General features: G+C 46.8%; 2 protein-coding genes across 8 annotated transcripts; both read right to left on the bottom strand.

The window, feature by feature from the left end:
* Positions 1 to 54,818: 54,818 nt before the first annotated feature.
* ADAM33 (ADAM metallopeptidase domain 33) lies at positions 54,819 to 79,871 on the bottom strand. Its single transcript, XM_052681834.1, has 24 exons — positions 79,500 to 79,871; positions 77,274 to 77,356; positions 71,756 to 71,832; positions 69,390 to 69,465; positions 68,988 to 69,064; positions 68,573 to 68,759; positions 68,032 to 68,097; positions 67,851 to 67,922; positions 67,239 to 67,405; positions 67,053 to 67,137; positions 66,313 to 66,455; positions 64,961 to 65,138; positions 64,491 to 64,580; positions 63,940 to 64,135; positions 63,098 to 63,206; positions 62,439 to 62,643; positions 61,002 to 61,079; positions 60,004 to 60,112; positions 59,632 to 59,782; positions 58,919 to 59,012; positions 58,294 to 58,539; positions 57,784 to 57,947; positions 56,984 to 57,001; positions 54,819 to 55,915 (listed from the first exon to the last, which is right to left on the bottom strand). Exons 1-24 carry the CDS (start codon positions 79,621 to 79,623, stop codon positions 55,864 to 55,866), a joined length of 2,847 nt encoding a protein of 948 aa, XP_052537794.1. The 5' UTR covers positions 79,624 to 79,871; the 3' UTR covers positions 54,819 to 55,863.
* Positions 79,872 to 85,505: 5,634 nt separating this feature from the next.
* ALMS1 (ALMS1 centrosome and basal body associated protein) lies at positions 85,506 to 138,061 on the bottom strand. 7 transcript variants are annotated; one of them, XM_052681819.1, is made up of 19 exons: positions 137,950 to 138,061; positions 134,318 to 134,452; positions 133,181 to 133,376; positions 125,448 to 125,565; positions 122,089 to 124,228; positions 118,748 to 118,907; positions 115,590 to 117,134; positions 114,762 to 114,892; positions 107,210 to 108,947; positions 105,765 to 105,875; positions 104,299 to 104,469; positions 99,709 to 100,862; positions 96,156 to 96,258; positions 95,015 to 95,272; positions 93,719 to 93,963; positions 92,941 to 93,124; positions 92,766 to 92,829; positions 90,063 to 90,162; positions 85,506 to 86,377 (listed from the first exon to the last, which is right to left on the bottom strand). In XM_052681819.1, the coding sequence occupies exons 1-19, from the start codon at positions 138,001 to 138,003 to the stop codon at positions 86,333 to 86,335; spliced, it is 8,652 nt and encodes a 2,883-aa protein (XP_052537779.1). In that variant the 5' UTR covers positions 138,004 to 138,061; the 3' UTR covers positions 85,506 to 86,332. The 7 variants fall into 7 exon arrangements, with proteins under 7 accessions (XP_052537779.1, XP_052537783.1, XP_052537781.1 ...); XM_052681823.1 differs by having other exon boundaries at positions 95,093 to 95,272; XM_052681821.1 differs by having other exon boundaries at positions 96,156 to 96,255.
* Between the last annotated feature and the right edge of the window lie 6,118 nt (positions 138,062 to 144,179).

Here is a 144,179-nt window from a genome sequence, read left to right as displayed (position 1 = left end):
GCTATGTCCAAGAGGATATGGATATGATTTTCTTCATCACAGCACAAATTACAGCAGGCACACACACTGCTCTGGTGTCATCTCTCACCTGGAGTGGCAGATGTGAATATAAGGTGGCCTCATCCCCAAACTCCCCCTCCCCAGTGCCACCTCTACAAGTGGACTGTGAGCCAGCAGCAAGGAAAATCCTATGACTTCAGCAAGTTTCTTTTGGAAGACCTCAGTGTTTCACGAAAACAGCTTGCCCTTCTTTCCAGAGGCTAACTGCAAGGCATCCCTGTAACGAGTTCATCAGTTCTTCCACCAGCTCCAGGATTTCCCCTTTCAGGTTGCAATGACAAACCCAAAGCAGAGAGTCACTTCTCAGGGGTTGCCTCAGGTTTCCATGGAGCATTTCTTTACCCCCTGTTTATGTTGGTGTACGTGCCTAGAATTTGGACATCTTTTGCTACCTTCCAGGCTGCTTTAGCTTTGGGGTAGAATTGGTCTTGAGGTTCAAAATCCATCTTGATTTGATACCAGCAGAGGAAACATGATGTGAGCACCACTCATGGCGTAAGCGATGCACGTTGCCTCCCACTCATGGATCTTTGTGGGAGATGTTTGCCAGCTCCCCAGGTACTCAGCCAACTGTCTGTTGCTTTATTTATACATCTGCCTGAAGTGGGAAGAAGAAATCTGTCATTAGTGTATGGGAGATGCAGGACACATTCATCCTGCTGTGATACTGCACTGATACACTTGGAAAATAGCAAGTGGAAAGGATGTCCATCATTTCAGCCTGCCCCTATTGCTGGTTCTCCAAAGAGACCAGGGACTGCTCCAGCTGTGCAAATGAAATTCAAGAGACTTAATAACATTTTAGTGTGTGCTCTTAGCATGGAGGGTTGGGTTTTTTTCTTTCCCTTCTCAGTTTCCTTTTGATGATTATAAATGGAGGGGATGTCATTTACTTGTACAGCTGCAAGGCCAGGTCTTCAGAGATGGTAAGGGAGGATGAGGGAGATGATTTTATCAAGAACTTGAAAGAAAGCATAAAACATATGCAGGTGTGCTGATTTCCTAGACAGATCTAATGAGCTAACAATCTAATCTATCAGCCTGTCTCAACGGTGATGAAAGTCTTCATGGCTCCTGGGATGAAACTGCACTGCCCGTCATCCCATCCCCAACACTGAGCTGCTCAGGTTATTACTGGAGGAGAGAGAAACCCAGTTATGAACATCTGCCCTGGAGCTGCCAGTGGGAAACACGCACCTGAGGCCTTTATTTTTGTGTGGTCTTCCTAGAATCACAGAATCATAGTCACAGAGTCATAGAGTCACAGAATGGTTGGGTTGGAAGGGGCACCACAGCCCAACCAGCCTCACCTGTGTCATGAGCTGAGTGCCCCCCACAAGCTCAGGCTGTCCAAGGCCCCCTCCATGGCCTTGGGCACCTCCAGGGATGGGGGCACCCACAACTCTCTGGGTAAAGAATTTTCTCATAGAATCAAGAACAATTTGGATTGGAAATGACCTTTAAGATCATCTAATTCCAACCCCCTGCTATAGGCAGGGACTCTTTTCCCTCAAACTGAGCATCTCTGCAGTCCTATAGCTAGAACACTAGGCTAGAAAAATTTTCTTTACCCTTCAGACACCACTGATCTCCATGCAAACAAACATTTTCCCCTGCACTGAGCTCTCAGAAATTATATCATACTCATATTTATGATCCCCTCCTCCAAATAGAATGTCTTCCCTCTGTCAGTCCCTCCTGCTGTCTCTTCACTGTTCACTTTCTTTCCAGAGTTCTTGCTGTTCTGCTTGTTTGGAGAATTGCTGGATGGTGCCATCAGAGAAAGCTGACACCCCAGATGTCCCATGAACTCAGTGGAGAAACACTTTGGAAATGCAAGCAGCCAGCACAGCCTGCAAGGACATTTTATAACTTTGCAGCCAGATCTCTGAACATCTCTAAGTTCAGCCCAGGGCTCAGTTCACAACATCAGTGTCTATTCCTCACCTCACATTTGGAAGACTCTTAATAGAATGCTTGGGTTGGGCCTTAGAGCAAGGTCTATGGGATGCATAGAAGCCAAGGAAAGGATGTATGCAGAGGCTGAGTGACTCCAGGCTTACCCTGGGGTCAAGCTCATACCTGTCCTCATCCCTGCCACCCTGGGAGCCTGGGTTTGGTGCAGTACAAATGGCTCCATGTGTTGGATTGAATCCTTAGTAGAATGGCCAAATTTCATGGCCATTGGCCAATTCCTTGGCCAAATGCCTTGGTGACCTATATTGCCTGCACACAAGAAGGTGTAAACAGATACCTCCCTTTTCATGCTGCCTTACTCATTCTTGTCTTTCACTCTCCAAAATTCCCATCCTCCTATTTTCCTTCAGCTGTTCTTTCAGCTTCTGTTAGAGAAGTGTGAAGCACAAGAAAGAAGAACTGCTTAAAGAGTGACTCTCTGCATCCTTAAGAGATATTGACAAGGCAAAGTGTGGAGCAGAGCAGGAGCTGACAGCTCCAGCAGACACTGGTACTTTGGTATACTTACAGCAGGATGCTAAAACCAAGGAAGAGGTCTAAAATGTTCCAGTACTCCTCAAGAAGAAGCTTTTGGAAGAGCTGCCACTGTTAGGGTGGTCAGAGCTGTAGGGGTGCATAGCAAGCACAGGCTGGGAAGGATGGGAGATTAGAATGAGGAAAGCACATATGCAATGAACTCTCTGCCCCTAAGCCTCCCTTGACAGACCTTCATCCAGCTTCTTTGGCATTCAGAAGGAGGTCATGCAAGAACGATCAAATCTTTCCCTCTCTCTTCTTTCTTCCAGCCACCTCAGGGCTGGCTTGGAGCTCCAGGCTCTTCCCAAAATGAGAGCAGGCATGATGTGCCGAGCAGCTGAAATCCGTTCCTTTCTTCCTCCTGGAATGGCATTCTCCAGCCTAAGTGAAGCTTAGCTTAATGGCTACCAAATGTCATAAAGGCTACTGTAAAGACTTTTGGGAGCCTAAATTCCATCAAAACCTCAAGGAAATAGGATATCGAATGTCACCAATACAGTTTCCTAATTGCAGAGGGTGTCTGCTGCCACTGTCAACCCCTCTGCTTCCAAACCCACTTCTGAAGCCATCCAGCAACACGGGTTTCCTCATTGTGGATTGTGATCACCAATGGGATGAAAGTAGGAAAAAATATGGTTTTTTTCTTTTTCTCCATCTCCAAAAAAAACCCACTCTCTCCGCTTCCAGCAAAGACAAGGTGGCAGAGGGTTTCTAATCCTGAAGCTGTCAGCTCATTTGTTATTGTGGCAGCTGGAGCAAGCCGAAGCAACGACGATCTGGAAATTGGTGTACCTGTGCCAGCAGTTTTTATCTGTTAATAATATTTGTAATTAGGTGACTTTAACAAGAAGGAGGGGGGGGGAAATCTTGCCTGGAGATTTTAACTCGGTCAAGTACCAAGCCATCTTCCTTCATGCTTTTTTAATAATCCATGACCAGCATCACAAATTTTGCTGTGTCTTTCTCGAGTGCAGTTGTCTAATGAAATCAGTGTTTGTCTGTCACTTGGACACACAGGCACTGACTTGCTCTTGCAGTGGCTGTTGTTATTCTCACTGGTGCTCAGGCAGGACAGAGTCATAGAATCAAAGGAGCACAGACGTTGGAAAAGAGATCTCAGATCCCCAAGCCCAACCCCAAATCATCCCACCATGCCCACTGAGAACATCCCTCAGTGCCACATCTCTGTGGTTCTGGAACACTTTGAGGGATGGTGATCCCACCACTCCCTGGGCAGCTGTGCCAATGGTTGACCACTCTTCAGGAAAATTCTTCATTCTTCAGGAGAATTAATTTTTCCAAATATCAAACCATCCCAAAGGTCACCAAAGGGAAGCCCAACCTCTTCTGTTGGCAGCAAAATGATTTTGTGTCCTCTACTAATCCACGTTTCTGGAGATGCTCAGAAGGGCAAGTTTTCTCTCTCTTTTTGTCAGGCTTGCTTTTTGTAGTCTTCTCACAGCAGCCTTGCAAGTGACCTCTGGCACAGCAAGGTGAGGTGCAGGTGGATGGGATAAAGGAATTCACCCCTCCATCTTCTAACCCTGCCTTTCAACTGCCTGCACTGGGCAGGTGAGCTCATCTCAAAGGCCACAGCATCCTCTCCTCACCAAACACCAATGACTGCGGGAGGCCCTGGTCACCATGCCCCTGAGTTGCACTGTGATAGGAACAAGTCCAGCACTGCCTGAGCTGGGTCAGGGAGAAATCAAAGGGAGTTGTGCTGGTGGGGAGCTTGGTAGTCACAAAATCTACTCTTTGAAGAGTATATTTAGGACTCCAAGGATACCTGCTGTGATGTTTCCTTGGCAACACAGCATCCTCTGCCCCCAAAAGCTGAGGACTCACCCCACACACCTTCCTGAGAACTACACACAAGATGGAAGGGCGACCTTGTCCCTATCTGACTTGTGACAACCAGAGAGCATTCATTGCCCAGACCTCAAACTGCAAATGATACTAAAAAATGAGAACAGCCACAGTACAACACTGGGGGTGGCTGCAGATTTCACTGAGCCAAACTGGAAGGAAGTGTGGAAAATCCCACATCCAAAGGGAGTGGATCTTCATCCTGTGTATCCAGGGAAAGGGCATTCACCACAACTCTGGGCAACCTGTGCCATTGCTTGGCTCACCTCCATCCTGTCTTAGGTCTGCTGCAGGCAGGGAGAGCCAGGCCACTTTACCTGGGCAAGCCCAAAGTCTCAATGACTACACAGTCTTATCAGGCTCAGAGCACGGCAGCTGACTCTTTGCAACATCCTGGATCTCTTTTTGTTAGAGCTTTTGGGCCCATGTTCTTGTTCATTTCTCATTAACATAATTTTTCTTTTAAGGGAGCTGAATAAGGCTGGCAAACAAAAGGATTTCTTCCCAGCGATGAAATCAAGCTGACAAGTGTAGGATGAAGCCTTACCCAGATGATGAAGCATCTAAAGGGATGAAGGGTTCTGTTCCCTATACATCCCAGTCTGAAACCCAACTGTATCTCCATCACTGGCAGATGGATGCTGTCAGACTGTGTGAGATGCTGCCAGGACAGACAGACCACCAGGACCAGACTGGAAGGGACAGTTTCTCTGCTGATCCATACCACTGTAGTATGTCAGGCCATTGGCTAGTTACCAGTGTCATAGAATCATAGAGTCATTAAGGTTGGAAAAGACCTCTAAGATCATCTAGGCCAACTGTCAGCCCATCCCCACCATGCCCACTAACCAATTTCCCTCAGTGCCTCATCTCCCTGGTTCTTGAACACCTCCAGGGATGGTCTCTCCACCACCTCCCTGAGCAGCCTGTGCCAATGCATTACTACTCTTTCAGAGAATAAATGTTTCCTAATACCCAATCTGACCCTCCCCTGGAGCAACTTGAAGCCATCACCTCCCGTCTCATCACTGCCACCTGGAAGGCCAACCCCCACCTCTCTCCAACCTCCTTTCAGGGAGTTGTAGAGCACTAGAAGATCTCCTCTGAGCCTGCTCTTCTCCAGTCTGAACAATGCCTGTTCTCCTAATCTCTCCCCCTAGAATTTGTGTTCCGGACCCTTCACAGCTTTGTTGCCCTTCTTGGACACCCTGCAGGGCCTCCATGCCCTTCCTATCTACCAGTTTGCTCAGGAATTGCTGTCACCACGTAGATACATACATGTGGACATCACATCTGTCCACAGGGATCAAACTGAGCATGAACCCAAAAGCATCTCCCTCCTGGGACAGTGGGCAAATCCCTTGGAAGATGCAAAACCAACGAAGAGAGGCAACTCTTCCCTTGTTACCCAGCGGAGCTGCACAGCTAGACACAAGAAGCTGTGGGTAAGACTCACACAGGCTAATTAAACACCAGACTATTCTTTATCATCGCTTGTCGTTGTCAGTGACAGCAGCTGCCTGCAGTGGCACGGACCAGGTCAGTCTTAATTAGCCACAAGATGAAGTGATAACCTCAAGGGCCATGGCAGACCCAAACACGGTGTTGTCCTCCCCATCAAACCAGCAGCGTTTCAAAGGCTGTCAGCAGAGATGTGCAGAAACTGGGGAAAACAGAGTGACATCAGAGGAGCAGGGAGAGAAGAAGGGAGGGAGAGGAGCGTGGGGCTTCTTCCTTGAGATGTGCCAACATGCAGTGCCTGGCTGGGGTGGGAGTGGTGGGGGATCCCATCACCCAGCAGCAAATGAGCCTTAATGCTCATTTCCTATGGAAAACAGGCTGTGAATTCTTCCCGAATCAAGCTGATTATGTTTCAGTTCCCACTGGCACAGGAACAGAAATTTGCCTGCCTTACCCTCAGCATCACAGCTATTTTAGAACTTAAGAGCACCACCTCTGTACACGCACATGGAGACACACAGGAGGCACGTGGAACTCCTTTCTCTCATGCCTTGCTCAACTTTTCCTATGCAGTACCATGCAGCCTCAGCCATGGGAAGCAATGCAGTGGCCATCCTGGGTGTCATCGTGCCAAATGGGAGCTCTGGGATGCTGTGTGCTGCATGTAGAAGAAGGTGACAGACCAAATTCCATCCATGCTAGAAACGGGGCTGATGCCCATAGCTGATCCAACCTGGCCAGCTCCTTTGCCTCCAAACTAACCTCAAGGACATGAAGAGGAAGAGCTCAGCCTGCTCCTTAAGGGTGTTTGGGCTCAGCTGCTTGGCCTCAGAGCACTAAGGATCCCTTTCTCCTCACTGGATAGCAATGAACTCTGACTGTTGGACTGACGGGAAAGAATCATCATTTCTCCTTCAGCCAGAACAACCCGAAATATCTGTGATGCCTTCGAATCACTTCAGGCTCCCTTGGGAACAGCAGCAAAGTTATTCACCCTGCCATCAGTAAATTTGCTGGCTAGAAGAGATAACACCCTGCAAGCAGTGTCCTCCAGACACCCAGAGAGGAGAGTAGGAGACAGGATGCCTGTTGTCTATTTGATAACCCTGCTGCTGTCCCCCCTGGAGCTGTACCAGTCCCCGTTGTACTGCTGACGAATGAAATACCCCAAATGCCATCTTGCACACTGACCTCAAGGCCTTTAATGAACTTTTAGATGTCAAAATCTATTCTCCAAGCCACATTTCACCCAGTCTCTTGCAACTACGTCTATACTGGTTTCTTATCCAGATGATGCCATGGGAACATCTTTCAGTTATGCCCCTGACATGATTTTGGGTTGTTCCAACTGCAACTCTCCCAATCAAGGCTCTGGTATGACAGAGAAAGCATAGAATCATAGAATATCCTGAGTTGGAAGGGATCTGTAAGGATCACTGAGTCCAAGCACCACAGATATCTTTAGTGATATCTCTTCTTCCACATGGAAGTGATGATTTGAGGGTGGTGAAGCACTGGAACAGGTTGCCCAAGGAGTCTGTGGATGCCCCCTCCCTGCAGGCATTGAAGGCCAGGCTGGATGTGGCTCTGGGCAGCCTGGGCTGCTGGTTGGTGACCCTGCACACAGCAGGGGCTTGAAACCAGGTGATCATTGTGGTCCTTTTCAATCCAGGCCATTCTGTGAGAACCAGAGATGAGCCCAAAGCACACCAATTACAGTCCATGTAGTATCTACTCCTGGTCAATTGATGCATTCAGTGGTGAAAAGTATGGTTTGCTTTGAGTCAGAAAAGAATTTGGCTCAGCTTATTGCCTCCCATGGCATCAAAACGAAATGTTGTTTAGAAAGATGTGTGAACTGGACTCTATTGGTCAAGTTTTCTTTTTTCATACTCCTCCCACGCAGTGATTTGTTCTATTGGGGATGCTGAGGGGAGCCTCTGCCTACTCCCTCTTGTTTCTGTTCATGCTGTCTGTGAAATGATCACATCTCTGGTGGGTTTGGATGTGCCATAGTCCTGACTATCTGGGAAGGAATGTGAGGAGTAAGATGAAGTTGAGGTCCCTGTCTTCACTATTATAAACAAGGCCAGCAGCTCACCAAGCACTGTGCTCTCTTTGTGGTCCAAGAGGAAAACCATTCCCTGCAGAATCACCTGCAGGGTCCAGTCGAGCTGTGACACAGCATTTGAACACAATATGTTCCACCCAAATCAATAGCTATTTCTTTCTGTATGTGACCTCAAACCCCAGCCAGGCTCAACTGCTGCTTATTTATGGCACGCACTGCTTCCCATTTCAAATCACAGCCTTTGTAAGACCCATGGGAGGAGGAGAATGTGAATGGAAGACAGAAAAGAGGGAAACTCTGCAAGCTATTGACTTCTAATTCAGCCTTCTCCAACCAGAAGCCAAAGAGGGATGGCAATTCCCACAGGCACATCCCACCCTCTGATACAAAGCTTGGCATCGCAGCAGGCAGCTCTCCCAGCCATCTTAGTATGCCCCACCAACTCTGAATGCAGTAAAAGCAGCAGGAGATGATGGAGAGCAGCTCACAAACCCATGAACTTCCATCTTTGTCACCATCATAGTCTTATGATGTTGTTGTTATTACTGCTATTAGTGGAAGCAAAACAGTGAAATCCTTCTCCAACTCTTACTGCTACCAAGAGAGGAGTAACGATTCTTTGCACAAGCAGTAGGGAACTGGGGAGGTCAGGTAGGAAGTGCTGCATGTAACCAGACCCAGGTTCCTTGCAGGCTGTCATCCAGCTTTGAGAGCATTCAGCTGGAGATGGTTGAGAAAGATGAAAGAGCCTTTTTTCCCTTCGTGGACATTGTGCAGACAGAAAGGATGCTGGGAGCGAATCCTTCTGGAAGCCTTCCTCCCTCCCATCGCTCCTGTCTGTACCTTGCAGCAAAAGGCCAGTTTGTAGTGGAGCTGGGAACTGGTCCAAGACGTTGCATTGCCAAGCATCCGCCTTGACCATAGAATTTCCCATCCTCACCACTATCTCTACCTCTTGCAAGCTTTTTTGTTTGCAAACCAGAACCAGCCTCCACTCAGCTGTGAGAAACATAAGAAGGTATTTGTGGAAGGAGGTTGCACCAAAGAGGATGGAAAGGCTGTTTTTAATGGGCACAGGCACACACAGAGGAGCAACAGTCTACTTCTCTACTCTCAGCTCCCAGAGCCAGGGACCCAAGGCAAAGCAATTGAGGGATTCAAGAGATTTTCTGCAAAGATTTTCAGTTCAGTTGACCTTTAAAAAGCAATTCTGTTGCTTTTGTAGTTAAAGCTGACCAGGGGGGGCACTGTTAACAATTATTTTTCTGTTTTTAACTTATTCTCCATCTTTTTTTCCAAAATTGCCATTTTAAATCCAGCCCCACCTGCATCAACTAGAAAAAAATGAAGGTAGTGACTCAGGTCTTACTTCCCCCATGCATGTGCTTTCGGCCCAGCTTCTCTCTAACCTCCTTGTCTTGTAGAGCCATGAACACAGACTGCCCAGCCATTGGCCCCTTTTCAGAGAATAGAATCATAAATCATTTGAATTGGAAGTGACTTTTAAAGGCCATCTTGTCCAACACCTCTGTAATGAGCAGGGACACCTACAGCTCCATCAGGTTTCTCAGAGCATGATCCAAGACCTCCAATATCCCCTAGACCAACCCCAACCCATCCCACTGTGCCCATTGGCCACATCCCTCAGTGCCACATCTCCACAGTTCTTGAACACCTCCAAGGGCAGTGACTCCACCATTTCCTTGGGCATCCCTTTCCATTTTCATCATCTGCTCTTTGTGCTCCAATAGCTGCCTCCTGGCCTTGAAATTTCACCTTCAGATTTCTTATAGCCTTTTCCTCCTGCCATATCCTGGCTTATGGAGCCATTACCCTTGGCGAAGGGAGGCTGTTCTGCAAAATCCTCCTCATAGCAGCCCACAGCACAGCTTTGTGTGGTTCGAAACATAACAGGGGAACCCCTGGCACAAGAAGCAGTGAAGTTTCAAGACTCCAGTGGTCCTTCTATCAAGGATTACTGCCTCCCACTGATGCTTTGAGTTCTTGTTCCCCTCTGACAAGGACTGCTTTGGTTTGGTGACAGCACCAGGTCACATGCAATGAGAAGGCTTGAGATGTGGCCTCACTGGGGATGAGAGAAGATGCACACCAGCAAAATCAAGGCAAACCACAGGCTTGCCTTGTCTGGTGGCCAGCAGATGGATTTCAAAGGAGGAACAGGAAAACCAACCAGCACGGAGTGGGAGTTCCCACATTACTCTTTCTGCTCTTTCCACACAAGTGGTGCTTTCATTTAGTTTCCTACATCTGATGGCTTTTTTCCTTTTGTTTTCTTCTTTTTTTTCCCAATGACCTGCATGGAACACCCTGGCATCTACAACATCCTAATAGAAGTCATTGCTTCAGCTACCTGCTGTACAGGGCCACATACATTGTATGTTCAGAGGCTGCCACTTGTTACATCCTGTAAAAGACACTGAAGAACCAGCATCATCCATCCCTGAGTGTATCCTGATTTTATAGACCACCCTCAGTACAGTCAGTGTGTTTATGTGGATAGCTGTGCCTAAAATTGAAGGAAATACACCTGCCTTATAGCCTAAAATGCTCTAAAAACAGTTACTCACATCCCACTGCTTTGTTTGCATCATACCTCTTCTAATGAATTAAGGCTTTAAAAGACTAAAAGGGCAGAAGTATTGCCACCAAGTAAATTACCTTATCTTCCCCAGCTGAGAACAGTGTAAAATGGGCACAGAGAACAGGTGAGCTGTGGAAAACCACACAAAAGGTGCATCGATTTCTCTTCTTTCTTCCCCCTCCCTCTTTCCCACCTCCCAGCTGGTGCCAAAAAGGAGATATGAGCTGCTGGGACTTCTAAGGGGATGAGTCACCTTCTTTCAAGTCCCTGCAACTTGACTTAAAATAAAAAAGTCAACGAGAGAAAAGCCTCAGCAAAGTGAAAACTAAAGTCAGTGAAAGAAAAGGCAGCAAAAAGTGAAATCTGGAAGATCCTCTCACCTGGTGCAGAGGGGGAATTATTCGAGGAAGATCTGTTAATGGGAGCAGGGAAGGGAGGTAGGTTTCTATTTTGTGGAGATGAGGCTTCAAACTCATTTCTGCTCTAACCCTGGATCAGCCTGGTGGGGTGAAGCATCCCCATAACATCCTCCAACACTCTTGCAGCTGAAAGCACAGGACATGAACCAAGGCCATGTAGAGCTCGACCCTTCCTGAGTGGGATGTGAGTGCTTTCTGTGTGAGGAGACTCAGGGAGAAGGATGGGTCAGGTTTGCAATGGGAAGCAGCCCAACCAAGGCGCCCTCTGCAAGGCGGTGAGAGCCCCGAGATGAGTGCTCTGTGCCTCTGCTGCAAGGGTAAGGCAGAGGACAGGTGACCAACAAACATTTGAGTCCTCCTGTGAAACAAGAGGTAAATGTCTTCAATGATTTGCAGGGAGCTTGCAGAAAAGGCTGCCAGCCGAGAGGATGTGGAGAGGACATTTGTTCCCTTTGCCTTCTTCTTCCAACACTTTAAAACCTCCCAGTGCCCATTTCATCATCAGCACTGACTCACAGGCTGCTCCAAGGAGGCATTTTCCCCAAGAGATGCTTCTGGGGGCTCTGGTGACTCACGATGTCCTTTGGGCATGCTGGCTCCCTGTCCTGCTCTGCCTCTCAGGAAGGGCAAGGAAAGGATGCTGCCTCCAGCCTGTATCCCTCATGCATCCCAACCCGTGGTGACCTCTCTGGTCCTCCTCCTGCTGACCCCCAGCTGCTTCTCAATATCCTATTGCCAATTCTTCATGACTCTCATCTATCTTGACAGCTGCCCAAAGCAGAGTGCTAAACACCACGGATCCTTGTTAAAAATCACCCACCCTCTGCAGCATCGCTGATCTTGGAATCATGCATCCCAAGCTGGAAGGGACCCACAAGGAGTCCAACCAAGTAATGGTCAGATCATGGCTCCTCATCCATTGCCCTTGGTTTCCTCATTGCCAGGGCTTGACCCTACAGGTCTCCCAGGATTTAGCACTGCTCTGTTACAGCATTCTTCCTCTTTGTGTACACAAATGCTTGTGTCGTGATACAAACCTGACAGAGCTGTAGATGACTCTGTTCATGGCAGGGGATTTGGACTGGATGACATTTAATGGGTCCCCTCCTACTCAAACCATTCTATGATTCTATGAATTTCAGCCATAAATGCTATGTCATTTCCACCACTTCCTGAAAGCTGCACCTCATTTCAGTTTGCCAGCTGCTCCACAAGCAAACCTGATGGCTTTCCCCCTTGTGCTGAGTGCAGCACCAGGTTTTCTGTACCATGTCCTGCCTATACTCTGCTGTAGTTATAGAACAGTTATAGGATACATATTCATCCACTTGAAATGAGGATGGGCACAGACATGCCAGAATTTTTGGTTGTGTCTCTGGGAGGAGGCTCTAATCCTTCTCCAAAACAGAGCACTGGATTCCCCACGTAGGCAAAAGAAAGGGGTGGAACATTCAGATGACCTCAGAATCTGATCCCATCTTCTCAGTTAGACATCTAAATAAAATACACTGAATCAGTGCCTTAATCATGGTCTTCCTAGCAGCGCTCATTATCACAGCACCAGAGTATGTCACAACCCATTAATTAACTAATCTTTGCATCCTTTGAGTGCATTATCCCTACTTACAAATGGAGAGTTGAGGTTCAAAATGCTTAAAATCAGAAGTTTCCAGGAATGCTTGGTGTTTTGTTTCATGCCTGCTCAAGACCACTTCCCACTGCAGGAAGAGTGCTAAAGGGTTCACAATGGAAGTGATGCTGCCTTCTACTTTCTGTGGCACTAATTATTATATTCCCCAACTCATAGAATCATTAAGGTAGGAAAAGACCTCAAAGATGATCCAACCCATCCCCACCATGCACAATGACCACGTTCCTCAGTGCCACATCCCCATGGTTTTGGATCACCTCCAGGGATGGTGACTCCACCACTTCCCTGGGCAGCTCGTGCCAAGGCAACACTACTCTTTTGGAGAAGGAACGTTTCCTAATATCCAACTGGAACCTCTCCTGATGCAACTTAAGGCCATCACCTCCCATCCTATTTGTACCCTTTCATGTATTTCTTTCTGACCCTTTTTCCATCCACCTCTACACGTATTAAGTGCCTTAGAAATGCCAGTGTCAGGCTCCTGGTTGGTTCAGGTCCATCCATGGTCATGGATGTGACCTATGAGTGACACGCTCATTCCTGCTGAGGAATTCCTCTTCATAGGATGACCTAGAACTGGTCACAACTCCTCTCCTCATCCTGTTCGTATCTGCCAAACCCACAGATAAGTCCTACAGAGGATTGTTTGGCTGTGAAATGAGACCCACAACTTCTGGGTAACAGCAGAGCTGCTCCGAGCTGCCCCACTCATACTCACTACAGACCTGAGTATCACTTCCTCGGGTGAGTTTACACCCCACGAAGGTGGTGTTATCCAGTAGCAATCATCAGCTGCACAGCTTCAATTGACTATGAAATGGAGAAATTCCCAAACGGGAGTGCAATCTGTGAAGCGCTTTTTGATGGATGTTTAATGTGAATATTGACTATCTGGGCTTTTCTGCCTAATAGGTGGAGTGGATTTATGTGAAGGCTCATTGTTCAGCTTTCAGTGTCATAAAGCAGCTCTGTTTTGATTACGGTGATTTATTCTGCTCCGCTGCGCTGGCTGTAACAGCTTAAAACTGATTCAATTGCCTATTACCTTTCCACCCCCCTCTTCCACCTCCCCAAACAATACAGCTACATTGGGGACTTCATAGATTTTTCAGAAAAGCACAAAAAAATCCATCACTATCATTTTGCAGGCCTGTGAGCTCTGGGGACTAATTCCCACCTCAGTTCCAATACCTGTGATCAGACAAGTATCTCTTCTTTAAGCTGAGCACAGCCCACCTCGGTACAAATGTCACCAGCAATAGAGCCTTTATCTGCTACACCTGTGGTCAATTATCCTCTTCATTAAGAAGGAAAAAACACCTTTTGCTGCGCTGATTTATCTAGCTCAAGCTTTCATACGCCGACTCTCACTGTGCCAAAGATCCTCTGCTACTGATTTCTGCACTTCTTACAGGTGTTCATGGGTTGTCGTAAAGCCACCCCCTAATCCTGTCTCTTTTAACCTAAGTGCAGACATATCCAAAGCAGGTTCCCAATCTTTTAGGTAAGTCTTGGCTCTTTGAACCTTCTCCTGTTAACTCTTGACCCCAAATTGGACACACTCTTCCCAAAGCCTTTACAAGTGCTACCAAAGCAGAGGTGTTGTACCCTCCTTTTTTTCACTATAGCATCCTTTTGTCACACACTCAGTGAGAGCACCACTTGCAAAATCACCAGAGATCTTCCTTCCTTCCTAAGGGCTCAAGTGCTTTAAATCATTGAAACACATTTGGTGTCTTCAATTTCTAAAAGTCTACTGGGAGCGTGGCTCAGTGGCTCAACATGGAGGAGAGCAGTGCACTGCTGATGCAAGAGTATCACTTGTTTTCTTGACTAGCCCAACTGCAATTTGAGATATCAGCCCATGGTTCCTGAAAGCAGAATGCAAACTCACATTCAGCCTGCTTTTGCACATCGTTATATATAGATGTGCTTCCTGAGTTCCCAGCTGGATTCCCCTCCCTTTAATTCTCAGTCCAGAATCAAACAGAAGTCAGTAGATACATAGAATCATAAAATGGTTTGAGCTGGAAGGGACCCTTAAAGACCACCTAATCCAACTCCCTGCAAGGAACAGAGATACCCACAGCTTCATCAGGTGCTCAGAGCCCTGTTCAGACTGACCTTGGCTGTCTGCAGGGATTTTGGGGCAGCCATCACCTCTCTGGACAACCTGTGCAACACCTGTCCTGCATCTCCCATTTTCTGAAGCCCCACTCAATCAGGACCCATTTCCTCATCTCTACTGTTGCAGATAAGGTAGTTGGGACCTCCAAAAGCAATCTTCCCAAAGAAAGAGCTATATCTCTCCTTAAGACAGTAGACCAGGGAAAGAGAATTTCAAAACTTGGCTCTGCCTCAGGCTGCTGATGTGATTTTAAGCAAGTTACATCATGCCAGAGATTTCAAAGAGCTCAACTCCTGTTAGAAAACCAAAAAAAAAAGGAGCCAGATTTGTTCCTGACCACAAGGCTGTTGGCAATTCCCACTGTGACATGAGGAGCCAGGTCTTCAAAAGAGCTGGTCGAAATCCAGCCTGATTCACCCCAGGGCTTCTCTTTCTTCCTCCAAGAGGAGAGTGCTGTCTCAGATCATGGAAGTGTTTTGAGGCCAGACTCACTAATATCCATGAGCAGCCTTTCAGCAGGCTGAAGAAAGGGCAGATAAGATTATTTGGCTGGACAGATGGAGTGATTTTCCACTTCTCTTTTACAGTCCACATAGAGATGGCTGAAGAATTTTGCTCTGAACAAGAAACGCTCCTCATGGCTGCAGCATCTTTCTTTGTTGGAATCTGCAGGAACTTGGCAAAACTGTGACAAGGGCTCTCCTGCCTGCAGTCCCAGTGTCCATCCCATCGTGGCTTCCCCATCCAGAGCATCTGTGCTTTAACAGCCCTCAGTGCATCTCTTCAAAGAACATCTCTGGTCTCCTATTCCTATCAGCCAGGTCCGTTATGGTGGGACCTGCCAAATGGAGACCAGTCTCTTGCTTGTTGCACTGTGGGCTGCCATCTCCATGACAAATCAGCATTTCAGGTTGGATATTGGGCAAAAAAATATTCTCATTGGAAGTGGTGGAGTCACCATCCACCATCCCTGGAGGTTTTCTAGAACCATAGAGACGTGGCACCTAGAGACGTGGCTATGGGCATGGTGAGGATTGGGTTGGGGTTGGACTTGGGGATCTCAGAGCTCTTTTCCAACCTTAATGTTCCCCTGGCCATCAGGATGGCATCCTGCAGCATGTGGAGGCTGTTCCTGTCACAGAACAGGAAGGGAAGTGAACAGGACCTGCCACAAGACACAAGAAATGGTCTTGTAACATTCCAATTAAACTAAGCTCTGGGTTGATGGAAAACAATCAGAAATCACTCTGTTTCAAGGATCCACTTTTGGATTGTGATTTTGCCAGTGAAGAGCTGCTTTAATGAATTCTTAAACAATTTCTGACGAGCTCAAGAAGTTGATATATGCCTTGTAAACACGGCTTTTTATACACAGAGCAAGTACAAATACTTACAGTTCAGACTGTCTGACAGTTTTCACTACAAGAGCTTATTTACAGAAACGAACAACTCTGTAAAGCTGAAACCAGATAGTCTAACATTTTCTAGGCAGGATGCTTTACCTCAGATTGACCTCATCTACAGAAATTGTTTCGCTGTTTCCAAGAACAGGGTTGAGGGGCTATCTACTGGTTTGCCTGTATTCATCAATTCGTGATAAGGAATTCTCTTGGCTGGTCTCTCTGCACTAGGACTAATTGGAAAAAGCAATGTGTGATCAGAAGCCTGAGTTTACTGGTGGTTAGGGTTGATAGTCAGGCTTGATGATCTTCCAAACCTTAATAACTCTGTGACACTGTAACTCTGTATATTGTATGTATGGTGTTGGGGGGATTCAGATCACACAGCCCACCTCACAGGCAGCATTTCCCAGCTTTGTGTTTTACAGCTTTATGTTATTGTGGATGCCCTTTTCCTGGAAGCACTCAAGGCCAGGCTGGATGGGGCTGTGAGCAACCTGGTCTGGTGGGAGATGTTCCTGCCTGTGGCAGGGCGTTGGAACTGGATAATCTTAAAGGTTCCTTCCAAACCAAACCATTCTATGATTCACCTGTGGAACAAGCTTGCTGGAGAGGTGGTAGGTGCCCTATGCCTGCTAGTGCTCAAGTGAGATTTGGATAATGGCTTTAATAACATGCTTTAACTCTTTGTTGGTTCTGAAATAGTTGGGCAGCTGGACTCAGTGATTTTATAGGTCTCTTTTAACAGAGCCATTCTAATCTGGGGGGGAAAGCAGCAGTAGAAGGGGAAAGCAATGGGTATGATATCATAGAAGGTTTGAGTTGAAGGAGTCCCTTAAAGGCCATCTGGTCCCACTCCTCTGCAGTAAACAGAGACACCCACAGCTCCATCAGCTGCTCAGAGCCCCATTCTACCTGACCTTGAGTGTCTCCATGGGGCACCCAACCCCTCTCCAGGCAACCTGTACAACACATATGAGCCCTGCTGCTGATAGCATCATGGCACTGTTCTGCTCCTACCTCTTAACATTACCTTTTAATGCAAAATCTGAGAGCTTTGCCTTGGCAAGCCTAAACCCTCTCGCTGCCCTTGGCTTCCTTGCAGCATGCTGCAGGTCACAATGCAGGATGCCAGGTCCCAGCCACATGCTGGGGCTTTCACAGCAAGCCAGTGCGTGCATTGCCAACCTGAGACAAGGAGGCTGCAGACAGCCATGCTGGCACTGCTGTTTGTCCCTCCCTGCCGAAGCAGCCTGCCAGCAGCTGATGCCCAGGAGGCATTTCTTCTCCCTGCAGTTGGCCACCTCTGTTTTTTTTTTGTGTCAAACTGTCATCGTGCTGTTTTGATGGTGTTTTGTTTTCCTCGCCTGCCAGGTCCTACACACCAGCCTAGTTTTGGTTGTTCTGCATTCAAAAGCTTGGATGTGAAAGCCTCTGTTTTGGCTGCTGATGCTGCTTTTGTGTCCCTGCTCCCTGCTTTTTGATTCTTCTTATCTTTCTGCAGTTCTGCCCACAAGCAGCAATGCCTATTCTGCTGAACAGGGACATAAGATTTCCTCAGGTCTACCAAACATCCCTCCCAGGCACTCAGTATCTTTTCACTCATAGCATCAATATTTATGCTGCAAAGTGGAGAAGCAGGCAGGATTTCTAAAGGAAATATAGAATCATTCAAGTTGGAAGAGACCTCTACGATCCCAAAGTCCAATCCCAATCCATCCCCACCATGCCCACTAACCATGTTCCCAAGTGCCAAATCTTCACGTTTCTTAAATACCTTCAGGGAAAACACCCTCTAATCCACCTATATGAGGGTTTCCAGCTCTGTGTTGTTCAGCAGCCCAACTCTCCCTACCATGGGCACCTCCCATGTGGAGGCTGAGAGCCAGAATAACTCCCCTCAATGCACGAGAGCCATGAAATAGGGCATTCATAATGGGAACAGAGAGAAAAAACTGCTCCTGTCAGAAACAATCCAATTGCCCTTCCCATCTTCAGCAGCCCGATGCCAAACTAAAGGTCACCACCCAGAATAAAGTCGCCAGAGATGCTTCACCACAAGGAATCTCTCAGTGGGGATATAGCTCTCAGCAAAGGAAAGCAGAAGACAGGACTGTGCAAGGAGCTGTAGGTCAAGATATGGTGGCCCTGGGACAGGCAAGATGAGGCCACAGCTGTTTGAGGCTACTGGGGAAGAGAGATGGCAATAGTAAGGGAGATCAGTTTCCAGCTTGGATTCAGGAGAAGGTTCACATTTGATCCAGAGGGTTCCACAGGGCGCTCTCTCTATGTCTTTAATGATGTGGATCTCAAACCCCAATTCCCCTTACGTGTTCTGCCATCTGAGAGGAGTTCCTCACGGAATCCTGGAATGGTTGTGTTGGAAGGGAACTTAAAGCCCACCCAGCTCCAACCCCCCACTGTGGGCTGCTTGTCCCCCACAGGATCTCCTCTTCTCCAGGCTGAACACTCCTGGCTACCTCAGCCTGTCTCCATAGGAGAAAAGCTGCAGCCTTGTGATCTTGTTATAACCTCTCTTTCCTCAGACAAGCCCAGCAGATCAGCTTGAACTCATCACATCCTCACAATGCGTGGGAGGAGGTACATCCACACGCCCAAACAAAACATTCATTTATCCAAAGCCTTTATCATGTCTCCCTGCCTGGCTGCTGGGTTGCAGCTTGGAGCAGTTACTGATGGAGTCCCATTAGTCTCCATGGATCAACCATGCTCTCTATGCAAGCTCCAAATCTCCCCATAAGCTACTGATGCAATATTAAGGAGAATGCTGCAGGGCGGTTGGAACTAGATGACCTTAAAGGTCCCTTCCTACCCCAACTATTCTGTTTCTAACCCACACCATTCTACAACTCCAACCCAAACCATTCTATGTTTCCAACCCAAGCCATTCTATGACATCATGCTAGCCCTATCCTGCAGACATCTTCTAGGCATCAGTTTCTGGCCATCCAGTGGACAGTGATAGGCAAACTATTTGGTCCAACCCAGAACACTTGTTCTCATCAGAGCAGCCAGCACTGACCCCTCTCATGCCCAAAACCTCCAGCCAAGCCACCTACAGAGGACTCGTTGTTACAGGGCAGCTCTGTTGGCCTGGAGAGATAGCTGAGGATTTTGGATGCTATTCAGAAGAAAGCTCATTCCTGGTAGCACACATGACAGCTAATTCAGTGCTGCCTTCTCCCGTGAAGCACTTACAAAAACAGCCATGACAAAAGACATCCCAACCCAGCCATTTCAAAACCCTGCTCTCTCATTGCTATTAAATGAATGCCTGAGAAGTCTGCCTTGTGTAAAGGAAAGAGAACACGGAGACCAGATCCTCAGGTGGTGTAAGAGGGCATCCCTCCAAGGGAATCAAATGGCTCTCAGTGATTTTCAGCCCAACCAAATGTCTTTGAAACTCCGTAGAGAAGATTGCATTGCTATTGATCAGATACCAGCTATCACCAATACAGGGGGAGATTTGTGCTTCCTGGGATGCAATAGAACAGGCTCCCAGATCCTGCTGAGAGAAATGGCAATTTAATAAGAGTTGAAACATGCTGTCCACTGAAAGGAAATGGAATAATCATAGAATCATAGAATGGCCTGGGTTGAAAAGGACCACAATGATCATCTAGTTTAATCATGCTCTCTCTTGAGAAGCAGGACATGATTCCTACGGGGGAGAGGTTGTTTTGTAAGAAGAGGATTAGCAGTCAGAGTCTGAATCCCAGAGCTCGGCTTTGGAGGAAGAGCTCCTACCTGTCACAAATCTCCCTGTGCTGGGTACGGAGTCATTTAAAACAACATTTGGGCAGCAGCATCCACACCAATTTGCCTGATAAAGCCTTGATCTGAATCTTAATAGGAGCCGACAATTGTTGTCATCACGAGTTAGCAGCTCCGAGCTGCAGCCGAGAACCTGCTGAAAGGACTGAGCTGCACCTCCTGGAGGGCTTCTTAAAGTGTTGGAAATAGGTACGAAAAATCGAGGGTCCCCATTCATTTCCATGCAGTTATCTGCAGGTAGTGCGTGAAGCTTGCCGACGGGGATTGAGGCTGGGCAAAGTCAGGAGACCTTCCCAACCACTTCTTCAAGGCCTGGTTTGGCACAGAAATAGTATTGCAAAAGTCTGATGGCTGAGAGAAAGCGAAATCTCTGCACTGGGGTGGTGGATGCAGGTGCAGCCTTCCAGCTCCATCGCTGCCCTTGGAGACAAAAAGAAAACACAAGGCAGTGGGTTCAGCTCCTGCTCTGTAAATGAGCATCTCTCAGCATAATGAGGTGTAACACTGATCTGTTCGTGGGCTCCTATCACCTCTATTTCTGTCTCACACCTCTTATAACTCCAGATATTTACCGCAGACATCCGTTTGTCTCAAATCACTCTCCAGGCTGCAATTCGTCTTATTGCAGATAGACACTGGAAAGTAGGTCATATTAACCCAAATGTGGACAAATGGATCCTACCCTAAGTGACAACTTCTGTCATGTGCAATTCGCTCCTTCCTGTCACAAACAGAGTAAGTTAGAGCATTCAGCACAGTGTTACTCTGTAGGATTTATTTTCTCTTTTTTTCTTTGGCTGTCACTGGTTGGGCATTGGCACAGGCTGCACAGGGAGGTGGTGGGCTCACCATCTCTGGAGGTGCTCCAAATCCATGCAGATGGCACTTAGGGACATGGTCAGTGGGGATGATGGGATGGGCTGGGCTTGAGCTTGGGGATCTTAGAGGTCTTTTCCAACCTTAATGATCCCATGATTCTATAGATGCCATAGACAAGGGCCAGCAAAGTGTCTTTTCTTATATCCGCAGGTCGTAGCATGTAGACCACAAAACAATGCTACTTCTTAATGACAAAAGGTCATCTCAGGTCTCAAGGAGCTCTAGGACCTTACAGAGTCCTATAATGTCCACAGTCCATCCAGAGACCACTGCTCCATACGGCTGCTAAGTGAGGATAATGTTGCTAAATCACTTTGGGTAAGATGGGACCCTTTGGAAATCACCAACCTATGGGCCTGACAACATCTTATCCAAGTCCTGGACCAGTTTGGTCTTACCAGTCCTTGCCTGTAAGTCCTGTACTGATTTATCCCATGCTTACTTATCAAGTAGTGCATCAGGATATAAGGAAAAAGTGGAGAAGCACTGGCACAGGTTGCCCTGAGAGGTGGTGGGTGCCCCATCCCTGGAGACACCCAAGGTGCCATGCACCTTTCCCAAGTGACAGGAACCACATTGTAAATACTTTCTTGCTTTGCTCTGTGCAGGACTGGCAAAACAAATGGAAAAGGTGCAGCAGTATTCCCTTCAATCCTTTTAAAAACATTTGGTGGCAAATATTCCTACCCCATTTGGTCCTCTGTTGGAAGATTAACAGCTTAAGTTTGCACATGTGCCTCCCTCTGCCTCTCAGCCCTCCTCCTTTTCATGACAAACACCAATTGATGGTTTTGCTGCAGCATTTCCAGGCATTTTCCTGCCTGTTAAAGCCAAAAAATGACCAGCATAGACTTAATAGTGTTTGTGGGCAGGTCTTACAACAAACGTCTGAACTGCCTTCACACTGTGCTTCAAAAGGCTTTCAGGGGTGGCTTTGCAAAGGCTACTTAAAAGCTTAGTGCTTATTACAGTATTACTGCAGTGATGGGTAACACCCACCTTTGCATCACAGCCTGGTCAAAAAACTTTCCAGTTTTGTTTTCTTTGTTCTGTGAATTGCTCCCTGGAATCACTGATGCTGCACAGGACTCAGGCAGTATTGATCTTCAGGCTTTCCTTCCCATCACATCCCCCCAGCACTGTTTCTCTGCTTCAAGTGTTCCTCTAATTACAAAATAAGCTATTACAGCATATGTCCTCTTCACACTGCACAAACGAGATGCAATAAGACTTCAAATCCCTTTTGCCTAAACCAGTATGTATGAAGTGTGTGCACACAACTCCTAAATAAGAAAGAACCAAGCAGGCTGTGCCTGACCCCATACCTCCCCTACATTACCAGCTTTGGGTGTTTTCTATTTCAGCAATATCCAAGCACATTCTTCTTATCAGTCTGCTCTTGCTTGAGGTCTAACTTCCCAGCTTTCTTCCACAATTAGAAGAGCTTTTACAAATTAGCCTTTGAGAGGGAAGAAAAGAAAGAGCATAATCATGCTGCTCCAGGAACTGGGACTTCCAAAGTACATCAAAGGCCAAGATATTGGTGCTAAGCTATTGCCACCTGAGGGACTGCTACTAAGACAAAACTCTGATCAGCCATGCCTGCCTGGGTTGGGGTAACACTTGAATTCCTGAGCTCCTCTGCCTTACAGCCTCTATGCTTGCCCTTTGGTTCTTGCCTGGCCAAGCTGGATGCTCGCGCCAGTGGCCATGTTATACTCACTCATTTGTGTTTTTCTGTCATTCTTACTTACACTTCTAAATCAAAGAGTATTGTGTTGGCCTTGGTTCTGTTTTCAACCTTTGGGAATTGCTTGGTTTCTCTCTGTCCATGCGTTTCAACCCATTTGGATGGACTCATCAAAATTACTGCACTGTGGGGGACTCAGCCTATGGACAGAGAAGATGTGTTTGTCTAAGAAGCCCTGAAATTACACCAAAATTGCCACCTGGGAGAGGGCAGTGAAATCAGTGTAGAAGGGTGGTCAGTACTGAGAGTAATCAGGAGGTGTCAGGTCACATTTCCTTACAAAGGGACATGGATAGGCAGAGCTGCCACATACCAAGTCAAGAGGGGAGAAATGAGTTGGGGGACAGTGAGAACAGAGAGACACAAAGAGCTGAAATGTAATGGGATCTGGGAGGAGAAGGAGGCTGGGGACAGAGCAGGGCTAGGAAAAAGCAATTTGTGGGGGCTATAAGTTATATGGCTATATGGTGGGGCTGGGAACATGGCTGGAGCCATGGCAGGACCCATATGACTATAGAGCTTCGTGTGGCCAATATTAAGTGCTTGAACTGTGCCCAATTAGTGAGTGCAGAGGGACCATCTGAAAGGTGCTGTTTGAAAAGCTCTGGTCTGAAATAACCAGCAGCCTCTGGTAGATGCACGTGGTACCAGCAGCCTTTCCACCAGGGGGGTTGATTTCAGTTGTAAATGGGCTTCAGCTGCCCAGATGGCCAGGTGAGCTGCTCCTCTCACCTGCTTGGGATGGATGGATGGACAGGTGTAGGGCTTCAGATAAAGAGGGAGAGCAGGAGTTGAGGATGGATGGCAATGGTGGCTGTCCCTGAATTTGCTGTATGCTGTGAGTTGGCTCTGACTCAAGGTCATTTGCAGGTGGATTTCTGTTACTATCCCCATCTCCCAGTGGCTGGCTATTTCTCAAGAACCAGCACGCTCCTTGATTTCACACCACTGTTGGGTCAGATGATGGGAACAACAAACAGCTCGGCCTCATGCCAACAAGCTTTCTGGCTTTGGTTTTCATTCCCCCTTCTCATGCTTCTCTTCTAGAGCTGCTCATCTGCCTTCCTGCTCATGGGTACCCCAACATCTGCTGTGCTGTGTTCAATCCATTTCCAGTGGTGGCTTGTACTGATGTCTTCTCCTGGATGGTTATTTTGGAGGTGAGTGAGGGAGGGATTGGAGATGTGGCCGTACTTGTCAGAAATGTTTTGCTCCAGATTATGCTCTGTTTTGGTAATTGCATGCAAAAGTCTGGGTGTTGAAGAGCCTTGCAACAAAATTCAAATCACAAGGTAGGAATGTGCCCTCTTTGGAAGCTTTCTGTGTATGCACTACCATCAAGCTAGCATAAGGCTGGGGAAGACTTAGTTACCCTTGCTTTTCTTAAAAACAGTGCTGCTTATTTAACATACTCCTGCAAGGTATCAGATTTTCTACATCACAGAGCTTTGATGGGTGTCTAGGATGAGCTGAAATGAATATGGCACACGTTAAGGGGATTCAAAGCCCTTGGCTGACCTCAGCTTGTGCCAGGAGGCAGGAAATGTTTGCATGGAAGATATGGTGCCTGAGGGATCATGTCTAGCATGACACACATGGAAACCCCAAACCACACCAAAGAAGCCTTCAGAAGAAACAAGACCCTAATTTTGCATGCACAGGGCTGCCTAGATGACATGGTGAGAAGAACAAAGGCAGACAGCGAGCAGGCTGATACCATCCAAGGTATAATCAGTACAGAGGCTCACAGAGTGATGTTGAAAATTGTGTGGGTTTTTGAATGCATAAAAAAGGGATTTGTGAGGGAGAGGTCATATTCCATGTCTTAATATAGCAGTAGGGTTACCAGGACTGGGACACTGCATCCTGTTCTTGTATTTACCTTGAAAGCAAGAGAGGAATGATTGGAAAGTCTGAGTTAACCTGAGAGGACCCAGGAGTTCAAGTTGTTTTGTTACAAAAAAGGAAGGCCGAGGGGTGGCTGGAGCACAGTCTGCCATTCCCCTCATTAAGCACAGAAAGCTGGCATCCCTTATCAGCTGTCAGACAAAGAGATAACAAGGTCTTGAGGACAGATGTTAAGGAAAGAAAAAATCAAACAAGACATTACGTCCGCTTGTCCTTTTACTTGGAAAGGTAAATAAAAATGGAACCACTTATCAATGGCTCTGCTGCCAAGAAAGACTTTCAAACCAGTCCTAAGTGAGTTCTGTTCTTTTACCAACTTCTACTGTCATTCCATTAAATGGGAAGTGGGCAACATCTTCCTGGCCTAATGAGACATCTCCAAAATCCGCATGGGAGCTGTGGGGCACTTTCCACAACCACTGCAGACCCCAGGAAAGGAGAGAGCTTCAGAAGTGCCTCCAAGGCAAGAAGATGCTCCAGCTTCCTGGGGGCCCTTCTTTCTTTTGCAAGGTGAAAGATGACAGGATTGCAAGATGGAAGGCAGATCACCCTTAAAGCTGCCTGTCCTCAATCCCCTTTTGTTTTCCCAAGAAAGGAGGAGGTCACCAAGATCCTCTTTTCCTGATAGCAAGGTGGGACAAGCCAGAAGACTTCACAGGGCTCATTATAGCAAAGGAAAGCCCACATGTGCTGGGAGCAGATGCACAGGAATAACCCAACCATAGACCTTTGCTCAGATGCTTTCCAATCCGAAGGAACGTCCTCCTGTGTCTGTGCTTAGCTACAACAGCAGTAATAGTGACAAAAAATGTACAGCTGAAAGAGGGAAAGAAAATACAGCACCCCCTAAAATCAACAAGCCCTTAAATAGGTAATGGCAATTTCCAGATTAGTCTTAAATATTTAATTAGAACGAAGTGAGGAGGGGAAGATAAAAGTAAACCATTGATCCGGTGTCCAGAGCAGCCACCTCTGCTGTTCCTCCCCAGTGCTGAGGGCACAGACAGGAAACTGGGAATTCCTAGAGTTCCTAGCCAGGATATTTTTCACTGAGTTGATCTAAGAGGTAGGACCTTACCCAAAGATGGATAAATGATGTAGCAGAGGTGCCAGTCATTCCCTATTGCCTGTCCCAAGAGTCTAGGGAGCCATGCTCATGAGTTAGAGTCAGATGAGAGAAGCTGAAACGCAGGGGTTGGATATGGCCTTTATATCAACCCACAGATGGTGTGAGCCACCTCAATTCAGAACTCATCCACCATCACACGTGGTCCTCAAAGCAGCCATCAGTGTTCAGGAAAAGTCACGATGAAACTTGGCAGCCCTGTGGCCAGCCATGCCCAGCCTGCAGACCCGGGCAGAGTGGCGTTCCTCTAATACCACTTGCTTTATAAACCAATAAAAAGCAAAATCCAGGTTCTTCTGGGGGCATTTTTGGAAGACCATCACGAGCTCCCATCAGATCACAGTGGTATGCCTTCTCATTAACACATCGGGCACCTCAAGAGAGCGTCATAAAAGCAATTTATTTTCCCTCCAAGTGAACACAGGTCTGAATATTGGAACGAGATGAGGAGGTTGGGAGGGAGCGAGGGGTGTAGTCTGCAAGCAAATCCCCATTGGCTCTGGCTGTAATGTTGAATTGGGCTGCATCTGTCACATCTGATTAGAGTATGTTGTCCTTTTTTATCTCCCTGATCTAAGCTATGATTCTTCTGTTTTTATGTGACATTTCCTTGGCAATATAACTGCTTGGATTATATATTCAGAATGTTTCCGAAACCATAAAACATCCAGATTGCAAAGGGTACTTATTTGCACAGTTATGTTTTTGTTTGGATTATTATTATTATTTTTTTTTGCATGTTTGTTATGTTTTGCTTTATGGCTTGTTATTTTTTAAAGTCGCTTTTTTATTATTATTTACTTTATTTTACAAGTGCTGATGCTACTTTCAAGGAGGGTGCATGAAGCTTTTTGCATTGATTATTTTTAATTCAGAACAACGACGCCCATGTCATACTTGAGTAAGAGTGGGACTTTTGAGCTGAAAGATCGCTGTTTCTCTTCGGTTGACCTGATGTGCAGGCAGAATAAATCTGCTAAGCCTTTGGATCAACAAAAGTTTAAGAGAAACAAGAATCTCACCCAAAATGGTCATATCTACACTTTATTTTGCTGGGAAGTGCCTGGACTGCATCACCACTTGTGCAATCCATGATTGCTGGCAATAGTGACAAATGCAGAAATTGGGAGCTGCTGCTTTTCAAGACACGATGTCTCCAAGACCTATGAGTTACACAAGAGGTTGAATGAGTGTCAGCAGAATGAATATCCCGGATAATTCTCTTTCCAGTTGTGTGTATCCTTGCAAGTCTGAGTGCAAACAGTGACAAACCAGGCCATCCAGAGCTGGAAACAGGCTTACTGAGCCCGGCACAGTTCATGTTGGGTATTTCTACACTATTTGGAAGAACTCAGCCACTGTGCTGACCCATTTAGCCACATCTGGTGTCCTGATCGTGACCCAGATACACTACCCTTGAGAAGGCACAAGGAGGAGGCCAAGGGTGAGACCTTTCTCACCTATCCCTCTGGCACAGAGAACCCATCTCTAGCTACTTCTACTTGAATAGTTATGCTCCAGATTGCAACAGGACCTTAAAAACACTCTAGTCCACAACTTAAGAAAGTGAACTGCTCCAATGTCATCGTGTTTTCATAACTGGATGATTGCTTCCAGGCTTCTCTCTTCTTGTTAGCTCACACACCCTACCCTACGAGGCCTCGCTAAGCTCCTCAGTTAAATGAGCAGCATGGCTGGAATTTTATGACTGAATCACTGTGATGATCTGGGAAGCCTTTTGGTCCCGTTAAATGGCTCTTGGGATACCCAAGGAGAAAAAATGATGGGTCTCCAGAAACAGACCAGACTCAGCTCCAGGAAACCTCTGGAGTTCTCTTGATGACATTCATGCTTCCTCCTGGTAGCCCACAAACACAAAAGGTGGGGGAGGAGTGAGCAGAAGAGATGGTTATCAGCAGAACGATGGACCCAAGTGGTCCCCACACCTCCCAGCTCTCTCAGAGCTGCAGACCCCGGTGCCAAGTCCTGCAAAAAGCATCTGACACACCTGTCCACCAGCCAGACCCTACTAAATCTAGGCACACCTTTGTGCCTACATAATCTTTCCTCATTTTCACCCGTTATCGGCAGGGTCTGAAAGAATTCTATTAAGAAACAACCTTGTGCATGTGTATGTGCTCAGAAGATAAATAGAATCACTGGCACTGATTGACTAATAAGCTCCTTTCTAGAGTCTGCTGATTATTCCTATGGAGGCAAAACCATGCTGATGAATTAGCAATGGATTATTAGAGTAGTCCTGTGTCCTGTCTGCAGGGCTAATTTTCCTGCTGAGGTAACGTGTGTTTATTCAGCCAAATATGCTGTCTTATCTTTGTCTTCTTGTTTGCAAGAAAGTAATTCAGAGCTTCCTCACTGAACTCTGGTTGTGGACAGGGGAGTGATTGAAGGGCTCTGCTGTTTTGACAGACTGGAAAAAGAGGTTGTGTAAATAAATGTTTCCCAGCTCAAACACAAGTCATCTATTAAATAAACTGACAAGAAAGACAAACCATCTCACACAGAGCTCGAGCTCCAGCTTTGGTTATTGTGTTTACCAAGGAGACCTCGCACATGTAGGTCAGAATAGTCACCTGGAAACCTGATGCATAGGTAAGAAAGCACAAAACCACGAGGGCAGCTAACGAAGGTGGTGCTGAGGTCACTGAGGAACTCGTAACACAGCTGAGGGAAAAAGGAACCACAGAATAAGATTCATACAGAGGTGAGCCCTTGGGACCAACACCACCAATGCTATCTTCTGAGAACTACAGGCTCCTACAAACTCTTTGCACTTGCTCTTCCAGGACAACAAAGTCGGTGGCCATGTGTGGGCAGGATCAGAACAGCCACAGGGACAGGTCTGAGAGGGAAATGAGCTGGAGGTTTAGAATCATAGAATCATAAAGGTTGGAAAAAGCCTCTAAGATCATCAAGCCCATCTCCACCGTGCCCATTAACCATGCCACTCAGTGCCACATCTGCATGGTTCTTGGTATCTCATCTCATGGTATCTCCAGGGATGGTGACTTGACCACCCTCCGGGCAGCCTGTGCCAGTGCCTGACTGCTCTTTCTGATTAGTTTTTTCTAATATCCAACCTGAATTATTTGGCAGCGTATGGAATCCTTGCAGAATCATGCAAAACAACAGTACAAAACCCACAGCTGTCAAGTTCCTACTCATACATGGACTCGAAGTAGAGTTTCTGCCCTCAGAGAAAGCAGCCCCTGCTCCACTTCTGGGGATGAGCAAAGCAGGGGAAATTCAAACAACTTCCACTGGAAAATCCCTCTTTCTGAGCAATGACTGACTCTGAGCTCACTGTATTGGAACGGCCTCTTGGATATTGTGGGTGAGTTATTGAAGTGAGGATCGCTCACACAGGGTTGTTTTCCCACCCAACAAGGTCGTAAATCCCTGCTGAACCCTTTCCATTTCTCTTCTTGTATTTCCAGAGCACACTGAAAGCTTCCCAGGCTGTATGCCTCTCAGTCTTAATCTTGTCATCAATGCTGCAGTGCTTCAATGCCATGTGGGAGCACCTGGGCCTATCATCAGCCAAGCGTTACATAAGACAGTGATGGGGCCAGACTCAATGGCTCAAATCACCTATGGCCTGACATATGCCTGAATGCCAAATTCCTCCTTGGCATTTTCCCTCAGCCTAGTCTATCAGATCCGGAGTTTGGGAAAGATCCCCAAAAGCAGCAGAACTAACAAGAAGACAAACGATTGGGAATATGATGAGTGGTGCAGCTGTGTAACAGCAGTGTGAATGGCCCTTGGACCACACTCCCATTCTGATTCTGGGTTTACATGAACAGGCTGTGTGGAGGGAGCAGGGATTCAGGCTGCTGAGCCAGGGGATGCACCCTGCCCTTGCTAGCCCGTGAACACAACAACATTTTGGCATTTGCATTTAGATGAGAACAGCTATGAACCAAAATGGCCTTTTGTCACCACACAGCTGCTGCACGCAGCTGATGCTTGAAGGAAAAAGGTCCCTTATGGCAGTTTCACATCAGGACCCTGCACAGTCCTTTGGTGTCTTCCTCCATTCATCTGCATACTGAATGGAAATGCCAGAGAGCAGCGAGACTTCCCTGCAGTATCCTCTCATTGGTCTCATCCCAAAACCTCCGTGCCTTCTACCACCTCACAAAGCACTGGAGTGGGAAACTCTGCCCAAACATGATCTGGGTGCTCAATTCAGCTTCCTGGAAGACACCAGCAAGTAGAGAGGAATCTCTATCTGCATTCTCAGGGTATGACTTGAGATGCATTCTGCCAGAGTGATTTTGCCATCCATGTTGAATTCAGATTTATCCTCTGTGACATCCAGAGGTTTCCAACAAGACGTAGGACTGCAGGATTTGTTATTGGTTTGTTGATCTATCCAGCTACCTACACCTATCTATACTTATCTATTTTCTGTCAACATCTACATCTACGTCTACACCTATGTCTATGTCTGTTTGTCTATCTATATCTATCCACTTATCTACCTCTGTCTACCTGTTTATCTATTGGTGGAATCAACCCTCACCATAAAATACTGACTCAGTGCAATTAAAGTGTATTTTTTTTTGCAGGAATACAATGTTTTGTGAGGTGTCAGTGACATCTTGGGGTGGAGGATGGGGTCAGAGCTGAGCTACTAACATGAGTACCTTGTAAGGCCTATGAATTCTGTGGGTTCTCCACAGTGTTAAAATGAATCCCTGATACTGTGAATTCAGGAGGGTTGTGTTTCCAGCTCAGAAGCTATAAAAAGGTGAGCTAGACTTAGCAGAAACAATATTTAAGAAATTTGGACTTTGGGTGCAGTTACAAAACCACAATAAAGAACTCATCTGAAAGTCAATGTTTTCAAACAAGTGAGTTCAGCTGAAGCTCTTCTAAATATGAACGCCTTTCTATTCTGGAAACTGAAATATTCGTAATGGAAGATTTCCCCTCTCTAAGAAGTGTCCCCCTTTGCAGATGTACCATCTATTTGTTTACCAACCGTATTTTAGAACTAATATTAAACCAGTATTGCTCTCTTGGCAGGAATGTTTTTCCCCCTCAATGGCGAAATTGCATGTGAATTCTGAATTTTCCAGTTAATTGAGCAAGCAAAGCACTGGCAATGTAACAAGCCCCTGTAATGTACATATGCTCCATTCTACTTTTTCTCAGGGGCTCCATATTGAAGTAGACATAAGGAAAAGAGAGGACAAGAAAAGGGAGAAAAAGGGGAAAGAGGGGAAGGGAAGGGAAGGGAAGGGAAGGGAAGGGAAGGGAAGGGAAGGGAAGGGAAGGGAAGGGAAGGGAAGGGAAGGGAAGGGAAGGGAAGGGAAGGGAAGGGAAGGGAAGGGAAGGGAAGGGAAGGGAAGGGAAGGGAAGGGAATTTTAAAAACTTGCACAGTCACTTTTTGGAGTGTCTCTGAAACCCTTTTCAGCTTATTTTCTCTGCATCTCAGGGTTTATCTCAGGATTCCTCAAAAACAGAGATGATTCTGTCAGTGAGAGTTTTAAGGGGAAAGATCTGATCGGTGAAAGAACTCTCGCTCAGAGGTAAAGACCAGGAAAATGATCATTCTGGGATGGAAACTTCATCTTCCCCATGAAGCTGGGTCAGGTTCAAGAGTTCAAGTGCAATTCTGGCATCCCCAGCTATGGAAGGGGTGCATGGCAATCACAGGGCTTGGACTCGAAATGGGATAACCCAGAAACCCCTGCCCAATGCAAGCAATCTTTTTGGCTGCCCTGCCACAGAGCCAGCCCCATTCAGAGCAGGATACAACCCATCAGCTCCAAGGCAAAGCGTAATTGGGGCACAGTTCCTGGTGTAAAGCCCTGTGGCTCTACGAACACCCAGCAGCAGGAAATCAGTAGGACAGTGCCAACTTCCAGCCAGCAGGACGCTGGCCCTGTATCAAAACACGCATTAAATCCCCATTTGGGAGACAGGGTTTTACTTAACATGTGCTCCTCACTGGCACGATTTGTTTTCTGTAAAAACAGGATCATCATTGAGAGCAGCAGATGTGTGAGGGCAGCGTGCTCAGCAATGGGTCTGCCTCCAGGACTGGTTAAGCCCTTGGACTGAATGTAGTTCCATGTTTTACAGAGGGGTTCATGTTCTCTTCCAGGCTTGTATCTGAATTGCCAGTCAAAATATGAGTCAAGTGTGACTGCGCTCCTGGCATTAGTGCAGGAAATTCCTTTCCTTTCACAAGACAAAAAAACATAATAAATAAATAGTATACATTTCCCTCTGTTTGGAGACAAGAGCTTTGTAGGAGCTCTCTTTCCAATGGGATGAAAGGCCCTCTGCCTTTACCAGGCTTGGGATATCCTTACAACAGAGATGGTCTCATTTCCAGCCCCTCAGTTTTGAGTCTTAAGACTCAAAGAGTTCTTACACGAATGCCCTTAGGGTTCCCAAAGCATTTCTTTCTTTCCCTATCATCATTAGAAGCCAAAATTTTGGTCATTTCCAGGTCTCCACAGCTCCTTTCCTGCTTCACACTGGAGATGTGGCAAAGCAGCTCCATCCCATCCCTTCACTACCTTCTTGACCAGCTCTCCATGGCATATCCCACTGTCTTTTACTCCTGATATTCCCCTAATTTTCCCCTCTTCCCATGCAAGAGTTAAGAATAAATCACTTCCAAATCATCCCAGAAAACCCTTTCAAGTGAGACGTGCTGCCAGTGATGGAACCTATTTGTATCCCACTGTTCCCAGCCATGTGGCAGTTGATTCTTAGTCACAACGCATTTGCTTTGCTCCTGTAGGACTGTCATCTACTGTTTACTCCGGGACCACAGGAAAAGAAATTGCTGGTTGAAAACAAGGCTTGTACACAGGAACTACTCATTTACCATCTTGCGCAGGGTGTCATAATTTTATTAAAACTCAGACAAGCCTGACACCTCGTTGACAGAATATAATTTCCCTAACCAAACGCCTTGACACCAAAAATTAGGTTAAATCGCATTATTTTAAAAGAGCAGATGGGGAACGCTCAACATTTACCCAGGGAAATGCTGAGATTGCCACAGTCCATTACTGCCACAGCATGGCAGGGTACCTAATGGCCTCCATTAGCAGAAGCCACAGGTAGAAGTCCATCCTCAAGAAGACATTTTCCTTTGCAAAAAATAGCTTTCCTCCCCCTCCAAACACAGCAGGCCTGGAGCTGCTGGGGGAGATGATCAGGTTTATAGTGAGACTGTAAACATAAAAGAATAGGGGTTAAAATGTGACTCAGTGAGCATCTCTCCACCCACAGCAGCCCTGCAGCAGGAGTTGAGGATGACTGCTTGGTTCCCTACGCTTTCAGAAAGCTTCTGTTTGCCGTCAATGGAACCCTTCACAAATGAACCCTGATGGGCAGCCAAGATCTTGACTCACAGTCTTCATGGCTTGTGTTCAAGGCAGGTTCACAGAGCACCCTCAGGAAGGAGCATTACTGCCTTTCCTGGTGCCATTTGCATTGTGTGGCCAAGCAGCCATGCCTGCGTCCTTGTTCCAGATGTCAGCAGTCCCATCTCCAAACCATCAGGATCAAGATATGGATTTGGAAGCTGCATAGGGGCAAGAAAACTTACATAGAATCACAGAATCATTTGAGTTGAAAAGACTTCTAAGATCATCAAGTCCAATGCCCAACCCATCACCACGTCCACCATGCCTACATACCATGTCTCTATGAAGGAACTGAGTATTGGGCTGTTTACACTGGCAGATGAGAAATCTGGATTCCATCTTCTCTGCCCTGCCAGCTTCAGCTGGTGAAATAAAACATGGGAGAGATACCAAACTCCCTAAGAAAGAAGGCAATGACTATGATTACACCTAAATGGAAGAGAGATAAATTCTGGAGGCTGGCTGAGCATTTGGGATCCTCGGGTCTAATCATCTTACACCACGACACTGGCTTTTGCAGGAGTAACCCTCAGAATTGCCTTTTCCTGAATTAGAGCCCATCAATAGAAGTAAGGTTACATCCTTGCAAAGCTAAAATTTCTTGCAGGGGGAAGGTTTTATATAGGGAATATGGAGATGCCAGTCTTGGCTTAGCCAAAGTGTGTGACCACGTCCTGGATTCCACTGATGGTGTCATGGATATGTCCCAGAAAAGGCCATACAGCCAGGAAGCAAACCAAGCCTTACACACACGGTGTTTACATCCTCACATTGTCCAACCCAGCTGGTCAGCAGCCAAAAAACCAAACCTTCACATGTGGGAAGGAGCAATTCACTTCTTCATCTCACCCCCTCCAATTATCATGGATATAAGGAGTGCAGATGCAGATCAGTCCAAGCTGGTTCGTCGTCTGGTAAAGTCAGAGTACCCAAAGCTTCTGTTTCCTGCAGTGTCTCTGGAGAATTTGGCTCTCCTTGTGCCTGATGACAGATTTGGAAATATATTCATGGAAAAACAACATTCCATCAGGTCAACATCAAGGCCACATTTCTGTTCAGGAAGGTCCTGTGTTACAGCTAATGGGGACAAAGAAAGGAGGACTGGCTTGCGCTGATTTGAGGACCATGAAATGAGCCTTTAGCTGGCAGTAGCAGAGAGGCATGGTCCCTGAGGGAAGCAATAGAGGAAGGCTCTCTGCCACCAGACCTACAGGTTTCTTTCTGAAGGCATAGCTGAGCTCCCCGTGTCTGCATTCAGCACAGCTGCCCAAGCAAGGTCTGACCCAAATTACAGCTTAGTCTGAGAACTGCTGAGCATTAATAACCCGAGAAAGCTGCTGTGCTTGCCAACTCCATTTCTGCCTCAGAGCTGTCTTGCAATTGGCTCCAGTGATGGACACAGTGAAATACATGTTGACATGTAACCCATGTCTCCCTCTGTAGAGCTCCCACAAGAAAAGCAAGATGTTGCACAAATATCTCCTCGGTGTTGCTGGTCCAGAAACACTTCCAGGTGCTGGATGGAGGCATCAAAGCAGTCCACAGTTCCCCCAGCACACTGAAAAACTGGAAAGCAAGTCTGCTACAGCTCAGACCTGTCCAGTGGCATTTCTTTGAATGCCTTCCAATTGGCCATTGTGCTTCTTGGATCATAGACTCCATGTTCACCTAGCCATGACAACAAATAACAGAGGAGAATGGCATCTTCACATCTTCCTGGACCCCTCTCATTTCACATCCACAGTACCTCAGGGCTGACTGCCCCATCAAACACCATCAGCTAGAAGCCTCTGTAAATACAAAGTAATCTAGAACTCCAGGGCAATTTCCAGAAATGCAAACCTGAGTCCAAATTGGAGTAGATTGGACCATTTCTGCACACTTTGAAAGCAGAAATGCAAGGAGCATTTAAGGAACAGCTGGGGAGAAAGCAAGCAAGAAGACTGCAAAAGAAGAAGAAAAAACAAAAAAAGAAGTAGTAAAAAAAAACCTTGGTGTGCTGGAAACAGCAGTGGTTTAACAGGGAAGGGCCCCCCCCAAGAGAGCAAACAGATGATGTTTTGAGATGGTGGAGGGTGGGAGGAAGCAGCCTCCAAGGAAAAACACATCAAAAAGGTCGAGATGGAGAAAGAGCCACAAAACAAGCAGAGAGAACACAAAGCAATCCTTAATTAGAGGAGGAAAAAGAAATAATGTGCAACAAATTGCAGGGAGCGCTGGCAATTAGCAGCAAGGAATCCATTCCCTTCTGCACACAATAGATGCCAGATAAGAACATCCATTTCTGGATGTTTTGTTCAAGTATGGCTCGGGGCAAGAAGTCATACCCGTGTGGGCACGTGTGCTGACACTGCCTGTGCAAAAGGAGGAAAGATTTGAGAGGATGAGGGGAACCCAAAGCGATTGGAAAAATGAGGATATGAGAAAGGCAAAGGGTATAAGGAAAGCATTTCTGTTTGATAGTGCTCTAAGTAAGCTGAAATATTGGGTATTTCAGACTAAATGACATCAGGCACATGAATGGAGACTGCACTGGAGCTCATGATAGGTGCCCCTAAGCCTGTTTTGGCATCTACAGCAGTGACCTTCATTGCATTAAATGATTCAGGGTGAGGCAGGATTAACTACCTATATTCCCACTGGAATTAAATAATTCTGTAAATAACTTCAAGTCCTTTGTGCTGAAAATCTACAGAGAATCTCAAGGAACTGGTTCTTCACCCCAATGGATCTTGAACCAACCCAGCATACTTTTGTTGGATGTAGAGCTCTCTCTATGCCTGTGACTCACACTACTACTGCTCCCCAGTACTGCCAAGATCAGCTCCTGATGGGTGGTAGCCCTCCAAAGCAAAATAGCTCAATTGTTTCTGATTATGTTGCAAGGCATTGTTTTTTGTTCAAGTTTTCTGGAAGACTCCCAGCTCCGTTAGTCATTCTGGCCTGCAACGGAAGGTGGAGATGATGGGATGGGTGTTCCTTCACTTCTTCATTAGTAAAATGTTCTTCACCAGATGGTGGTCGGGCATGGAACAGGGCTCCCCAGGGCAGTGGTTATGGCACCAAAGCTGCCAAAGTTCAAGGAGCAATTCGGGCAATGCTGTCAGAAATATGGATTCAATCTTGGGTGTTCCTGTGTGAAGCCAGGAGTTGGACTCAGTGACCCTTGTGGGTCCCTTCCAACTCAAGATGTTCTATGAAGCTGTGATTCTGTGATCTCCTGCCTAACAAAGGGATTGCCAAGTTACAGCTCCGAATCTAAACATAGACAGGCAAGTACAGCTCACCCACTGCAGGTGGGATTTAACTCATTGATTTCAATGCCCACGTGCAGGTGTCCCCATCTGCACCAGGTGTCCACACATGCACCACATACATCAACACCCACTGACTGGTCACCACTGAAGTGCCACACCACTGGTCAGAGAAGGAAGTTTAAATTCAGGGAACAAGTGGCTCTGTGGACCTTTGGTGATTTAATAGGTGCTCAAATACTTGTTGGATGTTTATGTACCTAACTATGGCAGCTGAAGGCCCAGTGCTCCTGGAGATGCTCTTGGATGTCTCACCTGCCCTCCGTCTTCTACTCCAAAATGAGCCACTCCTTATCTTATGTCCTATTTGATATCCTAGAGCAGAAGGCTTGGAAATCCTACAGAGCCTGAATGCTGGGATGTGCAGAACTGGGGAATGGGGCAGAGAGGAATGGGGAGGTGGGAGGGATGCAATGATAGAACAGGTTGGGTTGATGGTACACAAGCTACACCTGAAGTGGGCAAAGAAATCTGGAGGCAATGATGTGCTATGAGTGTAATGGGGCTCTGGGTCTGAGAGGGAGCTAAGAGATTGAGGAGTGGGTAGGCAGTCCTATATCCCAGAGCCATCATCTCCAAAGTGGACATCAGTCTGACAATAACTCACCTCCCTCACACCTTTCAGTTGCATTCAGCAAGCTGAACACTGCTGGAAGCCATATAGACCTGGGAAAGCTCAATAAAACCCTGAGTAAAGATAACAGTGTGGGGACAAAGACAAGCAGCCTCATTTAGAAGTCTCACCTTTGAAGACATCTCTACTGAGGTACTGGGAGGGAAACAACTCTTCCATCCTGGGATTTTTCCAAAGGCCATCACAGAAAGTTTAATCTGTGAGATGAATGGTAGAAGATGAGGGTAGAAGATGAGGGTTGGGGAGTGAAGGGAAGGAAGGAAAAACAGTTTGGGGGAGGAACTGGTGGGAGAATGGGCAAGAAAGGATGCCAGAGATAGAAACCCCCCGAGTTCAGAAATGTGCCGTGGGACAGGCTGAAATAATAGTGAGGTTGGGGCAGCTGTGGTTTATAATGGGTAGGCAGGAAAAGGCTGTGGGTTTTTAGCACAACAGGGCATTTCTGAATGAACTGACCTAAGGAGGCTGAAATTCTTTTGAAAATAAGCATAGATATGCATATTGTTTGGGTTTTTCCTTCCCATTTTAAAGACCCTTTTCACTGGCTTCCAGCAGTGCAAGCACAAGCCAAGTGCAACCTTCACTTCTTGCCATGCTGAAGCAAAACAAACCAAACAAATCAAGAAGTCCCTTTGAAACTCATTGATTTGTGATAAAGCTGAGTAAAATATTCACCATAGGATTCCTCCCCAGAAAGAGGTAAAGGGAAACATGAATGGAAGGAAGAGGAGAAGAGCAGGCACAAGATCTATCTGTGTGGTAGAGCTGAACAGGATTTTAGGTACAGATATATCAGTGTTTGAAAATAAACATCTCACTGCTATTTTATATTCTAGGGAAAGCTCTCTTTTTTTCTATTTCATCTTTCCTTATTCTCATGCTGGGAATTAATGAAATATCCAGGAAAACTCTTGCATTTCAAATACGAGTCTTAATGCCTTCATCATTCCAAAAGATAAAAGGAGAGAAGAGAAGAGAAGAGAAGAGAAGAGAAGAGAAGAGAAGAGAAGAGAAGAGAAGAGAAGAGAAGAGAAGAGAAGAGAAGAGAAGAGAAGAGAAGAGAAGAGAAGAGAAGAGAAGAGAAGAGAAGAGAAGAGAAGAGAAGAGAAGAGAAGAGAAGAGAAGAGAAGAGAAGAGAAGAGAAGAGAAGAGTCCAACCATTTCAACAATTAAAATCAAGAAAAAGGGAACTCAAGCCAAATTGAAGTACACATCTTATTTTGTTTCTAAATTTCTTGGCAAAAAAATCAAATCCTTCCACTTAAAGCTTAATTCTGCTTTTGTATCAGTGTTATTCTGGGAAGACAGAGTGTTTGGGAACCAGAATTCTGTTAAGCAGCCACATGCTATAGGGAAATCATTCCTCCTGCACAGCTAGAGATGTACACTGACACTTTCATACATTAGATATTAGAAAATGAACCTCATGCATGTGTCAGATATCTGGTTAACGTGCGTCGTTTTACCTCTTCTCTTGAATTTTCCAGCTCCCCTATCAGAGATGCCATTCACTTTTCAGCTAAATATTTAATTCAGGAGCAAAGGATTCTTTTTTTGGATAAATATCTGTCACTACCTCCTATCAGTAGTAATTAAAGTCATATGATGCAGCCTTCAGCATCACAAGTGATGAGCAGATCGTGGCTGTTGTTGATGGGTAACAAGTTCTTTTGGGGAAGGAGCTGACAGTCACTGAGCTGACAGTGATCACCACCAACTCCTGGATCCCCCTGGGGCACAGAGGTCACTGGGACACACCAGCACCATGATCCCACTTGCACCATCAGGATGTATGAGTGCTGGGGCTGGCAGTGCAGCCTGGCTGCACCTCACCCTCAGGGCAGTCTTTCTCCAGCTCCAACCTCCCTTACTCAGTGCTGAGCCTGTAAAATCTCTTTTTTTTTCTTTGCCAGCTCCACCTTGCTGACTTCCCACTCGGACCACCTCATGCATCCCCATGATTGGATCACAGAATCATTCAGGTTGGGAAAGACCCTTTCCATGGGTTGGGAAAGATCCAATCCATACCCCAACCCATCCCCACCATGTCCATTCACCATGGCCCTCAGTGCCACGTCTCCATAATTCTTGAACACCTTCAGGGACGGTGGCCCCACCATCCCCTGGGCAGCTGTGCCAGTGCCTGACCAGTCTTTTGGGGAAGAAACGTTTCCTACTATCCAACCTGACCCTCCTGGTACAACTTGAGGCCAACGCCTCTCGTCCTATCGCTGATACCTGTGAGAAGAGGCCGACCACCACCTTCCACCAACCTCCTTTCAGTGAGTTGCAGAGAGTGATGAGGTCTCCCTTGAGCCTCCTCTTCTCCAACCCAAACACCTCCTCATGCCCATGCTCCTTACCCCATCACTCTAGCTTGGTACTGGACAGGGATTTCCCCAAACCTATCCAGTAAAAGAGCTCCATTTCCTTAGGCTACTCAAGCAGACAAGTTGGCTGTGACACCCAAGCATTACATCATGATTCTGCCCGCTGTTTTCCACCATGTCCCAGTGATGCCCAAGGAAAAATTAAGCCCCAAAACTTCCCTTACTTCCTAATAAAAAGAAAACCTGGACATAGCTCAGAATCACCGCCAAAGCCCTCCCTCCCAGCTCTTCTTCCAGCACTAAAGCACAAGGCAGAGCATCAAGATAGAGCAGCAGACACGGTGCTCCTCATTTTCATTCCAATTTAGTTCAGCATCCTCAAGAAGCAGAGCCACGTGCAGGCACTGATAGTGGATTTCATACAAAGCAATCAGAACGCAATAATATTCTCCCCAGTAAACGTCCTGGCAAAAGCCTGGGAGACGTTGACATTATTTGCATCTTTATTGTTCCTGAGCAATAGAGCAATGATGTTGCCGTGTTTTGACTAAATAGACGAAGAGAGATGTTTTGTTGCTTCTTTGAGTGTGGAAAGATTAAGCCCAATTACACATTCGCTCCATCTCCTCCCGTTCACACATACAGATTCTTCCTTTGCCCAAATTGCAGAACCGCCCTGCGAGTTATTTAAGGCAGGCATTAATGGAGAGTGAATATCATGGGCATGAAATGAAGGGGAATGCCACCCACTGAGCTGGATTATGGTGATTTCTTATGGATGGGTTGAGAGTGGAGGTGCTTGGGAAGTGCACAGCTTCTCTGGGGAGGGTATGGCAAAAACTGGGGCTGGCCCCTGGAGAATAAGCCTCCATCACCAAACTCGCCATGTTCCACTGCCAAATCTTCTGCTTTCCATCCTAGCAGAAAGGCAAAAGGTGGCTTGATCTTGATTTTCAGTACGAATACAGACTGTGAAACTGGGGCCTCATGATCCTTCTGACTTTTTGGGTCCCATCCTAGAGGCAACCGCGACGCTCCTGGGCAGACCAAACCCCCTCTGCAACTACAGCGAGCCTTACAAAACAGATCCCATCCTCCCTTTCTGCTGTGTGTGTCCTCAGACAACCCAGACCACTGCCAGGGAGAAAATTACAATGTCACTTTGGCTGTCAGGATGCTGGCTTGGCATCAGCAAATGTCCAGAGAAGGAATAGGGAGGGCAAGAGGGAGAAGAGGAAGGCGAGCAAAGGCTTGTGCAGTAAAATGGGCACAGCTGTTGATGCAAAATAGGAGTGGCAAGGAGCCAGGATGGGTTTTGCTCTCTGGCTTTTCCATCTGGAGATGGGAAAGAAGAAACCATTTCTTGAAGGTCTGGAGGAGGAAATAAAAGTCCAGGTGGGGAGGCTGACCAAAGGCAGCCCACATCGATCAGAGGAAGGTGGCACCTGGACTTTGACAGCTTCCTAAGAATATTGTCCATCCTTAAATTTAGGCTTGGAAAGTGAAGATGGCAGAGCACTGCCCACACTGCATTCCAGCCGAATTCCAATCTTCCAGCCCACTGGAAATGGGTTTTGCAGCTTATTGGGCATGGTGGTGAAGGGTTGACAGTTGGACTAGATGACCTTAGTTGTCTTTTCCAACCTTGATGACTCCATTATTCTAAGAATTAAATGTTAAGCATGGCAATAGCTGTTACTTTTTCCACATCTGATTTGGATCACATCCATGGTTTGGATCACAAGTCATCTTTCTGTCTCTTCTAGATGTTTCCAACCTACAGATTTCCTAGGGCTTTTCCAGGGGAAAAAGGTGCCCAAGAAAGGTAAGCTCAGCTAGGACAGCCTTACAGGTTTGCCCTTTTATTACAACACATGAGGGCTGGCTCCACAAAGGAAAATCACTGGAAACCACAAGTGTGGTTTATTCCTCCTTTATTCATACACCCTGAGAAGGCAGGGACTTCAGCAAAACTTCCTAATTCCATTGCAGGGTCCAACTGCACCAACTCTGGACAGCCTGGTCTAGTGGTTGGCAATCCTGCACATAGCAGGGGGGCTGAAGGGGGTTGAAACTAGATGATCATTGTGATCCTTGTCAACCCAGTCCATTCTATGATTTTATGATTCTATGGGTGATCCCGTGTGGAGCCAGGAGTTGCTTTCAGTGATCTTTATGGGTCCCTTCAAACTCAGGTTATTCTATGATTCTATGATGGGTTCATCTTCTCCTTACCCCTCAGGCAATTATCTTGGCTTCTCTTCCTGCTTCTGCCATCATGGTACCCAAGGGAGGGAGGAAATAAAAAGAAATTCAAGAATATTCCCTCTGATTCCTCCTCCAGATCTTGGTCCTATCTAACCCTAACCCTACTCCTTTTCAAACACCCTGAAGAACAAGAAGAAACTTCATTTTCTCAGGGTGGGAACCAGCATCCACTCTTTGCTTCACCTTGGTATGAGGAGCCATAAAGACAATTAATGGCTCTGGGCAGTGCGGCCACGCACTGCAGCGTTACTCCATTTTTCACTCTCAAGTTTGGAAGAACTGAACTGCCACCAGCTAACACGTCCTTTTCTCACACTTCCCCTAATTTCAGTAAGAGCTGGAGCAGATACCATTGGGTTTGTTTTATTCCCAAGGAAAAAGAGAGTGTGACAAACCCTCCCGATCACAGTCACGTCCAGAGCTTGGTGAGCAATCTGATTTTCCAGCAATGCAGAAGGAAGACGGTTGGAAATGCAGAGAGAAGCAAGGAAGCGCAGAAGTTTCAGTTGCTGAGCATGTCATCCTCTTTGTAATGAAAAATAACAGTTGGATGATGTTTATGGGGATGGCCTTGGCCTCGGGTCTTACGAGGGTCTCCACCATTAAGCAGTGTGTTCCCAAGAGGGAAGGGACAGACCTGAGCACAGAGCTGGCAAGGAGCCTGGAATGGTGATGGCTGGAAATAGCCCAGCAAAATAAATCCCCCCATGGTGCAGGGGCAATTATGGGAGAGAGATGCTGCCCTGCAGTAACCTACTCAAGAAAAGATGGGTGATCAGAAATCCAAGCAAGGAGCCAATGGGGATGGTAGCTGAGGCAGCATTGGTGTGGTGGCTTTGGCCCTCTGCTTAGCTGGGATACTTTTGTCAGTCTTCTTAGGTGAAACTCATGGCCAAGGGAAGAGCCTGCATCAGACCTGCACTCAGGTTTCAACCTGATTTTGAAGACAAGTGCAGCAACAGGGTCTCCCACCACTGCCTCACCATTCTATTTTCTCCAACAGTGAATTTCTAAGCATCTGTCCCATTTGACCCAGGGCACAGCCACATGCTGCTACACAAGAGGTTTTTAAGTCCAAGCATAACAGCTCATCTTCCCTTGAGAGATGTAAACAGTGATGCTGCTAACAGCTCTTCCTGTATCTTAGCATCGTTAAGGACTAAAAGATGCCAGTGTTCTTAGGAAGCAAGAAAAATAACTTCATCCCTATCACCTTTTCCCCAGTAGGGAAACTGATTCACTGGCAGGTGTTTAGTGGGCATGGTGGGGATGGGATTATGGCCACCCTTGATGATCTTAGCAGTCTTTTACAACCTTAATGATTCAGTGATTCTATGACTTGCCTGGAGTTAGAAAGGCCAGGGACAGTGCTGGCAGATCATTAATTTACCTATGCACTCCTGGGACTTGCACAGGTGCAAACTGCATTTGCACATTTCACATGTTATCCCCAGGGAGCAATTTTAGCACCATACTCATGGCTAGAATTGAGCCATATGTGCTTATCTACCTATAATACGAGGGCTTGCAATGCTTTTCCAACTCCAGATGCTTGGTTTGAGAGATGCATTTGGCTTTGCACCCCCTGAGTTTGGATACCTTCCTCTTGGAAGCATTTCTTATCAGTAACAATGGCAAGGAGACCAATGATATCTGTGCTGTGATCCTTGCAGTCCAGCATGGTCAGACTCCAGTCATCCCCAAAGCAATAACCTTGGTGTGACAGCTCCCATGGGGAGCAGCATAGATAACTGCCCACCTGCTTTGGGGCTACAGCCCAGAAATGTCCCATATTTTTGGATAACAGTTTCACACAGTCGTTGCTGCACTTACTTGACAGCTAGGACAAACCCACCTTGCTTCAGGTATCTGGTTCATCCATACCTCTGCTGAGAAATGCTTATTTCTCCTCATTTAAGTGGAGGTCTCATAGATTCTTGAGACACTAGAGATGGAAAAGCAACCACAAACCCATGGGTTGGGTGAAGACACTCTAGAAGGAAGCCCACCCCATGCATGAAAGCTTATTTCTGGTCCCCAGTGAGACACGGTAATAGGAGAACTCATAGAAGTTCTTACCTAGATAACTTGTGGATGCTCCATGCCTGGAGATGTTCAAGGTTGGGTTGGATGCAGTCCTGGGCAGCCTGATCTGGTGCCTGACTTAGAGCTTGGTAACCCTGCTGATGGCAGGGGGTTGGGACTGGATGTGCTTTGAGGTCATTTCCAACCCAGGCCATTCTAAGATTCTATGACCTCACAACCACCTCTGTGCTTTCCAGACACATTCATCTCTCTGTAGGAACTGATGGGATTTGTGTGTATCACGGCCTTCTTTTCCTGGCCAAAGCCAGGGCTTTTGCAAAAGATTTTCTTCTAATTGGCTTTCAGCACAACGCCATCCAAAGCCCATTGGGCGCTCTGGGAAAAGGATTGTGAAACTCTGGGCTCTTGCTGGATCTGAGCATCCAAGCACATTGCCCTAGAGATCAGACTCTGCTCAGGTCTCTAAAAATTGACTTGGTTAAGACAAGAAAGATGAGAAAATCTTTCCCTGCTGAAACGTGGCTTAAATGGCAGCATTTGCGCTCTTCTCGATGGCATTGGGGATGGTGATTGTGGGGTAGGGGCAGGAAAAGCTCTGTGATTAAGTGATTGAACTGAAGAAAAGCATTTTTGGACCTATCCAAAAGGTATACTTTTCATTTTTTTTCCTGTGGAAAATCATTTGAACAAAATAAGCCCATTTTGTTTACTTGGGAACTTATTTCCATTTAAAATAAATACGTTTGTGTTTTAACTTGAAGCGAAGAAAGTCAAGTATTGTTTCAAAAGGAGATATTAAACTGTTTGAGGGGGGTGGAAACAAAGGTAAACTGAATCATTTCTTTTCAAAATTGTCTGGTTTGGTTATTTGGATCCAAAGGATGAACCAAGATTGATATAAAATCCCCGCATGTTGCAGGTGACCTGAAAGTATTTCTTTCCAGGCAAAAAATTCCAGGTAAAAATGTTTCCCTGCATCTGGCAATGATTGTTTTGGGAGTAGAATTAGGATTTTAAGCTTGGGCCACACAGATTAATCAGTTTCCCCCAAGCCCAGCCAAATCCACTTTGAGCATGGCCAGGGTGGAGGAGGAGGGGGAAGAGACAGCTGCTTTTGAAGGCTCTGGCATCCACTTAGCTTGAAAATGAGAAAGAAAGCAATGTAAGACCAGGACAATTAGATCCTGGGCAGCACAGACCTTTCCAAAAATGAAAGACAGCAAGGGGAATTAATGGGCATAAATGCAACCCGGTAATTAATTGATAAATGGCATTAGAGAGTTTTCTAAAGGGGAAGAGTCCAACGTGACTTATCTTCCCAAAGGCAGAAGACAATTTCTCCCTCCTTTCACCTTGCAGATAAGGGCAGAGAGGAGGGATCTTTCCATTCTGAACCTTCAGAGGAATCTGGAAGTTGAAGACAAAGGAGAAAGGAAAGAGCCCCATGCAATAGAACACAGTGGGCTGTTAGAATTGACTGAGCTGTGGAGGCTGGAGGAGCGCAGTGTGCAATTATTTGCCACTGAATAATTCCTCTCTCAAGGGTGGGAGCAACATGGGAGTGGGGACAAAGCTGCAAAGGCAACAGGGTTATTCCTTGTGGAGTTGCAGGGGGGACTGGGTGGGTTATCACAGAATGGCCTGGGTTGAAAAGGACCACAGTGATCATCTGGTTCCAACCCCCTGCTGTGTGCAGGGTCGCCAACCAGCAGACCAGGCTGCCCAGAGCCACATCCAGCCTTCAATGCCTCCAGGGATGGGGCATCCACAGCCTGCTTGGGTTGTTCCTCCAGTGAAACAACTTTCTGCACAAACCCCCCTCTCCTCCCTCAGGCAATGGAGCAGTGGGGGTATTGGGGGCCACTTCTCTTTGCTACAGTCGTGGTTCCCCTGACAGCCCTCGTGCACATAAAATCAGACTCATAGAATGGAAGGGACCCTTAAAGGCCATCTGGTCAAACTCCAGAACAGGGACACCCAGAGCTCCATCAGGTTGTATTGCCCCTTTGGCCAAGCTGAAAGGTCTCACCTGTGCTTCAAGATCCTCCACCACCCCCTTCCCAGCTAACCTGAAGCATTCACCACCCCAAGACACCCTGCAAGCAGCCACGTCACCACAGTTCCCAACAGCGCAGCAAGGATGTTTTCAAGGCTGAATAAGCCTGAAAATTGAGACACTTCTCTCCTCCCCTGCTAGACACATTATTAACAATATATTGAATCCCCAGGCAGAATTAGCAGATAGATGGAAACACATCAGTTTCAGTGCCAAAGTGTAGGCGTCTACACTCCTACAGCCACAGTCAAAGGAGACCAAAGGCTCTCTTTCAGTTGCCTGAACTTAAACATCTTGTGCCCCAGAGTGTGGAAAACACTCTTTCTTTGGGAGCAGGAAGACTGGGGAATGGTGAGGCCAAGCCAGACAGATCATGAGGGAATAGACCAGAGCCAAATTACCTTGGCACCAAGGTACAGCTCTTTGATTTGCACAAAAGCCCTTGATTTCAGTATTTAAAGAGAGCTCGTAAACAATCATAGAATGGTAGAACATCCTCAGTTGGAATGGACTCTTAAGGATCATGGAGCCCAAGTCCAATAATAGGGAAGGACTTTTTAGACCACAGTGGTGAGACAAAAGGGGAACGGCTTTAAACCGAAAGGCAGAAGGTTTAGACTGTTGCTGCTGCCCAGAGCTGTGGCTGCCCCATCCCTGGAGGTACCCAAGGCCATGGATGGGACCCTGGGCAGACTGAGCTGGTGGGGCAGCCAGCCCACAGCAGTAGATGAGGCTGGGTGGGCTTCAAGATCCCTTCCAATCCAAACGTTCTGTGATTCTATGATACCTCTACAACTGAGCTGTCTGGCTGCCCTTGCCTCTAAATGGGACTCTTCCCTTTCTGCTTCTAACATTCATGCAGGGTTCACCTCTGAACCAGGCGTGATTCTTTTCTGCAGATGGGGCAGTGAGATAGCACAGTGCATGCTCTGATCTCACTCCTATGTGGATGACAGGATTCAGCTAAGATGTATTTCTTCTCCAGGGACCAGGAAGACCTGTTTCTCCAGCCCACAGACCATCTCTGATCCACTTGGGATAGAGAATCAAAGACTGGAAGCCCCGGAAGTATTTATTTGATACCCTGACCCTTCGTGGAGCAGCTCCTCAGTCCCCATACCCACTGGGTGACAGGCAGACAGAATAGCTCAGCAGCTATTCATTCTTGTCATGAAAACAGGTGCAATCTCCAGCCAACGTGCCAAGTCAATTCAGCTAAAACCTGCACAATTGCCCTGAGTTGAATCAATAGCCCCCAGCTTCATCGCTGGAACAGGTCACCAGCTTATCAAGGGAGAGCTGAAATCATTCATAGGATGCTTGTGGTTTCTCCGTCCTTGTGATGGCTTTCCTGAACTCTGTCCAAAGCAGAGACATGTCATTTAGATTCTATTAAAACAAAGCCTTCCATTAAAGGTGCACGTACACACACGCAGGGAGAGAAGGAAGGAAGAGAAACGAAGGAGGGAGCTGGGTGTCCTTGAGGTCATGCAATCTAACAAATCACAGCGAAGCCATTAACACCACGAAATGACAGGAGGCAAAACAAGGCAGAATGTTAAGCGCCCAGTGCTACCAAATCCATCAGCTGCCCCCATTATTCTGATGGTGTGTCGGTGCAGCGTATAATCATCAAAATTGGTATTCTGCTGGAAATCATCTCTCTCCTGCTTTCAGTCCAGGATGAGTTTTGCTGGTCATCAGGGATCAAGGAGAAAACATGGAGCCCACTCATCAGAGTCTTAAAGACTTCAAGTGTGATGTAGTTTTGGAGGCTGGTGGCAGTGTGCTGCATCTTCAAGGCTGCAGGGCAGGGTCAAGGCAGGTCTGTGATGGTGAAAAAGTGAACCATCACTTTCAGAGCTGGAACAGCCCCACTTTAGTAGCTAGTGTAATCCACATATAGTCACTTACAGCTGTCCTCAAGGGACAAGGGATGAAAGGACCCCCAAGGTGTCCTGACTGAAACCCAAAATGAAACCTGATTTATGCGTCTTCTTCCTCCTTCACTGAGATCGTAGAATCATAGAATCACAGAATCATTCAGGTTGGAAAAGAGATCCCAAGCCCAACCCCAACCCATCCCACCGTGCCCACTGACCACATTCCTCAGTGCCACATCTCCATGGTACCTGAACACATCCAGGGATGGTGACTCTCCCATTCCCTGGACAGCTGTGCCAGTGATCTGATCACCAGACAAACCATCCTAAGTGTCACACAGCTCTGCAGCACCAGAGATGCATCCTGCCTTGGGGTGGCTGCCAGTCACCCCATGGTCATTCTCTGTCTCTCAGGGAGAGACCAACATTGCAATCTCTACTTGAAACACCTCCAAGGTGCAGGTTGCCAAGATCCAGGTAGCAGAGTCCAGACCAAGTGTGATGCTACTGATATTTCACAGACAAAAGAGTCAGCAGGTATTAAAGTTTCCATCTAAAAGCTGAAAGAGAATGAGCACACAGCTGACGGGCATCCGAAAGGACAATCGTGCCACTTCCAGTTGTGTTTCAAGCCCATCTTCAAGCCCAGCCACTTGCTATTGCCAGTGCACTGCAGGGCATCCGAGAGGGACAGCATCACCAGCATCATTTGGGCAGCCTGGTCTAGTGCCAGATCTGGAGGTTGGCAGCCCTGTCTGTGGCAGGGGGGTGGACTTTCATGATCCTTGGGGTCCCTTTCAACCCAAGCCATTCTATGATTCGACGACCAAGATGATTGGGATAACCCAGCTCTGGTGAAGATCCTGACCTCCTGCTGAAAATTCAGCAGAGCTCAATTTAGCTGTGCTCAAGGGCCCTTTCCCTAACAAGACAGATCAGAAAAGCCATTTCCCATACCAGAAAATGATGGTTTTTTTTTTTTCCTGAAGTTGAGTGGAGAAAATTCTCCAGCCAATTGTTTTGTGGGCTTTTTTTAAAGCTGTTGTGCATGTCACTCAGTGCCAAGGATTTCAAAGTGTGTCATCGCTGATTTTCCTTTGTCATTAACTGCCAGGTTTTGGGGGGTGGTTCAGAGCTGAGCTGGAGGAATACGGGAAGCAAAGCTGACTTGATTAAGACTGTGTTTTGAAACCTTTCTGCATCTTGTTTAAATTGATTTTCTTCTGCTTCTATTCTAAAAGTGGAAGGAAAAAAAGAAAAAAAAAAAGCTCCATCCAAGGGAACATCAAAGGGTATGGAGTTATTTTCACTGCTGGTATAAAAACGAAGAACACGCAAAGACCAAACTGCATGAGTGATGCTAATAACGTGCCCAACAACAGAGCCCCACAGAGATGGACGTTAATACCTTGATTCAGACCTGAGATGCCTGCAATACAAAAGCCTCACGCCTGCAAAATCCTCCTAGGAAAGCCTCTGTGAGGAGACTGCGTGTTGGAAAAAGCATGCCAAGAACGATTTGAAACTCAAAGAATGACTGAAGTTGGTCTTGTAGTCAGAGCTTTTCTTTATGGAACAGGCAGGCTGGGAAAGAAAATCCAACAAAATGAAGCAGAAGGAAAAAAAAATGCTTGCAAAAGGTAGCTGTTATTTTTATGCCCAGGGGAAAATGAAGCTGTTTATCCATTGTGGCTCATTTTGGATTTGCTAAGCAACGCCAGCAGAATGGCTCGGCAGGTTGGATCCATGCCTTGGAGTATCTTGAGGACTACTTGGTGCTCAGTCATGGCTTCACCCCAGTGTCCAGGTGTGTTGTGGATAACTGTTTGCTGTCCTGAATGTGTCTGACTTGATACACGGTCATCCCTATGGCTGAAGACCTTTGGACAGCAGGAGTGGTCTTGATGGGGAGCTCTATGCCAGCACCTCCACAGCAGGTGCTGTTACACACCTCCCACAGCAGGAAAAATGATGCTAGCAGAATTGTGCTATAAAACCAGGGGGGTAAATCCACACCTTTCTAAAAAAAAGAGTCCAAAGGCTGCACTGAGTTGATTCTTACTGGGAACGGAGACGTGGTTATTCATAGAGTTCATCCAATTCTTGTTCCTCCACTGATTGCAGGGATAACTGCTTTTTGTGGTTAAAGATGTTGGCACCAGAGGATTCCTCATATAGGCATTTAGAGGTACCTCTCAGATCAGTCTTTTTGCATCAGTGTTGTCTAAAGTGACCTAAAGACTTCTCTGTCTTCATCCATTCTCTTCTAATCAAAGCCAGAAGGAGAAGGTTCAAGAAGGAACCACCACTGGTTGAAGAGATGAAGATAAAGGTTCAAAAAGGGACCACTCACAGTTTAAGAAATGATTATAAAGGTTCAAGAAAGAACCATCCTTGGCTGAAGGGATGGAGTTACAAGTTCAAGAAGGGACCGTCCTTGAAAAGATGAAATAGATTCATTTCCAGCCCAGTCCCAAAAGCTGTGTCTATAGTTGAGAACTGAACAGTGCATTGAACTCAAGCTGCTGAATTGTGAGTAACTCATGGCACATATTTGACTTTCTCACAGCCCTGTATGATCCATGCATGGGTCAGTCACTCACATGGCCCACGAATTGGCTGACTTTGGGCACTTTGTTCTGCAGAACAGGACAATTTAATTACACAGATGAAGACTGCTTCGTGCCATTGGCCTCAGGACCTCCAAAACTGTCCCAAAGACATTTGAGCTCTGAGCACAGACATGACCAAACCTCCTTGCTCTGCAAAGCTTAGGGATCACAAAGTGCCTCATTCACTGGAGGCAGTTTTAGACCAGTTTGCTCCAAACATTGCTCAAGCTTGCTCTGCTTCTTCATTTATTTCTCTGAGAAATGGCTTAAAACAGACGGGGAAGCTGGTGAGAGGAAGCTGCATCCTGCTCTGACACTGCTGACACAGAACTGCTCCATCTCTAAGCTCACTTTGTACTTCATAGTGCTGGGACTTGAAAGATGCTTCTTGAAGAAATACTTGGAAATTAGTGAGATAAGGCATCAACACTTCAGTGACAGCACTCAACAGAACCCCAGTCTTTAGCATGCGTGTATAATATTACAAATTTATTTCTTTCCGTATATATCTAGAAATGTTGATGCAGTGAATTAAAATCAAGCTGTGCTGCACACTTTCATTTCTAATGGGGCCATTCTTGGCTCCAAAGAGGGAGCTATCAGCCCCCTGGACAGCAGGGAGGGATGGCGAGCACAACAGCCTTCTGCCAAAGACAAACAAAGTGAAAGAAAAGGTGCTGGAAAATGACGAATTGTTCGACTTGCTCGGCTGCAGGAGCCTCTTCATTAACTGCTTTACTGCTTTTTTTCTTCTTCCTCTTTCTATTTTTTTCTTTTACCCTTCGGTTCCCTTTGGTGAATGTGCCTGCAGCTCTGTGTGTCCAGAAGCACTGAGCATGGCTGCCCAGTCCCACTTTGAGATCCTGTCCCCCTCATCTCAACCACTCCAACACAAAACAAAAGGGAGATGAGATGCTTTCATACTGACAATGCCACCTCGTGCTGCATGCCAAGGAGCAAGGAAAAGATGCACCCTGCAAATGGTGCACCTTGAAATTCAGTCTTCAGCTAAGGACACTTCTGGTCCTACTGAGTTCTCCAGTATACAGAAGCATTTGAAACATGGGAGGCTCTCCCCTGCCCTGCTGGCATTCTGCCCTCGAGGGTAAGTGAGCAAGAAAAGACACAGGTGGGACAGCAGCAGATGTTTGCATTTCACAAATAAGGGGAACTGAGGTGTGGAGAGAGGCAGTAACTTGCCCAAAGGCAAGGAGATCGTCACCGCTAGCGTGGAGGGAGGCAGGACTTCTGAGCACCCTGAGCAAGCTGTGGATGCTCCTGTCCATTGCAGGGGAGTTGGACAAGATGGCCTTTAAAGGTCTAATTCAAATCGTTCTGTAATTCCATGATTCTAATCCAGTGCCACTGTCCTGGCTAGGTCTACCTGTGACCATCAGTGTTGCCACAACAGAAACGAAGCCAGCTGTAGCCTCCTCTCTACCTTTACTTGAGATTTTCCCCCTACAACATCACTCTTCCTTGGCCACTGCCAGGAGTAGAACACCCCTGAATTTGTTAATGATGAACTTTATGATCTACGTGGTCTTTTCCAACCTTAATGATTCTGTGATTATAATGAGCCCTATCAGCTCATCATGACCTTTCTTTTAGGATCATGCTGTGCCTGTCCTATCACCTGGATGTTTCACTCCAAGGAGGGCATGGTGTCAATAGGAAGATGTTGAGACGCCCACATGCACACTCCTACAATCCCTATTCAACCCTGCTTAGAGTGAAAGCATCCAGGAAGCCCATAGGCCCCTACTACTTTCATAGCAGGCCGGATCACAAACTCTCAGTTCTACTGTTGTACTGTTCCCTGGTGTGTAGGGATCCCAGAAGAGTTAACAAGAATGTCAATGGGGATGAGACCAGCAAGGGAAGAGCAGATGTGTAGGAAAAAAAATGGCTCAGCCAAGGTAACCCACCTCTGCTTCTCACTCACTTCATCTGCACAAGATCTGGAGCATCTCAGGTTGGGTATTATGCAAAAATTATTCTCCGAAAGAGCGTAATGCATTGGCACAGGCTGCCCAGGGTGCTGGTGGGGTCACCATCCCTACCATCACCACGGGGTGGTGGGGTCACCATCACCATCCCTTGGTGTCCAAGAACCATGAAGATGTGGCACTGAGGGACGTGGGCAGTGGGCACGGTGGGATGGGTTGAGGATGGGCTTGGGGATCTGAGAGGTCTTCTCCATAATTAATGATTCTGTGAGTTCTATGATCTCAGTGCAAGAAGACTCATAAATGAGACCAAAACTGGAGAAAACATTAGGGACCCAGTAGGAAGACGCAAAACCCTGGGTCCTCCACCCCTGGACAGTTGAAGAACACAGTGGCAATTACATGAATCAGAGTAAAGAGCTGACACTAGAATCTATCAGGGCTCAGGCTAAAATCTGAAAGCAGATGGGTTTTGTTCCACATCTCCCCTGACTGCCTTTGGAAATCAAATATAGGCTAGGTGAACCCATGGGGTGGCTCATACTGTCTTCCAATTTGCTACTGGAAAGTAAGAACACGATTGCTCCCTCCAGCAATGTAAAGCTGTTGAATTTGATGTAGACATTTCCTTGTGAGCAAGTCAGGATGTTTTGTGTTTGCCATTTCGATCTTGCAGTCTCGCAAGGCACTCCCACATGGTAAGCACAACTATCAGGGCACAGTAAGTGCAGAAGGTCTGCTCAAGTCACTGCTCCAGCGTTAGTCAGAGCCTCTCAGCCTCAGCCCTGACTCAAGTGCTTTCTGAAGGAGGGGAGATCCAGCACCTTTCCATAACCACAGCCTCAGGTTCTCCCTGGTGGAGAAACAGCCAGGCTCAACCTTCCAAGAGATGCAGTGTTTGGTGGATACTTGTGCTGAGAGACATCCACACCAGTGTCAAATAATGCAGTGTGACATTTGAGTTGGATGATCCAGCAGGAAAGGTGGGAGAAGGCCCACAAGCATCAAGGGGATGAAGGTAAAAAAAAAAAAAGGGATTTTTTTGTTGGATTTCTTTTGCTTTCTGCTGCCATTTTCCAATGAAAATGTTGAACTTCGTGCTCAGTGTCAGCAGAGCAAGCTGATACTTGCATATACTTCTAAAGGGACTGCAGAACATGGGGCTGGGGGAGAGAACAAGGGGGAAAAACTGCTCTTGAAGCTCTCATCCCTGGAATATCCCAGCAGCATTCAGACGAAAGGCTGAGGACAGGGTTTTCCTGGTCATCTGCTGCCACCTAGTGTCATCCCAACACCCCGAAACCCTCCGTGGATGCATCAATTTCTCTAAGCAGGACGCAATTCCTGCCTGTCCCACGAGCCACGTGTTATAGCTGTCGGTGCATCAGGGTAGACATCATCTATTTGCACTCCCTGTGACCATCTCAGGTCGGTCAGAGCTACCAAACAGATTGCCACACGCCATCCCCAAATTACAATCCCTTCTGATGGTTCTGCACCAGTCTGCATTGAGGAAAAGCCATTGGTGCCTGCTAAGACAACTCCCAGGGAGGTAGATGGTCTTTGAGAAGAGTGAAGACACCATTTGCTGCTGAGCAGAGCCCTGTGCTATCGTGACCTTGTAGGACCCCTGAGATCACAAACTGAAGTTTCTATCAATCGCTCTCCAGCCTGAATAACTTAAACTTAGTCCCTGAAGGTGCATTTCTTGCCTCTTCAATGCTGGTGAGTTTTGGGCAGCTGTAGAGGTCGAGATCCCCATTGCTCCCCACCTGCAACAGGAGGAGATAAAGGGAGTGGGATGGCACTGAAGGGCAAGACTCCAAGGCAAGGGGCATTGCACCAGCTTGATGCAACCATCCAAGTGCCCCCTCCAAAGTAAGGCGGTTTTCTGACTGCAGCATCCACATCTCTCACTTTGTCATTAAGCTAAATGATCCAAGTAATTAAGAAAATGTTTTCCAGTCCCTTCATCATTGCAGTGACTTCTCCAAACACTCTCCAATTGTTTAACCCTCTTCTAACACCTACACAGAGAGAAGGATACAGCAGCTGTGTGGGCTGGAGATCACAGAAAAGAACAGGACTTTGGGCAGGTTTATAGACCTGCTCATTTATCCCATCCTCTGGAGGTCAGCTGGGAGTGGTCTCAAGATGTCTCCCTCAAACTAAATGATTCCATGAGGCTGGATCTGGTATGGAATGATGTGAATCATTTGAAGGTACTTCAGACAAGACCAATAAGCACGAGTAAATACTTCAAAATTAAAAATAATAATAATAATAACCATGAGAGAAAGGATGTTATAGGTTGACTTAACCACAGCCATTTTGTAATACTGGGGATAATGAAACAGCAGAATGCTTTCTTGAGGGCCATCCCTGAGCCTATACCATGAGCAAGGCACATGGTCATTGGTTGGACACATCCCAAAAAGTTTAATCCTAGGCACAGTGGGATCTAACCCAGGTTTGTCGATGCGTTAGACCCGACAACCCCAGGTGTAAGCCAATGGAGGGGCTGCAGGGATGGCTGTTTGCAGTGGTATGGTGGGAGAACCAGAGTTCTTGATGTCTGGAGGGCTGGGGGACTTGTGAGCAAGAAAACAGCCTGAGGAGCTGGGGGACTGTACTCTTGTTCTCATTACAGACCCTGACAGAGCCGCGTGTCAAGGAAATTGGCATGGAATAGTACTGTGCAAGTCAAGAGCACCTTTCATTTGAGGATTGTAAAGCCCTTTCAAGACATCAGTTCATCAAACCTCACAACATCCCTGTGAGGTAGGCATTACCCCCCCATTTCACAGGCGGGGGGAACTGAGGCACAGAGAGACGCAATGGCTTGGCCAAGGCCTTTGTGCAAGCCAAAAGCACAGGCAGGATGTCTTCCCGCTCTTGTTCCTGGCTTGTGGCTCCTTCCCACTTCAGACAGCAGTGATAGCAGCTCACAAACCACTTCTGGGCTTGTCCCATGAGTGGGGAAAAACGTAACGTATTTGAAGAGCTCCTGAGCCCCTTGAAAGCACCAGCTGTCACCAGCACTGCAGACATTAAACCGTTTCCCAGATGGCTTCTCCTTCCAGGTGCGGCCCCAGGATTGTCACTGTTTGCTCTTGTGCAATCAGGTAAGGGGCCAGGAGGAGCCTGAGAACTTGGATCCTTCACGGATATGTCTCAGCACCAGACGGCACAGTCCAAACTGGCAACTGTTTTTGTCTCATGGCAAATGTCTCTCCGGAGACAATGCCCAGCATTGAACTCTGGTGGCCATGGGTGGTGGGGGGGGATCTCACCATGACTGGAGGAGAAGGAGGAGGTAGCTAGAAGGATATTGGACAGCTTTTGCCGTTGTCAGCATCTTTCATCAGTGTTGGATGTTCAGTTGACCCCAGATCACCCCAACCAGCCCATGTGCAACGTCAATAAGAAATCAAAGCTGGTGGGTGAACTGGCAAAGAAGTGATGGCAAGAGCTGCGGTGGAGTTTCCACCATGGTAACCCCACATTGCAACCCTTAGTTATACCATGGTACCAATTTCCCCTCTCTTCCCCCCACCACTACTGCTTTGTGCTGAGTACTCACTCTGTCTTATAAAAATAGTCCTCTGGTATTAAAAATTACAAAAAAAAAACAACAACAAATAAAATGAGAGGAATAAAAGACCCCTGTCGCCAGCAGCAGTGCAAATCGGGAGAGCCAGCTCAGGAAGGATGGGCTTAAGGTGTCCTTTGGTTTGTCACTTCTTCAAGGGGAAGGAGGTTGATTGGACTTTGATGGCTGGGACTGGCCTAGAGCAAGTAAAAAGAGAAAGGAAACAATTCAACAGAGCGCAGAGAGACCAAGCATCCACCACCTCCATCACAACCATCCTTTCACATCTCAGGAAGGGAAGATCTGCTGCTGTCTGTGAGATCAGAGAGGATCCAAGATTGTCCCGGTCATAGACATCCTCTCTCATTTTTTACAGTCGCAGACTGTATTGCTTTGAGGTGCTGGCCTTAGGCATATCCTCCATACATTGACAGGAGACAAAAGCACATGTTGGCACCAGGCAGTAAGCAGTGGTGACACCTGGGAGCCTACCTGCTGCTGGAGAGATGTCCCCCAAGGGGTTCTCAGTTTCTCAAGAACAACCAAGGCGGTTTGTGCACTACCAGAGATGTCACCAAGCCAGCCTTTGTGAGAAAGACCCCACAGTCTGAGAACTCACGACATTTCTCACTTCAGCCAACCAGGAAGGACATTTCCCTATCTCTTACCACGCTGGTAGTGCCTAGTAATGAATCAGGACTGGGATATGGTACATCCCACTTCCCAGCACATCTGGCCCTGCCAGTCTACACTTCCTGAAGCTGGCATTGGTTCAGAATTGTATGGCTGAAAACAGCAAGGGCAAAAGTGCTTTATCTTGGAGGGAGCCAGGTCTAGCTGCAGAGATGTGCCAAACCTTTCTCTTTTTGGACCAGAGAACAAGCTTATTTTATCTGCTAGGAGAGACAATTTGTAGACATTGAATTACATTGAGAATTTTGGGGCACATTCAGCCTCCTTGTGGTGGCAACCACAAAGGAACACGGACCTAAAATAGTTTAAGAAGATCAAAGCAGTAATTAGACCGTCTGGGGATGAGGGTCAACGTTAGTTCAACGTGGCATCTTCCCTCCATGGCTGGATAAGGCCTTGGCTATCATGAGGGGATACAGAAGTGCCCACTGACCCATTTTCATCGAATTCAGCAGTACAAGTTGAAAGGAGTTCATCTATGAGATTCTGGGAAGGGAGACATTTAAACTCCAGCTTGATGGGTCAAAACCTAGTGCACTAGGTCCCCCATATTCCTGCATTCTGCAACTCACCTTTGAGGTGGCATCGGCCTGTAGGGAGGAAAGATGAAAGAGACCATCATTGTCCATCTCTCCACTGTCCCCCAGCAGCAAACCAGAAGTCCTCACGCTCCAGGAGGCGAAGCCACATGCACCAACCAAAATATGGTTTCCCCTTAATCCATCACGACCCAACAGGACCAAAAACTCAAACCCTGGTCACCATTGACCAACCTTGGCCAAACCCCTCAATGTCCAAGCAGGTGGAGGCATGGCCATAGATTCCAAGCCACTGGGTGCTCTAACACACAGGAAGGCTTTTCTCCTGCACTATGGGCATGGGGTTGATGGTAGGGTCAACATTTTGGTAAATTCTTGGCTTGCAGTTGTTCCCCACATGGCAGGATTTGGGGGATCAACTGATTTCCTTCCTATTTGTTGCTGTTGCCCCTAGAAGCTGGGCACCAAAGCCATTTTCCAGGTTCCCTCAAGCCTGGTGGGCTTCAAGTTGCTCTTCAGCCCCAGCAGCAGGCACAGACCCCCAACACACCAGACATATTGGGGAGGACTATGAGAATCATCGAATCATGGAATCATAGAACAGCTTGGATTGGAAGGGCCCTTAAAGATCATCTAGTTCTGACCCCACCTGCCATGAACAGAGTTACCACAAAATACAGGCCATGCTGTAGATGAGGGAACTAAAAGCAAGCCAAGGCACACTGTATTGAAATTTAGGACGTCCCACAAAAGCATGACCAATGAGACCCTGCTGTGTCTGCCTGCATGGCCCCGGTGTGCTGGGAAGTAACTCAACTCCTCCTTCAACTTACTTGGATGGCCTTGTAGAGTGGCTCATGGCACTTGTACCAAAGGCCTTGAAGTTGGTAGGAGGGACCGTGACCAGCAGGGTCTGTCCATGTGCAGGAGGCTGCTCTTTGGCCAGAAAAGGACATCCAGGCAGTGGCCGACGTGGTGGCTGGTGCTTTGGACCTACCTGGAATCACAGAATGTTTAAGGAGAGACAACGTCCTTAGGGAAGCCTCCAGTGATGTTTTACAACCCCTTTTGTAGAGCTGAGGTCATAGAATCATAGAATACCCCAAGTTGATAGGGACCCACAAGGATCATCACGTCCCAGTCCCTGCTGCATGTTTCAAAGCATACAACTGTACCCAAAGTACCCTAAAATATTCTCAGCATCTACCGAGCTTCAGCACTGCAACAGATTCATCTCTGAGGATGCCATGGCAACTCCCTAACAGTGTCCACTCCAACAGAGCCACAGGCAGCCAAAAATGGGGAACTCTGGCAGGGAAGACCAGCCAGCCAACACAACTCACCACTGGGCTCCTCACAGGGCTGGATGGAAGAGGTTTCTTAGGAGGAGGCAGCTTTGCTTGAGAGACGACCGTTTTGGTGGGCACCAGGGGTGACTTGCCAGCTGGAGGAGGTGGCCTGGCAGGCTTGGGGTCCCTTGGGCGTGGAGGGATGGAGTGAGGAGGTGGACGAAAGGGATGGACAACATTGATGGGTTGGAAGCCGGGTTGGCGAGGGCAGGTTTTGGGGGGGAATGCAGCCCGCGTTGCCTGCAGAGATGAGAAAAGGAAAAACCTAAGTGCATTTTCCTAGGGAGACAGGTTCAAGGTTCTTGGCTTGGGCGATCCCAAGGCCACCAGAGATGCAGCAACCACCAGCAGAAGTGTCTGCCTGCCTGGAGAAACAGTGAGAAGCCATCAGCTTCACTCTGCCATGGGGATGGGGTCAATTCCCTGCAGAGTATCCTAGAAGTCAATGAGACCTTTTGGGGCACACAAAGCTCAAAAGATCCATTTTTAGCAGGAAGGCTAAAAGGACTCACACCATAGACATAAGGAAGAACACGAGCCCCATTGCTAGAGGGAAATGCCACACCACAACATCGTGACCAGGGAGGAAAGCAAACCTGGATGCTGGGATGTTACTTACTTTGTTATCATGGCTGGAGGTGGAAATGTTCCGTAAGGTGAAAGCAGCTTTGGAATGGCCACTGGTTGTTGCCTTCCGACCGAAGGCTGTGTTCCTGCCCAGGATCATAAACATAAATCACAGAGGGCAAAATAAAGCAATCGTCTTTGCAACAGCTGCCTCCCAAAAGGCTGCATATCAGCAAGGTCCTGTCTTTGGGAACAGACAGGGAAATGCCTGGCAGGGCTAGGAGGGCAGGGACAATGAGTCAATCTTGAGTAAAGGCATTTCTGAAATCACTAGGCATATAAAAAGGCACATGTCTGGCTCTGCGTTTTCTTCTCAAATGCTTGTATCTGAGATATGTGTGTGAGCCCGTGCTGGGAAAGGAAATAATGAATACTCAAATTCTGTGTTCATTTAGAGCCCTTCCAGCTCTTGCAGCCTGCTAGGAGCAGATGGCAAGGGAGATCCTTGCTACCAGGCTGCCTTCATCATCACTCTCTAGGGTCACCCTGTCCAACAGATCATTCCTGTCCTCTGCACAGGAGAGTTGAAAGCCTCAGACCGTCCCCAGGAAGAGCTCTTTCCATCTCAAAGCAATCTCAGATCTTATTAAAGCTGGTGCTGTGCTCTATCCCCCACCCATCCTACCAGACTGGCTGCTTCCAATAAAAGGTTTCAGGGTCTAACTGGGCCCCCAAGAGAGAAGAAATGTAGGACATATCACCCACCTGTATGTCTCCCGGCTCCTCCTCCTCGCCTCCTTGATCCATTTATTCAGAAGCGAGTTCTCCCTCCGGTACCAGAAGTAAATGCTCCCCACCAGGGCCGGGAGGAAGAGCAGGAAGATGAGCAGAATTGTTACCAAGATGGCTTCATGATCTGTCAGGGAAAGCACAAAGATTAACGCGGGGCCAGAAGAATCATCAGCCTCTGGGTTTGCTTTGGTAGGGGCCAAATCCAGAGCATGGCTCCGCTCGGTCTTAAGGACACGGCGTAGCAGGCATGGCGATGACGGGTTGATAGTTGGACTGGATGATCTTAGTGGCCTTTTCCAATCTCAAGGATTCCATCTCCACCCCACTGCTCCAGCCTGCACTCACTGTCATGCTGCACGGGTCCGCTGTCCACGCTGCCCCCCAAGCCCGGCTTCTCGCAGTATGGAGGAGCCCAACCTGCATTGCAGTGGCAGTTCTTGTTGCTGTTGCAAACCTGTGGGGAGAGAAAGAGGGCTGGAGACCAACAGGAATAGATGAAAATGAAGATCCATAGGACAGGGCAGAAATCAGGTGCCAACGGCAGGAATCTGGGCAGGAGGAGCTTCACCCTGCTACCATTCACCCCTTGGACATTACTTGGATCATGCCAACTTTGCCCTCAAATCTGTGATTGCAATGTACAGACATATTTTCCTGCTGGCAGTACTTTTCCTGCTCCTTGTTGTATAAACCCTGCAGAGAGGTATCTCATAACTTCAGTTTTACACTTAGTGCTTTGTGCTAAGCCAGAATTTCATTAAACATCTTCCCCTTGGGGTATGTCCCCCCAGTTCACAGCATTGCTGAAGCAGAGAATCCAAACCAGGAGCCTTAACTAGGCTGAATGTTGACTGTTTTACCTATTACCCTTTTTCATAACCAAGCAGCATTTTGTGTGTTGCTTCTTTACCTGACAAAGCCAATGGTCTAAGCAGTCCTCATCTGCAGGCGTCGCATTTTTGCAGCCTTTAAGCTTTGGACAAGAGTGGCTTTTTTCTATTTGCTGAACAATTTCCTTGCATTTTTTGCAGTCCCAGTTGAGTTTTTGATCATTGCTTTGTTCTCAGAGGGAACAGACACCTGCTCCGAGCTCTGAACGCTTTCCAGTTCAAACCATACCCCGATCCAAATTTTGCAGATGGACATTACAGCAAGAATGATTTTCTCCCTCTCACTTGGACGCAGATAAGCAAAGACCTCAGCTCGGTCTCACCCACAGCTGACCTCCAAGTGAAGAGTTATGAAAAGCAGATGCCCGCTGTGTCGCAAAGCTCATTCCAATGGGAGATGACTTGGTGTTGCATAAGGATCTGAGCTGCTGTAGGTCTCAGATGGAAACTCACCCCATGGCCGTTGCACTGGGAAACGCACTTCTCCAGCTCAAAAAGGGAGGCATTCTGGCACCGGCGGTCTTTGCAAACCTGAGAGGAAGGGAAGGGGAGGGAAGGGAAGGGAAGGGAAGGGAAGGGAAGGGAAGGGAAGGGAAGGGAAGGGAAGGGAAGGGAAGGGAAGGGAAGGGAAGGGAAGGGAAGGGAAGGGAAGGGAAGGGAAGGGAAGGGAAGGGAAGGGAAGGGAAGGGAAGGGAAGGGAAGGGAAGGGAAGGGAAGGGAAGGGAAGGGAAGGGAAGGGAAGGGAAGGGAAGGGAAGGGAAGGGAAGGGAAGGGAAGGGAAGGGAAGGGAAGGGAAGGGAAGGGAAGGGAAGGGAAGGGAAGGGAAGGGAAGGGAAGGGAAGGGAAGAGATGGAGCACACTGATGTTTTGGCTTCACAGACAGGAGTCTTCTGGGAAGACACTGAACGCACACAGTGCAAGCTGGTTGTCTCACTGTCCCAAGTGAATCTATTTCACTCCAGCTTGCAGCACAGCCCAGGGATCTCCAACAATTCCCAATCCCATGCGGCTCAGTAGAGACACACTCCACCAATGCCACCTCCCTCCCGCCCTGACGGCCCACCTGGCAGCTGCTGGAGAAGGCATATTCCATCCAGTCCTAAAAGCTGGGCACCAGCCAAAAAAAGCCAATGCTGGATTTCAAAAACAGCCATCCTTTCTCATAAAAATGTCAACATTTTGGCCTTCCATCGCAGACTGGGGTGGATATTTCACAAGGAAAATGCCAAACAGTGAAGGTTGTATCTCTCCAGCCAGCTCTGTCTGGCATGCATCCCTGCTATCATGCTGTCTACCAGGCTTCTGCCCATTCTAAGCTTCACTGACCCCGTGTAAAGTACTTAGAGATGCAGGTGCTGTAAAAGAAACTTGTGCTCAGTTAGCAGCACATTTTGTATCTATCCAAATAGGTATTTTGATTCCTAACAGTTTTCCCACTGGAAATTAGTTAGTCATAGGAGGAAGAACCCATTCATCAAGTCCTAGGGGATGGATCTCTTGCTGGTATTGCTTGACTTTTCATTAAATGGGAAAATTAACACAGAGACCAAAGAGAAGAGGACTTGATGGCCTACACATAAACATCTGGTGATGTGTGGCCAGAGATCAGGCTGGACAGGGTTCTGAGCACCTGATGGAGCTGTGGGTGTTCCTGTTCATTGCAGGGGAGTTGGACCAGATGAACTCTGAAGGCCCCTTCCAACTCAAACTGTTCTATGAGTTGTGATATCACAGCTGACATATCATCAGGGCAATGCCTGTAAATGTGGAGGAAACCACGGGTGGGGGGCCAGTCATCACATAGAGAATTGTCATTGTCCACAGTGGAGCTGGGACACGAAGCTTGGTTGGCTCCCTAAGACAACCCCAACCCTAAGAAAAGGCACTCACCATTCCATCTCCACATTTTGTCCCCGTCATCACCAGCCCAGGGTCAGAGAGGTCTTCTTCATCATCCTTGGCAGTGTACATGTAGGTGCCCCGGCACTTCACCTCCCGTCCATTGAAGCGGATGGTCGTGTCAATGGAGACTGTGTTGGTCCCCTGGGGCTTCTTGGCTGAGCTCTGGCACTGGATCTTGCCACACATGGCATCTCTAGGAGCAGGGCAGAGCCAAGATGAAGGCAGGTGAAGACTGACTCATCCTTGCTGCCTCATCCTGCTGCCCGCTAGCTCACCCCTCTGAATTTATGGCCATTGGAGGCTATGATAGAAGAGGCTCAGAAAGGCTTAGATCAACTATGGAGAGCACAAAATGATGCTGAAGTGAACAGGCAGGGGGTCCCCTCTAAGATCACTGACTAACTGGGAATACTGTAGAGCACACATTCCCTAAACGGGCTCTCCTGTAGATGCTTGATTTTCCCTTTGGGCTGGGCAGTGACACAGCGACCTCACAGTAATGGTGGAACTAAGCCTGGGAAGGACCTGATGGCTTCCTCTGGCCCAAAACAGTGATGTTGAAGGTGGGAAACAGCCTGCCAGCCCCACTGTTGGGTAGTGGGACCTACAGGTGATGGAGTACCTGCACATATCAGTGCCTCACCCACCTCTTGTCACACTTCACGTAGCGGCCTTGGCTGTCTTTGCCACAGTTTCCATAGGTGTTGCCAGCCATGTTCACATCCTGGAAACAGGCAGCTGGGGCAGGCCAGGCTCCTGATGGGGGAAAAAAAGTCCTTCATAATCAGCAGGATGGGGAAAGCAGGGAGAAACACCAGCACTGCATTTAATGGATGGATGCTCATGGGGAAAACACCTTGGAGAAGGCTCTAAGGTGGATGTTGGGTCAAGGACAAGACAAGAAGGATAAAAGTCCCTTTGCTCTGGGAAGATGTTGGCTGTGGGAGAAGGTTTCCTCCCCTTTATGCCCGCTGCAGCACTTCTGGCCCTGGGATTGGCAGTGTGCTGTGTGAATGCAGATATGGAGCTGCACTCTATCAGGATGGAAGCTATGGGATAGGAGCAAGATGTTGGTATGGGGAGCACAGTGTGCAAAGGGGTGAGGTGCAGCCCAATGCAGCACAGGGGCCATACAAGCTGCATGTAATGTATGGGCTACCTGCACTATGGGGACCATATGCAATGGGGTGATGGTTGGACTTGGTGATTGTAGAGGTCTTCTCCACCTTAATGATTCTATGATGAGCTATGCACAATGCAGGACCAGGCAACAGGCTGTGCAACAGCAGCATGCTCTGCCCTCCACACCCCAGCCCCACAGACACTAATCCAACCCTGGATGCAAACACAAACACTTTCCATTCGTTACACCCTACCCCTGTGGGCAGGGGGCCTAAGGACTCCACTGAGACACAAAACAGAGACCCAGCAAGGCTCCTGCTCCAGTAAGGGGCCACAAGGATGCCTGTGGGATAGGACTGAGGCTCACCTGGTCCCCAAAGCTGGACACACTGTTGGTGGTGGGTCATGCACATGCCATTGTTGCAATATGCCTCACCATAGGCACAGGATGAGCCATCCAGCAGGTACACGTTGGCTGGGCAGTAGGGTGAGGCACCCGTACAGTATTCAGGGAGGTCACAGGATCCTGCTGCTTCCCTGCAGATGGTCCCAGCCACCTTCAGCTGTCACAGGAGAAGAGAGAAGCATCAGCACTCAAAAGCAGCAAATGGGATCGGCTCAGATGGATGCGACCTTCTGGCACAGCATGGGGCATAAAGTATCTATAATGTCCCCTCTGGGACTGTAAGGGGCTTTGATGTATAAAGCCAGATTTTGGGACTGGACCCCAGCCAAAAAGCAGAGGCTCCCTGTAAGACACAGTTTTTATGCATATCTTATGTGTATTTCTGCATAACCCTCATCATTTGGCACCAGGAGGGCTGAACCTGGGGACATGCAGAGTGTGAGTCTCATGGGGACCAAGTCTCAGTGCTTGGACCAAGGTGGGCATTGGGTGGAGGGCGGAGGGAGGATTACCCTGCAGTTCTGGCAGCAGTCACCATGGGCACATTGGGCCCCCATCTTCAGCGTGCAGTTGTGTGCATTGCAGCATGGGTTGGTGCACTCCTGTATGCAGAGAAGACGACGATGTAGAGTTCTAGACAGCAACAATGCTCAATGAGTCCATCCCTTCCCCCTTCCCACCACTGCTCCCATAGAATCATAGAGTGCCTCGGGTCGGAAGAGACCTTAAAGCCCATCCAGTTCCCACCATCTGATTGCCCAAAGCCCCATCCAACTTGGTCTTCAACACCACCAGGGATGAGCATCCACTAGAGCAACGGTCACCCTGTTCCACAGCCTCACCGCCCTCTCAGTCTCTTCTCCACCCATCACATCACTGCCTTTGGGATGGCATCCCAAACCCACTCCCTTTGCAAAGACCCCTCTCCATGCTGCAACCTCCAGCAGAGCTGAGATACAAACCAACCCCTCCAGCACCGTACCTCCACCTCCCCACAGTCACAGTCCTCTCCATCTTCCAGAAAGCCATTGCCACATTTCCGTCCCACTACCAGGTCTTTGGTGTCGGGCAGGTTGAAGAGACACATGCCACCTCCCTTCTGGAAGTAGCTCTCCAGCTGCCTCTTGCTGCAGGAGCTGAAGACACGTGGGAAGGGGTGTCTGTATGGGAGACAGACGGGGAAGGGTTGGAACCAGGGCATGTGGGGCCAGGAGAAGGTGGAAAACCACAGTCAGAGCTGGGAAATAAGGACAAGCAGCAAACACCGTCATCCTGTTGCATCCACACCACCATCTCCCACCCCAACCTGCATTGGTAACCCAGACACTAAACCAGGGGACACCATGCTGAACCCAAATATTTTGGGAGACAGGTTGGGTGAGCGGAGCTGCTCAGTGCCCCCTCCAGAGCACCACATCTCCAGATGCCTCCTGGAGGTTGGAGACTCAATGGTCTGCATCAGGTCTCCACGTGGACAGCCTCTATCTGCCTGTTATTACTCAATGGAGGATGGGAAATACCCCTTTGGGTCTATTTCAATACTTTGGAGGCTGAGACAGACAAAAACCTTTCAAAAATTTAAAGCAAGAGAAAGAAAAAGGAATGAAAATGAATTGTTCACAAGGCCTGAGAGGCAAAAGTGAGAAATTAGTGCACGTATGGTCATTTCTTGAGCGGGCCAAGTGTCCTTTCCCATAAGGGGCTTGGCAGAACCTGGTGATTTCCTACAGCAGCTCTGAGAGTCACAGAATGATTTGAGCTGGAAGAGACCTTTAAAGGCCATCTAGTCTAAATCCCATGCAATGAAACGGACACATCTACAGAACAGTTCTGCAATTTTGCATAAGTTTCTAGTGCTTTGTGGATGGTGCACTGAGAAGGAGGAAGCAGAGCACAGGATATATGCATAGGAGATACGCTCTGCTCATTTCAGGGCTGTTTTCATTTCCTCATATTGCTGACAAACAGTTCTTTGCATATCAGCATATCTCATTTCTGACATGAAGCAAGGATTTTGGGGGAACTTTGGGGTAAATCTCTTGGGCTACAGGAAAAAACCTTTAAGTCCACGTAAGTTAAGCAAGTAAACACATCCATAAGCTGGTACATGAACACACAAACAGGGACAGAGTGCAGACAGTCAAAAAACGACCTTCCTGCCCACGTGGGGAAAAACATTTTAAGCAGAAAACCGCAGGAAGAAATGTGGCAGGAAGACGCGGTCAGCCTGGAGAGCTCTGCATGTGAGCTGCAGAGGGCAGGAAAACAAATGTCTGACATGTTCCTGCTGTGGGGCATCCTGTCCCCATCCCCATCCCCATCCCCACCACTCACCCGGTGGCCGCTGCCATGACACAGCCGCCTTGTTCTGGGGTGGCCTCCACGCAGCAGCCTTGGCTGTCGTGGCTCATGCCAAAGTTGTGGCCAATCTCGTGGGCCATGGTGGCTGCTGCTCCGATGGGATGCTCCGAGTGGTCCTGCCAAGGAGTAGGGGCTGCGTCAGCTCTAGGCAAGAAAAAGGGGTGGCCCCCACATCGGTGTCCCCTGTGTCCCACGTGAATGGGGTCTATGGGAGAGCTTGGATTTTGTTTCCTAAAAGCCCACCACGGGACCTCTGGGAAGATCTTTTATTAGAGCAAACCACCAAAAACAAGGGACATTGAAAGGCACGTCCCAAAAAAACAGGAATCTGTTTGCCTCAGCCAGCCCAAGGACTTCAGGATCACCATCACCCCATCAGGAGAGGGAAAAAGACCATCTGGGGTGGAGATGGCCCTGCCAAACCAGAGGGCATGGGCAGATGGTACTTAAGATAAAGGACAGAAGCCATGCAGGATACCCCAACACTCCTGCTGGGAGCGTACACAGCACACAAAACCTTTAAACCTTCCCTTTTTCACCTTTCCTAGGGCTTGGCCAGCATCCGAGAGGGCCACCAGCATCACTGGTTGATCCTAGGACCAAACCCAGGTGGCTGGTTCTCCAGGCCCATGAACAATCCCATTAGGATTGGGTGACAACAAGGTCCTCAGCCTAGGGGGGGTTGGCAATGGGGACCCCCGTGCTTCCCTTACCACGCTGACCCCTCCGGAGTTGTCTGCACTGCACATCCCCTCCAGTGGAGCCATGCCAATGGTCGTCCCCCGGAACGTCTTCCCGCTGCTCACCAGAAAGAACAGAAGGGTAATTAGTGAACCCAACCAGATTAGTTATCAGTATGGAGACCCGGTGCCCTGCCCCACCATCCCCAAGGTGCTCACGTCAGCAGCTGCGCGTTGTCGTGCTTCTTGCGAGCCCTCAGAGCCTTCTTCCACTGCAGGAAGGCCCAGAGCGTGGTGTTGGCATCGCTGGTGACAGTGCACTGGTCCCGCTCCGTCCACACCTCCAGGCCAATCAGGGCCACCTTGATGTTCAGCGACCTGTAGAACTTCAGGGAGGAGACAGGGATCAACATCTGCTGCAGATCTACCATCCCCAACCGTGATGTTCCAGCCGCTGGGTCTCCATGCTTTCCTTCTGGTTGGTTGACTCAGGGATACGCCTGTCCTACATCCACCAGCACGCATGAGCTCTACCACCAACACTGTCAGGGTGGCACAATCCCATCCACCAAGTGACAGCGCTGTGTGTACTTAGGCTTGGAGAACCACAACACTGCACTCACGTCAGTGCCAGCTTTGATCCTGGCCTCTGAGAGTCCCCCACGACTGGTGGTTGGGAATGCATTTCCCATCCTGTACTCTCAACCACTACCTAAACTCCTAGTTCCAGTGACATGGGGACAGTCCCCTCGGTCCCCCTCAGTCCCCTTGAACTCAGGCACTTCTGACACACTGGGAGTGACAGAGATGGTGACAAGGGACCGGCATTACCTTGTCCACATAGTTGGCAATCTCCACAATTCGCTGCTTAGTGAGGCCCAAGTTGAGGTTCTGGTTCCTGAACTGCAAAGAGAAGGGGATGGGAAAGGTCAGCAGAGCAAGAGCAGAGATGGATACAGAGCAGGATCCTGGCTTTTCTGCCAGAGGAGATTCCTGCCCCTGCAACACTCACCAGCGTGTGGTCAGCAACGATGAAGAGCTCCATGTACTTCATGGTCCTCCAGGCATCTCTCTTCACCTGCAAGACAGACAGCAAGGCTTGGAGGAGTGAAGAAGCCCAAAGTGCATCATACATTCCTATATCTGCCCAGAAAGGATGTCCAAGAGGGGAAACTGAGGCACAAAGAGGCATGGACAATTTGCATGGCAATATCATGTCCCATACTGTCTGTCAAAGTCCCAGCCCACACATACAAGGGCTTCCCTTTGAGGTCTCCTGCCTAAAATCAAACCATGTGAGCTGCCCACCCAAGACACCCCACCCCTAGAGGTGTTCAAGGCCAGGTTGGATGGGGCCCTGGGCAAGCTGGTCTGTTATTAAATGGAGAGGCTGGTGGCCCTGCCTGTGGCAGGGAGGTTAGAGATTCATGATCCTTGAGGTCCCTTCTAACCCCTGGCCATTCTGTGATTCTGTGACACCAGACAAGGATGCAGAGAGCCCCACTCCCAGCCTCCTGCCCCACCATGAGCAAAGGACCCAGAGCTGGCCGTACCCGGTGGTCCACCAGCTGGAAGAGCCGCGCGATGTCACCAATGGTGTTCCCAAAGTCACCGCCGTGGGCACAGGTGCCACCAGGGATGTGCAGGTGTTCTGCTCGATGGATGAGGTGGTGGTTTGGCTCGGGTGTCCCCACAGGGTGAAGGTAGTAGGTATCGTTGCTGTTCACCACAATCAAGCCCCTGGTGATGGAGAACAGATCGAAATAGCTCCTGCAGCTCCTTCACTGCTCACGCAACCCCTGCCGAGATCCCATGATTTCCACACCTCAGCTTGGGTACCCAGGTGGGCAGAAAGAAGAGATGGATGAATGCAGGTCCATGAGCTCATACATCCCTCGCATTAAAACCTCAGGCAGTGCATCCATCATTTCCCTTCAGAACCCCCAGATTCTCCCACACTCTCCATACCGCATTCCTGAGCAGGTGCTGAGGACGACCCAGGAGCTGCGGTAGCCCTGAACATGCCCATGGTAGTGGCAGTGGTCCTGGGAGAAAGACACAGAAACCCTGGTTAGAAACAGCCACGTAGAGCCAGCCAGCTATAAATCCCAATTTCTTGTCCCAAAAAAGCCATCCACTTCATGCTTCCCAGCAAGCAGCACCCATCTGGACCAGGGAAAAGGAGGGATGGAGCCGGGATGCTGCCAGCTCTGGAGGTTCAGCCTGGGGCAGGATTCCATGTGCCACGTGGGTGACAAATCAGGGATAGGGAATTGGCACGGAGAAGGGACAGAGATACTCAGGGTTCATCCTTTTGGGGGCACCTCAAAACCACTGTCCCCCTTCTTCTGAGATGAGTGATGTGCCCACCGTGTGGTTGGGGGTCACCGTCACGGGCTGCCCATCTGTGGTGTAGTGCGTCTCAGTATAGCCTGGTGCCAGCAGCCTGCAGAGAGAGCAGAGCAGTGAGGAACCCAACGGTGTTCCAGGGATGTGCTGACCCTTTGGGGACCTGTGGTGAGTGGGGACACAGTGGCACAGGGGGTCCAAAGAGGCAGGAAGTGCCTCTGCTGCTTAGCCCTAGGAGATGTGAATGGAGAATCAGGGTTGAATAGCTCATCAGGGTTGGGGTCACTATCAGGGATGGAGTGATGGCTTCTCCACAAGGACCAAGCCCACCCATAGGTCCTCAGCACTGATAAGTCTCCCTTTGCCCCCACCCCAGTGAAACAACAGCCTCCAAACCCACCATCAAGCCAAAACCCCAAAGGGGAATCATCAGCTTGAAGAAAATGGAGTCAGTCCCATCTTTGGGGTCCAGACTCAGAGCATGGCAGGTTTGGGGTCTCCAGCCCCACTAGCTCTATCCATCCACTTCAACCCATGGCACAATGAGCGCGATGCTCTTGATGCAACACCACACCAACATCATACCAGCATGTCCCAAAAGAGCAGAGCTGGTCAGAGAATCATAAAAAAAAGTAGGAAAACACCTTTAATATCAACTCTGATAATCCATCCCTGCCATGCCCACGTCCCTCAGTGCCACTCCTCCACAGTTCCTGAACACCTCCAAGGACGGTGACGCCGCCACCTCTTTGGGCAGCCAGTTCCAATGCATTACAGCTCTTCTGAGAATAAATTTTTCCTAATAGCTGATGGTGAGAACTCTCAGACTGCTTTTAGCAAAGCCTGTCCCCACAGCTGCTGGCCGTCTCTCACCCAAGCCTGCAGTGACACAGCCCTGTGCTGACAAATTGCTTCCTGCCGCCGGGCAAGAAGAGCCAAAGCTCAGCCCACATCCCATATGCCTGTGCACAAGAGGGAAAGCAGCAGAGATGTGTCCTCCCCAGACTCTGGGATGATGGGCACTGAGCACACCAGGGGCTCGGCCAGCTGCAGGGCTGGGCTCACCCCTGCTGACCCTCTGGTTTTGTTCTACAGAAGGAAACGCTGCCAGCAGACAGCCCAGAACAGTGCTGGGCTTCCCCGCCTCTTGGTTTCTATTTTGTGATTAGTTTGATTCCAAAAATATTGCTGTGGGGACAGTCCTGGCATCCAAATCCACATCCCTGTGAGCAGACGCCTGGCACCAGTAACTCCAGTACAGCAGAGGATCGTGATGAGAGCTCAGATTGGGTCTTGGAAGGGGTGCAACAGGAATGGGGTCAAGGATGGGGTTGGCTGAGATGTGAAAACCTCCAAGCAGTGCCTGGGGGCTGAGGGAGGTGGGAGATTTGAGCTTATCTCCAGTTTGGGATGCTGCAAGTTCCACCATGATGGCAACCCGCTCCCATGAGAGCAAGGAGATGGGGCTCTTCCTCCTTCACAAGGGAAGATCTTGTTGGAAGAGACCATGAGGAATGGTTCAGAGGACAACCACCTCTCCCAGCATCACAGGAGAGAAGATTTGGGGTATGGCACAGCCTGGGAGCTGAGGTAGCCCTGTTAGCTGGCACAAGACAGCAGCTCCAACAGCCATGGCTGCATTGGTCCTCCCAGCAGATGCAAGTGCTAGGCCAATCTTGGGAGCCATATGAATGGATTTTAGTGCCATAGATGCTCTTGGGTACACTGGATGGCCTTGGGTGCTATTGATGCTATCGAGTACCTCAGACTGTCTTGGGCACCATGCATGGTCACCCTCAGAGCAATTCAATATACCCAATTCAACACTTCCCTGCAAACCCAACACCATGTCCAGCTGATGAGGTCTTAGCCCTCTCAATGTCTTCCAGAAGGAGAAATAGGGTTGTTAGAAGAAATGAAATAGGAATCAGGCTAGGCTTTGCATATTAGCATGCAATCCACACAGCTGGAAGAAAGCAGAAGCAAAACTGGACCTGTAAGGATGGGCTTCCTGCATGACACCATATTCTGCTTGACCACAAGGCCACCCAGCACCAGGAGAAACCCAAAAACACAACAGAACAAACACCACAAGGTCTCCAAGGGTCATCTTGAGGTTGTTTGATCCACCAAGACTGGACCAACAGGAGAGCAACACAGGTTTCCAAATGTCCTCCACGCCACCCAGATGCCACCAAAGACCCTGCAGCACCAACCCTAGAGCAGGGCTGCAGGATTTCTCCATCCCTCACCCACACTGTCCTGCACCATGGCACTGCCCAGCCCCTTTCTTGTATGATGCAGGCACGAGCCATGGAAAATATCATTTCAGCCCTAACACAGCATCCTGCAGCAGTACCCCTTCCCCAACCAGTCCCAACACTTACTGGTTCCTCTCCAGCACCAGAATGAGCTCTCTACCCTCTGCCATCACAGCCACTTCTGCCCGCGCCGGCGCTGGCACCTGCAGAAGAAAGCAAAGGAGGAATGGGGTTAGGAGAGACAGACCCAAGATGTTTTTCTCTGTGTTATTGTAGGACCTACATGAGGGGAGCAAAAGAGGAGGGCATGAGGAGGCGCCCAGTGCTGGGACAGGGCTGGTTGGCATCTCTGTGCCACTGCCATGGGAATAAATAGCAACCATCCGGGCAGCGGCACCGATAAAAATACCCAGGGACAGCGGGAGGAAGCGATTGACTCAGCTTCCCCAGGATGCTGGTGGCTTTACTCAATCCCTCACTTTGGAGGGAGCCTAATGGGAGCTGGTTTCCTCACCGTGCGCACGCATCCACGCCGACATAATTGGTTTGTGCACAACGGGATGTGACACAACCCAGAAGTGAGACCTCGTGCTCGTGTCCCCTTCCTGGCTCCAGTGCTGGGGACATGAAAAATGTCTCTGGTGTCACCTGGAAGTGCTTGTTGTCTCTGCGCCCCACTATGGGTTGGATCCCTTTGAGGCTGGGATGTCACCACGATGGCACAGTAATGGCAGGAGGTGTCATGCATAAAAAGGCAGGGCTGGGACACAGGTAGGAGGCAGCACCAATATTTCCCCATAGGATGGGAACTGGAGATATCCCTTAAGACCATCCAAACCAGCCCACGTGGGGTGAGATTCCTCGTACCAGGATGCAACCGCACAACTTTGGGCTGCCGCTCCAGCCCCAAGCTGCAGGAGCCCAGCAGAACCAAGGGAACCCTTCCCACCTTTATCTCCTCCCTCTGGATCCAATCCCCCACCCAGTCCTTCCCCATCCATGACTTGCTGCTGACCTCCCCTCCTGCCCGACCATGGCTGTGGTGGGATGGGGCCGGTGGCTGCCATGCTGCTGAGGTTTTCCCAGCTGGGAAGATAAATGGGAGAGGAAGGAGCCGTCCCAGCAGCTCTCCGGCCTCACTGCTCCAAACATCACGCGTTTCTCACCAGGAATGCGAAGGGGTGGGGGTGATTTTCCCATAAAGGGCTGAACCACGGCCCAAATCCTCCCTCCTGGCCCTACGGTGGGACGTCGGTCTTCACGCACCCCAGCAGCCCCAGGGACGTTCTTAGGGACAGCATCACCGTGAAGCATTTCAGGTTGTGGGGCACGTGGGGTTTGTGGTGGCAGGCTCATTTTCTTTTGGGCAGGAGCTCCCCTAACTGAGCTGCTCACATTGCCCAAAGGGGGATGTTTTGGGATAGGATGGGGTAAGGATGGGGAGATGCTGGCCCCACGGCGCCATGAGGACGCAGTGATGGAGTGCTGACGGCTGATCCCCCCCCCCCTCCCAGATGCCATCTTCCCAGCTCCAAAAAAGGAGCCCAGAGGCAGCACTTTAAAAAAATAACAAACCAACAAAAGCAGAGAGAAAAAGCAAAGCTGAGGTCCCCGCCAGCCCCAGCATGGCCGAGGCACAGCCACAACAAGGGGCCCTGTGCCACGTGGGAGGAGGAGGAGGAGGAGGAAACCAGGGCCGAAGGCTCCTCTCCTCCAGGGATGGTGGGAACGGGCTGTATTTTTAGAACATGATCTTATACAAACATCGCTCTCTGGCCAAACATGGTCTGCTCATTTTTCTTGCAATTTCCCTGCTTTTCCCCCGCCTCCCTGTATTTCCAGGCTGTTTCTCCCACCCCTGAGCCCTCTCCTCCTCCTCCCCAGGCCCTGGTTTGAATTCCCCAGCAATTACTCCCTGCCTCGACTTTGGGGCCTTCGTGGCAAAATGCTTGTCCCCAAGCTGCTGCCTTAAAGGGATACGTGTTTCAGGGCAGCACTCATACTTGCAGCCCCCGTGCTACCACTGAAGGCTGGAGAATAGCTCACTACCAACAGGGTCAGCACTCAGACCCTGCAAGGGGCTGTCCCTCCCTGTGCCTCAGTTTCCCCCACAGGGATGGGGAAGCAGCAGGGAGAGGGGAATTATCCCGGATGGACCCCTGCAGAAATAAACAGCAGTACATAAGGAAAATGTGGGAAAGGACAAAGAGTGCAACACTCGTGCTGGGCAGAAGTCAAATAACTCAGCTGTTAGGCCAGGAAAGGTGATGATGTATTATGTGTTAATTAAGCACCAGTAATTTTGTCCTGAGCCTGAGTGATGGGCGGTTGGCTCCCTGAGAGCTGCTAGATGTGGCTGTGTGCGCCAGGAATGGGAATGGATCATTATCAACCATCCCAGTTCTCATCATCATCCCCAGCTCCAGCACCACCCCAAGCTCCAACACCATCTCTGTCTGTCCCTGCCCCAGTCTCCAGCATCACCCCAAGCTCCAACCTTATCCCAATCTCCAGCACCGTCCCCAGTTCCAGCACCTACCCAAACTCCAGCACCATCCCAGTCTCCAACACCGCCCCAAAGCTCCAGCACCATCCTGCCTGACCCAAACACCACCGTCTGTCTCCAGGACCCACAGATCCCCACTGCATGCTGCAGGAGCAGCCAGGCCATGTACTGGTGGCCCCGTTCCAGCACATCCCACAAATCCAGTCCCAGTATGGGCTGTGCTGGGAGAGCAGCTGGGATGAACCCGCCTTGGCGAGGAGCCCACGGGGCAGAGCTTGGCTCCAGTTTTCTCTTTCAATCCACTGATCAGAAAAACCTCAGCAGAGAAGCTGAGGCCAAGAGGGTTGTGTTGTTATTCGATCTTTGTCTCTCCATGGCTTCAAGTCCCACAAGCCCTGACGTCCTGGGTAAGCCCATGCAAGTGTGGATGCAGGGAGGAGGAAGGGAAGATGGATTCCCATCTCACCACGGGGATGTGGACGCTCCACAGAGGATACAGTGATGGGTTTTGCAGCTGAGCTCCCACTCGGAGCATCACAGCAGAGCCAGGTCCTCCCCAGACTCAGGCACAGCTGGAGCTCAGCAGCAGAGTTTGGGTTTCAAGAGTTCCTCATCACCCAAACATGCAGCAGAGCACAGCTCGATGCAGACCAGGATGGAAATCCAAGACCTCCAGGGCAATCCTCTGCCTCCAACCATTCGCTGGAAGGGCATCCTAGGGGCAGTCAGCTCTTGAAGAAGCAGGAGAACCCAGCCCTTGGATAAAGGTTCGGGTTGTTTCAAAGCAAATCCAGCTCAGAAGCTACATGCTGGCTTGGTCTGCCCTGCCACATGTTGCAGAGGGAAAAGGGCTTCCCTGCAGGAAACAGATATTGCAGGAGTGGGTGACAGCACCTGGGCAGGGATCGGGTGATCCCACTCCTCCCTTCCTGCTCCTCCCAGTGCTGGTGATGCTTCCCAAGCACATGGGAACAAGCGACTGCAAAGGGAAAAGAAATCCGTAGCCCAGGCAGCACAACCATCCTGTCAGCCACCAGGTTGATGGGGACAGGATCTCACACCCATTCAGTAACAAGGAAGCTGTTTGCAATCAGGGTCCTCATGACCTCCTCCTGGCCTCTCCCAAATCACTTCCACGTGTGCCGGGAGCCACAGAGCCTGTGGGTGTTCAGCCCTAACAACAGGGTCCTGCATGCCCAGTGCTGTGCAGGGCCACCAAGGCCACCTCATGGAGCCATCACTGGGAAGAGGAGACACCATGGTGTCCTCTAGGTGCTTCCCAGGATGGGAAAGTGGTATGGGCCACCCTGCAGCATCCTGCCTGCTGCTATCATCACACTTAAACCCACTGCTAAGGGCCTGAACCCATTGTTTCACAATGGAAACCCATCATTTTGTGCTGGAACCTATTGCTTCGTGCTGGAACCCACTGATTTGCACTTGAGCCCATTGTTTCATGCTGGAACCCATTGTTTTGCACTTGAACCCATCATTTCATGCCGGAGCCCAACATTTTGTGCTTGAACCCTATTGCTTTGGGCCTGAACTCATTGCTCCATTGCCAGAATCCCATCATTCCATGCCAGAACCCTACATGTCGTGACAGAACCCAACCTTTCAATGCCAGAACCCAATGTTTTGCACCTTCACGAGGCAAACATGGGTTCAACCACACTGGGGTTCATGCACACAGCCCGGCTGCGCTCACAGCTCCAGGCTATCCAGCCCACATCTCAACACAATGCATCCCAGCTTGTGGCCATGGACGCTGCAAGAGGAGCCCCAAATCCTGATGCCATAAAACCCCTCCTCACTCATCTCCTCCTTCCCGTGTCCTGAGGCCATACAGGAGCACACTGCAGACCCCAGAAGCGGCCGTGTGGAGACAAACAGCCTCTCTGTGCAGTGGGAAGGGCAACAGGACAGCCGCACGTGTCACATCCTCACCAAGCCAACGTAACTATTTCCAGCACCTTTGCTTGAAGGGCAGGAGCAGACAGAATAGAATGGATTTATCCCAAAAATAAGCACTTGGTGGTGGTTGAAGGACAAAAAGGCCGGGCTGGAAGGGAGAGGTTATAGAAATGCTTCGGGTCTTGACGTGCAAGCAGAATCCTGCTCGCCCCTGCCCTGTTCCTCGGTTCCTCCAGCAATTCCCCTACAAACCGCCCCTCTGCTGGCTTGCAGCCCCTCCCCACATCCCTGCTGAACAGCAGCTCCTTGTTTCGGGCTGTCTGGGAGCAGAACAGATGCCAGGAAGTGCCAGGTCCTTCCTCACTGCCCCTTCCCAAGCCCCACAGCCGCGGGGATGCACTGAACCCCCACATCCCACTGCAATGTGGGGCAGCAAGCGTATAAATAAACCACTTGCCTCTCAGATACCCTCTAGCCTAAATATAGCCCCAGGGAGGCTTCTCATAGATTGGAAACCAACCCTGCCGTCCTCAGCAGGATAAGATGTGTGAGGCTGGGCACACTGCAGCTATTTTGGCTGCAGGAGAAATGCGATTCCCAGCAGCAGCTGCTGTGCGAGCGGCGCTACCCAGAAAGTGAAAGGCACCAACCAGGAGGTGCCACGTGGAGACATCTCAGGTGGTTTCAAAGCTGCGTCCTCAGACCCCGTCACCATCGTAGATGCCACCAGAGGAAGTCACTTCCCAGCACTGTGTCTTCTACCAAACCTCAAACCTCAGCAGTTTTCCTTCCGTCATCTAGCGGGGGTTGGAGGTGTGGATGGAGGGGACAGTGTGGCAGACAGCAGTGAGCTTTGGGGTGTCCCATCCAGCACATGGCTCTTGGATATCAGGGAGACAGAGCCAGGCAGCAGGCTGAGCCCGGAGCCCATCGGTAGAGCTGCTGTGCTGGGTGGGTGCCAAAGTGCTGGCACATGGAACAGAGAGATGCAGGGCCCTCTCCTTGGGGACCTCCAAAGTCCGCCTGGATGTGTTCCTTCAGCCTGTGCCAGCCTGAGATCCAGCCACCCAGTATTTAATTAATCCACTTTTAAAGCCTCCGATTTCATTTCTGAACTGATGGATGCCACAAATTGGGCACTCCAACACGTGCCCTGCATCCGAGCCCTGGCATCACACAATCCAACCCTACAGTGGGGAGGATAGAAGCCATCTGTGTCCTTACCTCGTCATCCAGGCTGACAGCTCGCCGGCTGCGACCCCCCAGAAGCCAATGTGGTGTCACCCACTCTCCCTGGGACATCGGCCCTGTGGGAGAGAGGAGCTGGTGAGCACCTGGGCTACAGGGAGCTGGGGAGCTCCCGTGGCCTCACGTTGTACCAAAGGAGGGTCAGGTTGGATATTAGGAGACATTTCTCCTCCAAAAGAGCAGTCAGGCACTGGCACAGGCTGCCCAGGTACAGTCAGCATCCATGGAGATATTCCAGAATTGTGCACTGAGAGACAGTGAGCACAGTGGGATGGGTTGGGCTTGGGGAACTTTGAGGTTTTTTCCAACCTGAATGATTCCATGATTCACGAGGTTATGGTGAGCACAGAGAGCTGGGGAGCTCCCACAGCACATCCCAGCAGCATTTCTTCCCCAAAGAAATGGAGCTGGGGGGCTCCTCGGGTTTGCAAGGTTGGCCACCAGCACAAAACCACAGCTCCAAGGAGCATCTCCACTCTCCCAGCCCCAAAAACGTGCCTGCTCCCAAAATCACACACAAAAAAACCCCCCATCTTGGGTTGTATCCAACACATCCCAGCAGAGTCCTGGGGCTCAGCCGGAGCCAGGCAGACTTTCTAAGATTTTCTTCTCATAAACAACGTGGCTGCATTTGACTGCAGCAGAGTGAGTGGCTCCCGATGACTTAAGCCAAGAAAACAACGGAACAAAATGAAATCTGCTGCTGAAGACACCGCTGAGAGGGGATGAGGGCCGGCGCCGGGCCACCTCGCCAAGGGAAATGTTAGTGGAAGCTGGGATCCCATAACCCTCCCCAATAAATGGCAAAGGGAGACGAACGAGGGGGCTGACGGTGTGGTCACTGAATACGTTTGTTTTGGTTCCCCTGCAGTGATGTGAGGGGATCGGGGTGGGGAAAGACGGTGTTACTGAGGCAGAAAAAGAGGGAAAGAAAAGGAGCTGCGGGTGGGAGCAGTCCCAGCACGGAGCCTGGCGATATCGCCCGGTGGCATTTAATCAGCTCTCATTACACACAGCGTTTAATCAGATTCCAGGAATAACTGCAGATAAGGCAGTGGCACACTCCCTTGTCCCCCAAGAAGGGGAAAGGGGCCTCCAAGCACAGCTATAAATATGGGGAAACTGAGGCACGGCCGCACAGCGCATCGAGCTCCGTGCCATTCGCCACCAGCCCAATGCAAAGAAATGGGGAAAAAACCTAACAGCTGTTCTCCCCCTGGGCTGGGAGCAGGGAGCAGGGAGCTCCTGTTTGCCCATAGGTTGTGCTGGGAATGGCAGAGCCCCAGAGAATGAGCAAGGGCCTGAAAATCCAACTCAAACAAACCCGAGCGCAGCGCGGAGGGGGCATTCCCACCCCTTTCTCTTGGTGTTTTTTCTTTTTCCTGGAAAACACACTCACTCCCTGCCCTTTTTGGGAGCGCTGGTTGTTGGGATGGATTCATCCCTGCAGCGCTCAGCATTTCGGATAAGGGATTTATGTGGAGTTTATCTGAATTGCAGGGCTCCCACCGCGCGCTCGGAGCTGCTGGAAGCGCAGCGTCCGGCAAAACACAGAGAACAACAATAACAGAAGTTGTGCCTTCAGCTCCTTGGAGGGGCTGCAGAAGAAAACAGGGTGGAGAGCACAGACCTAAATGGGCTAAACGAGGCTTTCAGCATACAACTGTTTTTGAAAGTGCTGGAAACCTTAGGGGAAAATAACGTATTTCTTCAGTAATTAAAAAAAGGCCAAGTTTTGCCCCAAAACGCAACTGAGCGGCACCAGCTTGGCTCTGTTTTGGGGAGCTGAGATGGCTGTGGGGGCTGAAGGGTCCCTGGTGTGCGGTGAGGGGAAAGAGGGTCCTCATGAGGGTCCCATGGGGGGGCCAGGAGCCATTCCTCCTCCTCTCAGGGTTGGGCGGCCGCTCATAGCTCTCTGCTCCGGATCGGACCATATAGAGGCATCAGCAGCACCCAGCAATCTGTGCAATGCCTGGGAGGATCAGGGGATCCCACAGAAATGTGGGCAGCTTGGGGGACCCCCCCTCACAGCACAGCTGCAGAGCCAACATGAGGAACCGTGCCCCCAACGCAGCCTCAACAGCACCAAAGCAAGCATCACCCCAACGCCATCTGGGGGCCCCCCATCCGCATGCTGGTATCCCCAAACCGAAGGGTAACACTCCCTCCCCACCACCCCCCCCACAAACCATACCCCCTTACCTCGTGTCCCAGCAGCATCCCCGTGCCCGGGGAGCAGCAGCAGCCCCAGCAGCAAGACGCGGTCCCCAAAAATGACAGCGAAACCCCTCTGCTTAGGGGGCACGCGAGGGGCCGACCTCGCCATGCCGCCGATCCCCGCGGCTGTCACAGCCTCCGCTTCCCGCCGCCAGCCCTGCCTTCCCTCTTATGCTCTCGGGTGCCCTCCCCTCCGTCCCGTTTCCCCCCACCAGCCCCATTCACGCTCCCCTCCGTCCCAATGGCCGGAGCCCACTTTTCCCAGGCACCCGGCTGCGTCCTGGGCTGGGCGGTCGCGGGGAGGGGGCTGGTATTGTTCGCCTTTATTTATGGCTGTGTTTCTTGGCTGAGCGTGGCGGACTAATGGAAACCAGACGGGAGGGAAGGCTGCTCCCAAGCTCTTCCCCCCCCCCCCCCCCATCCCTCCCCTCATTCGGCCAGGACGTCCCAGCGGAGCCCCAACAGCAGCCCCTCACCGACCCCATGGAAAAGCAGCAAGGAGGAAGGGGGAAAAGGATTAAAATAACCTCTTTCACCCCCCCCATACATCCGGGGTGAGATAGCACAGAGACCTGCCTGCAATCCTCAGCCTGCTTACGGTCGTTATTAATTATCATTAGTAGCATTCTGTCTTTTACCCAGTGGCTGTAGGGCTTGCTGGGCTGTATGGGGTGGGGGACGGATGCTGCCCACGAGCCCAAACTGCAGGGCTTCCGCTGCTCTGTGATGACCACCTCCATCCTCCCCCCGCTCCCAAAGCACTCAGCCCCCACCAGAGCTCGGGGCAAGGATTCATTAATAGCAACTGAAACCCTAATAATTATATTGATCAAGCCCAATAATCGATGTTTTCCTGATTAATCAAAGCTTTCCTCTTATTTAAAGCTTTCACTCTGTGCGTACTAGGGACAGCTGCAGGCACACATGTCCAATATAAGCTCCATTTGCCCCTTCCTCAGGTGACACCGTGGGAGAGGAGGGGATAGGGAAATTTTCTGGGGTTTCCCATCACAAATGGGGAATCCAACAGCCCAGCAGCACTGTCAGAGCCTCCCGGTGCTCTGATGTGTGTTGAGGTCCTGCAGGGGGACGGCCAGATGGGAACATCTGGATGCTGTGAGGCTGCTTCAGCTCAGCAGCACCTTGGGAGCTTCCCAGACCCTCATACGTGGCATTTTTGGGATGGGGAATTGCTACTGAACAAAGCCTTGCTCTCGCCATAAGCTGTCCCAAGCATCTTTCTGGGCTGAGTTCCATAAAGGGATCCCCAAAGCCTGAAGGTGGTCTCCTACCAAAGCTCCATGGGATGACAGGAAGGACAGCAAGACACTGCAAAAAAAAAACCAACCAACCAAACAACCTAAAATCACACCAAAGAATAAACCTGTGCAAGCATCCCAAGAAGAGGACAGTGCCATCCCATCCAGCTCAGCGAGAGCAGCTGTTAAATCATCCTGGCACACAACCAGATTTTCCAGCACACGACAGGGCTGTGGGCCATCAGAAAGCACCACAACCAACGTCCCAGAGATGTGTCTTTCTAAGAAAAGGGCATCTTGTGGCAGAAAGAAAGGGAAGGGACTTAAGGGAACCTTCTCAAACTGGAATTCTCAGGCTTCCCATAGCAGCCCCGCTCACTTCCCAAAGACACAAAGCACATCCAGAGTGATTCACACGTGAGGCATCTGCCCAAAGAAATGCTGTAACATATAGTCATGGTGAAGTCATATCTGTTAAGTGTTATTCTTTCTCATTCCTCCATTCTTTCAGCAGAAGTCTCCCTTCCCCTTGCCAGCACCAGAACCCACTTGTCCTGCACAAGCCTTAGGATCATAATGGCATGGAGTTACCCAGAGCTGCTCATAAAAAGCCTTTTTGTGCATAGGGACAGGCGTCCTTCCCCCTGCACACAGCACAATCACTCGATATCTCTGCTGACAAAAGCCTACAGAAGCCAGGGCACTGACCAGGACTGCAGCTGGGTCACGCCAGCAGGCAGCTGAGGCTGCAAACAGGGATTTCTGTATCCCAGCCTAAGCCAAGAGCAGCACGTGTGGAGGATGGCTCACAGCCGTGGAATTAAGGCAGAGAACACTCCTTGGTGTTCCTTCCTGCCTCGTTGGCATTCATTCTTCATAGCCAAAGGAGGTAACAGCACAGTGAGCTGGGCACAGGAGCCACCCAGGCACTCACACTTGGTCTTCTATCACTGCTGGGTCTTCGCTATGAGCCTGCTATGGATCCTCCTGCAAAGAACAGCTGTAATGGAATAAAGCAGCTCGACATCAATCAGAAAACTCTATGAGAGGAAATAATTCCACATGTCCAACTAAAACAATTATACACTATCATCAACCAACCCCCTCATGCACGAGCCACAGAGCATACATGGCATGTCGTGTCCCCTGCAGATCCACCAGGTCTCAGAGCCCAGCAAACACCCTCCTCTAAAGGAAGGTCATGGTTGCCAAGCTTAGAGGTAGGTTCAAGGCCAGCAACAAGAATCATCCATTCCAGAGGTGTTCAAGACCAGGTTGGATGCAGGCCTGGGCAACCTGGGCTAGTGCCAGATCTGAAGGTTGGCAGCCTATGCCTGTGGGAGGGGGTTGGAACATGATGATCCTTGGGTTCCCTTTCAAACCACGCCATTCTATGATTCCATGGGACACAGCAAACCAAACTTGGGCAAAAGACCCAATGCAGAGTTGGAGAACAAGCTGGAGTCTCTCCATTCTTTCGCATCAAGACGACGAGTTCAAAGCAGCTTTAAAACAGCAAGAACAAGACCAGGGTGCAGCAGAGGGGCACAGAAATACAATAGGACTGTTTAAGAAGAAAACCTCCTTCCCTATCAAGTCCCCTTACAACTGTCCTCATCACCACGGAATTTGAGTGCCTTCCAAAAGCTTATTAATCAACGCAGCGTTCATTTGTCATGTGGAGGTCGTTCACCCTCCCGCTGGGTCTAATTTGGCCCAGGGAATTCCATTTATATGCTGATGTAGGGAGAAAAATATTAAGAAAAGTTTGACTTTCAAACCATGCTTGTGTGAAAAGGTCCTCCCTGCTTACCACAGCTCAGCTGAGTCTGTTCCTTAAGATCATGATGAGCACGTCCGATGAGTTTAGGCTTTAGGCACGTACAGCCATCCAGCTGGTGAGCAAATAGATGCTGCACAAAGGAAGCAATGCATTCAAGCCTTCTTTACTGTATTGAAGTCCGGTCCAGACTAACCAACAAGCAGCCAGGAAGCATTATTTCTTTTAATTAGGAATCTCATTTCAAGTGAATCATAAGTCCATATGCTTTAACAGGCAAATGGAAGCAGCTAGCTCACCTGTGTGCACAGGGCAAATCTCTCTCATCAATTTCTTCCTCTTCAAAGTCTTTTTGTTGCATTGTCCTATAGGAGGTCACACAACCACTAACAAATTTAGCACCAGCAGCGTAGACAGACTGAGGAGGAAACCATCCTCCAGGACCCAACTGCATGCGCCAGGCCGTAAGGATGGCATTTACAGTTCAAAACGTAGAACTTGTGGAAACGATGACAAGAGGAGAAATTGAAACTGTTCTGAGAGGGCAAAGAGGCCTCTTGTTTTGAAAGAGGCACCTTTCAAAGCACAAGGGTGCTTTCTACAGTCCTTCCCCCACTGTTTCCTTGCCTTGGCCACCTGAGCACGGATCCAAGCCTCTCTCCTCAGGGTCACTGTGGTGAGGGTACAGTCCAACACCAAACATCAGGCATTACATTAAATCAGCGATGAACATGGTAAATATGAACGATGACAGGATTAGATCAAAGCTGTTTTCAGTTTCTGGAGACAACTCAAAAGACAGCCATGCTGCTTTTACCTCCGTTTATGAGATAGCAGCTGAGATAACAGGACTGTTGGTAAGACTCAAATGTGTACTTGGCACCCACACAGTAACTGTTGCACGGGGTGGGTATGGCAAATGCTGATCAAAGAACGTTTCTGATTAACTAAGAACCAAAGCCTGCACCTCCAAGGTTCTAGAAAGCAGTTTTGTCCTCTTGAACTTCTGCAGCTTCTCAGAATTTACCCTAAATGTCTTTCTGTAGCAGCGGATTAAGAAGAGATGACTCCACTTTGGAAGCAGCACAAGACAAGTACGATATCCTGAGTTTCTGGAAAGAAGTTTTCCCATTTTGGAACCGATGACTCTGACTGTCAACAGCTTCTATCCACAGATTTGTAAACACTAGATGCCTTTCATCCAGCACAAGCTTTATCTGACCTGATGACAACAAGGAGTTGAAAGTGGAAAGGACGTGAGTCATCTTCACTAGACTCCACCACGAAGAAGCCATGAGGACGGAGGATGGCGCAGTCCGAGGACTCAGCTCTTTGAACCTCACCATAGACTTCATTTTCTTAGCTTGCAGAGGTGGCAGCCTCTCCCAGGTTTCACAGGTGCTTTCACTTCTGCAAAGCAAAGAGCACATTTCCCTTACAGTACTTCAGAAAGAGAATTAACATTGTGCAGCCCAAGACAAGCATAAGAAAATGTGACCTGAAGGCTGCGCCTGTATATATTCTCCATATATATCAAGTGTGTCTGAATAGAAGACTTTAACAGAAGCAACCACTTCTCCCCCAGCGAAGGAAAAATGCTACAACAGAGGTTCCTCATTACTGTCAAATGAGGAAACAGCTCATTCTCACTGAAGCTGACACGCTGCAAAACTCCAACAATACACAAAGTTATGGTGACCATCGGATTCTTTTTGTTGTTTTTTCTCATTTCACAGCAGCTTTTTGTTCTGTAAGGTTTTACAATGCACAAAACACAAGGAGCAGTACTCCAACCTGTCGGAATGGATCACCTCCACCCTTCTTTGATCTGTATTTGATGGTTGACTTCTGCCCTGTTGTGAGGGAGCAACACACAGGCACACTACAGACGTATAAATAACCACCAGCTGTGTTATCCAAATGCAAGACGACTTCCAAGCCCGTCCTGAGGCAGCAGCAGTGCCCTTAGAGTGCTTCCTTTCCTGTCAGCTGAAAGTTTAAAGTGTGTTTAAGAAGCTAAGTGGCTTTAAATGAGCATCCAGTGAGGCAGCATCTCTCATGACTAACACAACTGCATTTCTTATAGCAGGGAAAAAGCCTATTCATATGTTTATGAGGGAATCACAGGACAAGTCTTAGTACCAGCAATTTTAGCATCTTCTGCTTCAGCAACTCGGCCCTCAAACAGCACTCAAAGACAAAGCAGCTTGCATCCAAACTGGATCCAAAGAGAAGGTTGTGGAAGGAGCAAATAGGTTTAAAACAAAAAAAAAAGATTTGGAAAACTGGAAAGGTGAGAGGACACAAGTCATTCTCAGAGCTCATTTACTGCAGCTACACATTTCTGTACCACATTTTTAACTGCAGGCTTCTAAGACCAAACCAGTCACACCCTTCCACCTGATTTGGTTTTGTGGTGGTTGGTTTTTTTGCATGTTATTCTACTAAGCACAGCCAGACATACTCTCAGACTTTTATTTCCTTCTGTTAGAATGTAACAGCTGCTTTAACAGCCTGTGCTACCATCAGCACAGACCACAGCTTGAAAAATACTATGCCAAATCTTTGACTCGTGTAACTTAGTGGGGTGTACAGACCTTCAAGAGAATCACATTATTTCCCATCATTTAAGGTTTAATTCATTGCATCCTGATGTGAACTGCAGGGGTTAAGGCCACCTCTGCCTCAGCCAGGGGTGAAACAAGAAGTTCTGGTGAAACAAGAAGTTCTATGAGATTTGTAGAGGACTCAATGCAGCCTTTACTCTTGCAGTTATTCCTCAAACTAAATTGCTGTGAAGATTTTAAGTACATAAAACTGCACGGTATGAAAATAGGAAAGCACTGTTTGCAGGCCCAGGTGAGCAGAGGACACCTCAGGTGCCTTTTCCTGTTTATACATCAGGTTAACTCTTTTGTGATGCAAAATGAAGTGAAACTGAGACTTCAGGCCTACCACCAAGAACCACAACCTTTATTTTTCATCTTCTGCCACTGTGATGCTCATGAAGTGCATAACCAAGTATCCCAGTGGGTGCATGTTCACAGCCAAGCCTTAAAAACACCCAACAAGATAAAAATAAAAACCTCAGGTTAGATTCTCCTGGTTAATACAGAAAGATAGCAAACCAAGCAAAAACTAAATGAAGTCATGACTCCTCCACTCTTTCAGGTACTAATAGCATCCAGTTTAAATGGCTGTCATAGAGATGCACAGTAAGTTCTTAAGATCTCTGTTGTGCAGAGCAGGAGGCAACTAAACAGCCTGGATTCTGAAGATGTTATCTGTAAGGACAGCAAAGACATTTCATGATTGCTAGAACAGTTGCTACAAATGGCTTCATTATTTATTTATGGTTTGAGGGTTGGTTTTTTTCTTCAGTACAAAATATTACAAATAAGTTTGCTACATCGAGATAGGAAATAAAAAAATAAAAATAAATCCCTGTTAAAAGCTATTTAAAATACATATAAAACTGCTATTTCAATCACATAATTATAAATATATTATGAGCCAAGTACTTCCTAAAACTATATTTGCTTTGGAAGTGCACACCACCAGTACACACAGCCATCATGTATTTAAAAACCTGTCTTTTGCATCAAATCACTGATCTTTTAGTATCTTATAAATATGGCAAGATTGTATTAGTGCAGAAAGATGTAACTGAATTCCACAGAGCATGTGTTGCACAATATTTGCTGCCTTATCTATTTCACATCAATCTCTCTGCAGGTTTGCTAAGCACAGCACGTCTTTATTTGAAGAGGAGATCCTTATCAGTTCCAGGGTACCTTCCTCCCTAAGACACGGTTGGTGATTTTCTGAAAGACAAAAACAAAGTGGCACAGATCAGTTTCACCCTTCTAAAAAATCACAAGCATAAATGTAGCGCTGATAAGAGTTCTGATCAGAACGTGTCAGCATGTAACACAACTCAAAGGAACAACTCTGCACAGCTAAAGCAGCCTCGCTGCTTCCCACTCAGCAATATGGACAACACAGGGTCATCCCTGTGCTGACTGCTGTGGAAGTGGTCAGAAAGAAGCCTGAAGTGCTGGAAAGCACCTTGACATTAGCTGATGAACATTACACCATGGAACAGTGCCCCTTAGTGCTGCAAACACCAGGAGTTTATACCTCCCAGAACAAGCAGACACGCTGATGAAAGAACCATCAGTTTATTGAAGATGTCTCAGTTCTCCTTGGTCATAATCACACGAGATGTTGGAGCACTCCAGAGAAGCACTGCTAATGCTGACTGTTCTTCCCTGGCAGCACACAGGCACACATGTATGAATTATATACACAGCATGCATGCTAACATAGTATATGTACATATATATTTATACATACAGAAAGCAAAGCCCCTGACGTGAGTCTCAGTGTGGAATTTGTCCCCATGATCACAGCATGAAGCCTCTGAGCATTCCTTCCAGCTCCCAGCCCACTCTGCAATCTAATCAGCAAACTCAGCTAGCAATTAGATGCTATCTACCCTCTTTGCTTCACTTCCAGGAAGCAGCTACAAGACAAAGCAGAACCCTAACATGGTGCTGACAAGAGGGAAAACGTAGCCAAGGGGATGAAAAACAAACACTCAAAAAATACCACAGTGCAGCAACCAAGTGCAATTCAGTCTTATACCTCCAGAAACACACGCTTTTCTTTTGAGGCAGTGACACCTTGTGGTTCCTATATTACATTGACTTTAAAGGAAATGGCCCATTCACATAAAGGAGAGGAAAAAAAAAAATCTATCTGCTAAAAGGAAATTCTCAATGGAATTGAGAACAGGAGACATGCTGCCTCCAGGGAGCAGTGTGTCCCACATAACAGCAGCTACTGCTCACACTGAAAACACAAAGCTTTGTTTTCTCCTACAGAAACTGCTGTGCACGTTTCCCTTTCACAGCACTGACAGGTGTGACTGTACCTGTAGACACTGGTGTGAGGGTTTCACTGGCAAGTGATTCTTTAGCAAGTTTCTGTCCATATCCATACAGATGAGTGTGTGTAGATGTTTAATTCAGCATATCCATACAGATGGGTGTGTGTAGATGTTTAATTCACCTCTTCCTTTCCCAAACATTACATATTCTTAACCTGTGAGCCCTGGATGACCTGCAGAAACAGCATGCACCTGGTACTGCTGGTTAACCCCATCCTCAGAGCCAGCTGGACTGCAATCCATGGTGTGTGCACCTGGTTTTACTTCTTACATGTCTGCTCTTTTATCACCAGTGACAATGCCCCACAGCCATGTTATATCATGGCCAATATGCAGTGAATTTAGGATGTAAGTACACATCATCATTATCACAAAGAGTTCAGCCACTGGTGCTGGGAGGAAAGAGTAAGCACTCAGTCACTGAGCAAAAGCTTGTACAGCAGTCTAAGACAGCCCCACGTCCCCAGCTGTTTTGTTCCTGCTCTCTTTATTAACATTTATGGTTAACCTCCTGAGCTGCACCCAGACCTGGAGTGGCTGTGGCACCAATACATCATTCCCCTGTCAAGACACCCAGTGCTTGCCTACCAAAACCCAAAGACAGAAGGACAGCAAGTATCATTAGGACAGGCCATGCCACTGAGCACTGACCTGGGAGTCACCAATACCAGTCAACACCACACCTGCACACAAAACTTGTGATGTGATTTTGTGTCTTCTGCCAGCTATGTAGTTGAGTCAGCAACTGCCTGCACTCATTAACCATAAGGCTGTACCACACTGGGACCTGAGATTCTCAGACTAGGGGAAAAAAATATGTTCTGAGCATATTCAACATAGCATGAAATGGAGGTAATTCCTGTTGTAAGAACTCCCAGTCAGATTAGGAAGGTATCTCAGATAATACATCTGTTACAAGCCCTTGCTTTTAAACATCCAGTTAATAACTTCTTCCAGCTCTGGGAGGACAACGTGGCCAAGGAATAGTTGCAGTGCTAAAAACTGAAGGGTAAGCTTAAGATCCAGAAGAAAAAGAAACCAGTTTTCAAATGTAATGCGTGTCCTTAAACGAGTGAAGCCTATAATGCAGTTTATTGCCTGCTTCCTGAGCTTTGCAGAAGGCTATTTTTTTATGGCATATGTCAGACAGCAAGAACATTGTGGTTTAGGTTGGATATTAGGAGGAAGATTTTCACTCAGAGGGTGGTGAGGCACTGGAACAGGTTGCCCAAGGAGGCAAGGATGCCCCATCCCTGCAGGCATTCAAGGCCAGGCTGGATGTGGCTCTGGGCAGCCTGGGCTGCTGGTTGGTGACCCAGCACACAGCAGGGGGTTGGAACTGGATGCTCATCGTGGTCCTTTTCAACCCAGGCCATTCTGTGATTCTATGATAAGATGCATCAGGTTTGAGCATCAGTGCTTTCAACACTGTCTGTGTTTCTCACCTTTCAGTTTTTATTGTCTTAAGAGAAAGCAAAGCATGTGAATGCCCACAGCTGCTCAAAAAGCAATACACTGGTCAGCCAGAGATGCACTTCACAAAAGGGACCGATGGGTCTCTTCAGTTTTATCAGGATATTTATCACATCATTCACTGCATATAATTCCATATTTCTGTGCAACACATCAGATCAGATAATAAGGTGCACATATTGGAGGTGATAGGGACACACATCTTTCTCATTGTGATTAATCCAGGATAGTCTTTTTGCCACAAACAAAACCTGAGCTTAACAGACAGACACAAAGCACCTGTTAATCAAATTGGACAGCCAAGGAAGAAGTGTTAACAGCAGCTGTTGGCTGGAACAGAAGCAGCTCCCTGCAGGGAAGTCACCACTATGGCAAACCAAGACAGGATTCAGCAAAGCCCTACAGCAAAATCAGCCCCACTGATTCCCTATCCTGCTCACCAAAATCCTGGAGCCCTCACCTCACCTTTGGGCTGTTGTTGGTTGTACTGTGAGTTTCTAGCACAGGAAAACAACCTGCTGGTCAAGCGTTTGTAGTTCAAAGGCAGTCACACCCATGCTGAGATAACAGCTTCTTTTGCAGCTTGCCAGCCACAGCTGATCCCACACCCATCAGTGCCAGCACAGCAGCACTGAGCTATCAGCCAAACAAATGCTTCATGGTGAAATCCACAGCCCCCAGAGCTAATAGATCACCATCAGGACTGCCAATTCTTCACTGGAGACAAATGAAGAATGACAACTAAGGGCTGCATTAAGCATGGCTGCAAAGTTCACTATGAATCCTGCAGGCTAAAGCCATCTACAGCAAGAGTGGCCACAAGTTAAACAGCAGCCTTCAACTCAAAGAGCTCTCTATGGAAAACCATTAAATATGCTCCACAGCCTGCCTTGTTTCCACAACACTGCACATGGCCTTTTCTGTGTGCTTCCTACTTGGGCCCATGCTTCCTCATTATTTTTCTCTATACACATGTAAGAATGTGCAAATACCACAATACTACAATGCTGATGACCTCAAGGCCAAATATATATATATATATATTCTAATCTGTTTGAATATGAATACCTGACCAGAACACCTACCATTTTGTACAGCTGTGCTTTCAGGCGATATGAGTTGTACTCAGATTTTCTTTTTTCTTCCTCTCGCTTCTTCTGCACCTCTGGCAGCTGCTCATAGATCCTTGGTGTAAATACAGACAGAAACAGTGACTTGGAAGGAAGGAGCTTACAGATATAAAAAACACCACCTTTTTTTTTCCTTCACGTTCTGTTAAAGGCTACTGGTCAGTCATATCAAAGGAAAACTTCTTTGGGGGGTTTACCAGCGTCACACACATGGAAAGTGTGGAATACACAGCAGTTGGGACACCAGAAATTCCCACATCCCACATCTCTTACAAGTAGCACCCTCCTAAAAACACTATTTATATCACTGGAATGGCCATACAGCTGATCTGATCAAGTAGTTTTAATATCAGTGCAGAACAGCCTCATTGCTGTGAGGGTATACAGACTGAGTAGCACACTTATCCATTGACAGCAACATCTCTGTGACAAGTGTAACTTGAATTAAGTTGTTCAGGCATCTTATCTGCCTTGTCTAAGTCAATGCTTTATCTTCTCTCCTGCTGAACTACTCCCACAGCAGAGACAAACAGCAAGGGATGCTCTGGAATCAAAATAAGGGTGGCTGGTGCTTACTGCAGTGCTACAGTAGGCTGTTTTTACATGCTGCCACCTAAAGGAGGGACCTGAGAGCTATAATGGAACAGCAGTGCTGACATTGCTTCCCTCTAATCTTCCTTTAAGATCATAGGGCTCAATTCATGACAGCGGTTGCCAAGGACCAGAAAGCTTCAAAAGAACATTACGGCCTATTGGAGGTGGATCTGAACCACATTCAAAAAATTCCAGTCTCATTATACCTAAAGATAGATGCTAGAACAGTCCCCTTACAAAATAATGACTTGATAATCAGCAAACAGGGGAAGGAAAAAGAAAGAACCTTGTTACAATACTGCTGAGGTAACCTCTGAAAGCCTGCTTCGTTCTTACGTCAATATGGTAACAACTTGCCATAATTACTGCTCACTTTGAATATTTTAAACACATCTGTGCCTTCCACTCTTATTATCTGAAAGTGCCTTCACACATTTCATTTTCAAGACTGCAAATGAAATGAGCCCACCATCCAGGAGAGAGCAGGGGTATCTCTGACAGCCCTGTAGGTCCCAACAGGAGAAAAATATGTAGTTTTTCAGACTGGCACGAGCAGTGATGGAGGCAAACGTGTCAGCTGGCACTGAGCTGCTTTTTAGGCAGTATGATTTGAGTGCCACTTCCACGTTTCAAAGGACAGAATAGAAGCTACAGGAAAACAAACTAACAGGAAGGTGTCAGACAAAACCACTAAATACATGGAATTGAGAAAGCAAGGAATCAAATTCAAATACTGACCAGAAAACATGAAGTAAATCACATTTGGATGCTTACTTTCCACCTCTGACATCCCTCTGTAGGGCAGCAGAGGGTGACAGGTCTATGTAAGTGCTACTGGAGGGGGGGTTTGGAGTTTTACTTTACTACTACATCACCCTTCTCTAAAGCTTTCACCATCCCAAGACTCTCCTGAGTGAAAGATCAAGGTTTACCACTCACTGATTCATCCCCCCATAAAGATATTTAAAGCAAGAAGCAGACAAGTTGGCATTATGGGTCAATTCATTGAAAATTGTTTTCTTTAGCTCTAGCTAATTTACCATGAGAAATTCCATTTATTCCCTTGCAGAGAAAAAGCAAAAGCTTCTGTACTCATTACAGGTAGGGATTTCAGAAGAATGGAATAAATTGTTTCTCAGATCCAACTGAGAGCTGGAGTATGACAGCAGTAAGAACAAAAAAATGCCACCAAGTGTGACTTGCCTGAATCAGTCTCCATAGAAATCCTGCTGATTTAGGTGTTACAAAACCAGGGTTTCTGAAAATAGCTGAGTTCAGACATATCAACCACAAGGTCCAAGTGACCTGAACCCAAACCCTTCCATTTCAACTAAAACATGGAGGTGTGTTCCTGAAGGAGCTGCATACTTACCATTTTTTGTCACCTCTCTATCAATGCCCTAAAAATACTGTTCAATGTCAAAGGCCATTCAAGTAAAACACCTTTTTTTCTTCCACCATATACAAAACAGGGTCTGTTTTATATATTGTGCATTCCAATGGATGGTTTGTTGAATCACTGTGTCATTTAGGTTGGAAAGGACCTCTGGAGGTCATTCAGTCCAATCTCCTGCTCAAAGCAGGACCAACTTCAAGACTAGATTGAGTTGCTCAGGCCTCATCCTGTCACAACCTCTATTTCCAAGGATTGAGATTTTCCCATCTCTGTGAATCCCTGGTCCAGCATTACACCACCCTCTTTGAGAAAAACATATTCACTCATCTCTCCCCTTAATGGAACACATTACTACTGTTGCTTATCCCACCACCACGTTTAAAACTACACACTCCAGCACCCTACATTTCATCTCCTTTTGGGATCCAGCACTTGGAAAGTTGTAGCGTTTGGACCCCAGATACTGCTACCGAATACTCAGGTTAAAAAATATATATATTTCAAAGTAGTTTTACTTCTAGGATTTTATAAACAGGTGCTTTCTGACTCTGATAAAGTGCCTCTTCCTTGAACTGTAAAAGCTGAGTCACCCCCAAGCCGTCCCCCCACCCTCTTTTCTTCCTCAGATGCAATTCATCCCTCTTTCCTCCTCATTTACTCAACCTTACCGTTTAGATCTTTGAACCATCTCACTCTTTGGAATTGCTCTTCTCTTTTCTTTAATTAGATAACCTAAATAGATAAGAAAACAATGTACAAGTCTGCTTAAAAACACACACATCCCATAGAACGGGGAAATGAATTAATTCCCATAGGACACCAGGAGAAGAAACACAGAGGTACCTCTGTCAGCCAGCACATGACTTGCATTCCTGTAGCCCTTCCTTTTCTCTGGAGGATTAAAAAGCTCTTCTGGTTCAGACTGCAGCACACTCTGCATTCTCCTCTCCTCCATTAAAAGCTTCAGGTGCTTCACGCGCTCACCGGAGCGGGAGATGAAATCAGGGCGATGCACTGCAAGAGCCTCCTAGGATGGGAGGAGGAAACAAAATCTGAAGTGGCCAGACAGACTCCCTACAATCAGAATAATCAAAACAGCACAACAGGAATAGATGCAGCTGAATTTAAAGGAACCTCCCAAGTGCACCTGAACAGAAACTATCACTCTAATTTCACTTGTTGCAGATAAATGTTACAGAAATCTTTATGCACACTAAATACCTGTGGAAAAATACAGACGTATAGTGGTGACACTTGATTTGATCTGCAGTGTACACTATGTATGTACATGGATGAATATACATGCATACACTGCTTGCAACACATGAGTTAAAGCCTATTTTTACTACACACTATGTACATCATACTATTATTTCTGCATGGCAGCAAGAATGACTTGACATCACCTCTCCTACATTCCCTCCACACTGCTCAATTCAAACAGATCATTATACTGTGCAAAGCCAGGCTGCCACAAGCAAACGAGGCTGATGATCTCTTTTTGCTTGGGTTCTAGTAAATACAAAGCAGTCAGGAAAAAGAAGGAAGAAGAGGAATAAAAAGTGCTTCCACAAGCTTCAACATTAGTGCTGAAGTCACAGGGACCCCAGCATGCCTTTACCTGCAGCGTAAGCTTCACCAGTGGCTGGATGGGCCTGGTCTCAGCATCTCTTTCTGGAGCTGCAAGCTGAGTCACTTTGCTGCACTGCTGCTCTTGAAAGTTCTTCTCTCTCAGAGGCTCTCTCCAGGGCTTCGTGGTGGTGAAGGGTTCAAACCAAGATGAACCAGGACCAGGGATGGAATTGGAACAGTTTTCTTTCCTAGATTCAAACCTCAAATCCTCTGCTTGGACAAACCATGAAATCCCTGTTGAAGAAACCACAGAAGACAATGAAGATAAGCAAACAATGCACATGCCCCTTTTCCATCCTCATCTGTAGCCTTTCATGCCCAAGACCTCAGCTAACACAATCCATGCCTAACACTGCAGTAAACACTTCAGTTACTGCATTGATTTCAGTGTGATTTGGTGTCAGACAACTTTGGTGGTTTCAAAGAATTCCTTTGCCAAGTGTCAGTAAATCAGCAGGCCTTTATGAAATAACCCTTCAGGAAATGTACAAAATGGCTTCCTACATTCATGCTCCTCTCTTTTTAGAAGGAATGCTTTATTTATCAGCAACTACATGTTTTTAAAGAGCCTATGTGCTGTCCTAAACCTTATAGCTTTTAATAGATATTTTTCAAGAGCAAATAGTGTACATCTTGCAAATGTTGAATATGTATACAAGAACTCAATTACTCACAGTTAACATATATAATGGGACTAGAATACATCAGCTAGTACCCTGATCAGATATTCTAAATTAAACTGGTACGATAGAGAATCATTTGTCCCTACAACAACGATGATGACTAAGGAACATATTTTGAAATATTTCATCATGGCACTGTGAAGATTGACAGGAAATATCAAAAAACAGGAAACTGCTCCACCAGCCCCAGAAAACTCACATTTCTAGTTGGAAGAGGGACACAAGTCCAGTTGAAGCACTACATACAAATTACAGCATCCAGTTACTCAGATCTTAACAGAACCTTTTATAATTTGAAAATCAAAATTAAGCATCTCCGTAATTCCTAACTTATTCATCTTTCCTTGCCTCCTTCATTGCTTTTTTGTCACCTTTATTGGTAAGGTTACTTCCAACAGCTTGGTTGAAAATGGCATCATAATAAACTCTCAGGAAGTTCACTTGGCATAGCAAGCTTCTCTGTTTAAGATCCACTCATTAAAAGGAGAATAAAGACTGACAGCGACTAATTTGTGCTCCAGCTAATCCTCCTCACACATCTTGAGGATTGCTGTTAAGACGTAGAGCTTTTCCACTCTGCAGAAAGTACATTTTGGACTGACCTTGTTGTGGTAAATGCAGTCTGCTCCTTTTTGTCCTTTTCTCCATGAAAAAACTGCCTGGCTGTCCCTTCTGCTTACCCTTGCTTCCTGCTGCCTGGTGATCTGTGACCATACCATCTGACTCTCCAAAAATACCATCGACACGATGCCAGGGATCCCGCGGCCGTTGATTTGACTGGATGGATCTTGGGGTAGGGAAAGTCACACCAACATCTCGAGTGTTTTTCTTCGTTGCACCATTCACAATCTCCAAGTCTCCTGTAGTTTAAAATGAAGCAGTAATACCTTACACTAAAGCAGCTACAAGTACTTCAGCAGCAACACCACAGTGCAGAGGGTGGCCTTCAATTCCTACTTTGAAGCTCAAGGGTCGCCTTCTTTACCTCCTTTCAAAAGGCAAAATCTTTTATATTTCCACTTTAAGTTTAGTGCAAGTCTACAGTTTCCTAAGATTGTTACTATATGTAATAATCCAGGTATAATTGAAGAGGTGTGAACTTAGTCCCTCAGGCAAAACACTGAGTGTGTATATATACACACACACACATAAGGGTGTGGGAGCCAAACCAACTGTACTCCTTGCTGGGGACCTGAGCAGAGGTCTGAAAAACCAACTTCCAACCTGTTGCTGAAAGGCACAGTGGCAGGAATAAATACAGCCTTACATTCAGGCCAAAAGAACTGCAGTTTTATCTAGACCTGATCAGGATGAGCTTAAATTTGAAATAGGATATAACATCCAAAATATTACCAAGAGGAATATGAAACTCTGCAGTTGCAAGCCTTCTGAAATAGCATATGCCCACAAAATACATTCTGTGAGCAACAGATGCCTTGCAGAGAAAACAACATATTAAAAAAAAAATAGAAATAGTCCACCTTTACAATTTAAATGGAGAAGTTTAGGTTAACAAAGCATAACAGTGAGAGACAGAGAGCTGGCTACTAGTGAAGCAGGCCAAAGGGCTCATTTTAATTAATTAGAACATAACACCTTTCTCTAAGCATTTGAAGTGAATTTAAAGAATGCTGCACGCTCATCCCCACCACAGGAAACTTAAACCAGATGTTGGCAAACTGTTTCCAAAGAGACAAAAAGAAGCTAGCACACAAACTATGAGTTTGGAACCCTACAACTCACCTGCTTGGATACCTTTGTTTAACATCCGTGCGCGTCGCTTGTTGCTGAGAGCTGAGCTTGGTCCCCAGGAACCACTGCTTGTCAAAGCTTGATCCAATGCCTTCTAGAGGGGAAGAAAGAACAAACATGGAAGAGAGCAAACTCCTGAAAACAGAACTGAAATGAACAGAAAGTGGGGTTTAAACAGCAAGGAAGTTGTCATCGCTCTTTATTTACTGTACCTTGGGACTAGTATTGTTGGTATTGCTGGGGTTGGAGCTTCATGATCGTTGAGGTCCCTTCCAACCCTGGCCATTCTGTTATTATTAACAAGGTTCAACACAGGCTGATCAGTGTCACTTACTGCTGTGCCACATAACAGCCAGCCTCGTGCACCAATAGACTTCCAGAACCCTGTTCTAGTACAAAGAGTGGCACAGTGCCTGTAGGCAAGAGCTTGCTCGTGATCGCACTCTGTACAGTGCTGGGCATCCTCCAGTTCTCCCATCCAAAGCTCAAGGATAAGTGTGGCAAATCAAGACAAGCCCTTTTGCTACAGCAAGATCTGTTGGCTGTACTTTCAGGACAGATCACAAAGTGCAAAGTATTTCTGCTGTGGGAAGAGGGAGAAGAACCATCTGAACTGAATCCTATATTCCCACCCTCTCAAACCAAAAGCCTTTAAAGGTTGTGGGATTACTGCAGGGACAAGCTGTCTTGGAAAAGTAACATGCTGCTTTGCAAATTCACTGTGAACTCCAGTTCTGCAACACTGGAGTGAAAGAGCCAAATCCTTTCAAAGCATGAGAAGTTCTCTCACCCTTATAATCCTCAGCACACCAGTTCTCCAGGCAGAGAAAACTGAGTCCAAGGAAAGCAAGAAGCATGGGGTTCACAGTAAGAGCACGGCTTAAGCACAATGCTAGTTTCAAGTCTTCAACATTCATACAAACAGGAGTTTCAGAAGGAAGTTTCTCAGCCAGAGGGTGGTGAGGCACTGGCACAGGTTGCCCAAGGAGGCTGTGGATGCCCCATCCTTGCAAGCATTCAGGGCCAGGCTGGATGTGGCTCTGGGCAGCCTGGTCTGCTGGTTGGTGACCTGCACACAGCAGGGGGGTTGGAACTGCATGATCATTGTTGTCCTTTTCAACCCAGGCCATTCTGTGAGTCCATATGATTCCAGCCACAAAGACAGTAAGCAGCAGGACTTTGTTACAATAAATTAACTTCCATTTTAAGATGTAATGTTACAGACATGTCAAATGGATTGCACTCTGCATTGCATCTGCTCTACGAGCTTCTTCGTTTATATAAAGCACAGAGAACGCTAATGCTTTATTAACAGCAATTAACTGATAGAGTTTCCCCAGGCTTCAAGCCTAGCGGCGCGGCGCAGACCAATCTCTGCAACTTGGCTGAATTTCATTTTTAATTATGAAACAGATCTTCCTTTTTCTTTTTTTTGCTTGCTCCTAGCAATTAGTATCCTATTAGCAACTCATAGCGCCAGCCACAATGGAAATGAACAGAGGCTTTTTAATTACCTTTTTATTGATCCTCTGCTATCATCCCTTCAATGCAACACAGTTTCAACGTTTAAAGGAGGCAATTTTTACTCTCCCACATGCTGACAAGGGCTGTTTTTTAGTTTCATAAAACTATTAGAGCTCTGATAGAGCACACCAGACAGACATAGGAGATACGCATCTCCTTTCAGAGAACGGATTTCAATGTGCTCTCAAAAGGGGAAGACACTGTAAAGTTAAAAATGAGATAACCCATTTACATGCACATGCATATCAGCCTGCAGAAATAAATGTAAGCAGCAATTTGGTACTGAATACTGACGTGCATGTTGCTATTTGGACTAGAAAACTCAGTGCAGTGCTTTCAAAGCCCTTCAGCAGTTATATAGCACAACCTTTAGCTTTGTACCTGCTACCAGATGGCAGCTCGAAGACTGTTTTAGAAATAAACAGAAACTGGAAGAGAGAAAAACCTTCTGGGATGGGTTCAGCATCTATAAATAAATATTAAAAAAAAAAGCTGCAGTTGAGTTTGCCAGAAGCAGAGCTGACAGTAGGCACCCAAAAAAACAGAGCACTTGTCTGAAAGATTTGTACAGTAGTGTCTCTGGGAATAGGGCTCCTGCTATAAATAAGTTATCTGAACCACAGAAACATGAAACCAAAAATTACCTTGATTTCTGCAGCGTATCATTGAATCTACCTACACTTGGATTTTAAAACAAAGTTTGCGTTTGGCCATTGATTTTGTCTCATCCTTACTTGAGGTGGGTCACATCTCTTCACACACCGCATCATCACATCATAGAGACACAGAATGGCCTGGGTTGAAAAGGACCACAGTGATCACCTGGTTCCAACCCCCTGCTGTGTGCAGGTCACCAACCAGCAGACCAGGCTGCCCAGAGCCACATCCAGCCTGGCCTTGAATGCCTGCAGGCATGATAAAAGATACTGCTTTCAGAATCAATGCAACCTTCAGCTCACTGTTCCCAGTCCTTTAATTCTCATTTAAGAATGACTGGAACCTGTTATCTCACGGGTGATTTTAGCAGCCAAAGATTAGAGACTGCTTTTAAGGTCCAACCAGGCACTGAATGATTAGTCTTAACACACACAATGGAATAAAATCATATTTGAAACAATTCTTAGCCTTGAAAAATCCCATTTTCCCTCAGATGTCTATTCAATACCTTGACACAAGAGTTTTAGCTGTTGGTATACAGGAAAACTATATTTTTCCAGGAAATACATTGCTAACAGAGGCATTATCACTTTCTTCTGTCAAAACGTGAAGCAAGCTATTTCCTAGTCTCAGTATCAACATCCATTACAGAACACCAACACTTATTAATGCAATCATCAAATCCATAGCAAGGGAGCGTATAAAGAGGAGGGGAAAGGGCTGTTTATGAGGTGGGTGGTGACAGGACAAGGGGGAATGGTTTTAAACTGAGACAGGGGTGGTTTAGGTTGGATATGAGGAGGAAGTTTTTAATCCAGAGGGTGGTGAGGCACTGGCACAGGTTGCCCAAGGAGGCTGTGGATGCCCCATCCCTGCAGGCATTCAAGGCCAGGCTGGATGTGGCTCTGGGCAGCCTGGGCTGCTGGTTGGTGACCCAGCACATAGCAGGGGGTTGGAACTGGATGAGCATTGTGCTCCTTTGCAACCCAGGCCATTCTATGAAGGTCCCCTTTTAGGAGAATTCATTTCCTCTAAGGGGCCACAGAAAAACCCAACCAAAGTCTTCTTTCCTCAGCTCTGAAACAGTTTTATGGCAGAGTTTTTGTCTAGAATGCTCAGGGCAAAGGCTTTCTTTTGATATGCTTAAACTGCCAAATGTTTTAGTGAGAAATATTGATGATAGGTGGACAGATGGACTGGATGACCTTAGAGGTCTTTTCTCTCCCTGGTGATTCCATAATTCTACCATACAAGCAACATTTTACAGGAAATTTTAAGTGATTCTCCAAACAGCAAACCTTACTCCTGTGCAGTTTAAGAGCAGTTGTGAAGATGAGTCAAAATTGTCTTTTAGTGTACATACCTGGGTCTCTTTCTGTTTCCTGTGTCTCTCAGAAGTAACCTTTGGATGTTCTGCACCCCTCACTCCGCTGCCTTCCTCCTCCCACTTTTCAGAGCGGCTTTTCTGCTGGTGGATGGTACAATAAAGCTGGGAGAGTCTCGGTGACAGCTGCACTCTTCTGTGCCCAAAAGCCCTGACCAGTCTGGCAGTGTCAATGGTGGAAACAGAACTGCTCACCTCAGTCTGAGTCGTCGTTTCTATGTCCGTTTGTGTTAGAGCATCTGATTCTGAGATGGTGGAACTGATTGTGGTGCAGAGTTCTTTACTAAGCCTTCTCTCTGAGCAAGTGTCACTAGAAGTGTCCAAATACTGCTGGTGTTCTGAAATTTCATTAGTGTGGCAGGTAACTTTCTCTGATGACCTATTTTTCCTGAGCTCAACAAAGCTTCTTTCACGACAGTTGATACGTGGCCTCCCTTTAACACGTGCTGCATGGGGCTCCGAGGTACTTTCAGGCACGCTCTTCTCCAGCACTCTTGTTTTCTCCTGCTCTTTTACCTCTCTTGGTTTTTCAGAAGCATTCCTTTCTGATTTTGCTGGTGTCAGTGTATACCTGATAGGGTTCTGAAGGACCCTGGCTAATCGATCGAGGCGTTCAACAAGGCTCAGCTCACCTTTACGCCGAAAATCCTGCTGCTGGTACCTCTTCTGGCGCTCCAAAAACTGAACCCAGAGCTCATCTAAGCTACCAGCACAGTGGGTTCTCTGTCTCACGGGCAGATCTTTAACTACATTCTCACAAAGGTGACTCGTTTGGCTACGAGCTGCCATTTGTTCTGCTTCTCTCCCACCCCGCTGAAGCAACTCCTCTCTTGGGGTTTCGTTACTCAAAGTTGTATGGATGTTTAGATCCTCGTTCTTGCTGTGATCTGCTTCTGCAACGAGTGGGAAGAATTCACGGTCGCCATCTTTCCTCCGGTGGGCAGACAAAACACGTCTCTGTCGACGTGCCTTCCTCCAATTCTGAAGGACAGTGCTGGAGGAAATTCCGGTGTGTCCCACACCAGAAGAGTCCTCCGAGAGCTCGCTGTGGGGCACTGGATGGTGGAGGTAGAACTGTGCAGACTTGAAGACTGACTGAGTGGTGTTCACTGACTTTAAATGATGACTTCCTTCTAGAAGAGAAGAAAACCCCTTAATTTTGGTCCTCTGCAGGGCAGCAAAGGGCAATTCTTAAACAGGGTCATTCTCATCCTAACGCTCCCATTCTCAAAACGTAACTAACTTTTCTATCATTTGCAGTAAGGAATCCAAGAGAATGCTGTATCCAGCTCAGTCTGAGAGAATGCTGAACGTACTTACCCAGATCAAAATTTGGTCAAAGCCATCATTTATATTCATGGAAACTCAACACAATCAACCACAACTCAGTGTGCCTTTCAGATAAATGCCCAGGATGCACAAGTGTTGCCAAAGGCTATGTTTAAGCATTATTTCTTAAGCAATTCAGAGAAACACAACGTATAAAACAACCAACACCACCTCCTCTACAGCTCTGGAAGCTTCTCTGATAGGATACCAGCACCTAGCTCTGCTTTGCTCTCAAGCTCAGTTAACACATTATAGCTAGTAGTAGTGAATTCCCTCCCCAGAAGATGCTGCTACCTGAAATTACAGAGGACTACATGCAGAAAATCCAATTATAAACCCATTTTAAAAGATATACATTAAGCATGCATGCAGTACATACTAGCTGAAAAGAACTCCAAGCCAATTTTAAAGCCATTTGCTATAAACTGTAAAAGCCATGACATTTTAATAACAGGAAAAATGTTTCATGTTATGTCCTTAGCACAACAGACTAAGTTGTATAATGATCCAAAAAGAAAGTAGGAACAATAGCTGCTAGTGCAAGAACAGCTTCTCAAGCCCCTCTGCTTCCTGCAATGTCATTTCATGCCATATGAGCCACGCACAGCTTAAAAATGCATTATAAAGTTTTATAACTTTATATACTATATAAAACTATATATACTTTTATAACTTTATTGTAACAGCTTTAACTCAAAAAGTTAATAGAAAACAGAATAGTCCATTTACTAATGGCAATGCCAGTGATTAGGTAATGGTGAGCTGTCAGCAAATGCATATCAAGCTCCATCATTGGCATAAGTTACCCCCAATTTACCTTTTCCTTCACTACCATTTCTAACTCTCCCTCCTCCTGCTCTCAAATGTTTGGTTGCTGGTTCCAGCAATCTCTTCCTGTTTTACTCCTCCTGCAATTGTAGCAAAAATACTGAACAGGAACCCAAGTCTTCTTCTATTTTAAGCAAGCTTTGCCACTGAGTCAGCAAGATTCCCAAAGCTGAGCTTCTCCCTGTTCCACTGAGAAACACACCTGCCTGCCTTACCAAGAATCACAGCCTTTCGTTTTACAAAACCTCAGTTCTACGTGGAAAACAGCATGGCCAGACCCAATCTCATGTTTTGGGGTTAAAATGCATTTAAACAGCACAGCATGTGGACACCCCAGCCCTGGAAGCATTCAAGGCCAGGCTGGATGTGGCTCTGGGCAGCCTGGGCTGCTGGTTGGTGACCCTGCACACAGCAGGGGTTGGAACTGGATGAACATTGTGCTCCTTTGCAACCCAGGCCATTCTGTGATTCTATGTAGCCAACTGATCACAAGAGATCATTCCCTTCCAGTGTAGTTTTCAATACCCATGTGGCTTCAGTAGTTGTTTTTTCCTCCTGCTATCTGTGGAAAACAGAGCTAGTGAGGGCTGTTAGGAATGCTTGTTTTAGGTACCAATGCTGAACTGGTTTCCTTGCTTGCTTTGCTTACATTTGCATTGTTTTAACTTATTGCTTGGAGAGGAGAAGGCTCTGGGGAGACTTCATTGTGGTCCTGCAATATTTGAAAGGAGCGTATAAACAGGAGGAGGTGGGTGGTGATAGGGCAAGGGGGAATGGTTGTAAACTGAGACAGGGGAGGTTTAGGTTGGATATTAGGAGGAAGTTTTTCACCCAGAGGGTGGTGAGGCACTGGAACAGGTTGCCCAAGGAGGCTGTGGATGCCCCATCCCTGCAGGCATTCAAGGCCAGGCTGGATGTGGCTCTGGGCAGCCTGGGCTGCTGGTTGGTGACCCTGCACACAGCAGGGGGTTGGAACTGGGTGAGTGCTGTGCTCCTTTGCAACCCAGGCCATGCTGTGATTCTATGATCCTCTTGACTAAGGAGGTCAGACTTGGGAATACTATGCAGATTTTTTGCTATTTCTGTAGTTTTAACGACGAGACAGAAGGAATGCAAACATCCAAAAAATAAAACAAAGTTCATACAGATAAACTTTTTTAAAAAACAAATACATAACTTGCATAAATTTAAGCTCTAGACAAGCACTGTGGGTAGAGGTAATCTTTTATTAGACCTGCTAAAAATATAGTTGAAAGAGTCTGAAGATGTTAAAAATGCAGGTTTTCCTTCAGAAAGCCTTCTGAAGCTTCCAGCTGTACTGTTTTAACAAAAGACCATTTCTGCTTACAGCTCTTCCATTTACTTGCGTTTTGAGAATATCACTGCTACAGAAAAATAAAGTTAATTTTACATTAACAGTTGTGTTCCCCTCTCATTTCTATCCAGGCTGTTCAGACACACAGCACCCTTCTATTGCTATTCCAACACAGTATTTTGTTTCCTGCTGCAGAAACTCATTTGGAAAGCTCCCTTCTATCCACACACTGCCCCTCCATTTCTACCACCATGACCCAAAAGATTTATTTTCTCTTTTTGGGCTCCCCAGAAATAATGTGTGGGACTTTGCCTATAAGATTAAGAACTCTGTCATTCAGGATCCATTATGCCATCCATCATTAACAGCCATAATTATACTGCCTTCTAGCAACCTGCTCACTCTGTTTAATTCAGCAAGCACTGCTGCAAGCACTGGACTGTGCACAATAAGCACCTTCCCTTCTAACTCACAGCTTTATCCAGAAGAGATGGCAGTGAATATGCCATTTTCTTTTTACAGTTCTTTCTGTCCAGGAAGGATAACAATTCACAAACTCAACAAAAAAAACCCCTCATCCCAACTCACACATGGCAAAATCCAAAAACCACTGGATGAGATTCAGTAGAGAAGCGTTCATCAGGATTAATTTTAGTTATTATCATGAGACACCACACAAAATTGTCATTTAGCTCAGTGTAATTTCATTTTGTCAGCGTTCCAACAGTGCAAGATTGCCTTAAAGTAGGCTGCTAGAGTATCAAAACTGACCTTCATCCCTCAGAAGCACCATTCAACAAGGTTAATGGAGGAAAAGAAGAAAGAGACAGTCAAATCCAATTAGAACTGAGTAAAATACAACTGTTACAGAGAAACACTGCGATCTTGTGATGTCACAAAGTATCTGTGAGAAGGAACAAAACTCCCACCCAATATACAGATACACTCCATGGGCTTTTATTTACCAAGGAATTTCTGTTGTGCATCCTTTCCATACTTAGCACTTTAAAGAGTGCCAGCATAAGACCAAAAAAATCACGTAGCTTTTATGCTCTTATTTATTTTATATGTATGAAAAAGCATGTTAGAAAAGCTACCTGGAGCACCTTCCTGGGCTGTTATTTGCTCTTCAGCCCAGGCAAGCTTGGGCTTGGCTCTCTTACAGCAGACTCCCTCTTTATGCTTGATAGCTGTAGTGCCTGGAGGCTTATCATTCTGTACACCAAGCATATCTGCTGGAAGCCCCGAGGGAAGAGCATCATTTGATCCTGCAGAAAAAAAAGAGAGCAATAATTACAAGTAAAAAAGAGGAAACAGGAAAAATAGAGGCAAATCTTAGAGCAAAGTTGTCTGAAAGAAATCCCGTTACACAAGTATCAGTGCAACATCTTCAGAAATCAGCCATCATGATACCTAGAGAGCAGTTCTAATAAAGCAGTGGGTGCTGCAACGTTGTTTTCCATGAATTTTGGTGACAAGGCTCTTCTGTGAGACACAGGTAAGTTTTACCTACCCCACTAATGGGAAGGAAAGAACACAGGAAACTTTTAGCATCAGACAAGCTGCTAGGAAGGCAGACCAAGGTCTTCAGACTCCTGCTCAAATTCAAATTGCACACATTTTCACTGACTGATGTAAACGTGTATCTTCTGAGCTTTGAATAGCAAAGGACTGCAAGACAAGAGTCTTGCATAACCTCTAAACAAGAATTCAAGACAACAGCAGCAGAGTTCTCTTAGTACTGCTGTCTCCTAACGTTGGAAACCTAAGATGGCCCCTAACTGATTTATCATTCTTGTCAACACCACCTGCTTACAAACAGCAGACTTCACTCAATTTCCTTCAGCTGCTACTCAGAGCTGAGAATCCAAGCTGCAGCAGGGAGCTTAAAAACAACTCCATATTTATTTTAATTCCTCTGTACACTTTCTAGAACCTTGCACCATCTCATACGCGTGTTGGATTTTTATAGCTAGCATCTCACATTCTGCAAAACAACAGACTCACATCACGTTTGTTTCTCTCCTTTTAACCATATTACAACAGCAACACTGCAAAGAGGTAATGAGCAGAGACATAATCACAAGCACAACCTGTGGCCACAACAGCTAATCTGTGCACCTACCATCACTGCTGCACCAACCTATTTCCCTGAAGGGCATCAGATAGGAGCTGGACAGCTTTGTAATATTAATTTTGGCTACAAATGGTTTTGTATGTCAAAAAGGTCTGCCTGAAAACAATGCAAGTCCTGTAAGGCTTAAGCGATGTGGTTGTTACATATACAGGACTAAGAAACAAGAGGTAAAGCAGAAATTGATTAATCCCAGCTGATCCTTTTTGTCACAAGTGCTTTTTACAGGGAGATGTGCGGGGAAAGAGATGAGTGCATATTTTAAATCACAATTACAAATTACTTTGTTTATAGAAGCAGTTTCTACAGTGAGATCTCCTAACGTGGAGGACAGAAATTCAGTCCTGAGAAAGCTGTTGCTGGAAATAAACCCCAGCCATCGCATTTAGGAAACCTAAGGTAAGTAAGTGCTTGAGTAAAAGCTCTCACCACTCTTTTCTGATGCGAGTGAAGAAATGTTGGCTGCTGTTTTTTGATAAGGAACATAATACATCTCGGTACTTCCAGAAGGTTTATATGGCAGCAGTAATGGCTGACCTGCTGGGGTGGAAAGCAAAGCAATTAACAGAAGTCAGGATGCAATTCTTGAATGCGACTGATGATAAAAGCTACAAAAAGGAACGGAATCGTTCACAGCAGTAAATCTGGAGAAACAGCTCATTCTTCAGGAAAGCAAACTGATAAAAGACTGACTGCCAATTAGACTGGCAAAGTAGCTTACTTGCAACTCATATGCCCACACAGCCTCTACTGACCCATGCTTAATGAATTTTAAATGAATATGGATATCTGGCTCTCAAGATGGCTCTCAAGACAAGAAATACGGCGTGTCATAGGAACATCAGCAAATGTTTGGACTATAATATTAGCTGATTTCTGACAGAGAAGAAAATGAGTGATGAAATAGCTGACACAGTTGTGTATTCTGATGTAATTAAGTAATTAGTTCTCAACTCGTTATTTTAAACACCTTGAGTACAGAGACAGAAAGAAAGCCTGGATTACAGAAAAAAATACATCTACATGCATCAGTACTACAAAACAGCAACATGGAAAGAACACTGGAACATCCATATTCAACTCTCTGAAAGGGTAGATAACAGCAGGACAAGGGGAAATGGTTTGAAGTTGAAGGAGGGAAGATTTAGGTTGGAAGTGAGGGGGAAGTTCTTGACAGAGAGAGTGGTGAGGTGCTGGAACAGCTGCCCAGAGAGGCTGTGATGCCCCGTCCATCCCTGGAGGTGTTCAAGGCCAGGTTGGATGGGGCCCTGGGCAGCCTGGGCTGCTGTGAAATGTGGAGGTTGAAGCCCTGCCTGTGGTGGGGGGTTGGAGCTTCATGATCCTTGAGGTCCCTTCAACCCAAGCCATTCAATGATAATATGATTCACATTCCTCCAGCAACAGACTTTAAAATCCCTGCAGATTCTCTTCTGTTCTATGCATCTTATTCCAGAATAGCAACGCTCACCCTTCCCTCTTTGCTTCCATACTACTTTGATTAGAGAATCTATCAGTAATCAGACACAGCCCTTGGTAAGCTGTAAGCATTGACCCGTATCAGTCATCTAAAACTGTAAAACCATACAACTTTCCTGAACCATGTCCACCTCCAACAGATTCAGTTTCAAATTAAGTTGAACTGAACCACAACCGTATGGATACAGCTCCCTACAAGCAAGAATGCAAACTTCAAGGGTTCGTTTCATATGAACTTCAAATATCAACATTAGAATCATCTCCAGACTGTGACTTCCACAAAAAGTTTGGGTTTTTTTGTTCTGTTTGTTTGTATGGTTGGTTTTTAGTACCCATCAGTACCTCGCAGTTGAACAGATGCAAAACAACACAGGAATACATGACACTGATTTGCTCACCACCCTGCCTTGGGAAAGAGGAAGTCCTGTTAAGAGATGAAGTTGTATTTTGGGGAAGTTCTTTTGCTTTCTGGATTGAAGACTGATGGGCAGAACTTTCAGGGTCTTGTGAATTAACATAGATCTCTGCCGAGAAGGTTGTTTTTCCAGGGCTTTCTGTGATTTGAGTGGTAGCATCAGAAGTGCTTTTCCTGCTTTTTGCAGGATCTGTGCAGTTGCAGATATTCTTCAGACTACAACCACCTGAATTCACAGCCTGCAGTTCCTCACTGCCATGCAAAGGCAGCTCTCGCCCTGCAGTGCTTGGAACAGAGGAAAACACCAGGCAGGGCTCTGCTGAAGGCACTAGGAAAGATGAGCATCTCTGATCTTCTGGAATAAGCTCAGCAGTGGGTAATTTAGGAACAGCTTCTAATAAAGTTTTTGGAGATTTTAAAGGCACTGGTTGAGAATTCACTTCAAGTTTGTCCCCCAGTCTCGTCTCATTTTCAGTATTCAAGTCCCTGTGTGGCTCCGAGTTACTACATTTTGGGGAAAGAGTGATGTGGACGCAAGACAGTACTTTCTTAACTGGTGATGAAGGAGACATGGTGGATAAAATCTCCTCTGGAGATGAATGCTGAGACACACCAGTTTGCTCTCCAGCACCTTCTTTCTGAATGAGAGGCACTGCATCAGAAGGACTTTTCTCTTCTTCCAACAGCTTCCCACAGTCCTTTGGCAAATCAGCCTGTGTGGCTGGATCAGAACCTTCAAAGCTCTCACATAATTGGACATGGCTGGTAGGGCTGCTTTTCTCTTGTTGGTAAGAGCTTATAGAATGGGGCTCGTGAAGGCCCTTCATCCCTTGACTGAATTTTCTATCGCAGTCAAGCCCCAGAAGTCTGGCGCCATGCCTGCCCAATTCAGTCACATCTTGAGACAGAGCGTCAAGATTTTTTGCACTGGGAGTCTGTCTCTCATCAGCATAGACGGCTACAGACTCCCGATCTGACAAACAGTCTGTTTCTTGATAAGCTCCATCTCTGCTACCGTCAGGAGAGACATCACGAATCGTGTCTTTGTCAGCAGGAAATGCAATTTCATCAGATGGTGAGCCAGCCAGAGCCGGACTCGAAGGAGGACAGATCTCAGATCTCTCCCAGTGCTTTCTGCCATGGCTCTGTTCCTCAGCAGTAGCTGAATCCGTCTCCAAAGGCATTATCTCATCAAGATCATCTCCACTGAAAAAGCCATCGAGTACCACGGAAGTCAACGGTGATTGAAAACGCCTTCGGGATGAAAAGGTGATGGATGTAATTTGCTTTGACATCTCTTCAGAGCACTTTGGAAAAGACAGCTTCTTCTGTGCTGGTGAAGGGACTTTGTCTGTCTGTGCATCAGAAGCAGCCGTAAAGCTCCTCACACGTGTGTCCTGCTGCTTCTGCAGTGGCAGATGAAGGCCAACACAGCCAGAATGGCTACTTGCAACGGCCTGATGCTGCCTGCAGGTAGGAGGTTCTGCAGTACTTAAGGATTTAAGCTGGGTATTCTTCAGTAAACAACAGTCTGAAAGTTCAGCTCTATACAATGGCACAACGTGTTGTAAGCTTGGCTCTAAAATCTCCTTAGTCCCCAAGGCTTGTGTGTGGCTGTCAGAATGAAATCTCTTGTCACTTGAAGCTCTGGAATGCTCTTTGTCTGCTTCCTGATTACAGCTATACAGAGAAGCAGCTTCTGAAATGTAACTCCGTGTACCCTGAAAAACACAGAAGATCTCATACAGGTTACATGGACAACTTCCTGCTCTCACCGAAGTCAGAATCTCACAATTCAAAGAAAGAATAGTGCTACCAGTCATCAAAAGTCTGTACTACAAATAAGCACACGCTTTTCTCTTGAATTTATTTCTTAATGCAACTAAGAAAATTGTTTTATTTTGCTTTGGAGTGCTAGCAAATTGGAAAACAGTTATTTTTGTTTACCAGCGAGCGATGCTGAGAAGTATCTACAGCCTAATTAGCCTGACAGAGACAGAACCTTTCAGTTTTACAACCTATAAAGCTGAGTTCTAGCTGTCCCCTATGTTGTTTTTTTATTGTGTCAAAGCATTCTACCTCTGGGCCTGCTTCATACACAGCTGACTTAGCATAAGCCCAGTTCACAAAATACCAGGAATAATGAATGCATATTTGTTCACTACGTTCAAATGGATTTAGAGGCACACACGTATTTCCATAATCATCTTTTTTAATTAAAATAACGTATCAATTAGCTACACGTTCACAGAAACATTTAGGTTAGAAGAGACTGGAGGCCTCCAGTCCAATCTCCTACTTTAAATAAAACTACCTTAGCACTGGAACAGCATGCTGAGGGGTTTATCATTCAGATTTCACAAATCTCTAAGGGGAGAGGTTTTATACACAACTTTACCTGCAGTCTTTACATTCCTGATGGAAGGCAACCTTCCATAGCTCCATGGAACACGGACGGAATGCAGTAACCCACATGCTTGCTTCCAGCCACAAGTAGTCAAACCTTAACCAAACACGTGATGCTTAATGCTGGCAACCTCCAAGAAATCAGTTTGCAGACACACTCTAACAAACTCAGGTTTGGAGTAGAGCCCAACTCCATGCAATCAAAGCACTGTGCTGTGACATTTGAAGGTGACAGGAATAGTCCTGGATGTGACATTTTGCTATGCCCTACCACAATACAAAACAGTAATTTGTATTAAGGTTTTCTCTCAAATGGTTCAACTCCAGCATTCGTGAAATGGAACTGAAGTGAAAGGAATTCTGTTACATGGGAACAAGAGGGAAGAAAAGAAAGGTGCTGTTTAGAAAGCATGAGAATGTTTAATTAGAAAAGCTTTAATTCTGCCTAATTGCTATTTCTCTTTTCCTGTAAAACAAGCATGCTAATTTCCCTTTCAGACAAGAACTGCAATAAGACTTCTTATTTTTTCCATCACCACTCACAGCTGACTATTAAAATATGATTTAAAATAATCAGATCCTTCATTTGCTCTTCAAGGAAAGCGATGACTTGTAAAACCTCTCCCAGTTTCAGGTGCAAATTGTTTTCATGCTCCCATCAGAACAGACACATTTGCCACAAATATATATTGCCTGCTCATGGTCACGCAAGAAGCTGAAGCTAATAATTTACTTTTGTTCTAACTTCTTCCCTTGTTTTCCTACCCAATTTCACTAAGCATCTGCAGCACAATCTCCAGTCCTCATTGCTTTGTATTCTCCTCCACCTCAAAGCCCATTGCCACCAACAGAACAGCCCCAACAGCAATAATTTATTGCAGCTAGTAAACGAAATCAAAGCAACATAGGCTATAGTTTCACAGGAGAATCAGATTTAAAAACAAACAAACAACCATACCCTCCTTTTGGTATGCTTCTCACATGGTAATACTGCCTCCAGCTACCTGTTGATGAGGCACACAGTTGTGTTGTGCTGCTGGCACTGCAGCTAATGGGAGAATTCCCAGCGTGTGCTTCTTGGTTATAGCCTCTGCTCTCAAAGGAAATGCTGCTGCTTTCTGGCATCTCAGAATGAAATCTGATTTCTCTGCATCTTCTTCAGATAAAGCATTACATATCCCAAACAGAGAGAGAAGGTATGAAGGGCTCAGCAGGTGGCTGTAAGGCCTTGAGAAACAACACAGAGACGTGTCCAAAGACATTGATGAAGTCTGAACATAATCTTAACATCATTACAAAGAGTGAAACATTCATCACCTGCAGAGACCAGTAAAGTGGACAGACAAAACACGGCCCTCTCTCTGTGGCTGGTTCACATCTCTCACTGCCTGACTTCCTGCACCTTCTTCTTCCCATGGATCAAACAGGATGTAAGAATGGACACAGAATCCTAGAGTGGCCTGGGTTGAAAAGGAGCACAGTGCTCATCCAGTCCCAACCCCCTGCTGTGTGCAGGGTCACCAACCAGCAGCCCAGGCTGCCCAGAGCCACATCCAGCCTGGCCTTGAATGCCTGCAGGGATGGGGCAGCCACAGCCTCCTTGGGCAACCTGTTCCAGTGCCTCATCACCCTCTGGCTGAAAATCTTCCTCCTCATATCCAACCTAAACCTCCCCTGTCTCAGTTTGAAGCCATTCCCCCTTGTCCTATCACTATCCACCCTTGTAAACAGAACAGGACAAAAGCAGCTCCAAAACGCTGGCAAAAGCTGAAGTTCACTTTCACAGCTAATAAATTACTGTCAACAGTGATCAAAAACCACATCAGACTTTGTCCTGAAGCAAACTAATGCAACTACTCACCTGACTTGCTATCTCTGCTCAGCTACAGGGAGGGCATGCCCAATGAGGGGCAGCAACAGGACAACAGGAACAGCCATTTTTAGAAGCAGCTGTAGCAGTTCCAGAGGGACCATTTCAATGCACATTGAGACTCCCCTCACCTAAAGAAATCTGACCTAAACCACATAACCTGAAAGAAATCTGACAGCCTATAGTTTAAGGGGAATTTCTTAAGTGTGGACACCATTTTATCAACTCATCGCTATCTGCACTTCCTTAATTTTACTGTCATTCAAAATTACAGGATTTTCACTGAGGTGCAGCCAGCCAATCTGAGATAAGTGTACTGCCAAGTGAGATGATCCAGATGGGCTTATTTTAATTAAATATATACATATATTTTTCCCCCCTATTGATTGGAACATCTGCTGAAAATGCAGAGTGTATTTCATTAATAAATTGCAACACAGATCATAGAATCCTAGAATGGCCTGGGTTGCAAAGGAGCACAATGCTCATCTCATTCCAACCCCCTGCTGTGTGCAGGGTCACCAACCAGCAGACCAGGCTGCCCAGAGCCACATCCAGCCTGGCCTTGAATGCCTCCAGGGATGGGGCATCCATTATTCTTCCAGAGCAGTGCATTTCTGGGGCCTTATCTATACTAAGCAAGTATTTTAGCTTATTTGAGCCCATGTATTTCTTGCAGCTGACAATGAGTAACCATAGAAACACGCAAGGACAAAGATCAGCTGTGTGTCAGGGCAGGAGAGCTCCCTGGACAATCTCTTCCCTGAAACACATACCAGTTCAACTGCCTGAACGCAGCAACTCCTACTACCAAAAGTGACAGAAGTTGTGATAAACTCATCTACCCAAGCCTTTCACATGTTTTATTGTGCTCCTTATGTGTCATCTTTCCAAAAAAGATTTGTTTGGCATATGATCCACAAGAGAACGCGGTGCAAATTTAGAGCTACAACTCAGTGAACTTCCTGGAAAAAAAAGAAGAAGGAATGGAAAAATACAGTGGAAGAATACAGCACCCAAGGGGAGAACACTTAGGTAGATCGAGGGACAGCCATATCAATACAGGTGGAGTTAAAAGATCCTTAATTTAGAGGGACAAAACAGTGTTAAGTGTGTTAAAGGTTCACCCCAAAGCCCTCAGTCCAAACTGAGGGCCCCAAATGTACACAAAAGGCACAGGCAGGTTACACAGGCAGGACAATAGTCCTGAACAGAATGCTGCTTGTGAGTTTTTGGGTTGTTTCATCTGGCTACAGAAATAGAAATTATTCATCTAACATCATAGGCAGCTCCCTGCCTCCCTCCATCACAATGCTGTAAAGCTAAGCTTATAGAAAGTGCCATCAGAATATCCTGTGTGCCACAAGGCCCATCTCCAGACAGCCTAAAATGCAACTCTTCTTAGGCCCCTTCACATAACATCTGCAGTGAGTGCATCCTCATGCTTTAGCTCCTGTGCTACTCTCCCAAAGCAGCCCAATGCACTGCACTTCCCCTCTCCTGGAGCAGCCAGTTACAAATCAACACTAAAATGGAGTCAGTACAAAACTTAGGAAAAAAGCCTGGTGTCAGAAGTTCCATGTTTTCCATCCATCCCTCAGCATCCCTCCAAAGTTTTAGTGGTCAATATAAAGGCATAACAGCATGAGTATTTCTCACCTAGTGTACAATGGGCAAGCTATAAAATCCATAGGACTCCTCCACAACGCAGGGTTTGTCAGTTTTACAGAAGAGAAAGCAAAGCAAACAATTCAGATTTTGAGTTACAGCCGTGAGAACTGCTTGCTATCCAAAATGCATCTTCAAAAGCAAATGCTGTTCTCGTGCTCCTGTTTGGGGGCAGCATTCGGTGCATGTTTGGAGCCTGCCTGCATGCATATGTCCCAGTCACCTCCCTGAAACACTCAGCTCAGCCAGGACTTGAGAAATCACAGCACTTTCTTTCTAGAGCATCTGTTATCCAACACATCAGAAGTGACAAACGGCAGACACTCAATACCCCAAAAGTACGATGGAACAATGTTTGAAGAACTCTCCCAAGCTGTCCTGCTCTTCCCTTGCACTTTATTTTTACAAGCAAGCTTCCCAAGTTTCCTGCTAGAAACAATAAAACATCCTGGTGGTATATTATGTGAATTGTCTCCTGTAAAAATGAGAAGCAGAGCCTAAACTTTCTGAAAGGAACACTCATCGTAAGCCTGTATCAGAAGCACTAAATAAAGATGATGATCTGACAAAGGAATTGTTCATGTGAATGCTAGGAACAGGTTGCCTTTCAGAACCTTTCAAGTTTGGGAGAAGGAAAGTATCCTTTTATATTCCTTGTTTTGTTCGAGTCAACGCATTGTCAGCTTCACTCTGAATTCAGCAGGTGTTCTGCAGAACAGCATCCACTGAATTTACAGCAGATTATTTGGTCAGCAATCAAACTGGCTGCATTTTTTCCAGCTAAACAGTTTTCTTTTCAACAATCTATTTTTTCAGTGACACTGTTTTGCTCGGAGGAAAAAATCCGCTCGGATCTAATCTAGCATGGCAAAAAAAGAGCTACCTTCATTCTGCAAATTCAGAACTACTTTGGATTTCAAATTAAAGCTATGGTAAAACATTCCTAAGATCAAAGCAGAAAGCGTTGTGGTCGACCTAAAGTAATTTCTTGGAGGCTTGGTTTGCAAGAAACAAGATTCATTTTGTCTTACTCTGAATTCGGATAAAACAATGCACAGCCAACGTGGAGGCAGACAAGTAGAACTGCCCCAACCTTCTCTTTAATTATCCAGCCTCTCTTCCACTAACTCAGGGTTCTCCACCCTGAATAACATGAATAGATCATCCACCCCCTGCTCATTTCATACAGTGTTTCACAGTCAGGGTAGCAAAGCACTGCAACAGATTGGTCAGAGAGGTGCCCCATCCCTGAAGACATTCAAGGTCAGGCTGGATGGGGCTCTGAGCACCTGATGGAGCTGGAGACATCCCTGTTCCCTGCAGGGGAGTTGGACTAGATGGCTTTTAAAGGTCCCATCCAACTCAAACTATTCAATGATCCTACTTCATACAAGATCCTAAAACCCAGACAGGAACTCAATGACCCAGGCCCAAAGAAGAAACAAATTCACCCACTCTCAATAGTTTGCATCTCTCTCCCTGCCTATCCATCTCTAAAAACGTTGCAAGAACTCAATTCACCACTGTAACCTGAAAGACTTCACCACTTAAAACACTTTTCTGCAGAGCAGCTGGTTTGTTTCCCTCCTACCTTGGCTTGTCCAGATCTCTTGGCACTCAGCAGCAGTTCTGCCTTTATTTCCTCTATCCTTTGTCGGTCCTCTTCATTCAAGTCCAACGCAGCTTCCTCAGATCTGCTGGCCAGCTTTAGTTTCACCCATGCTACACACAAAAATATCAGAACAGAAGGCAGATTGCTTTTCTTTTTATAATTTAACATCAAAAGCATGCTATGCACTTCCAGTAGCCATGACAAAGGATATGAAGACCAGTATCAAACAGCTGTTTGAATATACAAAGCATACAGACAGACTAACCAAGAATATGATTTGAAAATGGAGCTTTTGAGAATTTATTTGTAAAGATGGCTCAAGGAACTACTGCCTGCTTGTGAGATGCTTACAGTCCTTGGCTCAAATCAACACTCTCTTACACAATCCCTTCCCAGTCACTTAACCTAGCACATTTCTAATGGCTACGTGGATAAAACCACAGTATCAACACTGGCAAGAGAAGGTATTCAAATTAGTTGAGTAAAATGCTGTCCCATTCTATTATCATAGAGTCATAGAATGGCCTGGGTTGAAAAGGACCACGATGAGCATCCAGTTCCAACCCCCTGCTGTGTGCAGGTCGCCCAGGCTGCCCAGAGCCACATCCAGCCTGGCCTTGAATGCCTCCAGGGATGGGGCATCCACAGCCTCCTTGGGCAACCTGTTCCAGTGCCTCACCACCCTCTGGCTGAAAAACTTCCTCCTCATATCCAACCTAAACCTCCCCTGTCTCAGTTTACAACCATTCCCCCTTGTCTTTCATAGGAAGACTAAAAGACATTGACCATTAATTGACCATTTGTTACCTCGTGCTTTCCTCTCCTCTTCATCATCACTCCTCAGAATTGGTGTTGCAGGCACTAGAGATGATCCATTTCTCAGAAGGCTTTTGACACGGGCAGATAGAGAGTCTGCACTGCTACTGCCATCGCTCTCTTGCACGCCTCCTGCCTTGCTTCCAGCTGCACTTCTTTTTGACAACATGCTCTGGAAGCCTCCTGGGACGTTGGTGGTGCTGCCTGAAGTCTCTGAAGGATTCCCCAGCAGGTTTTTGACACGGGCAACCAGTGAGTCCCCACTGCTACTGCCATCACTCTCTTGCACGCCTTCTGCTTTGCTTCCAGCTGCACTTGTTTTTGACATCGTGCTTTGGAAGCCTCCTGAGATATCAGCAGTGCTGCCTGCAGGCATCAAAGGATTCCCCAGAAGGTTTTTCACACGGGCAGCTAACGAATCTCCACTGCTACTGCCACTGCTTTGTTGTATGCCTCCTGCCGTGCTTACAGCAACATTAGCTTTAGATAACTCGTTCTGGAAGCTTCCTGGCACATTGATGACACTTCCTCGAGGCTCTGATGGAGAGGGATTCTCCAACTCTGAAGGTCTTTCAGTGCTGAGCTCACTACTTGCATTGCTTCGTGCAACAGCCACAACAGCAGGTTGGTTTCTGTCTGTAGTTGCACTGCTACAGCCTTCTGGCTCAGACCTTGCTACAGATTTTCCTGTCCTAAACTCTCCGGTCATCTCCACCACACCTTCACAACTGCACAAACTGGCATCAAAAGAACGTTCCCATTTTAAATCATCTTTGCAAGAATCCAGAGGCTCTGGTATCGATCCCTCTTGGAGACTGCTTTGCTTCATACTCTCAGCCCATGACACGACCTTCTGAAACTGAGGGACGCTGTCTTTCACTAAGTCAGAATCCTTGGTGCCATCTTCCTTTTCAATCTGCACTGGGGAAGACTCGGTTTCTCTAGAAGATGCATTGGAAAAGACAGGGTCAGGCCAGCTGCCAGCTATGCTCTCTGCCTCTGCCAGAAGTTTACGTATTTCTTGCAATGCACGAGATCCAATCACAGAATCACTTTCTCGACCCTCATTTTTCTCACTCCCTGCACTTGAAGTTTGCGATCCTCTCTCCTTTTCACCTTTAACTCCAGCCAAAGAACTGACAGTCCATCTCTGTGAGCTTCCATTCACATCTTTCGATTCCTTTTTAGCTAGCAGATCCTGAACACTTTTTGCAACAAGCACGGGGCTCTCTCTGTTAGAATGGCAATCAAGTGAAACAGTCTGCAGGTGCTGGCTTGGCTCAGCTAGTTTGGAGACAGCTGAACATTCTGCCTCCACTTGCATGGAACGAGGAGCAGTTACCTCTACTCTGTGGCACGACACAGTGCACTGACTCACGGGTTTTTCTCCAAAAGGTAATGAGAAGCAGGGAGAGAGTTCTCTGGGTGAGAAAGTATCAGAACCAGTTTCCGAATTCATTGGAATTGAAATGCTGACAGTGGAAGTGCCAGAGTTGAAACTCGTCTGTGTAACATCAACCGCTGCCAGCAACTCGCCTACAAAGAAACAGAAGATTGTTTTAAGTTGGAAGCTCTGGGATACAGGCACATCAGTAAAGACTCCTTTTTCTTGTACTAAAGGGCTTGTAGAGGAAAGGAAGAATTACAGATATTGGGACAACACTTCCATGAGAACAATATACAGAAAGCAAGCTGTTGGACCACAATAAAATCAAAGAGACAACAGAACTGGAGTTCAGTAACTTGCTCTTAAATAAATGGTGACCATATATTATAAATGTTCTTAGCTAAGGGACATCATGATGTCCTCATGTCTAAATGAACACTTGGATTATAAAAGAATCCCTGCAAGATATAAAAGCAATGTGGGACAGCATTTCCAAAACGCTACATAGTACAGGTAGATTTGTTTATTACAGCTGGTTAAAAAGAAGCAGACAGGATGAACATTTAACATTCGGATATGTAATACCTAATTGCTCTAGAAATGAACTTAAGTGCAGTGTTCTTAACAGTACAGTGAACAGCCAGCTGCCAACAGCTGCCTGCTATTTTGCTCCTTTTAAGCACTACTTTGTTTCATGTCCCAGTCACTGACATCTTCAAGTACATTAAGTCGTCCAGACAACTCTGCCCCTGAACCTATTGTCAGGTTGTTTCAGTCACCAAATCTCTGCTTAAAGGAGGAAATAATAACAGAAAATAAGCAAGCCCAACAGCCTTAAGAAAGATGCATTTAATCACTGCTGATCAGAAAGATGGGTCAGCACAGGGTATTTGGAAAGTCTGTTTAAAGACAGGCTTTTGTTGTAAAGAGGCTGCAGATCTTTTATTCCCCAGTGAATTGAAGGGGCAAATGCCAAACAATATACCAAGGACTACATTTTAAGTACTTGCAATACACATTTTAATGACATACTGTGTGGGCATGCTACAGAAGAACATCTTAACCTTAGCTTTTCTTCATATAGAAACAAGTCAACACTTCAGGTTGCATCCATATACTTCTTTGATGTTGAGATGGACTGATCAGTTCTATGTCTATAACTTCCTGTCACACTGAGCGAGCCCAGGAAGTCTCAAGAACAAAGAGAAATCAAGACTCATTGCTCTCACAGGAACAAAAGGTCTGGTCACACAATCTTTACTAAGCATTTGCTTTATAAGAATTCTTAAGAAAAAAAATAATAAATGTAAACTGCCACTGCTCTGGCCAGAAGATGTCACAAACACCGAATTTCTTAGCAAAAAAGCACGTTTCCAAAGGTTTCAATCCTTATTTTTCCAATGCCAAAAATCTCACACCTCTGCTGGTTGAAGATCAAATAATGTGAATGAAACTGGAGCATCATAGAATGGCCTGGGTTGAAAAAGACCACAGTGCTCACCCAGTTCCAACCCCCTGCTATGTGCAGGGTCACCAACCAGCAGACCAGAGCCACATCCAGCCTGGCCTTGAATGCCTGCAGGGATGGGGCATCCACAGCCTCCTTAGGCAACCTGTTCCAGTGCCTCAGCACCCTCTGAGTGAAAGGAAAAGGAATGCATATCAAATCATAGGAGAAGAATCAGACTTGACACTGCCAGGCCAAGAACAATCTCAGAGCTACGTGCTGACTAAGATTTGCACAGGCCTTCCTTCCCCATACCTCGTGGCTGCTGAATGGTCCTTGTCAGCGTGTCAGTGGAGCCCTTCAGTGTCCTGAGGTCTGAAGGGGAAAATTCAACTTCCCTTATTGGTCCTCGGGGTACAAAAGGAGTCAGTATGGTCCCAGGCGACTGGTCGATGCCAAGGTTGCGAAGGTAGATCTGGCAAAAGGAAACACATTGCATTCTTAAGAACATCAATCACTTCTGAAGCTGCATAAGTTTTTCCCATCCTCAGAATAGTTCGGTTGGAAGGGATCTTCAAAGACTGAGCTCAACTGCCTGACCGCTTCCAGAAGACCAAAAGCAGAAATCAGGCACCACTCACCTTTCCAGGAAGCTCATTCCAGTGTTTGACCACCCTCACCTTAAGAAATATTTCTTAGTATCAAGTACAGACCTCGATAATCTTAGTGCTGCTTGTGCTATTCCCACATCCTGCCATTGGTACCCAGAGCGACTGGCACCTTCCTTCACTTCCCCTCCCAGGTCCAGCACTGCAGCCTCTCATTTCCCAGTGTCTGTATCCAGCACTGCTCCTTCCCATGTGCATCACATACTATTTGCCCTCACTGAATTTCACGTTAGAGCATGGAACAACCATCAGCAAACCAGATCCCTCTGCAATGCCTCTTCCCCTCCAGGGAGTCAAGAGCACCTCTCAGTTTAGTACTGACAGGCAACTTGCTGAGGATGCGCTTCACTCCAGCATCCAGGATCACTGACAAAAGCACTGAATGGCATTGGCCCTAGAACTGAGACCTTGGGAACACCACTAGCCAGATGTAGCCTCATTCCCTGTAAGACTTTGAGCTCTGCCATTCAGTCAGCTCATCACCAAGTATTGCACGAATCTCTTCATCTCACAGCTGGACAATTTGTTCAGAAGGACACTGTGAGGGTCAGCATCAAAGGCCTTACTTAGATCCAGACAGATTACGTGCATTCTCTTCTTTCACCCACCAAGCAAGCAACCTTTTCATGGAAGAACAAATCACCAAGGCAGGACCTTCCCCTCACAAACCCATGCTGACTACACCTGATAATAGCTTTGTTCTTTAAATGCCTTTCTATACCCCCAGGACAATCTTCTCCATAATTTTTCCAGGCAGAGGTTACACTAAGAGGTCTGCAGTTTCCTGGGCCTTCTCTCACGTTCTTGTTGTAGATGGGTGTAACGTTGGCCAGGCTCCAGTCAGTGGGGACCCCCAACAGACTCTCAAGACCTTTGGTAAATTGTTGAGGGGGGTCCACCATTCCCTAAGTCCCTCAGACCTCTGGGGTGAATCCCATCAGGCCCTCAGGTTTACCATCATTCAGCTGACAGCCATTCCTTCACAGTTTCACTGACCATGACTGGAAAATCCCTACTGCCCCACACACAGTCCTTCAACTCAGAAGTCAGAGCAGTCCAAAGAAAATCTACCTTTACTACCAAAAACGGAGGCCAAGACAACATTAAATGCCTTCACCTCTTCCTCATTCTTACTCCTCAGGAGAACATCCTCAAGTAGATGTTTCTCTTAGACCTTCTCTTGCCACTACATACTTTCAAAAGTGTTTTTGCATTGTTGTCTGACACCACTTTGACCAGTGGGGAGTCAATCCGGGCTTTGGCTTTTCTTGTTTCCTCCCTGCAGATGCTGCAGCTCTGTGCCCTCCCCGTGAAGCCTGACCTTGCCCTCAAGTAATTTCTTCTCCTGCTGCAGCTCCAAGGAATTCCCTGTTCAGCCAGACCTGCTTTCTGCCCCATTGGCTTGACTTGCAGTGGAGTGGAACTGCAGGCTCCTGGGCTTTTCAAAGGTGGCTCCTGAAAGGGAGCCAGCACTCACACTTCTAATCTCAATACAGCAGACTATATATCTCCACCAACTATTTCCTATGATTTTTTGTTTTTTTAAACTAAACACATATAATATGTGTGTTTTAATATGTGACCTAATCTCTTTTACTTTGTCAGTGGTTTATGAGAACAAAATTCCTCACAATTAGGGCTGGAGAACATGCCTCATTATATTCATTAAAAACGGAGGTAACAGATAATCATTATATTTCATCAATACTACTTCAAATATCCTTATCACAATATTTGTAGTTATTTCAATGCATGTTTTCTGAGACAACTCAGAGAAGAGTGCTTCTACAACACAGTTCCAAAGACCTAATGATTACAGGAGTCATCTTCTGAGAGGAGCAGCCACTTACTCAGAAGATAATTACATGTTTATCATTAATATAAATCTGCATTTGATTTTCTCCAACATTCAACAGCTATTCGAAGTTAACATGGCTGCCACAATCTGCCCTCCGTTCTCACCAAATATCCTCAAAAGGGGAAAGGGAAAAGGAAATCTGCATCAGGCACATAAGATAGAACGGAGAAAAGGCACGCAGAAGCTTTGAATACCCTTCAAGAGCAGCATGAAAGAATCAGGAATTTATGTCTTAGGTACTGGAACAAAGTGAACAAGCAAGAGTATTTATAGGAAAAAGGCAATTTAATTTGCCAACGAGCTCCGTGTTGGTTTTGCTATTATTGCAGATCTGTGGGCGTGTGAAGTTCAGCTCCCTCTTGTGCAGCCTAACATTTCCTTAGTCAGCATTTGAGTCTCAGCTTCGTGTTTGGATAATTATATCCTGATCATATGAAAGAAGCTGGAACATTAGAAAAGGCTGATCAATGCTCTGCTAAAAGAGCTGTAAGCATCTTACTTACAAGTCTTTGTATCAAGCAGATTTCACCTACCACTAATGCTGTGCCCTGTTCTTTTATTTGCCACCACCATTAGCCACCCATCTAAATGTTCTTGCATTCTGTTACTATGATACCATCATTTATACCTTGAGGAAAAAGTACATACATACACACACGTATCCTCTTTCCTATGCCTGACCCTTTCTTTTCCTATATTCAATGTCACCTGAAAGTTATTTTGTTCAGCTGAACTACAATCACGGGTGAGGTTCACCAGTAATGCAAACCAGTACAAAACCCATTTAATTTAGTGATGTAGACCATAAAAGAACAGTGGGAAAAACACTGAGATGACTCTGACACTAAAAAAAAAATTAGAATTTGAAAAAGGATCCTTGAAGATTTATTAGGCATTCATAAAAGGTGTCAACTGGTATTTTTGAAAGACTGACTATTGCTTTACAGGCTCCCTACACGACTGAGCATCAGAAACTAGATATGCAAGTAACAGCCTCAACTCAGACAACCCATCCTGCAGCATCAGGATTACCTACTGTCCCATTTACTCTAAGGCAGCTGAGTGTATTCAGATCTCTTCTTAATCAAAGATAAATAGGACTTACAAGTTCTTCTCAGATATTAACTTACAGGGATCCTTTCTTCAATATTAAGCTCTTCTTTCTCTGGAGTCTCCAGAACAGCAGTTGCTCCGACAGAGATCAAGTTGTCATCTTCTGCACTGGTGAAGAAGTGCTTGGAAACCACTGAAGAACACCCTGGGGAGCCCAAGGCCCCGTGGCTGCTTTCCCCAGATGGAGCAGGAAGATTCAGACTGTCTGGGGAAATATCACCACAGTTGTCCACGCCGACGTGACCAATATCTAAGTTACAAGGCAGTTTTGGATTTTCAAGACCATCACATTTTTCCTGGTCACCAGTTGGAGAGTTTCCATCCTCTTTGATGAGGCGAGCAACTCTTTCACTGGAAATGAAAGCATCCGGATATGAAGTCTGCTCCACACTGCTACCTTTATCAACAGACCCAGAAGCAATCTCAGCTGTAAGCTGGTGTACCAAGGAGCTTCCCAATTTGTTTTCAGGCACTCCTGAAACATTACTTTTTTCTTCTAGAGGCTGCATTGCTTCTGTACTAACTGGTTGAACAACATCAGTTTGGGAGTTGTTCCTACTTGCAACATTTACTGAGTTGTCAGACTGAGACCTAGGAAGAGGGTGGACAGGCTCTGAGATTTTATTATGAAAATGAATATTTTCCAGGGAATGCGTCCCTCCAGGAGGAGCAGCAATATAATCTTCAGGGTTTCTGCTGCTATTTTGCATTGACAAAATATTGTTTGCAGAACTGGCAATTGCGCTGTAGGCTTTCTTTCTATGTGAAATTACACCCTGGTCACTTAAAGCCAGCACATCAGGCATATTCTCTGGCTGGCTCAGATTCCAAGTGCCCACCTTCTCCATGAAATTAAGGGATGGGAGTGACTGAATTCTTCCAGTGTGAGGATATCTCAGTTTTAAGGAGTCCAAGTGCTTGTTGTTTTCTTTTTGGGCACACTGGAGAGAACGTTGCTTCTCAACAGATGTAGGTGTACTGGTAGATGACTTCCCAGAATTGTCTTCGTTTAGGCATAAAGGAGAGGCTTGAACATCTGATTTGATCACACGAGCACCCACTTCTGCCCTGACATTTTTGTTTAACAGTATCCCTGGAGTAGACTGATAGCTTGGATGGGAGAAGTGTCTAAAGAACGAGCCATCATCTACAATGCAATTAAGCGAAGGGGAAATGTCTGTAACTTTATGTCCCCTTTCTATGGAAACATCTGAAATAGTTAATTCAGCCTTGTGAACTCCAGGCTCCAATTCCACTTGGGCATTCTCACTGCAAGAAGGAGGAGATTCCATGTTGGTCACGACTGGTTGTTTGGGGGCACTATCACTGGTGCTTGGCACAATGGGGCTCAACTCCTCCTCTCTCAAACCTTGCTTCTCCTCACGATTCAGGAAAGCTCCCTGGACTTCATTAGGAACAGCTACAAAATTCATGCTTCCAAAGTCACTCAAATCCACTCGGCGCCCCCTGGACTCTCCAGCAATTTCTGAAGTCTTTGCAGAAAACACATCCTGTGCACCTGAACTTTTACCACTGTCTTTCTTCAAATCATCAGATAACATCTGAGAAGAACCAAGCTCAGGAACTTTTTCCAGCCTCTCTGGATGTCTCAGGCACCCTTCTGACTCACTCTCAGCCATTTTTACCTTTTCCATTTGCATCTCTCTTTCATCTTTTCCTGAATTCTTTGTCAAAGCTGTTTTACAAGAGGAGCTTTCAGAAGATGAGAACTCATCACGCCTCAGTAACTCTTTTTCTTTCTCTGAAAGCTCAAAAACTGGAGCCAGCACATTGTTGTCACAAGTGAAAAAGTCATCTTCTGTAGAAGTACCACAGGTCTGCTTTACAAGTGAAGCTTCCATTTGGTTCACTGCTTTGTCACCCATCCGGGGGATCGATGCCCTCTCATTAATATCATTTTTGCAGTCTTCACTCGCCTCCTTGTTCATAAGTGGTTCAGAAGAACGAGAGGTTTGCTGAGACAAATAGTTGGCATCACTAGGTTCTGCCTGCTGGAATGAAAGGGGATGCTGGGACAAGGAGCAGCAGTCACTGGGAGCATCAGAGTGCGTTTCAACATCTGTCAGCCAGGCAGCTTCTGGGATGTGCAAAGGATTTGAATGCTGCTCGGAAGCACCAGAAACATCAGGAACTCCTCTACAAGAAAGGGGCACAGTAAGAACATTTCTGGTGACATTTTTCCATTTCAACAGCTGTATTTTCTGCTTTAGTGTAAGAGGCTAAAAGAGGACTTAATCCAATTAGGGTTTAGTAACATGCACATAAATGCAACCTCTATAAAGGGGAGAGTCCCAATAATATCAGAGAGCTCTACTGACTGCAACATAAAAATCAGAAAATGAAATTAGTTTCAACTTAGTACATCATTCTTTCTAGTCAGTTTAAGACTGGAGGATTTTGCTTGTTTGTATGTCACAAATTTAAATGCATATTAGTTAAATAACTGCAAAACAGACAAAGTCCAAAGAAAATAGAAAAGTTGCTCACATACTTCCAAAAGCATACAAAAACATATATTGTATGTGATATGTACTAAGGAACACTGTCAGGCAACCAGTTCATTGGGCAACACTGCTGGTAGGTGGATGGTTGGACTAGGTGGTCTCAGAGGTCTTTTCCAGCCTTAATGATTCTGTGACATTGTGATATGTATGTTTATACACAGACTTTTTCCCTCTTCAATAAGAGGGTAAAGATTTCTTGCCTTCTTCACATGAGAGTCATTTGCCACGCGTTCATATGAGGGCTTTGAGAAAGACTTCATGGAAATTGCTAGTGCAGTAATTTGTACTTTTCATTAAACAAATGAAGTTTTTAAATCACACATTAATACACACAAAGCACATATAGAATAAATCACCTAGATCCAACCCCTTTGGCACAGGCAGAGACACCTCCCATTAGATGAGCTTGCTCAAAGTCCCAGCCAGCCTGGCCTTCAATACTTCCAGGCAGAAGGTATAAAGTACATGCATGCCTGTAAATGCACTCATTATTATTTGAAATACAAGTTGGATCTGATTTTTATCCCCAGAATTCAATACATTTTATTTCAGAATCTAAAGAGATATCAGGGAGGGCAGAGTTCTTCATTTGCTCATTTTTTTTCAGGTACACTGGAATGAAGAGTTCACGAGGTCTGTTCAGGTTTCCTCTTGTTCAAACTCTTCTGTAGGCAAAATAAAGCAAAGAACTCTAACAAAGGCTTCTCTCTACTAAAAGGAAAATAAAAAAGAAACCATTTTGTCCTATTTCTGTGACTGTAAAATGGTAATTATGAAAGGAAGGACAAGTTATGGCCAGCCAGGAAAAAAAATGCTGTATTCTGCCATGGCACCAGGTAACTTGATCCTACCTTAAATGAATGAAATCCCTTTCTGATTGCTGGAAAAGCGTCTCATCCAAAATCCTTTGGCCTGGTGTTGAATACATCAGCAATGGAAGACAGGGAGAGAACTGACTGTCCTGCATACCTGTTAAAAATAACACCACCACAGTAATAACAGTTTGTAAGGCAATCCCTCTTTAAACTGACATGGCAACTAACACAGCTTTCAAACCCAGATGGATGCCAACCACACAAACTGACGTAACCCCACCAATCACTCTACTGAAGCATTATTTCCTTATGTGCTAAATTCAGGTGTCTTACCTACACAGCTCAGGTTTCTTCTCACCAATCTCAAAGCACTGCTTGACACTGACATCCCTAACTTACCCTCTTATCCTTCGATTTATCTTTGTGCCCACCTGTGTCCTTTTCCAGTCATCAGTCAGCACCTCCCCTACTGATTTCCATGCATACTTGGAGGACATCTGCAGGGCTTCCACCCAGATCACCATTCATTGCAACAATAAAACACTGCTGTCTTCTCCAGTCAGTAAGTTTTGATTACAGCAAAGGCTGTACAGTTTCCCTTCGAGTTTAAAGATGCAAGTAATAGCAAAATTTAGTCACCACCATGATATTATTACCACTGTTTACTACTGTAGGAGGAAGTTTGAGTTTCTATTGTTGAGTTTCTATTGATTTTCTTTGAGCTACCTGGCACATCTAACCTTTCTAATTCCATGCTTACAAAACCAAAGGGAAATGCTTTATACCACAAAAAGAAAACCAACTACAAACTTGCATCTGACAGACAGAAATGACTACACAGTTACTTACAATACTGCTGTAAGCAAACACACGCTTTTAAGCTAAAAAGCAACTTGTCATCAAGAGTCTCAATTTCAGCATCAGAGTTCTCACTGATTTCAATTAGGTTCTTCAGCTTTCAAGCATCACAAACAAACTATACTCTGCATCACTGACAGAAGCATAATCACATCAGATAAGAGCCATTACACACAAAGAATCAACTTCAACCATACGTCAGCTTTACCCTGTGGCTTTCCACACAGTGTATTACATCACCTGATGAGTGTTATCCAACCACAAGATGACCTTTCTGATTCACTTGTAATTTAATACTTCCAATTAACGTCTTTAATTACTTTAGAATATTACATAGCAAGAGCACAACTAACAGAGCAGAAATAATTCTACATCGCCCAGCAATGCCCTACTTCCCATCCCATCAGCAGACAGAATAATAATAGATGCTACACAGTTTCAAAGACTCCCTTCTACCTCAGCAGCTGGCTGCACCACATGGCAGGCCTAATGTCTCCTAAAGAAAGCCAAACTTAAACCTTAGCATCTATAGTACAGATGGCACAAGCATGCTGCAGCAACTCAAGCAAGGAATCTGTTTTCCCAGCATCCAGTACCTCTCCAAAGCTCAACTCTCCCCGCTGCTTCGTTAGGTAAATGCACTGCATTACTCACCACTCCACTGCACTTTCGTCTTAAATATTTGCAATACCAAACAGATAGGAAAAGTAAGACAGGCTGTCTGCTTTTTCAGAAGTTTTGAGGAACACAGTGGTAACAATTATTAAAAAGTAGCACTGCTTCTGAGCAACTTGGTGAAAGAAAGCGTTCGGAAGAGGCTCTGATGTAGACTGGTAAGCATCAGTGCAAAACAGGGTGAAAAAATTACAGCGTGCATGGAAATGGTACAGAAAGTAGTCAGAAAGAAAGAACAAAAAGAGGAGAAGAAAACACTGACAGCAGCAGCGTAGGAGAAGCAGGATCCAAGGGCAAAAGGGAGCAAGGTCAGGGATGTCTCATTTACAGCAGCGTCAGGCTGCTATCAGGAGCGTGGCCACATTTACAGCGCTGATCTGTACTTGTGATTTCATGGTTTGAATCATGATTTAAAAACCAAGGAACAGGAGACTGATTTAATCCACTGTCATTTGTAACATTTCAGGCTTAGAGAAAACAGAGGCTTGCTTTCAGTGGTTGATACTGGCTTAGAATCAAATACATTCAGCACAGTAGATTTCTCATTCCCAAACACTAACTGGGAACACACAAAGTTTACAGTGTTATTTAATCAAACATTTGTTCTGTTCACTATATATTTATTCAAGTCATTATTTTTCATTTTTATTATACTTGAAAATACTGAAACAACAGGCAAACCATAGCATTTATTTTAAGAAACGTTAAGCAAGTTGGAAGCCAAACTCCCTTAGCTGTATTACATGCACTTCTTTCCTCCCAAATCTGGTTTTGCATTTAAAATGATATTACTGAACAAAGGAAATAGTAATTGCAGTTATTGAATTAGACTTGTCATCGCACATCACGATAGACCTCACCTTCTCAGAACTGGCAACTTACTTTTACTCACACAACAGAAGCAGCTTTTCTCCATTTTCAGCTTAACTTTTTCACTTTGAATGAAAAAGTGTTTTCAAGCTAAACTGAGAATCAGCAGTGATTAAAGAGAAAGCTTTCTGCATCGTGCAGCCTGGGGGTGCTGCCTTGGTAAATGAAGAGACAAAAAGACTACGAGGGAGGGAACTGAAAAGTAATTGGGAAAACAAAATGTCAACTGCTGTCAAAAACAGATCCTGCCAAACAATTTTTAATGCATCTACACGTTCTGATAAAATATATGTGTATGTACACACACAAAGTCACAACATTTGGCTGATAAATCCATGCTTTGAGGATATACTTGATCAAATGTAAGTATTGCTCAGTATTTGCGCTAAGAAATGCAACCTAGCACTCAAAGTGATGAAAAATGATCAGCATTCTCCACACAGTGACATACAGGAATTTCTCACAATACAGGTGTGCATCACAGAATCATAGAGTGGCTTGGGCTGGAAAGACCTCAAGGATCATGAAGCTCCAACCCCCTGCCACACACAGGGCCACCAACCTCCACATTTCATACCAGCCCAGGCTGCCCAGGGCTCCATCCATCCTGGCCTTGAACACCTCCAGGGATGGACGGGGCATCACAGCCTCTCTGGGCAGCTGTTCCAGCACCTCACCACTCTCATAGTAAGGAACTTCCCCCTCACATCCAACCTCAATCTCCCCTCCCTCAACTTCAAACCATTTCCCCTCGTCCTGCTGTTATCAACCCTTTCACAGAGCTGACTCCCCTCCTGTCTGTAGGCTCCCTTTAGGCACTGCAGGCTGCAGTGAGGTCACCCTGCAGCTTCTCTTCTCCATGCTGAACAAGCCCAGCTCCCTCAGCCTGTCTTCATAGGGAGGTGCTCCAGCCCTCTGCTCATCTTTGTGGCTTCTCTGGACCCTCTCCAACAGCTCCCTGTCTTTCTTGTACTGGAGGCTCCAGATCTGGACACAGTACTTGAGACGGGGCCTCCCAAGAGCAGAGCAGAGGGGGACAATCACCTCCCTGTCCCTGCTGGCCACCCCTTTTCTGATGGAGCCCAGGATCCCATTTGCTTTCCAAGCTGCAAGAGCACACTGCTGGCTCACATTCAGTTTTTCATCCCTCAGGACACCCCAGGTCCTTCTCTGCAGGGCTAAATGTCTTCATATTGTTGTTTTTTTATTGTGCATCTTGTCCCCTCAGCAGCCATTCTTGGCCCTGTCCTGTTTGCAACCATTCAACTGGCCTCCAGACACCCCTGTGTTCTTACAAAGCAGGCACATGGATGAAGCAGATGTCTGCCAAGCAATGAGCAGCTTGCATCGCTGATGCTGGGCACTCTGGGTCACCTGGCAGCACAGCATGGCAAATCATAGAAATCTTCCTATAACTGAGGCCCAGTTGCCATCACAGGTGCCTGCTAGACCTGTTCAGTGTATTGAAGGAGGGCAACCTAATCACTTCTTGTATGTACAGAAGAACAGAACTTCGGTAATTAGGAGCATTTCAGACTGTATAACATTTCAGAATGTATAACAGCAGCCCAACATAAAACCCTGAAGCTATGCAATCTCAGATGACAAATAAGATACTCCTGAATGCATCAACATGTTCCTACATTGCTGGCTCTCTACGGGACATGCAAGGCAGTTCAGATAGAACATTCATAGATTCAGCGTTTATATTCAACAGCACAAGTTTTGCTTCAATTCTCTCTTCCTTCCCTCTTCAGCTTCCTTCAGAACTCCTAAACAGGAGCCCCGAAGTTCTCCAACAGCACCTGAAGCATCAGAACTGCACTACGGCAAGAGAAAGCCCCAGTCACTCCACACCAGCCCAAGGATGTGCTCCCTCACTCTTTTTCTTTCTCCCTCCCTTGAACAGACAGCATTACTTCAAGCCAAACAAAACGTAATGTTAGTTAGAAATGGAGATGGTCACATTTCAGTCCCAACAGCAAACTGATCTGATTGCACTGATTCACACAGCTACAGGATGCAGCAGGAACAAACGACACAAATCCAGGCTCTTCCTTTTCAGAAGCAGCCTTCAGCTGACTAAATATAGCCAAAACTGCACCCCCAGCCTAGCCTCCACTTCAGTCTTGCTTCCCTGATTCAAAGAGGGCTCTGGCTTTGCCCTGTAGCAGGGATGTGCCTTAGGTTGTCAGACCATCCCTTCCCCAGAGCTTTCCCATCACAGGAGCAGTGGTGAGCAGTGACTTGAAGCAGCAGCTGACTGATAAGGCCAAGCAAGAAGAGGGAAGAAAAAGGGAACAGAGAAAAGGAGGAAAAGGGAGTCGTTGAGATTCACTGCAGTCACATCCTTGGTGGAAATCCTCTCCTCCAGCCTGTCCCCTGCACAACCACCCTCATCAACACAACAGCTGACATTTAACAGGGCTACAAAACTGACATTTCATGCCGTGCAACTCCACCCACGTCAAATGTTTTACCTTGCATGGTTTTTTATTTTAACCTTCTCCGATCTTACAGCACACAAAGTCTAATGCTTTCAGTAACTTTCTTTCTTCTAGAGGGAAAAAGATCACTGCTATCATATTTTGGATGCTTACGATGATGGAGGGGCTCATTACATTCAGCCCTAACCCAGGTTTTGCAGGCAGAGAAGCAGGTGCTTGATGCTTAAAGCAGCAAGTGACGTCAGTACAACACTCTTTGAGGATCTTGTGTCAAAACAGTAATTCTTCCTGCTGTCGCTCTGAAGGTCAAAAGCTTCCTCACAGTTGAATTCACTGAACAAGCAAAGCTGGGCACGCTATTTTATCTTACAGCCTGCTGACAATCCTGAATGCCAGAGTCAAAATGCCATTTGTGGAAGATTAAAAAAAAAAAAAGAAGGCAAAACAAAAACAAAACCTTCTTGGCTTTGTCAATCTGTTCCACGATGCAGCAGGAACTATTTCAACACAACTGTCATTCTTATTTTTTCTTGCTACCACCAAAAGGGGATTCAAAACACTTCCTGAAAAAGGAACAGATTAGCATTACAGCACAGTGATATTCACCACTGAACCTATAAGGCCTGTAGGAGCCATGAATATCTAGCAGGTTATTCCCCCAATGCAACTCCAAACTCATCCCCTTAAGCAGCTTCAGAACAAAGAGCAGCATGAGAACAAGCAGGTAGAGGAACAGCAAACTGCAAGCTGAACTTGCAGTTAACTGAAAGAAACAGAGGCTTATTTTAAAATACCACAAGCAATCATGCTATTTGCCTGTAATTATTTTGTTTGTTCCTGAAAAGAATGGCCCAGCGGCGCAGTGAAACCAGCCTTAGAGACAGCTCTATTCAGCAATGTCAGTTACATCCTGGAAAAGTGAGTCACAAATATACCATAATGGTAACACTTGATCTTGCAGTGAACTTCTAAGGAAAATCAATACAAAAAGAAACACTTGAGATTTTGTAACAGCATCCTTCAGCAGTGAGTTCTCAAGAAGTAAATGCAAGTAGGTGCATAAAAGGAGCCTTGATGGGGTGTCAGGAAAGAAAAGAACTAACATTTATAGCACAACTTTAGGCCTACATGCAATAGCTGTATTGCACCCAATGGACAAGGAGCGTGGCTGAGGGACAGGTGGGCAAAGTCTTAATATGGTAACTTGGATGCAAGGAAACAGAAATGCGATCACAGAATCCTAAAATGGCCTGGGTTGAAAAGGACCACAGCACTCACCCAGTTCCAACCCCCTGCTGTGTGCAGGGTCACCAACCAGCAGCCCAGGCTGCCCAGAGCCACATCCAGCCTGGCCTTGAATGCCTGCAGGGCTGGGGCATCCACAGCCTCCTTGGGCAACCTGTTCCAGTGCCTCTCCACCTCTGGGTGAAAAACTTCCTCCTCATATCCAACCTAAACCTCCCCTGTCTCAGTTTACAACCATTCCCCCTTGCCCTATCACCACCCACCTCCTCCTGTTTATACGCTCCTTTCAAATATTGCAGGACCACAATGAAGTCTCCCCAGAGCCTTCTCCTCTCCAAGCAATAAGTTAAAACAATGCAAATGTAAGCAAAGCAAGCAAGGAAACCAGTTCAGCATTGGTACCTAAAACAAGCATTCCTAACAGCCCTCACTAGCTCTGTCTTCCACAGATAGCACAGGAGGAAAAACCAACTACTGAAGCCACATGGGTATTGAAAACTACACTGGAAGGAAATATCTCTTGTGATCAGTTGGCTACATAGAATCACAGAATGGCCTGGGTTGCAAAGGAGCACAGTGCTCATCCAGTTCCAACCCCTGCTGTGTGCAGGGTCACCAACCAGCAGACCAGGCTGCCCAGAGCCACATCCAGCCTGGCCCTGAATGCCTGCAGGGATGGGGCATCCACATGCTGTGCTGTTTAAATGCAGTTTAACCCTAATGGTTTATCCTCTTGGCTGCCAGGAATGCAGTTGTCACCACCACCCCCAGGTCCCTTTCTGCTGAGCTGCTCTCCAGTCACTTCTCTCCCTTAATAAACCAATTGCCAGAGCTTAAGGTTGAAGATTTAGAAAAAAGAAAAAAAAAGCTAAATATTAATAAATAAAGGCAATAAAGAAAAATAGATCCAATCAAAATTGGCTCCACTTCCACAATTAATTAGTATCTCTTGCTGGGGACAGATGCACTTGCTATGATTAATTGCAATTAAGGGGGAAAAAAAAAATCGTCTTGTTTCCACCATTTTGAAGATAATTCCAAATTACTATAATAAATCAGTAGGGTTGTGGCATTCTTGGTGTCTTAAGATGCAGAGAATAATGCTGTGATACTAACAGAAGTCTCATAAGATTTGCTAGTACATGAGGATTATACATCATAGAAATAGAATTAAATGGAATGTTCTGTCTCCACAAGGATGAAAATGAAACATAATCCAGAATGGATGAGAACTTTCAGATCAATCTTCAACTACATCACAGTGATTAGATGTGAAGGGAAGCCACAGAAAGGCTTATCTTTCCCAGTTAGAATTAGAAAGTGTTTCTGACAATAATATAAATTGAACCCAAACTCTAGTGTTAGTCATTAGGACCACTAATAGAATATCAAGTACCATTATAGAAGTGTGTGGCTACTGCACTACCACTTATCTGAACACATCTTGCAGAAAGGAGCGTAGAGTAGCCTGAATTCATGAGAAAGGGGTACAAACAATCTCATTCTGAAGATGTGATTTGACAACAATGTTAAAGAGAATGTATTTTGTCAACAGCAGTTCTCAAAGTGAGACGACAAATCCGGGCTGAAGACTGCTTTTAAAGAAGAGTAAAATCTTAATCATCCAGCAGATTTAAAATGAAAGTCAAGAAGGAAGTGCCATGTTGAACATACCCAGCAGCAAGCCATGGACTGTATCTTCAGGATGCTGCCTTCTCGATGCTTCTGCTGAAGGCAACACTCCTTCCTCCAGGGTAGGGAACTCAGTCAGGTCATTCCTATCAGAAGCCAGGCCAAGCTTTGTCTCTGAGGCAGCAGTTAAACGGCTGGCATCCACCTCTGCTGGAAGCTGATACCATGAGTCAATTTCCTAAGAACAGGCAGGGAGATGAAGCGTGCACGAGGATCAAGAAGAAAATTTTATCAGATGCACTTCCAAGGAAATAAAACTTACGCTGTAGAATAGCAAAACTGTTGCTTCTAAGTTATACTTTCTATGCAAATACTCAGTTTTTAGATGTAAAAGAAGTACAATGCAGTCATGAACTGCTGAAGTCTGTTGTCAGTTCTTACCACCTACTGATCACCAGCCTTCCATCTCCTGTCAGAAACTGAGTTCTCTCTCCAAATCTGACAAAAGCAGAAAATTTTTCCAAACCAAAATCATAGAATGGCTGGGTTTGGAAGGGATCTCAAGGATCACCAAGCTCCAACCCCCTGCCACATGCAGGGCCACCAACCTCCACATTTCATAGCAGCCCAGGCTGCCCAGGGCCCCATCCAACCTGGCCTTCAACACCTCCAGGGATGGACGGGGCATCCACAGCCTCTCTGGGCAGCTGTTCCAGCACCTCACCACTCCCTCTGTCAAGAACTTCCCCCTCACATCCAACCTCAATCCTTCCCTCTCTCACTTCCCCTCATCCTGCTGTTATCCACCCTTTCAGAGTTGACTGTCTGTAGGCTCTCTTTAGGTACTGCAGGCTGCAATGAGGTCACCCCGCAGCCTTCTCTCTCCAGGCTGAAGAAGCCCAGCTCCCTCAGCCTGTCTTTGTAGGGAGATGCTGCAGCCTCTCTGATCATCTTTGTGAAATTTCTCACTCAGAAAGAACAACCCTGATGAAGACAAATGCTTCAGGAAGGTGCTGGGTGATACAGTACCCAACAGTACACAGTAAAGGCGGCTTGCATCTTGCAGCTGGCAACTATTAAGCAAAGCACTTCCCAATTGCACAAAATAAAGCAGTCTGTGTTACTTTAAATCCCATAAGTAAACTTCAGCCACAACTCATAGAAGCACAACCCAAATACCTGATGAGCAGCCGTTCTCTGACGTATTGCTTCTCCCAGGGAGATCCCGCTGGCAGCTGAGGCCTGGGTCTCACTGCTGCTTTGGCTTAAGGATTCCTCCCTCCAAGTGCGGCGTGGCGGAGTTGTTGCAATAGGCTGAAAGGAAAATTCACATTTCTAAAGCAAAATGTAATTTCTGGGTATGTATACATATATTTCATAGCCTATTACTGAAAAAGAAAATACACAAGACATCCCCAGTACGGTAAGATAGCCATCTACCACCACATCTAACCAGTGACTGAAATTCCACAGGGTCCAGACACTCAGCTAAGAAGGGCAGGTTCATTTGCTGCTTTAAAACACAAAAATTGAGCCCAGGGGGCTGCTTGTGAATGCAGCCAGCACTGCTGACCACAGCCAGAAACCCACATGCTGCCTGCAGGCAGCTATGGGTCATCTGGGAGCCCTACACAACTGCACCTACAGCTTCTGTACAGGGCAGCAAAGCAAATCACTTGGAACAGCAAGAATATTTGTGCTCACATTTCCCTTCCACACAAGGTGCTGAAGCACTGAGGAACCCAGAACACAGGGAGCAGCTGTCCAACACTGTCTCAAAGCGTTTCTCTGCACACACAGAAGTTAGCTTGGGCTTTGTGACAAAGCTAAAGGCAATAATTGCAGCCTGCACCCATACCTTCAGTCACTACTGCATTGCACTCCCTTAGTTTTTCTTCTTCACATAATCAAGTAATTAAAAGAAGTGGCACTGAAGTGCACACAACAGCAGCTCTGAATTCAAAACATTCCAGCAGCTATTCCATAATTTAATTGAGGTGTAATACTGAAAATTTGATTTCAAAGGACAATTTTATTAATTCAGATGGAAATTAATAGCATCAGGTAGGGGACCCAACTGTGCCAAAAAGAAATAGGTACTGATTTTATTTAGCTATGCTGAGCATAATTAATTAGCTGAGTGTTTCAGTGAACAGAAGAATGGATGAGTAATGACAGCAAGATGCACACAGTGAACAAAAGACACAACAGAACTGTGCATCTCATTCTTTACTCTCCTCTTTAAAATAACCTATGGTGAGCAAACCCTGTCCATCTCGATCACTTAGTGCAGTCTCTGAAGCACTGAGAGCTGAACAGCAGGCCTCCAACCAAAGCTGACCCCGAGATGAATCTCACAGCCAAGCGTTGTATATCATCAGCATCAGATCATTAGCAAAATGTGTATCTTGGACAAAATGGCTCATCAGCAAGAGATGCAGCTTAGCTCAAGCATTATGAGAATCCTTTAGATATTAGGAGGAAGTTGGAAGGCTGGATGTGGCTCCGGGCAGCCTGGTCTGCTGGTTGGCGACCCTGCACATAGCAGGGGGTTGGAACTGGATGAGCATCGTGGTCCTTTCCAACCCAGGCCATTCTGTGATGCTGTGAACGTAACACCTCACAGCTGTAGTTTCTCATTCTTGGGTAGCGCAGCTTCATGCACATGAGTAGCACTGCTCTTCAAAGGAACCTCACATGATATGAACACCATAATGGAAATCATCTCTCCTTTCCAAAGGAACAGTTCTTGTTTGACATTCATCACTGATGAAGAAAGAAACATGAAAGTTTCTCAGTTTTGCACCATCAAATGCTTGAACACCGAAACTCAAGCCTCCCTGCTTTATTCTGACCAACAGACCACTAAAAATAAGGCAAGGCTTCAAGAATCCTCACAATTAAAAACAAACTGTCTTCATTGACCGTGAAGTTGTACAAACAATAAGTAGTAGCACTACGTTGGCTACAGAGTTCCATCTCATTTTTATAGCTCAACACCTTTCAGAAGTTCCATAATGTCTTTCAACAACCATAAAATGGCCCTTCAGAAGGAAAGTAGAGCCTCTGTTCCTCCTTAGCAAGCAAAAATTTGGTATGTAAGTCGACTACATGTTTCTTTAGGCAGTTCTGAACACAGTTAACAGCCTGCTACTACCAAGCTGCATTGCTTTATTGCCTACAGAGAAGAAGCAAGCAGGGCACGGTAGCACACACCGCTCAGTCCTTTCAGCAGAAGCTTGCTGATATATGGCACTCATAAAACTACAGCCCTGGGTGTGACAACTTTGACAAAGATGGGCTTACAGAGCTAGCCTCTCTCTGCTGATTGAAATTATAGCAAACGTCTCTTGCAACAAAAACACAATAAAGGTGTAAGAGCAGCCACAGCAGGACAAGCAGAAGATGCAGCTGGCATCTGCACTGCATCCCCCCCACTCACAGCAGGCAGTGTGCTGGCAGCATGCTTGGCTCAGGTCCATCTGGGATTCCCAGCTCAGAGCTCTGGTTGTCAGAGCAGCAGCAAAACCGCAGGGCTAAACAAACGTGGAGAAGGAAGTCGATGGCTACCATGAGACAACAAAACAAAGAACCCCAAACGAGGCAAAATGATCTGATCTATGATGAACACCAAGAAGACAAAATGAGACGCAGGAGGCAAGCTCACTGGTCTGTAACTTTCTCACAAGTTATATGTGATGTTAATGAGGAAAGTTATGTCTGCGAATCAGTGTGCAGATAAACTTTGTTTCTACTTAAACATACATAAGGGCACACAATCACACAAAATCTTCTGTTTCCTAATGTCACACTGTGAACATTTTTCATCAAAAAGCTTGCAAACTGCCCCACTTGAACCCCTCTGCTTACATGTGTTGAGGCTGGACTTGCCTTTACCATGTCACACTTACTCAACTGACTGCTTCCATTCATTTAATTCCTATTGATTGCCCAGGTAAGACTGAATCCTGTAGCAACCCATCATTCTTCCTGGGGAACGTCTGCAGTCAGTGTGACAGCAACCACTGTGAGACCTCAGAGATCCTTCAGAGCTCCAAGGTGAAGCTTTGCAGTGAGCTTTTTGGTTTCAGAGAATTGTTTTGAGTTGGAAGGGACCCTGAAGGCCACCTAATCCAACTGCTCTGCAACAAACAGCAGCACTCACAGTTCCATCTGATGCTCAGAGTCCTGTCCAGCCTGACCTTGGTGCTTCCAAGGATGGGGCACCCACTGCCTCTCTGGGCAACCTGTGCCAGCGATTCACCACCTTTAGCATCATTTTTCCTCAAACCCAGTCTACGTCTCTCCTCTTTGAGTTGGAAATCATTTCCCCACCTATCAAGGAGGCTGTGGATGCCCCATCCCTGCAGGCATTCAAGGCCAGGCTGGATGTGGCTCTGGGCAGCCTGGTCTGCTGGCTGGTGACCCTGTACATAGCAGGGGGGTTGGAACTATGTGATCATTGTGGTCTTCTTCAACCCAGGCTATTCTACAACTCCATGATCCACAATCTCCTCATCTCCAGTGCTGCAAATTACACAAAGCCCTTCAGGGTCACAGGGGGCTCTGAGAGGCTGCTCCATCCGCACTGCACAAAGCCAGGAAGGCACAAAGCAAGCAGGCCAATGTCACACACACACACATACACTGAAGGGATGGAGAGGGAGGGACCAGGCCAGCTGCAGCCCCTCTCTGCCCAGAGAAGGAGAACAGTGGCCTGTGGGGGCTCACGTCCCCCACCCACACCTTCCCTGCCGGATAACCCCTCCAAAACCCGTTTAACCGAGCCTCTCAGCGCTGTTCATACTCACAGGAACCCGCTGCTCCTCCTCCTCCTCATCCTCCACCTCCTCTCCCGGCTCCATGGCCGCCGCGCTGCCCCGCTACCAAGCGCCCTCCGCGCGCGCCCACTCTGCGCATGCGCCGCCGCCCCGTCGCTAAGGACTCGTCGCTGCCCCGCGCATGCGCCAACGGCCACCGCTGGAGGCGGGAGCGGGCGGGGCGCCGCCGAGCGGCGGCTGAGGGAGAGCGCGGGAAAAAGTGGGCGGGCGGTGTGGTGCGCGGGTGGGGGATGGGAGTTGGGGTTCCACACGTGTGGGTGTGGTGGCTGCACGGCGCGGCTCCCATAGAGCGAGCTGGAGTCAGTAGGAGTCTTACCGTCATTAGGGTTGGAAAAGACCGGTGTGATCACAGAATTACAGAATGGCCAGGGTCAGAAGCGACCTCAAGGATCATGAAGCTCCAACCCCCTGCCACATGCAGGGCCACCAACCTCCACATTTCATACCAGCCCAGGCTGCCCAGGGCTCCATCCATCCTGGCCTTGAACACCTCCAGGGATGGACGGGGCATCACAGCCTCTCTGAGCAGCTGTTCCAGCACCCCACCGCTCTCTTCATCAAGAACTTCCCCCTCACATCCGACCTCAATCTCCCCTCCCTCAACTTCAAACCATTTCCCCTCGTCCTGCTGTTATCAACCCTTTCACAGAGCTGACTCCCCTCCTGTTTGTAGGCTCCCTTTAGGCACTGCAGGCTGCAATGAGGTCACCCTACAGCCTTCTCATCTCCATGCTGAACAAGCCCAGCTCCCTCAGCCTGTCTTCATAGGGAGGTGCTCCAGCCCTCTGCTCATCTTTGTGGCTCTCCTCTGGACCCTCTCCAACAGCTCCCTTTCTTGTACTGAGGACTCCAGACCAGGACACAGTACTGCAGATAGGACCTCCCAAGAGCAGAGCAGAGGGGGACAATCACCTCCCTGTGATCACATAGTCCAACCCCAGCCCACCCCACCGTGCCCACTGGCCATGTCACGATGGGGCTCTGCGAGGCGCTTGATTCAGTGAGTTCATAGAATCATAGAATGGTTTGAGTTGGAAGAGATCTTTAAAGGCCATCTGGTCCCATTCCCTGCAGTGAACAGGAGCACCCATAGTTCTGTCGATGCTCACAGCCCCATCCAGCCTGACCTGAATGTCCCCAGTTACAGGGCACTCGCCATCTCTCTGGACAACCTGTGCCACTGCCTCACTGCCCTTATTGTAAAAACCTTCTCCTTTTATCCACTCTAGATGTCCCCTCTTCCCACATCCTATCACAACACAACCTGCTAAAGAGTCTGTTCCCTTCAAGCTCCTGCAACCCTTTCAAGTCAAGATGAGCTCCTACGAGCACCAATGGACTCACAGTTGGACTAGATGATCTTAGTGGTCTTTTCCAATCTTAATGACTCTGTGATTCCATGAGAAGGCCTCCAAGTCAAGATGGGTCCTTACCAGGCTTCCGGGTTAAGATGGGTCCCTACAAGGCCCCCGTTAGGTCCGGATGCCACTGAGCTCCTCTGATGGTTCTCATTTTGAGATGCCATGAGGGAATGTGAGCCCCACATTTTACACCAACGCTCCCATTCGGTACAACTGCTCCCATCTGCAGTGATGTTCTGTGTTTTGGCTGCTCATCGGCAAGGATGAGGGAGGAATTCCCCCTTCATTCCCATTCATCCAGCTGTGTTTTCCTTGCTTATCTTTCCTCTAAAGGATCAGGAGCAGGTGAAGCCATAGCAGCAGATGCAGATCATCGATCTGACATGGCACAGTCCTTCCCCTATGGGTTGAGAGCTACGGAGGAGTGAGAAGTCTCAAGGGTCATTGATTGAAGCTTTGCAATCCATGCTGCACAGACAGAGCATGATTTAATCATCCATGAGCTTATTGAGCTCCTTCTCAAAAGCAATTACGCTTTTCTGGTGTTGTTATAAGCAATATGTCCAGCTGTCCATACACATATAGATCTCGACTGTCCACCTCTCTACGTATCGGACCATAAATAACTGCACCAGTTTTCATTCTCTGCTAAGCAGAAGGAAGCTGAAACAGGCTGAAAAAATAAAGGAGCTTCCACAACATTCTGCCTCCCGAGTTATTTATTCTCCTCACAGCAGTTATCTGCCACGTATCCAACGTAACATCTCCCAAAGGGCAGTGTATGTTCATTTCTGTCTCTGTTGATGCTGCAGTCAGTTGGGTGTTGTTTTTTCAGCGCTGGATAAATCAGAAGAGCAAAATACATCAAGGAAAATATCCCTGAAAATAATTAAAATGCTGACAAGGAAATGCGGCTTTAAATCCAAACCCATCTGCTATTACAAAGGCGATGAATTTTGCTGGTTCCAGGGCCATCCTTGCTTACACACATCCCCAAAAGCCATCACCTACCAAGGTGAGGCTGAAGAAAGTGCTTTATATGAGCGCGCCTGGAGTGAGGAAGAGGCAGCAATAAGTGGATGCCTCCGCAAGAATCAGCCTCCATCCTTGCTTTTGCTGGGAAGTACAAGGAATAGCCTGTTTGATTTCAGTGCCATTTTCCCCTAATTACAGTGGTACGAGGGAGAACAGAGTTTAGCCCATACGTTGTAGTGCTAATAACAGTTCCAAATGTCATCTGTGAGAAAGCTTGCCATTTGCTTTTCTCAGCTGCGAATGACTGAAGGGCTTCTCTTGTCATACAATACAGAAATTCTGTCATACCCTTTATTTTTAGAAGAGCAATTCACAGGCAGAGAGGGGTGGAGGAAGGGTTTTCTGAATGTTTATCGCTTGCACATCATACAGGAAGCTGCTCAAATTCTTTATTAATTTTTCTAACAATATCCAGAGCTTTACTCAGTCTGAGATGTAATATGCTAAAATCCTTTCCAATTAAATGTCACTTGAAATGAAGATCAGGCAGGAATTAAAAGCAGCCCATTGCTGTGGAAGATTATCAGAGAGAAACAGGCCCAACCAGCACAGCCTGCTTTGCCCAAAACTCCATGAATTCCAAGGGCTTTTAAAGGTGAAATATAATGTATTAAAATATAACTCTTAAATAACGCACTCGTTGCAAAGCAGAGTATAAAATAGAGGTGTCCCTCATTACTGCAATGAAAGAAATAGTGAGAAATGAGGTCTTGACTCGTGCTGATGGCGTTAATGGTGAAGCTTTTGCAGTTAGATTCTGCCTCATGCAGAAGCACCCGAGAAACTGAGGCTCCAGTTGAGACCTCAGTGAAAGTGTTTAATTAAAACAGATAGAGAAGGCTCCGGGGAGACCTCATTGTGGCCTTCTAATACTTGAAGGGAGCACATAAACAGGAGGGGGAATGGCTGTTTACGAGGATGGATGGTGACAGGACAAGGGGGAATGGTTTAAAATTGAGACAGGGGAGGTTTAGGTTGGATATGAGGAGGAAGTTTTTCACACAGAGGTGGTGAGGCACTGGAACAGGTTGCCCAAGGAGGCTGTGGATGCCCCATCCCTGCAGGCATTCGAGGCCAGGCTGGATGTGGCTCTGGGCAGCCTGGGCTGCTGGTTGGTGACCCTGCACACAGCAGGGCGTTGGAACTGGATGCTCATCGTGGTCCTTTTCAACCCAGGCCTTTCTGTGATTCTATGATTTTGTGAAGTAGACTCCAGTTTGAGGGACCTGAACGTGTAGAAAGCTTGAAATTTCTATCAGTGTTGCATAGTATGTTGAATTTCTATCCCATTTAGAGGGGAAAACTGCATCAGAAGGCTCTGAATCAGGGCCAAAATCAACCCCAAAGAGATTGTGAGGAAATCAGGACTCTAAAACGTTCAGCAGGAGGGCTCATCACCAAAAAAGCTTTATCCTCTGAATGAGGAAGCTTAGGATCCAATACCAAGCGTGAAAGGATAAGCTGGGATAAGAAAAGGAGCTCCAGCACCTTCCTCCCAAAGAGTGGGTGATGCTAAGCCCTGCTTTGAAGCAAAAGCAGAATACTTTTATCAGCCTTTCTCCAGTGACCCCAAGCAGGATGGTGTGCTGCTTGTTGTAATCCCAGCTGACAACAGACAGTGCCACTCCTGCCAGTGTCACAGTCACAGTGTGAGGACTTGTGTCTTGACTCACATGTTATGCAATCCTCCCCACCAGGAAGCTAGAAAGAACCTATTAAATCTGCCCACACAGCGTCTCTAATGCCTGAGCTGAAAGCGTTGGGAAATTATGATGGATGCATGGAGCCCTTCTCTTGGTTTCAGACAAATGGGGGGGGAAAAGCTCCTTCAGAAAAATGTACAACTAATTATGGATTTTCCAGCTGAGATGATGTTTGGAGGTCTAACTTGTTCTTTAATTAAATCAGAGGTTTACACCGGAACGCTTACATTGCTGGCAGCAGTCTGTAGGGAGTAGCCTTGGATTTGGTAAATCAGCTGCCTGAATAAACCACTTGTCGAACTAAAATGTTACGTTCCTTGAATTATGTGCTAAGTTTAAACAAAAAAAAAAAAGGGGTAGAAAAATAAAAAATAAGTGAATTTAGTGGGAACAAAGAATGACAAACTGACAGTGCTGGAAGCTGGAAGCTGGAATCTTTCTTTTACGCACAGGATTAGGATAGCACCTGCGGTACACATTCTGTCTGTGCCACCCATCAGTCCTTCAGCTCTGGTGGCAGAGCTCCCCAGAATCGTTTGTGCCTCGTCTCTCACTCCCAGCTTTCGGTGGGCATTCAGCTATTGACATGGGCTCTCTCCTGTCGGGTCGTTTGAATCATTCCTGCGCTTCTCTAGGTTCTCCTCTTGCTGCTTATCCACATCTACTGCCACCTGAGATGGGGCAGACAACACGGCATGTCTATCCGGAGCTGGTAAATCTGACACCAGACCTATGGGAGACCTGTGCCCTTATGGAAATGGACACGTGATACCGCTGGGCATCTCAAGTAGCACCCGATGCCGATGCCTGGGCAACAGAATTGATCCTCAGATTTTAATTGACCTTAAAGGGAAAGTAAAAACCTCATTTGGTTGCAGATGTTTGCGTGTTGACATGCTCCTGGTATCAGGAGCCCCAGCCTTGTACCTGCAGCACTCTCAAGGGGAGCCACTCACTCAGTGCTCTGCAGGCACGATCTCTGATGGCTTTCTGAAGCAGCCTGCTCTCTTTCAGCATTAGCTGTAAAGCCACAGACAGATTTTCCACCACACCTGGATGAGCAGCGCTGGCGAATTCTTTTCTGTGCTCAGCTCTCTTGTCTCCATCTCTCTTTCTCTCTTCCCTCTCTTTTATCTGTGCTTCTTCTGCCCTTCCTTCCCAGCACAAGGCTGCTCAGGCTTCACTCAACCCTGAGACCAGGATGCAGGCTGGTCGGGACGGACAGGCAGCGTGGCAGTCACCTCAAGTTATGTTCCTTGTACACACTTCTAATCTGAACTCTGGAGTGTCAGCTCCCTTTGTAATCTGTGGGGAAAAATCATGCTCTTTTAGGGCATGAGTCAGCTGATCTGTTTTAAACATCTATTTTAGGATGAGATGAAGCATGCCTGCAAAGTTTCTGTTCTCTGTTGACTTTAAAGGGAACCTGGGGTGTTTTGCTCAAATAGAAATACCTGTACTATAAAAGTCTATCTTTGGTCTGATGAATCCCGACATTAAAGAGCAAGGGTGACTTCATCCATTAGACACTCATTCTTTTGAATTAATTCACTCAATCTTGAGTTCTGCTACCTGGCTCATACACCATTCAATTCTTGCACTGTTAGCTCCTCGAGGTTCCCTTTCTTCTTTGATCTGCTTCTCTGTCAGAAAAGGATCTTGCCCAATACTTCCAAGAGTTTATGGACAGAACGTAGTATGACTCTGCCCTGTGTCTGTGCTTTCTGCCCTCCATCTGCCTCTTTCTCTCTTCCGTGGTCACTGATGCAGGAGTTCCTTATCATCCCCACACTTGCATTGAGAATCTCACATTGTCTACTGATCTCTTTTGCTCTCCCTTTCATCCCTTGCCTTTCTTACAGTCTTAATTTTTCACTGCTTATCTTCTTTGTCACTGAATACAATCATGCCTTAAGGTCTGTTATAGAATAATATAATCATAGAATGGCCTGGGTTGAAAAGGACCACGATGATTGTTTGGTTTCAACCCCCTGCTATGTGCAGGGTCACCAACCAGCAGACCAGGCTGCCCAGAGCCGCATCCAGCCTTGAATGCCTGCAGGGATGGGGCATCCACAGCCTCCTTGGGCAACCTGTTCCA

Source organism: Tympanuchus pallidicinctus, unplaced genomic scaffold, assembly GCF_026119805.1.
Source record: "Tympanuchus pallidicinctus isolate F22 unplaced genomic scaffold, pur_lepc_1.0 scaffold2, whole genome shotgun sequence".
Lineage (NCBI taxonomy): Eukaryota > Metazoa > Chordata > Aves > Galliformes > Phasianidae > Tympanuchus > Tympanuchus pallidicinctus.
The sequence above is the reverse complement of the archived record's forward strand: the minus strand, read 5'-3'. Positions and strand labels throughout refer to the sequence as shown.

Bases quoted from the DNA above. Each gene is read 5' to 3' on its own strand.
- ADAM33 (XM_052681834.1), bottom strand. From the start codon at position 79,623: ATGGCGAGGTCGGCCCCTCGCGTGCCCCCTAAGCAGAGGGGTTTCGCT. The intron at 69,065-69,389 runs GTGGGCACATCA...TCTTTCTCCCAG, and splicing joins CGGTGACCCCCAACCACACG to GACCACTGCCACTACCATGG. The intron at 59,783-60,003 runs GTGAGTGCAGGC...TTTCCCTGACAG, and splicing joins CGGACCCGTGCAGCATGACA to ATCATGAAGCCATCTTGGTA.
- ALMS1 (XM_052681819.1), bottom strand. From the start codon at position 138,003: ATGGAGCCGGGAGAGGAGGTGGAGGATGAGGAGGAGGAGGAGCAGCGG. The intron at 100,863-104,298 runs GTAGCTTTTCTA...CTTCTCTTCTAG, and splicing joins AGCCCAGGAAGGTGCTCCAG to AAGGAAGTCATCATTTAAAG. The intron at 90,163-92,765 runs GTAAGGTTGAGT...ATTTACACCAAG, and splicing joins ATGGTTCAAAGATCTAAACG to GATCTATGAGCAGCTGCCAG.